The sequence below is a fragment of the Typopeltis vanoorti genome, chromosome 10, assembly GCF_054136105.1.
Source record: "Typopeltis vanoorti isolate ZY-2024b chromosome 10, IOZ_Tvanoo_1.0, whole genome shotgun sequence".
NCBI classification, from domain to species: Eukaryota; Metazoa; Arthropoda; class Arachnida; order Uropygi; family Thelyphonidae; genus Typopeltis; species Typopeltis vanoorti.
The window spans coordinates 17188566-17311374 of NC_143558.1; the positions used below are offsets into that span (position 1 = coordinate 17188566).

At 35.5% G+C, this 122809-nt stretch overlaps 1 protein-coding gene across 1 annotated transcript; it reads right to left on the bottom strand.

The window, feature by feature from the left end:
* Positions 1 to 14044: 14044 nt before the first annotated feature.
* Positions 14045 to 106726, bottom strand: LOC150102196 (saccharopine dehydrogenase-like oxidoreductase). The gene is made up of 12 exons (XM_090398817.1): positions 106464 to 106726; positions 86706 to 86812; positions 74966 to 75046; positions 68863 to 68992; positions 48925 to 48974; positions 36611 to 36753; positions 35215 to 35332; positions 30450 to 30569; positions 26386 to 26439; positions 20476 to 20599; positions 18248 to 18329; positions 14045 to 14530 (listed from the first exon to the last, which is right to left on the bottom strand). The coding sequence occupies exons 1-12, from the start codon at positions 106639 to 106641 to the stop codon at positions 14434 to 14436; spliced, it is 1284 nt and encodes a 427-aa protein (XP_090254943.1). The 5' UTR covers positions 106642 to 106726; the 3' UTR covers positions 14045 to 14433.
* Between the last annotated feature and the right edge of the window lie 16083 nt (positions 106727 to 122809).

Genomic DNA, 122809 nt, shown 5'->3' on the forward strand with positions numbered 1-122809 from the left:
TACTTTTCTTCAATACTGCTTCAAAATACTTTTCTCAAGCAGCTACCCACCCAAACCAACTAATAAGGAGAGCAGTTGACTATAATGAACATGATCATGTGAAGTACAAACGTCCTAAAGCAATCCTGCTGAACCAAAACTATTAGACTCACTGCCCATAAACAGCGAGCTATTTGATGGAGCAGTTATTGCTCAATAAATGCTCTCAGACTGGCATACAAGATAAAGAGAATAAAAGCCAAGGGATTGTTCTCCAACATATCAGTTTAGTTCAAAAAAAAAAAAAAAAGATGTAATATGACAGGCGAAATTTGTTTTCTAAAAGAAGGAAATAGTTTCTATTTCACGTGAATTTCATATATATAAAAAAACCTTTATAAAAATGCGTATAAGACGGGAGTAGAACCCAGGTGTTTCCAACAAAAGCGGGTAGTCATTACCAAAAGAACTACGATAGTTCTAGAATGTATCATAATACGATAAATTCTAAATGCAGGTTACTTACAGTTCTTTACCTTTTTAATTATCATACCAATCATTCCACTCCACTCTCCGGACGTCGCTTGAGAGCTCCAGTATCGATCCTTTGGTATCACAATGAAATATCTAATAAAAAATATTCTCGCAGAACGATACTGTTTTGATGGATGAAGCATAAATACTTTTCATATTCCTCTCCATTTGAAAAGGAAAGTTCTTGGGGTGGAGAATTATTGAGCTTTAAGCTCGCCATGAAAGGGCAGTGAGATTAGCTGTGTTCAGCTGAGCACAGAATTGATTTAGGTCTCTTGTATTTGCAGAAATCTGCTTCATTATAGTCTGAAGCTTGCTTGATCAGTGGGTTTGGATGATTAATTGCCTTGATGAAGAACTTTTCAGCTAGGTCGTGAAGGAGAGATGTCATGTAGGGAATGCTGACGTCTGTGTGAATTTGGGAGTTGCTGATAAACCACAGAGCATGCAAACTCATTCTCAGACATTTGTTTTGTATTCTCTGCAGCTTCTGAATATTTGTTTTCGAAGTATGACTCCACGCAGGAGATGCGTAAGTTATGACAGGGCGTATTACCATCTTGTATATGAGTAGTTTGTTCTGAGTGTCCATTTACTTTTTCCGTTGATCATGGGGTAGAACTGCGCAATTGCTTTGGATGTCTTTGAACTTATGTGTTCTATATAGTTGGTGAATTGTAGTTTTTTATCCAGAATTACTCCAAGATATTTGACTGTATTCTGCCATGGAATTTTAACACCTAGTAAATGTATATCTTCCTTGAATTGGGTTTTTTTTCTAGTGAACAGTATGGCTGAGCTCTTCTGTGGAGTGGTTTGAATTCTCCAGTCCATAAACCATCTTTCCAGCATGTGAATGCTGCTTTGGAGTCTCTTAATAGCTAGTTTGGGGCCGAGAGATCTTGCTAATAATGCAGTGTCATTAGCATATAATGCAGTGATTGCTGAGCTTGGGTTTTGAGGGATATCAGCAATATAGATAGAAAACAGCAAGGGGGGGGGGGGTCAAGAGTGAGCCCCGTGGCACTCCCGCCAGAACCTTGCGTCTGGTTGATACAGTTTCATTTATTTTGACTTGCATGTATCAGTCTGTAAGGTAAGAGTGAATTATTTTAACTAGATTAGTAGGCATATTGAATGTGGTGAGCTTGTAGAGAAGGCCCTGATGCCACACCTTATCAAAAGCCTTTGCAGCATCTAAAAAGACTGCAGCTGTATGAAGGTTCCGGTTGAAGCCTTCGGAGATGTATTCGATCAGCCTGTGGATCTGCTGAACGGTAGAGTGGTTTTTTCTGAATCCAAATTGCCCATTTGTGATTATATGTAGTTGGTCCGTTTGTGATTGAAACCTAGTAAGGACTACTTTTTCTGCGATCTTTCCAAGGTTAGACAGAAGACTGATAGGTCTGTAGCTTTCTGAGAGTTGAGCATTTTTCCCATCTTTTTGATTGGTGTGACATCTGCTATTTTCCATGTTAAAGGGACATACTGGAGTCTGAGGATGGCATTAATTATGTTGACTAGATGTGCAATGGCTTTTCGGGGGAGTAGTTTAATTATTTTGTTTGTAATTCCATCTGAGCCTGGAGCTTTGTTTTTCAGGTGAGTTATGTTTATAACTTCTGTTGGAGAAGTAGGTGTGAGAAGTTCTAGGTCATCTTTTTGTTGTGTTATGGCCTGCCTAACTCGGCAGTGAATCTTGTAGATGAGATTGATGTTCAAATTTTCATATGAGGGGTTGCATTGACTTTCCAAGCTGTCAGCCAGAGCCTCTGCCTTTTCTTTATCGGTGTGAGCTATTCCTTTCGAGGTTTGAATTGGGATAAAAGTTGTCTTTGGGTGCGGAAGGTTCTCAGAAACTTTCATATGGAGTTGTCCTCAAGGTTTAATTTTGTTAGCTTAGATTTAGCCCTCCAAAAACATCGAAACCGAGAATTCCCATTCTTGGTTTCGATGTTTTTGGAGGGCTTCACGTACTTGTCTTTTTAATTTATTCAAATTGGCTTTATCTTGAGGGGCTTTTGTGTTATACCTCTTTCTGGTTTTGTTTTTCAGTCTAATTAAAACCATAATTTCCTCAGGGATCCGTCCACTAGAGTGAAAGACTGTAGTTTGGGTACCTGACTTTATTGCATTTTTGATTTGACTGGTAAAGTTGTTTGCAGCCATTTCTATCTCCTTTTTAGTGTGAATAGTAGGGACTGGGCCAATGTGATCAGGTAGGATTCTGCAGAGTTTGTCCCAAGATATGAAAGAGTGGGGAGGTGAGAATTGTTCTTGTGTACCAAGTTGAAGCAGAATAGAGTTGTGATCAGATACCAGCAATGGAATGCTGGGTGGATTATATATATACAGCATAGATTTTGATATTGCCAGCATTGTTGGTATTAACTTCAATGCCTGTTATCTCTAGGTTCTTGGTTTGGGGATTGGTCAGAACATTGTCACTTAGGTAGTTTTAATGTATGTAGCTGTTCCTCCTACGCAGCTATCTGTTTTGTACATAGTATAGTTCCGTAATTTGGGATTATTAGCTGTCTGAGATGTGTTTCGTTTACCAGTATTATGCCTGTGAGAGAACTCTTGTAGTTCTAGAATTTTGTTATCGAGTCCGTTGGTATTCCATGCAGTGATCATGAGAGAGTTGGGATGGAATTTTCTTCTATTCATTGTTGGGGACTGTCAGAATTGAGTGGATACCTTGTAGGAATCTTTTCGTGGAGGATGGCGAAGGATTCGTCATACTGAATTCTTGTAGCATGGTAGCTAGTGAGGCAGTTAGTACTGATGTTAGATTTGAGCCTATATGTATGGTCATGAGATGGAGTAGCCTTTGTTCATGCTGCCTCTGCATAAGTTTTAGGCATTTGTTTCCTTTCTTGAGTTGTCGGGATGGAGATAATTTGGACTCGGGTGTGACTAGCACGGCTGTCTTGAGCATCACTGAATTGTTGGAAGGGTAGTTTTTCGTAACCCTCGGTTATTTGGGTGTGTAATGCATCCCTTGTAGTTTGAAGGGTGAGGTCCTCCACATTTGGCGTATTTAGCTGGAGTGGATCTTGATTTTGTACACGTGATGGTCTGGTGGCCCTCACCACATTTTAAACACCTGTAATTTGGCTTGCAAAGTTTTGGGGCATGGCCAAACCCTTGGCACTGTCCAGTTGTCGACTTCTTCCTTAGTGGTTCAGTAGAAATTCTGAGGCCACATTTCGTTGTTAGTTCATAAATCTCTTTCTGTGGCTTATCAATTTCTACAAGTACCAGTGGCATTGGCCGTTTATCTGCCCTGAGCATCCTGCTCACTTTCACTGTTGTTAGGCTCGGACTCATAAGATCAGCGATTTCTTCACAGGTAATACCCTCGGTCACTCCGCGAAGCACAACCTTGAGATTCTTCTCATTTGGTAAGGCAAAAGTGTGATATGGAAGACTCTTGTTATCCATTAATCTTGTCAGCTGTCTGAGGCCGGCTAGATTTTGACTCCATCTTGATTTTTAGCCCAGGAATATGCAAATTTTTGTTCCCTAAGGGCTGTTGTGACAGTGGTCCATTTGTCCTTGTCCCTTAGTATTACTGGTGGAACCTTTTCGGTGTTCCTTGGGAGTTCTGTTGGTATGTCTTCATCCATCTGGTCTTCTATGGTTCTCCTTCTTTTGTTAACGTGCTCCCCTTGAGAGATGTTTTGACAGGGGTATTTTGGTGACAGAGCAGTAATGAGATCTCATTCTCCTCTCCATCCTGATCATTAGAGGGGATTTTGGTGACAGAGCAGCAATGATATCTCATTCTCCTCCTCCTCTCCATCCTGATCATTAGAGTGAATATATTCTTTTATAAATCCTGGCCAGTTAGATTCTAACTTGCTTATTATGAGTTTGAGTACCTCTAGAGACTGCTCCTTGTTAAGGATCTGATCTTTGATGATGTCCATGTCAAATTGGCGATTTCCTGCCTGCAGAAATTGGTTAATAGCAGTATAATAATCCTGCAGGGACAGGGGCCTGCCAGCAAAGTATCATGTAGACCTAGACGGACTACTAGCCTAGCAGTGTATAATCCTGCAGGGATTGAAGCCTGGCAGCAAATGTCCTGTAGACTGAGTAGTCTACTAGCAACGTCTTCTTAGAACCTACTAATTGGGGAAAAGGAGTATCAATATCACTTGGCCACAGTTTAGAAACCTACCTCCTCATAAAACCTTAATATCACCACTGGTCCTCATTGCGGGTGGGGCCTGCCGGCCATTTGACCTCTTGCACATTTCGTGCAGAGGGGGACACAGTAGGAATCACACTGTTAGCACCAGTTCAATGTGAGATTACTCAGAAACCGTGTATGCAATGTAATCAGGCTCAGTCTAAAATAACACGTCCGTTCTCTGCGACTGCCGCCCTCCCAGTAAGGTGAAGCTAGTGCGCTTATAAATGCACAGCGCCTTGTTGGAATTGAAATTCCTTGGAATTTCTTTATTGGGAATTACTGTCCCTGCATCGTTTAAGGAAGGCTAGCCTGATTAGCGCTCTCTCTCTCTCTCGCTATTTTCAGTTTTAACTTATCAAACTTTGATGCCAATTTGACTTCGGCGAAATATAGGATAAGTAAATCATGAACTAAAATAAAGAAGCTAAAAAGGCTTCAGTTTGGCGATGCAAAATTATATAAAGCAAGTGGATATTAAATGCAGCATTATTTCAAACCCGAATGTAAAAACTACGAAAATTTTGTAAAAATAAAATGACCAAGGAGCTTACGAAAAAATAATCGCCGCATTCACGAGTTGCCTTAACACGGTCTACAAATTGTAATAACCCTTGTTGAACGCGGTTTCGATAAAAAAAAAATGTCTGCAAATTGTAGTAACTCCTTTATCTATTCATATATTTTTCACCTCGCGACTTAAAAATCAAATTTTATCTTCGTTAAATTTGCCTCTGTCCGTATCGGGCATGTAGTTATAAGTAACGAATTTATATTAGGGGAAATAACCGTTTAGCACGCATGTACGTCAACCGTATAAAGTGTTTGTTGTTGAAAGCACATTAAAAATCATAATTGTGTTCACCTCAAGCTGAGCACTTTATTTTCAGGCGAGTTACATACATGTAATGCTTTATGTAAAAAGTTAATGTTTATAGCAATGGCCACTTAGAGGGCTTTTGCGATATGATTGAAAACGAAATTAGTGAATTAATTCATGGGGAAATGAATTTAAATTAGGAGGAACAGGTACAATTAATAGATGACGTAGAACAAATGACGGGGAAAGTTCTGCCGAAGATTCTGATTGTGATGAATCTGTTAAAGAAATTAGCAGCAGGACTGGACTTGGCAAGAAAGTTAGGAAGTTATTTTACGGATAATAATCCCTCAATGGAGCGCTCTGGAAAATTCACGAGACAATTGGATATTTGTTTAGCTCCATATTATGAACTTTTTTGCATTATGGGCAATGAAGTTTAAGTACAATTTGTATTTTTATAAATTTATACTATGTATTTTATTTAATAGTTTATATGGTTTTCTTAACTTACACGAATGACCTGAATTAAATAGAAATATTTTTTGTTGGATAAGTCATTGTTTATAGAATTAAAAAATAACGATTTCGAAACATAACCCTACTTTTTCTATGTATTTGCTTTTTTTGTTCATTCTGATAAGGTTTCACTGGCATGACAGCTGCTTCAAACTGGTTCTCCTCAGAGAGCAGGCAGAAACCTTAAGAGAGGAAAAACTCTCGTTCAGTACTAATTTTGGTCTTCTATGTTGGAAGCAGTCTTAGAGCTTGTAGTCAGCTGCCTGTCGAATCAGCTGATTTGGGTGATTGTGGAGGATTTTTTCTGCAATGCTTATCATGTGGGTCAAATAATAATAATAATATTATTATCTGATTCCTAAAGGGAGTCAAGCACTCATCGAGGGAGGCTATAAATCACCCAAATCAGCTATCATACCTTCCCTTAAATTCATTTACACTAGATGCACTCACTACCTCCAAGGGCAAAATTATTCAACTCACTCACTGCTCTCTGGGAGAAAAACCTAGCTCTTCCCCTATCTTGACTGTGAACATACTTAACCTCTATGGATGTCCTCTGTTCTCCCCCACTCCCACCTTAAATATAAAGAAAAATTTTCATCAGATGTTATCCTATAATGTTCATTTAAAAGTTTATACATCTCTATTCTATCATATTACCCCTCTTTCTCCTATTAACCAGAGTCTGCAATCGATATACTCGCAATCTGTCCTCATAATCAAAATCCCATAATCGGGATATAATCTTTGTAACTCTTCTTTGCACCCTTTCCACAGCTGCTTTATCCCCTTGGAACCCAGGAAGCGAAATCTGGGCACAATAATCCAGGCAAAATGACTTCCTTATCCTTACATATCAAGGTTCGCTTCAACATCGCAATTATCCTCTGAGTTGAGTTAGCAACTTTTGCTATGTGACCTTTGAAATTCAAATTCTTATCCACCAATACACCAAGCTCCCTTGCCTCTTCGTTTCTTGTATCATAAACCCACTAATATGCCGCTGGAACTCTAATCAGGCCAAAGTGCATAACTTTACACTTACTAGCATCGAACTGAAGCCATTTTCGTTTGCCCAGATTTCCAGCCTATTCAAATCATTTTGTAATTGCTGAATATCAGCAGCATCCTTCATTGCCCTGCCTATCTTCGCATCATCAGCAAACAATTACAAATCTGATGATAGACCCTGCTTGATATCATTAATGTATAGATTGAACAATAATGGCCTAAGAACTGAACCCTGAGGTACACCACTGGTTACCTTAAATATGGCAGATTCACACCCACTGTATACCACTTTTTGATATCTGTCTGTCAACCATCCCTTGATCCAAGTCATTAGGTTATATTTCAATCCCATATTCTCCAGTTTACACAACAGCCTATCGTGTGGTATCCTATCAAATGCCTTAGAAAAATCCAACATTATCATGGTGTATCAATTTCCTTTATCCAACTTGGACGTAACATGGTTATAAAATATGAGTAAATTGCAAAAACATGACCTTCCTTTAGTAAACCTATGCTTTTCCTAGCAGAGTATAGAATGCTTACCTACCCATTTCTTTATGCGAGTTCTTACCAACTTCTCTAAAATCTTCACTACCACACCAGAGATACTAATAGGTCGATAGTTAGACACATCAGTTTTTGCACCACCCTTCTACAATGGAACTCATCATACATTCCTGAGCTGACTCAAGTTATACAAATGAGTGAAAGGCCTAGCCAATTCAGCTGAACATTCCTTTAGCAAATGGGCTGTTATTTCATCTATCCCTATTGACAAATTCTTAGTCAGGTTATGCAACAGCTCTTCAACCTCATTTTCATGAACATCATCATCAAATTCCTGACATGTATCCTCAAGAGGTGTACAGAATATGATAATACTACATGAAAAATTTACATCATTACTAACTTCCTATCTACAATTTTCCTCCAAATCAGTCTGTTCCTTGTCAAAACTCCAACATTATCAGATCTTATATTTCTAACATCCAAGGCCCTTTGTACCATATCAATCCATCTATATCTTGGTCTTCCTGCCAACCTGGCAGAGAACACTTGTTTTGCTAATCTTTCCTCGCCATTCTGTTTAAGTGACCCACCTGAGATTAGCTCTACTAACACATTCCTGGATGATGACAATATTAGTTTTTAATATGATATTGCCATTGATGCCATATGTTCACGCCTCTAATCTTTCTCAGGACTCTCATATCTGCAGTTTCTAGTCTTTGGTCAAGTGTTTTACTTCTGACCCAGCTCTCAGATCCATAAGTTAAAACTGGTTTGAATACTGTCTTGTATACAGCTACTTTAGTATTCCGACTAATTTCTCTCTTATTCCATATGAATTTATTCAATTGACTGCCCAGCTTTGTTGATTCTCTTGTCTATTTCCATATTTAATTTACCATCTTCAGTAAAAATCGTGCCTAAGTAGCTGAAATGTTTTACTTGTTCTACAGGTTCCCCGTTTACAACACAGTTAACATTTTCAACAATTCTACCTATTTTCATTATCTTTGTCTTTTTAATGCTAACCTTCATACCATATCTATTACAACAGTTATTCAATTTAGTCAGGGAATCTTGCAAACTTTTAGCAGATTTATTTAGAAGTATAACATCGTCCACATAAAGCAAAGAGCTGACATTAACATCTCCAATTCTGATATCATGTTTAATACCACTTTCCTTCATAATGTCATATATATATATATATATATATATATATATATATATATATATATATATATATATATATGAATAACAGAGGGGATAATGTACATCCTTGTTCACACCAGATTTAACATTAAACCATCTTCCTGTACTTCCTTCAATTCTAACTGCTGACTTGCAACTCAAATAAAGACTAAGTATTGCTTGATATAATGCCCCATTGACACCATATAACTGCAGCGTATTGAATAGCTTCTCTCTTGGCATCTTGTCATGTACCTTTTCCAGATCGACAAAACTTAGATCTTTGTTATATTCCCACGCTTTCTCAACTATTTGTTGTAAAGTGAAGATCTGATCCTGACAGCTTCTATTTGACCTGAATCCAGCTTGTTCTTCACCAAGCTTTTCTTCCACAATTCTTATCAACTGTTTCTCAAGTATACTTGCATAGATCTTGCCAGGAACACTCAGTAGGGAAACACCTCAATAATTCTCACATTCAGTTTTATTTTCCTTTTTATATATGGGTACTATGAGAGCTCTACTCCAATCATTGGGAATTCGTCCCTCTGTCCAGGCTTTCTGAATTATGCAGTGCAGTCACTGTAAGACTTTTATACCACCATACTTCAGCATTTCTGGTTGAATATCATCTACTCCTGCTGCCTTTCCACATTTCAAGCATTTCATGGCTTTTTCTACTTCCAAGTATAGATATGTATTCCTGACTGCATGCCTGGTCAGTGTTTTTTTTTTACCACTGTGCTATCACCAGCTTGTTTCTTTTTGCAGTTTTTCAAAGTAATTACTCCATACTTCAAGGATATCTTTTTCTCCTGTTTTCATGTCACCTTTATCATCTGACTCCTTTTACAGCACTCTTTTCTCCATTTCTAAGCGTCTTCAACAACCTCCAGAATATCTTACCATCTTCTTGATATTTATTTTCTATGTTCTTGCCAGTCCTCCCATGACTTTTGTTTTTAGTAGTTTTACATCGTGTTTCGCTTTCTTCATCTGTCTCTGTATTCTCTAAGAGCAAAAGCTGACTTATTTGCCAGGAACTTTTTATATGCTTTTTTTATGCTTCTTTTCCTTCACTGCCTCTAACTTCCTGTGTCCACCATGGAGTTCTGATTTTTCTATCCTTGCAGACAACCTCACCACATTCCTCTCTGGCTGAATCAATCAGGGTTTTCTTCAAGGTTTGCAACCGAATCTCCAAGGTTTGGTTCCTGTTCTCAAACTCATTTTTTCTTCAATAATCTTTGTGTATTTTAGTCTACAGTTCACATCTGAGAGCTGCTCAACTTTTATTCGCTTTAAAACTTTCTTACATGTTATTCTTTTCAATATGAAATTCAATTTTATCCTATTCAAGAGATCGCTTCCAATTTCAAATCCACTGTACACTCTGGTGTCCTGCACCAGGGAGAAAACATCACTATCAACAATAACATAGTCAATGAGACACTTCTTATTCCTTGCCTCTTCTCTCAACCAGTCGATGTCCTGAGCAGAAATCCAACAGGTATTTGCCATTATTATTAGCTTCGCTTATTTCTCCAAATTTTCCCAAAATATTTTTTTATGTCTGACAATCATTTCCTACTCTATTTCGATCCCCAACTTTTTATTTTTCGTTGTGTCAGTTGCTTTTTCTAAAGTCAAAAAATTCCTCCACTTCTACCTTAGTAGAACCTTCTGTGGGACCATAGGCACAAATAAGTCTCATTGTCCAATTCCCCATTTTGATATTTGCCCACATCACACTACTTGAGACTGCCTGCCATTCAAGATTAGCCTCATATTTTGTGTTGAATACTATGGCTACTCCTTTTCCTTGGTTGTCATTTCCTGAATATAACATTTTGTATTTATTGCTCAGAAAGATCTCGCCAGTTTTTCGTCTTTTTTGTTTCAGTCACCCCTATTATGTCGATCTGATACTTATCTAATTTTTCAGCTAGCTCCATTTCTTTGACATTCAGGCTTATGTTAATAGTACCGATCTTTAACTCTAGTGATGTTGAGTTGGAAAGTGCTTTCAGATTTGTTCCAGTAGCTGACTTTTCGCTGTTCACCCTGGTTCCCTGGCGAAAACAATGGGGGCCTTGTTTGATCAGTCGACGCACGAGTCGGCATGAAATTTTGTCATTTTGTACCATCATTTTCTATATTGGTTTAAGCCAATAAGAATACAATTTGGTCGGCTAAATCCCAAATTTCCAGCCCATCCTCATTTGTTCAGTATCCAGGTAGATACCCAGAGGTGAGGATTGGACATTAGGTCAGAAGCACTGGTCGGTTCTCCTCATTCCTTTAAAGGCTATGTGGAGGTCTCCTCTGAGTTATACAGCTTTGACCCTTAAGCCTCTAACTCTTCATCCAACATAGCAGCAGCACTGTGGACCATGCCACATACCTGGTTGATATATCTTAACAAAGTGAGCACTCATTAACTGAAAGATCTCATTAGCTTCCGACACTAGTCTACCATCTGCATTCAATCAAGTTCTTCCACATTCATTCTTTCTTTTGCTTGCGGCATAACGATAAAGTTCTTTTGGAGTGCCCTTAGCTTGCGTGGCCAATTTCTTTTCATACTCAGTTTTAGCTTTCCTCACAATATTTGTTACTTTTCTGGCATGAGTTTTATATATTTCATAACTCCTCTCACTCTTATTCTCACAATATTCTTTCCACATCATCTTCTTGTGGATCTCTTGCTTAATAAGGTTGCACATCCATTTCACTCCCAACCTATTTATTCTTCGAACACTAGGGATACATTGAGATACCACCACATTCAAGCACTTTTTCAAAGATTTCCATGCATTGTTGACATTTTTCCCCATTCAGTAACTGATACCATGGGACTTAAAGATAGTATTCTCCTAAGTTGATCATAATTTCCAGCTTTGTAGTTCAGTATGTAGCTTGGTTTAATCGGAGCTTCAATACAATTAGATACTTCCCAAGAAAGTACAGCACGATGACTGTCACCAATTGGTGGCAAAATAGCCATATTCTTGAGATCCTTTCTGAAGGTATGAGCAAATCCAACACTCTTTGACTTCGAGTTCCTTCTTTTACATGCTGCTTGAGAAAGTTGTCTCACAACAATTCAATAAATTCTTGTTCTTTCTTATCATGAGATTTCTCTTCTACCCAATCAATGTTTGGAAAATTAAAGTCACCCATAATGATCATTCGCTTGGTACCATACCCAAAAGGCTAAATTGGCGATGCATTTCTTTGTCCCTACAACTGAGCTGCCAGGTCTGTAGCAACACCCTACCATATATTTCATTCTGCTGACTTCCACTTCACACCAGATACGCAAATATCTGGTATATCAGATATCTAGCAGGTTAGCTTCTCGGTGTAACTGGAGGTTTCTGATGAAACCATTGAGCATTTAGCACCATTCTTAGGCATTTGTTCTGGATTGTTTAGTCTTTGGATGTTTCTTTTAATCATGTGTCCACAACTGGTGAGGTATAGGTTAGTTGAGGTGTTATTACTGATTTGTAGAGGAGAATTTTGTTGTTTATGTTTAGGAGGCTGTTCCTATTTAGGAGTGGATATAGCCATGCTATGGTCTGGTAGGCTTTAGTCGAGACACTATTTATGTGCATTTTAAAGTTTAGACTTTTATCAAGCTGAACTCCTAAATATTTGGCTGATTTATTCATTTATGAAATTCGCCTATAACCTAAAAATAAGCGTCACTCATTAGAAACGAACAGCTTCACTGTGATACCAATAGTTCATATATCTTCACATTCCTTCGCTCTCTAGCAATAGTTCTTTTCAAAAGCAGCTATGCACCCTAATCAGCTGATACAAGCTACAGACTACAGTGAAAAAGACACAGGTCACACGCAGGTCTCTGTCATCCAAGAAAATATGAGTTCAGACAGCAGAAAGCAAGATAGAAATTCACAAAGTCTACAAATATTCGGGTCTTGTTATTTGTACTTGTTCTTTGCAATCTCTTTCTTACTAATCATTCACTGTAGTGCTCATGAAAGATGTTACAAGAAATGCTGGAAGTTATCAGAACTACAATTTATAGAATTTGTGTTGCACAACTTAGTTGTTTGCTCTCAACTTGAAATGCACTTTGCAAGAATCTCTGTTTTAGGATGTTAGCTCCATAATATAAAAGGTGGATCTACTATCCTTCAGAAAGAAGACAGACATCAAGTTTATATTCCAATCTAATATCAGCTCAGTATTGATATACTACTCAACACACTGAAATTGTAATCCAAAAAAGTGAAATCCTTTCAATGGTCTTGTTTAATGTAAAACTTGTCAAAAGAAATTAAATCAGATCAACACATTTTATCCTTCATGGAACCATACATGACACACATTAAAGATAAAGAACTTGGTCTGTATTACTGTCATACTTCAGAGGACACATTGCAAAGGGCAGTATCCGAACTTCACACAACCTAATATCTCTCCTACTTAATCTACCAACACAATATGCCAACTACTGCCCAGTAATTTTTGTCTGTAAATTGTGCAAGTTTTCTAGCTAATCATATCAGTTTGTATTAAACTTTCATAATTTTATCAAAGTTTCAGGGGAGAAAAAAACCTTGCTACCTTTGTATGAGGGGTTAACTCACCTTCAACTAAAATGCCCATAATAAAGATTCCTCTTGTCACAACTAGAGTCAAATTCTGGTCTTTTTCAGTCAAAGAGAACAATGTCCTGTCATTTTTTCGATTGTGCTGTGGAGGTGCAACAGGAATTAGAAAAAAAATAGTAAGGAAAACGGAATATTTAACAAAATTACTTTTCAGATTAGAGTGGCTTAAGAGTCATTTCTATTTAAATTCAATTTATGAGTAAGCTTTTATACCTTCAAAATCTTACAGCAGGAAACTGCATTTATGGAGTACTGTTACACTGAACTATGGCTAGGAAAAAACTGCATACGCAGCAAAAAATAGATCTGATAGTTCTTTGTATCTTATGTAATCTTGATGTTTAAAAAATATGCAATTACATTCCTGTATCAACAAAGAACAAGATGAATTGCTCTATGGGACCATAGAACTTTTTTTGGGGGAGGGGGGGGAGCAGAATATATAAAAAAGTATTTCTTTACATTTACACCAAACTCTAGCCAGCTGACAAACTCTGGTACTCTGGAAACAGACAACTTTAGAGCTGCAAAAAAATCTTTGAAATTTTTGTAAGCATCATATTGCATTAAAATCCTAACCAAAATTATGGGTTAGGATTTTAATGGTCAGTTTAACAGAATGAATTACAGTTCTGACAACATTTTATTTAATTCTTGAATACAAAGCCATAATTCTGGGTGATGAAACACATGGACGGTAAACTCGTAAGGCATTTTTGGGTCAACAAGGTAAGAGCTTTCAATTATAACAAATATTTTACAATACATACATACATACAGAGATACCCTTAACACTGTTGGTCTTGATCTTCCATAATTTTATCAAACTTCACAAATATATAAGTTTACAGAGAATCAGTAATCAACAGTTTTGATAACTTGAACCATTATTTCTCAAAGATATTAAGACGCAAAAAAAAAAAAAAAAAAGCTGCATTAATAGCTGCATGGAATGTTAAGACACTGCTCAAATAAAAATTCAGAATTGAAAACATACAGCTGTGATTACCACATCAGTCACTTTGCACTGTATACACCAATCCACATTGATTAAGACGTTCAACCAGAGATGTTCTCCTGAATGCTGCTCCAGGGGTAATTACACCTCCTCTGAATAAAAAATAATAATAAAGGGGAATAGCATTATGACAGAATAAAGGAGAAAAAAATTCTATATTTTCTTCAAATAAATCTTTATAAATGCATTTGTAGTATGCAGAAAATATCTGTAAAAGTAATGAAAATATTTACATATTGCATTAAAATCATATTATTTAAAAACTATTTCTTGGACAATATTACAGTGATATGGTAATTTTATTTTTTGTCACCAAATTGTTTCATTCTTGCATTTGTAAAAGCAATCCAACTGTAATTAAATCAAACTTGTCTGAAGATTAAGTCTTCAAAAGGTTTGGAGAAACTGCAAACAATTTACATGAAATTTCTATATACCCCCCCCCCCCCAAATGTTACATTAGACTGTAGAAATAGCAAGGAGTCAGACTAATGGTGATATTATGGCGAGTTGAGTTACCACTGATCAGCCTAAGTGCACAAATTTTTTCATATAACCACAGAAAATTGTAATGTTACAGTGCAAAAGACTTTGTCTCAGCAATTCATGTGACACAGCTGAAATAAAGATGAACAGAAAGGCACAGGTTTGTTGTTTTCATGATTTATAACATCTATTAATTGAAAATTAAAGTTTAACTTTGATTTTCACTAGTCAATCAACAAGCAAGATTTTCAAGACATATCTGTTCAGAAGGCTATCCTTCTTGTGGACTGGTTGGAACATGCTATCACTGGAATAAAACATTTATAGCACTGTCATTTTTCTTTTCCATGACAACGTTTTCAAACACAAGATTCAACAATAAAATTTTACTCAATTACTACTAATTATATCAGCAGGATTATATTAATAGATGATGTCACTGCTCTGGTTGTAAACCTATAGTGTACTAATGCTGTGGTTTAGATAATCAGGAGCTTACTACTCTCCAAGACCAAATATTGAGCTTCTTTAAGCTATTCAAGTCTTCCAAGCTGGATAGCAGTCTCACAGGCCAAATTCCTCTACCCCCCCCCCTTTCACCAAAGACAATTAAGCATCCGTATACACAATGGAATTTAAACTATAGTTGGATCCAACCACACACTGGCGACTGGAGTTGCTATCTGCTTAGCCAGACAGGCTGGAGGAGACGTCATTCAATTGTATATGGGCTATGATCAGTAACTTTTTTTTTTTTTTTGTGTAGATCACAAATGAATGACCAGAAAGGAAGTTGGGAAAATAATTGTAGTAATAGTGAGGGCACCAATCAGGAATTAAGTTATCTACCAAAACTTAGAAAATAAATAATTCCAGGTAAAAATCCTTGTTGGTATTTGTTGGATCAAATAATTGGTTTTGGATTTACCTTCTGGATGGGACTGTCAAAAAAACTCAATCAACAGAACTCATTAAAAAAATATATATATTTTAAACATTCCCAAAAGAATAATAGTATAGCTGGAAGTATTTAGAAATTAAAAAAAAAAGAACATATGCTGCCATTGAATATATATATATATATATATATATATATATATATATATAAGAATTAGCCATATATTTTGATTAATTTGCTAATATAATTAGCAAAATATGGTGATAAACTTTTTTTAGTTAATGCTCTGGTTTTTAATTTTATACATCTCGGTCATATTTATATAACACCTCCAAGGAGTCCAAACACTCATTGCATTACATAATTTCTTGTTTATTATTTATCTGTTAACAAAGTAAAGAAACTTTCTACAAGCAAACTAAATTTGTGGCTCCCACCCATGAAAGTTTTTGTAAACTTCTAGTACATTCATACTGTCGGTGGGCTAAGGACTTTTTTTCTTTTTTATTAAATTGACTACTTTTTTTTAAGTTTATTTTTACATGGTCCAGAAATCTTAATCTAGGGACCAAACATGGAACTTTTTCAAGCTACTTCAGGCCTTCAAATAAGCAAGACAGTGGTCATTGGGCCAAGCGATGAAATTCATCTATAACCTTAAAATAAGCACAAGCATCCATGCACATGGCAGGATTCAAAACCCACAGCCTGTTGGTTAGCGAGCAGTTCGCACCATTTTAAAGATAAAGAAAAAATATTTTATTATGCAACCATGTAGACTGCAATCTATGCAGTCTACATGGTTGCATAATAAAAAAAACAGGCAGTATAATTCCTCATATGGAAAAACTGTTAACTGCTTGGATAAGCGACCAAACTGGACGATTAAACATGCCTATTACCTACGATGCAATGAGTTGTATTAAAGCATTAGCCATTTTTAAAATGCTGAAAAACCAAAAAGGGGATGACTGCAAAGAGACTTTTGCTGCAAGTAGTGAGTGGTTTGACCACTATAAAAAAGCAAACTGGTTAGCATAACATTAAAGTACAAGGTGAAGCTGCAAGTGCCAATAGAGAGGCTGCAAAATCTTATCTAGAAAAATAAGGAGAAATAATGAAAGAAGGAAATTACTCGCCATCACAATTCCTGAAGTGAAACTTTGCGAGAAAAAAATTCCATTTAAAGTGCTTCTGATAATTGATAATACACCTAGCTATCCCTCATCAGTAGCTTTTTACATTTGCAATAATGTAAAAATAGTCTTTTTATTTCTAAATACGACTTCTCTTTTACAACCAATGGATCAGGGAGTGATTGCAACATTTTAAAGCACATTATCTCAAAGAGACTTTTGAAATGTTAACAGAAGCAACTAATAAAGATGGAAACTTTTCTATCAGAGAGTTTTGGAAGAGATCCAACATTTTAGGTGCAATTTGGGTGAAGCAGAGTGCCTAGCATAAACTTACTGAAAAAACTATGAAAGGAGTATAGCATAAACTTGTTGTCCTCAGCTTAATGATAATTTCAAAGACTTTGAAGACCCAACAAAGATTGCAAATTCTGAAACTCAAGCGATCTTAGGTATGACTAACCAGTTGCAAGTGGAAGTTTCGGAAGGTGATGTTAACGAGCTGCTTCAATCTCGCACTATGGAATTCTCACCTAATGATCTCCTTGAATTAGAAACAAGGAACAAGAAAAAAATGAAGGAAAAAACAAAGAAGGTAATGAATATGAAGCTCCAACTTGGTTTTTCAATTTAAAAGGCCTAGAAGAAGCATTTAAACTTCTCGAAAAGGCAAGCAATCTTTGAATCACAAGATTCAGACTTTGAATGATTTAGTAAATTTTTCCACGAAATGAATAATGCCTCTGCTTGCTATTGAGCTATTTTAAATGAAAAGAAGTGAAATTCAATGAAGCAGATGACAAGCGAGGCCTTCTTTGAGGGGAAAAAAAAAAAGTGCACCAAAGTTTCCTAATATCTCCTACTATCTCGATGGCTGCTGATTTAAATTTTTTTTAATTTAAAATTTTTCGTATGTTATTTTTGGCCAGTAAAGTCTTTTCTTATCATTTGATATTCATCTTATATATTCCTTCTTACGAACATAACTCTTGCTTATAGCATTATTTCTAAAGCAAATAAACTTCAGCTTTATGAATTCCCAATTTACAAATGGTCGCCAGGAACCAATTAATTTGTAATGGCAGGAAGCTACCTGTATATAGAACAAAATACACTTTCCAACCATTTGAAAACTGCTACAACTATCTTATATACAGAGTAAGTTAGCAATAACAATTCAACAGAAAGTCACTAGTAATATAATTATGGCTGCCCACTTTATTGTAAAAAAAAGTCTCAATGAGCTCTCAAAACAACTGGTGGATATGACAATCTTAAGGCATACTTACGTAGATGGCATCTTATCAGATTCCTTCAATATAGTTAGACCTGCCTGCACCATACATGTAGAAGTACAAACATAACCTGGGTCTGGAACACAATATAAAAATTTAATGTGCTGACAATCTTCCTAAGATTAATTTTTGTAATCCACATCATAAAATATTCTAAACAGATATTTGAATATAATTTTAAATGAAGATCTATGATATACTGATATTTTCAAAGATTCCCACATTGCATACAATCAACTTTTTAACTCAAGAGGAGAGAAATTTTAGTAAATTTTCCCATGAAATGAATAATGCCTCATTATTTCATGGGAAAATTCAGTTGCAGACAAAGAAAAAGTTGTGGATGGAATATAAAGAATACAAATGCAATTCCAAACTGATTTCAAGTTTTACAAACACAGAGAGGCATTTGCATCTTTGTTTGCTTTAGAAAATTTGCCTGACAAACTGTGTGCTTTCTGTACCCAGTGACTATCTTAAAAAGCTGTTACACGTATGTTCTGCATCTGTAAATTTGAAAGCAGATGTTAGGACAAATGTATTAGTTAAATACGGTGTTTGGAACTAAAATAAAACTGTTTCTGGCATGCACGTAACATAGCATTTGTGCAACAACACTACACAAATTGCTACTAAATATAGTGCATAGGCTGAAAATGTCTTTGTACTTCATTTAGTGATATAATAAAAACTACTTGTAATAGATGTAGTGAGTAAAAATTCATCTACTGAATAAAAATGAATCCTATGTATTATAAGAACTGAATTCTGTTGATCAACAAAATACTAGAACATGCAAGATATCTATTACTGAAAGACAGACCTGACAAAAAGGAAAAAAACAAAACAAATGTAAATGCATGTTGGATTCGCAAAAAGATGAATAATTCTGACAATGATCAGAAATTATGTATATACACGGTGTCCGAAAAATAACTCTGAGATTTTCAATGAAATTTATTTTATGACATTTTGAAGCAGAAATGTATGTAGCATATATTATCAAAGTATGTCACAATTTGATTACCTGTTAGTGGAACTCAATGTGTGCATTATTTACAGCTCTAGACATCATATACATAGGAATTGCTTCTATGATTGCTGTTATTTTGAGTGCTAAACAAGTGTGGCATACCTGAATATGCTAGAGAACTTTGTGTATTCCTAGACTGAAAATGTGGAGGGCCTCATTTTTCAACAGGATTTTCCTGCCACATTATGCAACAATTGTGCAGAATGTGCTCAACAACTGATTCCCAGGAAAATGGACATGACTACAATGGATTTCTTCCTTTGGACTATGTAAAAGGCATTATATATCAAAGATGGTTCACATATTTACACCTTTAAATAATTTAAGTACACCAACAAACATAATATTCAGCTGAATTGTTTTCCAATATACCAACAAACATAATATTCAGCTGAATTGTTTTCCAATATATCCTAAACCAAACACATTAGTTCCCCCCCCTCCAATGCAGATTTGGGTTATAATCTAAGAACTGTTGTGATGTATCTGTCAATATGCAAGCATGAAATTGCTGCAGGTCATGATGTTTCACTCACCCCACCAGATGATTAAGGAGGCACCATCTAAGTGGCGATGTTGCAATGCTAGATGTGACTGACTGATGGAGAACAGAGGTTGAGGAGCTGGAGGTGCTTAGAATACTGCAGAACCTCAATGTGAAAACACACAGCCATGAAATTAAATGACATATCAGCTCCTGTATTACAATAATGTGCAAGAGAATTATCAGCACCTCTGACAAACCTGTTTAGGCCCAAGTATTGGGAAGGTGTTGGTTAAGATACTGGAAAAATTGTTAAAAGACAGAATTCAGGACTGGGCAGATAGGAATATGATACTTTATAAGGGGGAACATGGTTTTGTGAACGGCAGGTCTGGCCTTGGTAATTTGCTTACTTTTATAATGAAGTGACAATGGAGTTGGATAAGGGAAATGGTTACTCAAGAAAATATTGTTTATGATGGAAAACTGGGAAAAGGTAAATGGCAGCCAGTTTAATGTGACATAATGTTAAGTAATGTATTCTGGGAAGAAGAGATCACAAGCTGTGTACACTAAACTGATGGAAATCAGTATAGCAAACAAAAAGAGAATAAAGACCAAGCAGAAGCTTGTTAACTGACTCTCCTAAAAGAAATTCTTAATTTTTTTTATTAATAATACAAGAAGTACTACATAGCAACATACCAGGACCCTTGCAAACTAGCTTCATTTTCTTGTTGGGTGGTTCTTTGTGCTGATCAGTAGGCTCTGATAACTTTTCTGTCCAACCTTCTGCATTGAAAGTCATTGAGAAAGAAGTTCCCTCATTCTGAAATAAAATCTTAATATTCTCATTTATTTATACACAAATAACATACAGAAAAAAAAAATTATAAACTTACTTTTCAATAGAGAAAAAAGAAATACTAACAAACGTTCTGCTACATAATATAATCAAGCTCATACCACATAAAACTGAGAATATAGTCAAAAGACTGCGGTAGTGAATTTTCTTGAAATACCATTGCAACAAACTAGCAGACTTACTGCTGGTTTGTTATAAGTAACAAAGCTCATTATACTAACACCTCCAATAAGCTGACTACACTTCCAAAAGTGAGGTTTTACATTCTAGCGACAATTTTTTTTTTTTTAAATAGCAATCCTAAGTACAAAATAATGCTTGGATAATTTTAATGAATGATTTTAAGTGATCAGTTTATATCTAAATTCACTAAATTAAGACTAGTCTTAATAGCATTCCCCTTATCAAATTACAATTAACAAGGTCTGAACAAAGTAATCAATTCACTACTTTTTTTTTTATTAATTGTTAATATTAAAAATTAATATTAAATATTCCCTTCATATATGAAAAACAATTATATGAATGCAGCATCTATTTCTATGAAAATGAAAACAAATACACCCAAATATCACATGTGCTAACATAAGTAAAAATGACCATTGAATAAGATTTCTCAGAGAAATAAATCTATGAAATATTAGGCTTGGAGAACATAAATGGAAAGTTCACTGCACCACTTATTAGAAAAACATCTATCCAGAAATAATCAGATTACTATAGAGAAGCTGGAAGTGCTATGGGAAGAGAACCTTATCCCTTATGCATTTCTTTGATGGTAAGTAGAGAAATTCTATTTGAAAAAAATTTAGGCATTGGCCACTAGCTTAAGTGCATTAGATATGAAAGAAACTTCTGCAAAAATTATAACAAGCTTAATTCAGTAACAAATTATTATTATTGTACCCTCCATGGAGTCAGCAGACTCATCATGGTGGGGGAGAGAGGGTTTATTTAGCTGACAACATATTTATCATCCTGAATCTTAAAATCCTTAATACTTCTTGCATTAACAATTCATTCTGGTAATGCATTTCATTCACTGACAATTCTCCATGTAAAAAATTGACTCTTCACACATTCTTACAAAACTTCCAGATATCTCTGGTTCTTTCCCTCTCACCAACTCTTTTTATAATTCTTTGGATTAATCCGATAAAATTTTCTCACTAACTTAAATGTCTCTATCATATCGCTTTTCCTTCTATCTGCCAAATTCTGCAATCCACATTTCTTCAACCTCTCTCCACAGACAGTATTCCAAAGTCCTGATATTGTCTTAGTCACTCGTCTCTGGACCCTCTCCAATGTGTCCACATCACACTGAAAACCAGGTGACCAAATTTGAGCACAAGAGTCCAAGTGTGGTCTGATCAGTGATTTATACAGTAACATAAAAACTTCCTTATCCCTACATGTTAGAGCACTTTTTCATAGCAGCACTATGATGTGCAGTCTTTGCAACACTTGCAATATGCCCTCTAAAGTTTGCTGTCAACCAATGGGCACATGAAGACAGTGTTCAAAAAAAGGTTAAAATAAGTTGTCAAAGTGCCTCAATAGAGAATGCAGTAACCTCTTATGCAATACTGTGCTCATAATGATGTTTCATACTGTTTATAAGTGTCTAGGAGCTCAGTTGGTAATAATAACCATTGTTCCTGCAAAACAATCCTAAGTCCCTTAAAATTCTGGGAAGGATGAGGTTTTTAGCAGCAACACACCTATATTCCAGATGTGCTCAATAGAATTAAGGTGAAGAGAGCTGTCTGGCCTATCCATACATACAATAGTCTCTTCTTGAAGGTTCCTGAAGAGCATAATCATCGTCTAGCAGGATAAAAGTCATCCCTATCGCACCCACATATGGACGAAATAGGGGTCCAGGACTTTGTCTCTATAAGTTGCAGCATTCGTGGTTCCACTAGGAAGCACATACAGGTCAGTGCATCCACCCAAAGAGATGCCTTCCCAAATCATCACAGTACCTCCACCATAGGTATTGTTTACATAAGTCCCGATTTGATCCACAAAGTGATACCAGGCATCCTCTGATTTGGAAAGAACTAAGGACGCATTATCATCACTACTATCCATGAAAGGGACATTTATGTAGAGGTGGTGTGATTCTTAGGCCTCCTACTCAAAAGCTAAGGCTAACCAATGGTACTCATAGAAGATGCTTCTCATAGGACTTTAGACTTTAAATCTAAATTTTTTTTTACACTTGTTTTGTGAATTTTTACAATTTTAATATTGTATCCTTGATGTGTCAGTGACAGACAAAATATAGGATCGATTAAACTTGTGTTTAATTATTTATCTCTGCTGTAGCAATTCCATTTAATCTAATAATGAGTGTAATTTTAACAGTTAAGTGCTGTGGTGGTTACATCTTTGAGATTATTAAAAATAGGTCAAGTATGGATGCCTAACTGGTGGTGATGCACAATCATATAAGGTTACATTTATGCTGCTGTGAATTTCTTTTATTTTTTGTTCACCCCAAACGTGAAAAGTCACAAGACCTATAACACCACAGTGCCATGTGTGAGCAAGTGATTAAAGAGAAAAATGTAGACTGTTAATATGTTTCTTTAAAGAGTTAAGAGATTGTACTCAGTGGGAAAAACAGTATAGAGGGAGGGACTGTTCCAAAGAATAGAGGTGGATGGAATGAAGGAAGCTGATAAGTTAATTTGGTGTGTTCAAAGCTGGACAGTGTATGGGTGTTGGTCAGTGGCTTCTCTAATTTTTCTATGGTTAGAAGAAAGTAGAGGAGTGGTTGCAGCCAATTCAGAGGAGCAATATCCATGACCTATAGAAAAGGCACAGCACTGAAACAGAGCACCTATGATAAAGTGACTGAAGGAAATCTGTGATGGAGGGTCATCTATTAAGAAGATTATCCTCTTTTGAATATCATGAAGAATTTTTTGAGAGGTCTTGGGTGCTGGTCTTGCCACCTTTTAATGTACACGACGAACCTTCAACACAACTATTATCATTTCTTGCTATCTCGTCTGAAATGTAATAAGTATAGATAGAATTTCATATTCAATATGTTTTATTCTCAGCTTTTACTGAACACAGTGGTCCTGAACGATTGCTATGTTGACCATAAATGATGAAGAAAATACAGAATAACAGAATTGAAAGAATTTATCTTGAAATCACATTTTATTTCCAATAATTATTGATGATAAAATAAAAACAGAATTAAAAAAAAAGTGTGATAACAAAAAACATGATGCATACATTTTTCGTCGTCATAAGTCAACCCCACAATCGTTTAGGATCACTGTGTGAAGATCTAACACTTACCTTTATTTTTTTCTGGGTAGTTTTTTCCTGTATTCAACATAAGCCGTTTCCCTCGAGAATCAGATGCATCAAAATTCATTTTTATAAAGGCGAGTACACACAAGGTGAAAACAAGAGCAATATCTCATTGTATCTACCCAATAACTAATAGAAAGAGATTGAATACAAACAAAATGAATCGATCAGACCATGTGCAGCTCTTAGACTGGTTTTCAACAGGTCTGCGATGTCATCCTACAGCATTAGAAGTAAAAAGCGCTATCTGGACATAGTTCCTGTAAAAAGACTAATAACTCACAGTAATCGGCTACTTGTCCACTTAGTGCTCTTTACCTCGATACCATAATGGCAATAGTGCCCTTTCCAACTGGCTAATCAGCTTATTATTACACAGGAGATAGTGTTTTGCACAACTGAAAAGAACACGAAACAAAACATTAAAATATAGCTAAAACTCAATTCCATAAAATAATGGACATAGTGCCCTTTACCTCCGGTGTACAGATAATGAAAGGCAATAGACCTAAAGGAATCCACATTGCAATTCAGAGACAGCATTGAAAAAATAAAAACTTCAGAAAGAAGTGCGACAAAGTCAATGAACAAGATCTGAAGAAATACAGTATTTACTATAGTACTGTATTTATTTGTATATTAAGAATTAAAGATGTTTAAAACTGTAGTAGTACTTATTCATGAAACTATATAGATTTTGAGGTTGGGTACAGATTCTGTACCACCCAACTCTATTTCCAGCCTGTAGATGGAAAATGAATTGCATTACCCAGCATACGACGAATAATAAAATATTTTGTTTTATTATTCATCTTACACTTTGCTTATCAGAGGCCTGAAGTAGCTTGAAAAAGTAACAAAAATTGGTGTACAGACAATAGAAAGCAGTATTTCATTGTAACAGTTGAATACAGGTGGTATAACAACACATGAACTCAGTGACTTCGAGAGAGGCGTCATTGTGGGCTGTCACAATAGCAGCATGTCCATATGTTCCATTGATGCTCAACTGGAGCATCCAGTTGGCAATGTGACCAAGAAATGGAGATGCTCTGGCATCACTGGGGCAGGAAAACACCCAGGGTGGCTGCCAAAAATGACTGCCAGACAGGAGGGTGTTAAAACAGGCATGCAAAAACTGCCTACAAATGGCACAGATCATCTATGATGAGTTCCAGAGCATTAAGAACACCATGGTGGGCATTAATACTGTAAGAAAAGAACTCCATTTACTGGATTTCTATGGAAGAGCAGCAGCACACAAGCCAAACATCACAACAAACAAGGAAGCCCACATCTGGCATGGTGCAAAGAGCACATGAACTAGACAAATGACCAGTGGAAACCGGTACTCTGGAGTGATGAATCAAGGTTCACTTGTTTCTAGTCTAAAGGCAGCCTGGTGAATGCTTATTAACACAGTGTGTTGTACCCACAGTAAAGTTTGGTGGTTGTGATGGTAGAGGAAAGGAGTAATGGTGTGGGGTACATTCAGCTGGTTTGGAGTGGCACCACAGCTAGAATATCAAGGCAGTTCAGTACTTTGATATTCTAGATAATCAGGTGCTGCCTACACTGTGGAGTTTTTACGGAACAGACCCATGTTACTATCAAGATGACAATACCCCATTCCACAAAGCTGCAGTTATTTAAATGACTACCCTGGTCTGTGCAGAGTCCTACCCGCAACCCCATTAAACATCTGTGGAACGAATTTGAGAGGCAAATGAAGTCCTGAGCAGCACGTCCTCAATCTGTCGCTGAATTCGGTGCTGCTTTGATGGAGGAATAGAGACAAATTCCACCTGATGTCTGTTGCACTTGGTGCAAAGCCTCCCTCAAAAAGTGCAGGAGGTGATCAAAGCCAAAAGTGACATACCTGATATCAGGTTTTGCCTGCTGGTATCAATTTTAAATTGCTAAAATGTCAGGAAAATTATTGGTAGATAGTGTATGTACCATAAGTTTACAACGTTTCATGAATGGAAGTAACAAACAACAAAAAAAAAAAAAAAGCAATATTAATAGAAATACTCAAGTACATTTCTCAGCTTTTAAAATTTTATGGATCAGGCCATTATAGCACTTAGTACTTTCATAATCCTCCCATTTTTAACATGCTTTTAAATGTAAAAGTCCCAAACATAATCAGTTTCAAATTAAGAAATAACATATCAAATGGCAGTATTTTTTCCCAATAAGTATTTCTTCATTAGTTATATTTGTGAATGACAATACCGAAGTTGTTCTTATGCATTCTTATTAAATGCATTCATTTAATTGAAATGAAATAATACGTGAAAACCAGAATCAAGAAAAACTGAACAATTTTTTTTTCTTAACTAATTAAAATGCTTGAACAAGGCCTTTTACTAATTACACAAGATATTTTGAATATGTTTGGATCTTACCGTTTCTCTGGAAGGATTTCGAGTAAACAAACCAAATGAGAAGAATTCTGGATACTATAAAAAAGAAACAGTAAAAAAAAAAAAAAAACTTTAATAATATAAGTGGTGTCTATCCTCATTTTTAACTTACTAATATAAGAGATTACATTCCTCATAATCATAACTGAATTTGCATCATATATAGGAAATATATAAAGATATGCTTGAAGTAGAATAAAAAACAGAATATTTACTATCTAAATCAAGAAAAAAAGACTTAAGTCGCATACAAAAATCAGAAATATTTACAAATTATATTTAAAGAGTGGGAGAATAATTGCTATATACAGATGAGTACAAAAGCAGGCTAATACACATTACTTGGAAAGAAGTCAGACATCATAGTGTGAAGAACAAACAAATGTGTCACCCACCTTAATAAGCTGTAGGACCTCCTTTTGCTGCAATGACCACAGCAATGCTATGGAGTGTAATTTCCACAAGCATATGATAGTGATCAATGGGAATTTTGGAACATTCGTTATGTAGGCATTTAATGAAGTCCTAGACTGTTGTCAAGCAGATGTCCCTTTTTTATACAATAAAACCTGTGATGAATTCATCACTAAAAAACACACGTACTAATTTACAAATGATATGTATTATTTTTTATTATTATATATTTTTTATTCAAAATTAAGTGCATATTGAATACCACATTATTTCTTAGCCGAATAAGAAACTCAAAGATAGGAAATCTAATCTAAGAGTTTCATGCTGAATATAGAAAACTATAATAAGTTAGGTGAGTCCAAGCAAAAGCCAACACTGGTAGTACAATGCTAGGGCAACTCGTAGTAAAGGTGGAGCAAACTCCGATCACTGTCCTTAGTATTTTCCCATAATGTAAAATACAGCTCCTAGGAGATGTATTACTGTTCTACATTATGAGAGAAGGTCACTACCCAGACCAGTTTCGACCTTTTTTGAGGTCTTATCAGTGAGTAGGTAGACCTAGATGTAATACTAAAGGTTTCAGTAGTCAGAGCTTATTTCTTTACTGTACGAGTTGCCAAAAGATGCACCAATACAATTACTGAAATAAGAGCCAACAGTGAAGCCTGTTGGCTCTTATTTCAGTAATATATTTTTTATTTTTATTATTATTTTACATATAAAAACTTATCACTGTGGTTAGTATGTGTGTTTTTTAGAGATGTCCCTTGACCTCACCTGATGTTCCAGTTGATCCCAAAAATGTTTAATAGGTTAGAGATCAGGGCTCTATGGAGACCAGTCAAGATTGTGACATTCATGTCCACAAACCACATAGTTAAAGCAGCAGCCTTATGGCAGTGCATTTCTTGCTGAAAGAGACAGTGGCCAGTTTTGTAGAAATGCCACAAAGCAGGAAGCGGTACCGCTGTTCAGGTACCTCTGGGAGTTCAATGCTCGTGGCACCAGAGAGGTCCGAGGTCAAACCAGGAAATACAGAACCATACCATAACACGGCAGCCTCTGAATTTCATAGTTGGGTTATGCACTCTGGTAATAGATGTTCACCGGGCATTCCCCACACCCACACATCCATCTGCTCAGCAGAGGGAGTAGCGCAATTTGTCACTCCATAACACAGCTTTAGAAGCTTCCACATCCCACTGTACCTGTTCTTTGCACCACTGAAAACAATGATGCATGTTGGTTTGGGTAATGTAGGGGCTTGCATATTGCGATCCTACCACTGGTTTGTTCGTCAACTGTGAGCATTAGTTCTGAATACGTTGATGAAGATTTGTGTTCCAGTCAATGCCTGGAACTCCGCATTTAATGTGTCAGCTGACAAATGGCAGAATTTACTTATCTTAGCACCCTATGGTCGTGTTCAGTGAGTGTGATGGGTCGTTCTCTGTACTTTCATCGCAATATGGTATCACTGATTGTTGACCTGGAATGGGCCAATTTGTCAACAATTTGCTGAACAGAAAGACCTACAACATGGTATCCTATCACAATGCTTGTTTCAAACTCCATCAGTGTCAGCTTCCTTCTCAGAACCATTTCACCCAGACACAGTTGCAATGACCTGGGAGCATCATATTTTTCTATTTATACCAGCTACAAACACACAACCTGTTATATGGCACGATGCATCTTTTCCATGGGGGTGTCCATTGACTTCTTTCCAAGCAGTGTATTAATAATTATACATACATATTAAAATATTTAAACATAACTATCAATCTTGAGAAATTAGCAGCATAGTTATATTTATATAAATAAGATATATCTGAGACAAATTTGAAGCAGAGCTTGTAAACAACTAAATAAAAAACAACATAGTGAAATGAATTAATTCTTTAATTACGTTATGTTTTAGCTTTGGATTTCAAAACATGCCCTCCACAGGCATGTTCTAACTTCCAGCAAACTTCATCCAAATTTTGAAACATGAAAACAAAAAATTTTGGATGCAGAAACTTGCTAAATCTTTCTCATATTCAAATGCATTCAACCCAGCCATTCTTACTAAGGACACCATTGTTATCAACTGCATTATGAAAGTATGAAATATCTGACAGATTAACCCAAAGTGATTTATAAGGTCTTCTCAGTGATCAGATATAAAATATATTCAGCTATTTTGACATTTAGATGAAATTAATCTGTTGCACCCTAATAATTACCAGTTTGAAAGCCATATCTTGTCAGAAGTTATTCTAGGTAGCTTTCTAGTACATAATAGCAAATTATTTGTTCAATAGCTAGATCTTTAAGCCTACACCTCTAAATCAGAATTTGGAGGTGCACTTGCTTGAGAACTGAAATGTTCTCAAGCAAGTGCAAGTATTGAGACAGTATTCAAATTACCGGAGTTTTCAAAATAATCTCTGCAATAGCATTTCAAATGTGATAACTATATCAAGAGATGAGATGATATTGAAGAATATGGTAAAGAAAAAAAACCCTTTCAAAGTGTAGATTTTCTAGGTGGTAATGTGTCCAAATGTATGACATTGAGACGACTTCACAAATTAGTTTTAAATCACACGTGCCTAAGACTTCCAAGCAAAAGGCAGCTAGAGTGTGATGGTGTAAACCAAGACTGTTGTGGAGCCAACAGGACTGGAAAAAGGTTCTTTTTAGCAATAAAATTATGTTTTGTGTGTCCCATGGTCATGAAGGAATACGTGTTTGGCGTCTTAAGCAAGAAGCATTTGATAAAGAATGCATGAAATTTGCAACCTCTGTCACAATATGGGCTTGTAAGCAGGTCCAGGTAGGCTGTTTATTGTGTACAAAAGAGTCAACTCCAAAGTGTACCTGGAAATTCCTGAGCACTTTATGTTACAAGAATCTGAAGATTTGTGATGTGATGGTTATTTCCTTTTTTAGCAAGATTCAGCTTCTTGTCACACTTCCAAGACCACTACTAGATGGCTTAAAGAAAGGCAAGTCAATGTAATTCCTTGGCCAGCAAACCCACCAGATTTAAACCCAATTGAGAATTTGTGGGAAATTATGAAGAAATGTCTTCAAGAAGTTGCCTCAAGAGACAAAAACTAACTTGTTTCTAGTCTGTAGACTAGAAATATTTTGATAAAAAAGACTGAACTGCTAATAAATAATATGCCCAACCATTTATGAATGTCATAAAAGCTAAAGTGGATGCAATAAAGTTCTAATTATCATGGTGTTTCCATTTGACTAATTTTTATGCATTTATTTTTGCATTATTCTAATATTTTGAACCATGTTAAAAATGATTCTAATTTTGTGAATGTTTTCAAGAAAGTTTTCGTATAATTTATATTACATTTTTGTGTGTTTACATGGTTATATAATCTACAAAGTACATAGATTTTGATGATGCTAATTCATATTTGGTAATAATTATTTTCTATGCAATAAATTAGATTTGGAAATCATTCAATGCATTTTCTTTGATTATTCTGATTTTTTTTTTGATTTGGAGGTGTATTATTATTCATTCAGAGCAGCTTTGCCATTGTCTGTCTTATTTGGTGTCAAAAAACTTTATTTGCAATTATCAAAAAAATAATAATAATAAAAAAAAATACAATTACCTTTTCTAGCAAGCTCCTTCCAATTTTAAAGGAAGTCATACCATAGAACACTGCACCCACAAGCACAGTCATAATTGTAGCAAATAACGAGGGCAAACAAAAATAGGTTTGGATTTGTGTCTGAAATTAAAAAGTATTACATTTATTAATTGCAAATCTGTCATGGTCAATAAACTTGATTTCATATAAGCCTAACGGATACCATGCTAGGTCAGTTAGCCCTACATGCACATAGGGTTAACTGACAGGCAAGCCAGAGCAGATTATATGCAATAAACTTGAGACTAAATATGAAATTGTTAAAAACTTTAAAATATTAAAGTTAATATTTCTCTAGTGTAACTAGCATCAGATGTTAATACAGTGATAAATTAAGGAACAATCCAACAAAGTCTCTCAATTTGTGTAAAGATACTGTTGTGTCCCAATTTACGATTATTATGCTTTCAATTATCCTTACAAGTGAAACTCTACTTATCTTTATCCAAAACTTGTCTATAAACGAGATATCACCCAAATACTCAAGCTTTTTCTCCCCTTAGTGTCCCTAATATTTATTTTATATTGTGCTTTTCAGGACATTTAGTTTAAGATATAAAATTCAAAAACAAGGAGTAATTACCTAAATATGTCTGAGTGTGAAACTAATATGCAGTCGTGACCTTTATCTCGTAATTTAACAAAATATCCCCTGCATGATTAGGTTCGTATGTTTTTACAAGTGGTGCATTGGGCAGCAATCTCAGATAACTGTATTTTCAATGAACAAAAGTTTATTAAACTCTTAAACATGGTACAATTCAATTTCTATCATATGAAATTCAATTCAATAACTAAGAAAAAATTTACAAATTAACATTAGCTAAACACAAGTATTAGGCTAAGATCCTATAAGGGAATTGCGATCATGCCGTCATAACAGATTCTATACATAGGAACATACATATATAATCCCAGAACTAATTAACACTTTACTTAACCCTTTGCTAGTCTGAATGCACTATAATGCTGTATTACCATGGACATGTATAATCAGTTTACTCTAACTTTCTAAAACAATATAGGTTAAACTATCCTTTCGCTCAGCTAATACATACTTTTGACCTTTGAAACTCTCTTAAATAAAATACAATGTACATACATAAATCTCTGGGCACATGAATACTTATTAAATAACAGTAACAAGCTTACTCTCACTCTAATCTGACATGTACTAAAGTCCTAGTATAACTCTCATTAATCTCTTCGACTGTCCAGTAATTGAACAATGATTACAATTACATACGATTTTAATTAACACGAGATTTTTACAGTACCTTATTGACTTGGGTCTTCTACACTGGTCTCTACCTTTTTCCGATTGTACCTTCCTAGGACGAACTCTTCTATAATCTATCACTCCTAAGTTCTTTTGGCATTAAGCTGGGTTTTCACGATCTTTACTTTTTGTGCTTGAATTAAGGACACACTTAGGATCATCTATTCTATGGCTGTGAAATTCACCACGTGGGCACTGACTTCTTTATAGATATCTTTCTCTTGTTACGATCACTGGATGATGAAACATATAGACAATATCGTCCTTCTTTTAACTATACGGCATTCCCGTTTCTTAAAATAGGAACATAGAATCAAAATCTCGCACACTTTGTTTCCTTGTTGTGTCGGATGGAGATAACTCCTAACCCATCACTCAGGAAAACCGCGTGAGACCTATACGAAAATTTGTGAAGAAACCTCTGAGGAAAAAAAGCCTTCTTTCTTGTAACTAAACGGCGTTCCTCGTTTCTTACAATAGGAACACGGAATTGAAATCCTGCTCACTTTGTTTCCTTATTGTGTTGGGTGGAGATACAACTCCTAACCCATCACTCAGGAAAACCCAAGAGACCTATACAAAAACTCTAGAGAAATCAAAAAGCCTTTTTTTTTGGGGGGGGGGGGGTTTCCTAACCCTTTTATACGATGACCCCTACCGGCACCTTCTTCAATTTCTTTTCTTTCCCCCTTACTGGAGTCAATTTCACTGACCAATTAGAGTGCCAATAAGTTTTAAAAGAGGTAAACCGTGAGTAGACATATCGGTACACAATAAATAACGGAAAAAACTCACGTAGAAAGATTATTTATTAGTATAATTTTCGCCTTTGACACACAGGCGAAAATTATACTAATAAATAATCTTTCTACGTGAGTTTTTTCCATTATTTATTGTGTACCAATTAGAGTGCCGTTTTTCTGCCAAAACATGCTGCGGTCTGTGTGCACGCGACTGACACGTGACGACGTCTCAATTCGGGAATTGACCTTGAGCAATGGTCTTTTGTTTAAGCTAGCCTCTATGTCATCTATACTAAATTAATCCCCTTTCCAAAATTTTCTAAAAATTTACTCAAATATTTAATCTCTTATTTCAAGTGTAAAAACTAGCCTCTCACATACAAATTCTTATGACTAATCTTCTTTGTCTTACTTAACCTATTTTTATCATATCACAACTGTAATAAAATTCCCTTTTTTTTATTATTTAGTTAAACAATTTCAGCTATAATTTTCACTTGGATACAAGCATATTTTTCTTTCTTTAATTTGTATGTATTAGCTACTTATACAAGGTTTTTATTTTTATTTTTTTCTTGTTACACCAAAGATAACCGAAATTTTCACATTCTTAAATTATCAGGGTGTAACAATACAATACTGAAGTTAGATTGTTAATTAGAAGGTCAGTACACTACTTCTTTAATAAAGAACATAACATTTACTGTATCTTTAAAAGAAATATGCAAAGTTAGTTTAATAAAAACAAAACTATGAAATTGTGTACACTTTCTAATCAGCCATCTCATTTGTCCTTAAAAATGATTCGAAAATTGACCTCTGCTAGGAAAACCTCCCCCAGGAAATTCATGACCACCCTTCTGATATATCTTTAATATATTTATTATTTTATGCTAATATATTTATTAATATTTTTGGTCATCCTTTTACTACTCAAGAAACTGAAATTAAGATTCAGCTAAAGGCATGAATATGCCATTACTTCTAAATAAATTCCCTTTTCTGACTCTTGGTTAGCTGAGTGGTTAATATATCCACTGTCCAAACCAAAAGGTTGTAGATTTGAATCTCACCATGGAGATGAATGTTTTGCATACTTTAAGCATTAAATTAAATTTGTCTGGGTCTGAGAGGCTATCCTGATCATTAGAAGCTTGAAGTGGATTTAAGCATTCCATACTTGGCCTCTAGTGCAAGGTTTCAGGTCATCCATGGTACTAATATTAATGTATTTAACTACAGACTAACAGCCCTTCACTGTTATGATTCATAAAACAAATATTAATATTGAGGCTTCATGACTTTTCAAAGCAGAAAGTGCTAATAAATTCCAATGAGGTAAAAGTTTTGTCTAGGGTTTCCAATAGTTATATTGTAAAAATAATAATAATCTTTGACTATAAAGGACTTCTTTCAAACAATATTGTAATTACCAAGGCTGAGCAAAGGAAGAGCAACTATCATGTCTTATTATACAAGAACGAACCATCTAAAATTGAACACCTAATGATCTTATCAAATAACATCCAAGTTAAAATTTTGGACAAGTCTGTATTCTAAGGTGTTTTTATCTTGAATACTTTTTTATGGCACTTATTCAAGTTACTGAGTGAATAACTGTCATATAAAATTCTGAAAAATCAGAAACTCTTAAAGAAACTGAACAAGCAGGAAGATGAAAAGCAAGCAACAATTCTGAATGGCAAATATGTAAAACATTTCACCTACTTACACTTTTTTTTTCTTGTGAAGATAGTAAATTATATATGGAAATAGACAAAAAGAACAAGCAAAGTCAATATGGATGAACAGATTTATGGAATAAGAAAATTTGGGCAAAATATCAAATTACCAGTATATGAAGATTCAAACCAATTTTAACTTATGGATCTGAAAGCTGAATGATAAGCACAAACAATTAATTGAAGATTAGAGGCCACAGATACAAAAGTTCCAAAGAAAATTAGGAGATTGATACAGCATCAGTGGCAGAATCATTAATAAGATATTAAAAGGAACTCAATATAGCTACTTTTCAAGAACATGCGAGTAATTCTAATTTAAGACTATACAGAGTATGGCAAATCATGTAAGAATGGGAGAAAAGCAAAACAGATTTGTGTATACCAGGAAACTCGCCTATAGAAAGACCAAGATCCAGGTGGACTGATGCAGTTAGTACTTCACAAAACTAAAATACAAGTCCTGACAATGTGACAAATAACAGATTTCATTTTTAAAAGAGAACTGTTTAGGAAGCTAGTAATAATGTAAACTTACTTATATAATATTATACTATCGTGTACACCTTTGGAGAGTACACACCAGGAGATGAATTTGATAGTCCTTAAAAGTTTAGTCATTGTGTTATCTCTGATGCTAGTATTACACTAGAGAAATATTAGCAATAATTTTAACAAATTTGTATTTTAATCAGCTTACTGCTTGGCATTATAGTATTAGTAGCAACAAGTACTGTGTTATTATTAAATGCCGTTATTGTTGCTGATTTTCTATGCTTACTAGAAAAAAAAATTCTTATAAGCTTTAACTTAAACATGACTACAAAGATAATTGTAATAACTTATCTGCAATGAAGCAATAAGCTCAACACAAAATTAATTTGCAATATTCCCATAAATTTAGGAAACTTAACTTGTCTGGACAAATACACAAAATCTTAACTGAATACATAATTACTTACCGGTTTCTCATTAAAAAATGCATAATTATAGATCTGACTACGAAGGGAAACTGCTTTGTCACTACCAAGGAATGGAAGACACCATTTATTAGTCACTTCACTCTTGTGGATTGCAGATCTAAAGAAAAAAAAAAGGCCAATTTACTTTAGTATAAAGAGCTAATAAGCTTCATTTCGGCAATGAAAACATTACTTAAATTAAAGGGATATTAAATCCTGCATAGTTTTAAAACCGAATAAGAAACTCAAAGATCGGAATCAGAGAGTTTTTAAAACTATGCGGGATTTAATATCCCCTTAATTTAAGTAATGTTTTCATTGCCGAAATGAAGCTTATTAGCTCTTTATACTTAAGTAACTTAATGGTTGCACCTGTTTGGAAATCTCGTTCGCAGAGTACATAAGTTCTTTTCACTATACACTTTGGTATTAGGTCTAGCTACTCACTGATGAAGCCTCAAAAAAGGCTGAAACCGGTCTGGGTAGTGACCTCCCTCCATAATGTAATAACAGCATACATTTCCTAGGAAATGTGTTTTTACATTATGGAAAATACCTAAGAATAGCGATCTGAACTTCCTCCACCTTTGCAACAAGTTGCCCGGTATTGTACTACGTACTAGGATCACTTGCATTGGCTAACGCTAGTGTCGCCGATACTTTATAGTTTACTATAATCGGCAAGAAACTCTCTGATTCCGATCTTTGAGTTTCTTATTCGGCCAATTTACTATCTTGCAGTTATTTTTCAATGATTGTTCAAGCAAAATTCAATACTTATTAAACTATACTGTACTGTACATATTTTAACCACCTAGCTCTCATTAAAATATGCCATAAAAATGATCCAGTATTCAAATTTTTAGGAAACTTTGCATCTTCATGAAGATTTTAAATATTACAAGAAGACAGAATTTCTACACATTGGATCATTTTATTCCTAACATTAAAATCAGTTTTACCCCCCCCCTCGTCCCCTTACCACATTCAGCTTGATTCACTGGCAATGTTCTTGGATGCACTTAATATTGACAATTTCCAACTAAATATTTTCAAGAAAAAAAAAAAGCATCCAAAAATGTTTCAGTATAGCTGCAGATTCTTTAGAATATGGAAACAAAAGACCCAGACAATCTTTATTTTTTACTCAATTTAATTTGAAGATAAATTTATTGTGTAAACACTGCCAGAATTAGGTTTGAAAACTTCTTAATAGCCTAATAATCAGATCAGACAATGAATGAAGTTGCCCAAATTGATCTTGATTAAGCAAATCTTTCATGAATTTCGAAATTAAAAATGAATGCACCATTTATATTCCAGTGCATCACAGCTAGGTGGTTGAAAAGTTCAGCATTATTATCATAAAATAAAGGCTAGTTTAGCAGGCACTCACCGACGAGCAAGACGAAACTTGTTTGAGGGAAGTTCCTTTTTAAATACCTCTTTATGTAACTGTCTCCTTAGCTTTTTGAGTTTATGAGAATTGGATATACCATGAACTGCAGATTGCCAGGTTCCAAAATTTACTTTATATCCCTATTTAAATGAATAGAGTATTTTGAATTATTTTGTAAAAAATGTGTCCTATTCAGCATAAAAGTAGGAAAAAAAGTTAATTTTAAAAAAGATCATTCCTTAAATAACAAACACCTCACCTTCCATAACATTTTTTTTTTTTTTTTTTGCATGTGCAATAGATTGCACATGCACCCCTTCCACCCCACATTGCATGTGGGAGTGGAAGGGGTGGTGAAGCGCAATACATAGCCTCTCCAACTCAAATGTCAACCTCATCTTCCCGTGGTCCATCCTGTTCTAAAAGTACAAACGAGGCACTGGCGACCGAGTATGGGCAGTATAACCTTAACACCCTAACAGAGTAAATGCTGTTAGATCTGCCTGTCCAGAGGCGTTTAGCAGCCCTACCACTGGACTTACCCAGCGACAGGTTAGTAACCTGCCCTGGGGAAATTCAAAATACTTTCAAGTTTCATGCAAAGAAAAGCCGGACGGACTGTCAGGGAAAAGACCACAACCCAGGAAATGGTAAATGAAATTGGAAAAAGGAACACATAATGAAGATTGCAACATGGAATGTGAGAAGCATTGCACACAAAGAAGAACTTGATAAACAACTAAACCAAGCTAACATAAAGATATGTATAGTAACAGAAACAAAGAAAAAACAAAAAGGTACAAAAGAAACAAACAACTATATACAAATCTACAGTAGGGTAAAAAAAGAAGAAAGAGCAAAAGCAGGTATAATGATTATGGTGCATAAATCCCTAAAGAACAATATTGTATATTACAACTATTTGAATGAAAGACTAATAGAAATTAGACTCAAGACATTAAGAGGCCACATAACAATAATTGGTGCATAAGTGACACCTCTTCTTTTCCCTCTTCTGGTGCATATGCACCAGAAGAGGGAAAAGAAGAAGACAGTAATATATTTTATAAAGAATTACAGAATGCCATAGATAAAATAAACAAAACAGACTATTTACTGCTAGCAGGAGACTTAAATGCCAGAATAGGAAACAAAAAATACAAAACAAACATAGGTAAATTTGGGCGAAGATACATGTAATCAAAATGGTCGCAGATTGCGCGATTTTGTCATTTATAATAATATGAGAATAATGAATTCAATGTTTAAACACAAGGAAATACATAAATATACTTGGTCAGCCAGAGGATACAAATCAGTAATTGACTACGTTATCACAAATTTTAAATTAGCAGAGTTAATTTTAGATGTAAGAGCATATCGAGGTTTTGAATTAAACTCTGATCATTACATGGCATCAGCAAAAATTCGTTTTAAACCAAAGTGGCTAAAAACACAGAATTGAAAATTCTTACCAGTCAAGCTACAAAATTTCTTCATGACAGGATCCTCAAGTTAGACTACAATATCAAAAATGCACAAACTTAAAAACAGAAACCACACATGAATCAAGTGACATAGAAGATGAATGGGAAAATTTGAAACAAATTCTCACAAAAGCAGCAACAGAAACCTTAAGAATAAAGCACAAATGGATTAGAAAAAGAGGACTACGAGACTGGAACAAAGAAATAGAAAATATAATAAAACTGTCCAAAAAGGACAGTTACCAGAAATGGCTAAATTCCAAAACAATAGAAGCAGAAAGAGAGTATAAAAGAAATAGTGCAATTGCAAAAAGAAGTAAGGAAAAAACATAGAGAAAGATGGAACAATTTCGTAACAGAACTAGAAAAGGATTTATTTAAGCCACAACCCAAAACCTATAAAGTAATAAAATACATGAATAAAGAAATAAAAGAAAAGATAAAAATACAAACAATAGATTTAGAAAAATGGGTGACCTATTTCCAAAATCTCTGCACAGATGAGAACAATGAATTAAAATTTTATAAGACAAAGAATGACCTAATAGAAAATATCACAATGTTAGAACTGAAAAATATAATAAAGAAGATGAAAAATAGGAAAACGCCAGGAGAAGACAATATAAATATAGAACTATACAAAAATGCAGGTGAAAAATTTAATGAAAGACTCATGAAATTTTTTAATATGGTTTGGATGTCCGAAAAAATCCCCAACTCATGGAAAAAAGCACTGGTTATCCCAATCTATAAAAAAGGAAATAAAGACAATTGCAATAATTATAGGGGAATTAGCCTGCTGAATACAGGATATAAAATATATGCAAGAATATTAAAAGAGAAACTAAGCAGCATTGTAGAAAACAAATTACTAGAAGAACAAAACGGTTTCCGAAAAGGCCGATCCTGCATAGATCCAATTTTGACTTTAAAATTATTAATAGAAAAGAGAAGAGAATTTCAAAAAGAAACACAGGTGGCGTTTATTGATTATGAAAAAGCCTTTGACAAAATTAGTAGACAAAAATTGTTTAAAATATTATCTGATTTAAACATACCAAACCAACTTTTACAATCTATTCAAGAAATATATACAGGAAATAAAATAGCAGTTAAATTAGAACACACCTCAGAATGGAAAGATATATCAAGAGGGGTATGACAAGGATGTACCCTCTCACCTCTGCTTTTCAATATATATATAAATGAAATAATAATCTGGAAACAGCATAACCCATTTGGTATACAAATGACACCGCAAATGAAGATAGATACACTACTATTTGCAGATGATCAAATAGTATTAGCTACATCAGAAGATGACTTACAAAGATCATTAAAATCATTAAATGATATCTCAAAGCAATATAATATGACAATATCCAAAGAAAAAACAAAAATAATGGCATTCAAAGGAGAAAACCCAATAAGAAGTAAAATAGTGATAGATAATAAAATACTAGAACAAGTAAACACTTTCAGATACTTGGGATGATGTGATCTATCATACGAAGAAGAAAAAGACAGACGCTAAAATATCAAACTTTGTCAAAGTAAATGGCATAATAAATAATATATTTAAGCCATCCCTGGTACAAAAACACACTACAATCAGACTATATAATGTCTTGTCAAAACCAACTCTACTATATGGAAGCGAAACATGGACCATGAAAAGGAAAGATGAAAAACGAATTCAAACAACAGAAATGAAGTTCCTCAGAAAAACAGCTGGATATACCAGGTGAAACCACAAAACAAATGAAGAAATCTTACAATCCCTGAAAATAAAACCAATTAATCACTACATAAGACAGTATAAACAAAAATGGCTAGAACATTTAAATCGAATGGACAACAGCAGACTAACAAAAATATTATACAGATACAAAATAAGTGGAAAAAGAAGAATCGGAAGACCAAGAAAGAGATGGCATGAGACCGGAACAGGCCACATGGCCTAAATTCCATGTTAGGAAGAAGAAGAAGCAATCTGCCTAACAATATTGCTTTTTAGTGATCATACTGTCAGTGTTTGTATACTTCATATGTACATGGACAAGCTCTTAGACCATTTTTTTTTTTGTGTTGTAAGAGAAAATCTGAGTTGCTAAGAAGTCTTCATCAGGCCAGATAGTGATAACTCAAATCACAGGCTAGTGATTCATAGCAAAAACCACTCACTTTTGTTAAATACCTTTGGTTAAATACCTTACATTTCACTATCACCACCATCCACATTACCTAGTCTATAACAACATCCCACCAAGTATTTGATTCCATTCACCTCTATCTCATGCCATACTGCCTCAAAACCACTGGCACTATTTCCATCTTGCATCTCTACTTTGTATGGACATAACTCTTTCTCTATCATCAATAGTACTCCCCCTCCCTTTTTTACCCCTTCTATCCTCACGAAACACATCATACCCTTCATCTCTATTCCTGTCAGGATGTCATCCTCTTCCAACCATAAAATTTCCAACCTTGAAATGTTATATAACATTTCAAAATTATTTAAAATGTAATTCTGGGTTTTCATAATTTCATACTCTTAGTTTTCTTTCTTATGTCTTCCATTATATTTTGCATTTGTACTTTTCACATTTTGTGTGCTCTGTGTATCATTTCTGTCGATTTGTATTGTCATACAATTTCATGCAACTATTTTTCTTGCAATCTTTTGTTATATTTGGGACCATTGCTGTTTAACTTGTATATTGATGATATTAAAAAAAACTCTGAATGGTGATATGTAGTGTTTAAAGACAATGCAAAGCTCGGAAGAACTATGGGTAGAGCAGAAGTGGCTTTATAAGATGACTTGAATGAAACGAATCAATGGGCAAGTGAGCAGTGCTACGAGTTCAATGTTGCAAAGTGAAAGGTTTTAAATTTTAGAAGCAAAGAGACCTGAAGTGACATAAAAAAGTTCACTGTTTGGTCTCTAAGAGCAGGGTTTCAGACTAGGTAAAAAAAATGAATAAAAATGCAAAGATATATAAAAAAATCAATAAAAAAAAATCCATAGCCCATCCACAGTATGAATGTACTATAGGTTTACAAATAAATCTTTTGTGAGCAGGAGCTACATAAAAAAAAATTGGTGGGATATCTGAGGGAAGGTAGAGGAGATATGAGTCAAGACCTAAAATTTAGGAAACACATTGCTAAAATTGTAATGACAGCACAATGGATTATAGCAATGATGCAGAGGACACTGATGTGTTGGAGTAAAGAGATTATGGTTCCATAGTATAAAGCCTTGATCAGGTCACACATGGATTACTGTGCATAGATTTGGTCACCTGTTTTTTCAGGATGAAGGGAAATCAGAAAGATCCAGAGATGCTCGACAAAGGTGGTTTCTAGTCTAAAGAATTTGAGTATGAATAAAGATAGAGGAAATGCAATTTGTAAAGTGGTCAGGATGATGGATATGATTGAGACATGTAAACAGATTGAGTTAGTAAACAGTAATTACCAGAATGTAATTACTGTTTACTAACTCAAAAAACAGTAATGTTGATGAGGTTTTTCATAGAAAGAGAGACCAAGAGGCCATCCCTGGAAGACACACATACACACGGCTCAACAAATATGCTTGCCCACTTGCCTGTGACAAGGCGATTTTGCTAGTTGGCAAGAAGTTGCAGGATGAACAAAATATATTTTTTTATTGATTAAAAAAACTTCTCCAACCACTGTAGAGCACTACTAATAATTTTGTGGAACTCCTATTAACTTATTGGGACATGCCATTAAAATACCAGGTGATCTTGAGTGAGTAAATTTTTTGCATGCCTAGTAGAGATTTGAATAATTTGCTGAACCCATATATGTATAAGGAGGATGTGAACAAGGGAATATGAGGATATGTGAAGGGAGAGTGGTGGGTGATTAAAATGAATTGCTGACAGTGTGGTGCAGAGATGTTAAATATGTTCATTGAGGTCTTCCACAATGAGTCATTTGAATCTGATGATAATAGCAATGAGTCTGATGACAGCATTTTTTCCCCACTATTTTCTTTAATATATGGTTCATGCCATAAATATCAAGATATGATTTCCCTCCATTTCTTCTATTTGTTTTTCACTTTTTTTTTTACCATAACTCAATAGGAAATACATTTTAAATTTGCTATCCATGGTGGTATGGGTGGTGATGGGGAGGGGAATGAGGTGGAAGTAGAAGCAGTAATTATTTTTGGCATTAGTTGACTTTAGACAGTAAAGTTATGTGTGTGTAATTTAATATGCAATACCAGTTTTTCATGGCACCGATGCACACAAGGAAAATGGTAGTCAAGGTTTTCTTGCTCACTAAGTTGATAGTGTAGGATAACCATTCTTTATAAGGTCATTTGATATCCAGGAAAGTTCATCTTGGAGGTCTTTATCATCTGTCGTAATGAGAGAGGCTCTATTTTTTTAGCATGTGTATAATGCTGAGTTTATGAGAAATATGGTGTGAAGAAGTGAAGTGCAAGTATCTACCTGTATTGGTGGGTTTGTGATAAACTGTAAGGTTGATACGTCCAGCTATTGATTTCTTGAATAAAATGTCCAGAAATGGTAATTGGTTATTTTTCTCAAGCTCTAGAGTGAATTTAATTTTTTTATGCAAACAGTTAATCTTGCTTAGAAAATCGAGCAGATCCTTTTCCGTATTTTTCAAACAATAAAAACATCATCAACGTATCTCCACCAAACTGTGGGTTTAGGGTCTAGTTGAGATAAAATTATACTTTCAAATTTCTCCATAAAGAGATCTGCACAGGGTGGTGAAAGAGAGCTTTCCCAGATATCAAATGACCTTACAAAGAATGGTTATCCTAGAAAATTGATCCACAAGATATTTTTCTGTGGATCAATTTTTGTGGAATTGCAAAAAATTGCAAAAAAAAGCTGGCTGCAATTCCTTTTTCAGGAATTGCAGCCAGCTTTTCTAAGGGACATACGTCCCTTAGAAAAGCTGGCTGCAATTCCTGAAAAAGGCTCAATGTTAGGTCAACGAGTTAGCCAACAGCGGAATAAGAAAGATAGAGTATCGAAATGTCCAAGACTGTGTTCCTGTGTAATGGGAAGGATTCAAGACAACCTGACTGAGGTATAGTTCATGAAAGGACTAAGATTACTGAAAGAACTATGAGTAAATAAGTGATAGTTATTATTTTCCTTGTAAGATAAATGAGAATTGTATGCAAGTGTTACACAAGGGTTGGTGATCAAGTTTTGTAAGGTATTGCATACTAACAAGATAGAACAAATGTATATGTAATGTTGGTGCAAGGAATATTTTCTGAAAGTAGTTATGTTAGAGGGAACTGACGTTCTATACCTATTGTAAGGAATGTGTGTTTCATAGTGCTAAGTTAAATGCAAATGTTAATTGAACAAAAAAAATAGATATACTTCAATGTTATAATGATTCTGCAAAGGCAAATATGTTAAGAGAGTTAGTCATTCCCAATGTGTTGTAATTTCAACTGCTGTTAAGTTAGAATAAAATGTTTTGTTTAAGCAACAACTGAGCTGATCATCTGCCAATGCCCCATCTCAAATAAAATTCGTACCTGTGTGCATGAGTGGACTTAGAATAGCCATGACTTGCTGTATAGTTAAGAGGATTTTAGATGAGACAACCTTTGTTCACACTCTTATTATTCTTAGACTATATTAATTTCTCCAAACTGGTGCAGTCATTAATAAAAATAAATTTGTTTGGTAGAACAGTCTAAGAAAAAAAATAATTAGACCATAATCATTTCGCCAGCATTAGCTAAATATAGAGTTAGTTTTATGCATGGTAGGGCAAAGGGTAAGAAAGAAAGGGGGATAAAACTTTAAGACAGAAGGGCTTAGCAAACAAAGAAAGTCAGGAAGAATAGAAATTAGTTAGAATAGGCAAAACTTTGTGAGTAGTATAGATTTTATAAAAAGGCGTGGCCCGATAAGATTAGAAATTAAACCAGAAATAAAACCAAGCATATTTTTACAATACCACAGAGAGAAATAATTTTACAAAGGAGCAGCCGAGTGAGACTAAATTTTTACAGTTCCTCCTTATATCCAACTTATTAGTTTAAAAAATTCAAAATGCAACCTCAAAGCCAGTGTTTGGTGGAGCTATACAATAACTTTCTTTGTATGAGGATATAAAGTCTATTACAAATCACTTCTGTGTTTGAGAAAGTGGTTAAGAACAAGTTTATTTTTTTAACTGAAGGTTAAATCCTTTAAGAGACCGTATGGGAAACTATTCCAAAGCAGTGAAATAGACTGAATGAAAGAGAATAAGCTGGTTCACAGTATATCTGTTCACTGGACAGTGAACAGATGCTGACGAATAGTTTCACAAGTTTACTAGCTCGAGAGAATGCCAAGAATCGATAGCAATTAATTCTGTGGAACAGTACCTATAAAAGAAAATTCCTACAGAAGAATAAATGCAGAAACAATGTCAGTGAAAAAAAAGTTACTGATGTGAGAGACAGGCCACCAATTAACCACTTATTCAACAGCATTTTTAGAGGACATTTTGGATGCAGTGCCCTATATGAGAATATTCTAAGGTAAGGCAGATATGGGATTTATACAGTTAGGAGTTGTACAAGTAAGAAGTGAGAGACTTTAAGCATAATAGGACACTAGTGTTTTTTTTTTTTTTGGAAGCAGAGATATCTAATCTTGTATGAAGAGCTCAATATTATTAGAAATAAGGTATAGTCTTTCTTGCATAAAATGATAGGATTGTTTTGATGGAACTGAAATTGACAAAGTTGTGTTCATTCCAATGAAATATAACAAGATCAGTATTTTTGGCACTGATTATGGAAGATTTTATAGCCTGAGATATGAACACTGCAAAGTTTGTCAAATAAGATGAAATAGAAACTACTTCATTGGCAAAATGATAGATAAGATCTGAGGTCAGTGACAGTTCATTCATGAACAGGAGTAAGAAAAAGCGAAAGAGCTGTAGAACACAATATATTGGCAGGGAAATCTAGGATGACATGTAGTGAATGACCAGATAGAAGAAATGTCTCAAGACCAAACCTTTCAACAGCCTATGTCCATAGATTGGACACAGGCTATAGAAAGGATGGAAAGATCTGTGGATTAAGTGACAGAATTGGCAGTCACCGATTAAGTGTTTTCAGGTGGCATGGGTTGGTGACTTTCTCTATTACTTGATAGAACTGAGGTGAGCGCAATGGGATGAACATTGGATGGCAGGCTTTTATCCCCCTTTGGAATATACTGAATAGACTGTTTCTATGCTGTAAGACAGATTGTAAAGCTGATATAAGATGGATGTTAATCTGATGTACACGTTTTAAGCACAATTTAGGAGAGTATCAGGACCAAAAGATGTGTTGGATCCAAAGACGAATGTTACTATTTTAACATTCGTCTTTAAATAGTCTGAGGTTTTGGAATATTCATTCAAGTTGGAACAGGTGTCTGGGATCAAAAGAGCAAAAAACAGTTGCCAACCCATGGAAAGAGGTAGAAGTTACAGAGGTCATTTGGCAGTATTGCAGTGCAAATGACATGACAGTGATTGGATGAAGAACATTCTGCAAAAAGGAAACTTAAAGTTGTGTTCTGAATTACATGAGTATATCTGCAGTATATTTGGAAGACGTAAGGGTTAAGTAAAGATCAAGGGGGTTGGGAGAGTGAAGAGGATTATCATGTATTCTGGTGGGTAGAAGGATATTTGTGAGGTTGACAGCAAGCATCTCTACCAGTGTGATCAGTAAAATTGGAGAAGGGAAGCTGGTATCAGTTGAGAACAAGTCCCCAGAGAAGAGTTTGGTTATTCAGATTCATAGATAATCAAGTGTCAAAGACAAAAGGTCAGAGCAGTTAGAATTTGGAAAGCAATTGAGATGGCAATTGATAAAACTGAATGAAACACAGATATTGAGCCAGAGAAGATCATAAGGAGGAATTCAACATCTGTCATTCTTTGACATGGAGTATCAAAATATGACCACTGTAGAGGTTCATTCCATCCTTGTCGCAAAAGAATGGAATGAACCTTAACTTTTTCAATCCTTGGAAAAAGTTAAGGTGGGCAGTAGTGGTTAAAGAAGTCAGATCTCATCTGATACTTTAAAAATAAGATGTCAGATGGTTTGGAATGTAAGTAGTGTTGTTGGCAAAAGTATGGTTTATTTCTTTTGGGTTGTTTTTGTTGGGTGATTTTTGTTGTTTATGGGCATGTTAGAGTTTTTTTCCCTCCTCCAGTTTCTGAAAATCAATGTTACTAAAATTCATAATGACTTGCATGTTGATTTGGACTGGAAAAAAGTTAAAGAGTAAGAGAATGTAGTATGGATGAAGTTCATTTAGTGGCTACAATGCAGAATCTTTTCATTGCTATATCTTCAAATGGAGAGGTTTATATTACTTACGATATCCAGCATACACTTCAAGCTGCCAACTACACTACATGTAAGAATTGGGGAGGAACCATCGCAAAAGATGACTAGCATTTCTTAACTGCAGCATAAAATTTAAGTTCGAAATGGAACAATCCAAACTACTATTTTCAGAAAATCTCTAGAAATCTACTGAAACCCCTGAGAGGGTGAATAAGTGGTTTCCGAAGATTTCAAATCTCATCAGCAATCTAACCCCAAACTGTATTATGTATCATGTTATCTCTATATTTCCAGTATTTGCCATCATAATACCACATTTAACCTAATTTAAATGTGGTAGCATGATGGAAAACACAATTAAGGGCATGATCAGCATGCTAGGAAGCCACCTAGTCTGTTTTTGCAAGGAGAAACTATTGTTTCTGTATAAGATTGATCTAAATCTTCAGTTGGCGGGTCCAAGTTTTTTGCATCCTAGACAGGATCTGAACTCAGGAAATTTCCAAACTAAGGAAAAACATGTCTCATAACTACATTACAGAGGTTTAGCAGATTGAAATAGTGCAGTTATACAGTTACTAGAACAAAAACAGGAAGTGAATTTTTTTTTTAATTATTCAATCAGCTACTTCTTCAGAAAGTTACTATATACAGAAAACACAGAGTGCAGCTGAAAGCAATGGATCAGCAGTTCTTTTATAAGCTGGAAACGTTTCTACATGTCTTGTCATATCCTCCAAAAACAAATACAGGTAATACAAATCAGTTCACAAATAACAATCCATTGTTTGCCAAAGGTAAACTAACTCACATCCAGACATAAAGAAAAAAAAAATCTGCTCATGGAGATTAGAAAGGGAAGATATGCCAATTTCTATTAAAGCAAAACGACTGCTTAAGTGACACACAACACATCTCTCAAGATGGAGATATCAAGGAGTGAGAAATTACAATATCTTTATATGCAAAAAATTATCTAGAAAGAATTATACAGGTGAACCCTAACTTATGAACAATAATGCATTCTTGGAAATAGTTGAATATTCATAAAGTTCGATTTTTTTTCATATGACAAAAAATTTGTTAAATTTGTTAATGCATTTCTGAAATAAATTATGTTAATATAAATAGTAGTATGAATACAACTCTTAATCTTTAAAGGGTAAAAAAATAAAATGATATGGACTGATAAGAGCTTAAATGGCAAGTATAATCAGTTTTATTGTTTGTTTGTTTATTATTATGCCAAAGACTCATTGAGGGAGGGCACCTACTCTACAACTCTCCATCTCCACCAATCAATCCACTAACTACACATGAAAATACTGATATCATCAATCTACATCAATGCCATCTACTGACCACCACCACTAGTATTTTCATAAACAAATTACAAACAACCATGCCCACGGCAGGATTCAAACCCACAGCCTTTTGGCTGGAGAGCAGATACATTAATCAGTCAGCCAAGAGTGCTGCACTTAAAATGATTGATGTTATCAATGCAACCAGATGAATTAAGTGAGTGTTCATTTTCAGAATGCTTAATTATGTCCATTTCAGTTTCTTTGAAATCATCTGGATTGTTTTTGCCATTTTTAGCAACACTTTCACAATCGCTACGTTCATGTTCGTTTTCCATATTTCAAGGGTATTAAAAAATAGTTCATATGAAGAATACGAACTATTTGTTAGTCCATACAATGTTCAAAAAAAGTACATAAGTAGAGGTTCACTTGTATATGATCTGGGTAATATGATTACATAATAATCTCATTATGTGGGATTTTTCTTTTTTAATTAAAATGTAATAGATTTGCCTGTGTTAAATGAAAAAGATACATGCTAAAGAACAGATTCATGGTGTGTGTGTGTGTGTGTGTGTGTAACATGATATAACACTATACGGAAATAAGTTCCGGTCAAATATTTAGACATTAAAAAAAGTGCAACTAAACACAATTGAAGACTGACAAAAATGAGATTTAATTTGGAAAGTCCCTAATAACTTATTCAAATATCATTGAACAGATGGCAATACATGTAATGAAAACCAGTTTAACCTACTTTTCAATATCACTACTTTAAATATTTTTAAAAATTTTGCCTGGCCTGGTTGGCTGAGTGGTTAGTGTATCCACTCTCCACTCAAAAGGCTGCAGGTTCGAATCCCACCGTGGGCATGAATGTTTTTGATTGTCTGTGAAAATATTAATGGTGGTGGTGGGCGGTAGATGGTGTTGGTGTAGATGATGATCATGGTAGTTGCGGCTCGTAGTAGTTCATGGAGACAGAGTGTTGTAGAGTAGGTACCTTCCCTCGATGAGTCTTTGGGCTCCCTGAAGGTGTCACGTAATAATAATAAAAGTTTTAGATTATTCTCCACTGGTATTTTTGACATAAGTTATATAAATATTTACCTTAGGACCAGGATGAAAGCTAACATATGTTTCCACAGAATTAAGGTCTCCTATTGAAATATACATTGAAATTTGTTAACAGTTGTAGTGTATATATATTAATTAGTTAGCAATAAAAAATATATAATTAATTAAATAGAACCATGTAACTTGCAAATTATTCTATATATTCCCCATAAAGTGTTATACACTTGTTATAACAAATCATTAATCACTTGTTAGAAGTCATCAGAAAATATCATTTTTGTTATAGGTGTTTATCAGAACTTCTCAGCCCTCCCCCATTATATGTAGTTATTGAAAAAGTACAGGTAACCCTCGTATATCGCGGTACTTATACAACGCAATTTTGATATAATGCGGTACTTATACAACGCAGTTGTATAAGTACCATGTATTGCCATCTTTTCATATATTTTTCACCTCGTGACTTAAAAATCAAATTTTATCTTCGTTAAATTTGTGTCTGCCCACGCGCATGTAGTTATAAGTAGCGAATTTTAGGGGAAATACCTTTAACACGCATCTATATCAATTGTTTACCATGTAAAGTGTTAATTATTGTTGAAAGTTGTCTTCGTTTTCTGCCAGGAAAGCACATTAAAAATCATAAGTGTGTTCATCTCAAGCTGAGCACTTTATTTCCTGGTGAGTTACATACAATATGTAATGCTTTTTTTTTTGTAAAAAAATTATTTCTATAGTAATGACCGCTCAGAGGGCTTTTGCGATATAGTGGAAAACGAAATTAGTGAATTAATTGATGAGAAATGAATTTAAATTAGGAGGAACTAATACAATTAATAGATGACGTCGAACCAAATGACAGGGAAAGTTCTGTTGAAGATTCTGATTGTGATGAATCTGTTAAAAAATTCAGTTTAGAGAAATTAGCAGAAGGATCGGACTTGGCAAGAAAATTAGGAAGTTATTTTACGGATAATGATCCCTCAACGAGGGCTCCGGAAAATTCACGAGACAATTGGATATTTGTTTAGCTCCATATTATGAGCTTAATAAAAAATTGCAAACATAATGATAAGCAAGGTCTTATTACTGACTTCTTGATAACTAAACCAGCTGAAGTATGCAATGAGAATTATACAAATGATTTCCCAGAGATTTCAAGTGATGACAACTTCCAGCCACTCATAAATAAAGACCATCTATGAAATGCTCATTTTGAAGACAGTCATCATCATCATCAAATTCCTGCCATGTACCCTCAAGGGGTGTACAGGATATGACAGTACTACATGAAAAAATTACATCATTACTAACTTCCTATCTACAATTTTCCTCCAAATCAGTCTGTTACTTGTCAAGACTCCAACATTATCAGATCTTATATTTCTATCGTCTAAGGCACTTTGTACCGTATCAATCCACCTATATCTTGGTCTTCCTCTGGGTCGTTTTCCTGCCAACCTGGCAGAGAACACTTGTTTTGCTAATCTTTCCTCTCCCATTCTATTTAAGTGACCACACCACCTGAGATTAGCTCTGCTAATGCATTCCTGGATGCTGACAATGTCAAGTTCTTTCCTAATATCCTTTTTTAATATGATATTGCCATTGATGCCATCTGTTCACACCTATAATCTTTCTCAGAACTCTCATATCTCTGGTCTCTAGTCTTTGGTCAAGTGTTTTACTTCTGAGCCAGCTCTCAGATCCATAAGTTAAAACTGGTTTGAACACTGTCTTGTATACAGCTAATTTAGTGTTCCGACTAATTTCTTTATTCCATATGAATTTATTCAATTGACTTCCCACCATACCAGCTTTGCTGATTCTATTGTCTATTTCTATATTTAATTTACCATCTTCAGTAAAATTTGTCTTTTTATTGCTGACCTTCATACCATATCTATTACAACAGCTATTCAATTTAGTCAGAGAATCTTGCAGACTTGTAGCGGATTTATTTAGAAGTACAGGGTGTTCGGGATAAATTTGACAGTTTCGTAAGAAAAAAGAAAATCTTCTTTGTATCTATTAAATTTAATGAATTGACAAAAAAACATTACAGGCAGAGTTAATTACAATACTATCAACAAGATTTACTCAAAATAACCACCATTAGCATCGATCACAGCTTCAATTCTGCTTCGGAACCTCGAACAAGCTGATGCTACAGTCTCCCTGGGAAGGGCCGCAAAAACTGTTTTAATTTTATCCATTAACTGGGCTTTTGTATTACTGGAAGTGCAATTGGTGTCTTTTTCAACTGCGCCCCATACAAAATAATCCATGGGGTTAAGGTCTGGGGAGTTTGGAGGCCAAACATTTGGACTGGTGAAGTCGTAGAAATTTTCAGACAACCATTTTTGACTTTTCCCAGAGGTGTGGCAAGGGGCCGAATCCTGCTGCCATACATACGGCCTACCATTGGCTACCCTTGTTATCCAGGGCTTGACTACAGTTAGCAACTCCACGAACAAAGCCCGAATTCCAATGCCAGGGTTCTTCAACACCTGTTCCTGCAGATTTGCGAGGAATTCTGCTGTACGAACGCAATCAGATCGTCTGCTAGGGATCTTTCTTCTTGCTACATCCTCGTAGTCACCATTGCAAGTCTCTAGTTCATGCCTGATTGTTTTTACTGTATTCAGGAAGCATTGGGCAGCAGTCGTAATATCCTTATTTTGATGGCGGGCACGAATCATCATGATACAAGTTATTCTCTTCCATGATTCAGGTGGGTTCCAGCTATCCATCCTTTCTGACATCTTGTATATGAATGAAGAAGGGTCCAAACTTTTAAATGAAGAGAAGTGTGTGTTAATACATGTAACTTACGGAAAAATATAATTAATTATAAATATGTCAAATTTATCCCGAACACCCTGTATAACATCATCCGCATAAAGCAAAGAGCTGACATTAACATCTCCAATTTTGATATCAGGTTTAATACCACATTCCTTCATAATGTGATCCATATAGATAATGAATAACAGAGGGGATAATGTATACATCCTTGTCTCACACCAGATTTAACATTAAACCATCTTCCTGTACTTCCTTCAATTCTAACTGCTGACTTACAACTCAATTAAAGACTAAGTATTGCTTGATATAATGCCCCATTGACACCATATAACTGCAGCGTATTGAATAGCTTCTACCTTCGCACCTTGTCATATGCCTTTTCCAAATCGACAAAACTTAAATACAGATCTTTGTTATATTCCCACGCTTTCTCGACTATTTGTCGTAAAGTGAAGATCTGATCCTGACAGCCTCTATTTGGCCTGAATCCAGCTTGTTCTTCACCAAGCTTTTCTTCCACAATTCTTCTCAACCGTTTCTCAAGTATACTTGCATAGATCTTGCCAGGAACACTCAGTAGGGAAATACCTCTGTAATTCTCACATGCAGTTTTATTTCCCTTTTTATATATGGGTACTATGAGAGCTCTACTCCAATCATCGGGAATTTGTCCCTCTGTCCAGGCTTTCTGAACTATGCAGTGCAGCCACTGTAAGACTTTTATACCACCATACTTCAGCATTTCTGGTCGAATATCATCTACTCCTGCTGCCTTTCCACATTTCAAGCCTTTGATGGCTTTTTCTACTTCAAGTATGGATGTGTATTCCTGACTGCATGCCTGGTCAGTGTTTTTTTTATCACTGCTTGTTTCATTTAGCAGTTTTTCAAAGTAATTACTCCATACTTCAAGGATATCTTTTTTTCCCCCTGTTTTCATGTCACCTTTATCATCTCTAACTCCTTTGACAGCACTCTTTCCTCCATTCCTAAGCTTCTTCAACAACCTCCACAATATTTTGCCACCTTCTTGATATTTATTTTCTATATTCTTGCCAAAGTCCTCCCATGACTTTTGTTTAGCTAGTTTTACACACTGTTTAGCTTTCTTACATTTGTCTCTGTATTCTGTAAGAGTAAAAGCTGACTTATTTGCCAGGAACTTTTGATATGCTTTCTTCTTTTCCTTCACTGCCTCTTTAACTTCCTGTGTCCACCAGGGAGTTCTGATTTTTCTATCCTTGCACACAACCTCACCACATGCCTCTGGCAGAATCAATGTTTTCTTCAGAGTTTGCCACTGTATCTCCAAGGTTTGATTCCTGTTCTCAAACTCTTTCATTTTCTTTTCAATAATCTTTCTGTATTTTAGTCTACAGTTCACATCTGAGAGCTGCTCAACTTTTATTCGCTTTAAAACTTTCTTACATGTTATTCTTTCAATATGAAATTCAATTTTATCCTGCTCAAGACTAAATAGTGATCACTTCCAATTTCAAACCCTCTGTACACTCTGGTGTCCTGCACCAGGGAGAAAACATCACTATCAACAAAAACATAGTCAATGAGACTTTTCTTATTCCTAGCCTCTTCTCTCCATGTAAATTTGTGCACATTTTTATGTTGGAACATGGTGTTAATAATAACCAGTCCATGTCCTGAGCAGAAATCCAACAGATATTTGCCATTATTATTAGCTTTGCTCTTTTCTCCAAATTTTCCCAAAATATTTTTGTATGTCTCACAATCATTTCCTACTCTGCTATTTAGATCCCCAACAAGGACCAACTTTTCCTTTTTCATTGTGTCAGTTGCTTTTTCTAAAGCCTCAAAAAATTCCTCCACTTCTACCTTAGTAGAACCTTCTGTGGGACCATAGGCACAAATAAGTCTCATTGTCCAGTTCCCCATTCTCATATTTGCCCACATTACTCTACTTGAGACTGACTGCCATTCAAGAAGATTAGCCTCGTATTTTGTGTTGAATACTATGGCTACTCCTTTTCCTTGATTGTCATTGCCTGAATATAACATTTTGTATTTATTGCTCAGAAAGATCTCACCAGTTTTGGTCTTATTTGTTTCAGTCACCCCTATTATGTCGATCTGGTACTTATCTAATTCCTCAGCTAGCTCCATTTCTTTGCCATTCAGGCTTCTTACGTTGACAGTACCGATCTTTAACTCTGGTGATGTTGAGTTGGGGTTTGTTTTTAGATTTGTTCCAGTAGCTGACTTTTCGCTGTTCGCCCTGGTTCCCTGGCGAAAACAACGGGGGCCTTGTTTAACCGGGCGACGCCCCAGCCGACATGAAATTTTGTCATGTTGTACCATCATTTTTTATTTTGGTTTAACCAATAAGAATACAATTTGGTCGGCTAAATCCCAAATTGCCAGCCCATCCTCGTTCGTTCAGTATCAAAGTAGATACCCAACAGGGTGCACCACGAGAAGGTGAGGATTGGACATTAGGTCAGAAGCCCTGGTCGGTTCTCCGCATTCTTTTAAAGGCTATGTGGAGGTCTCCTCTCAGTTATACAGCTTTGATGATGATTAAAATATGCACTTTATTATGTGCAATGACGTTTACGTACAATTTGTAATTTTATAAGTCTATACTATATATTTGTTTCATAGTTTATATTTTCTTAATTTACATGAATTACAAGAATTAAATAAAAATATATTTTTGTTGAGTATGTCATTATTGTTTATATAATTTAAAAAAAAAAAAAGATTTTGGAACCTAACTTTACTTTTTCTATGTAATCCGAGTCTCGCATAATGTGATTTATATAACGTGGCATTTCTATGGAACGTAACATCCGTGTTATACGAGGGTTACCTGTATATCAAAAATTTGAAAATGAAAACCAAAACTGAAGACAGACTATTTAGCCAATTCAGTTTAACATGTAGGGCATGAGTGTTGGAATTAATATATGCAGTGATAATAGATGTCAAATACTGGGGAGACTGATCATGTGATTTTGATGTAGTAGTGGCTAGGCAGGTACAAGCTTCATGCAACAAAAGATATTCATAGAATTACAGAGCAGGGGAACTATGATAAATACAGGCAATGTACAGTGACTTGATCAATTGAAGGGGAGAGAAATCAGCAGTGACTGGGACTTAGCCCAAAATCATGTAATTATAATGTCAGATTGTATTCCTAAGGGTGAATTTGCAATAATAAAAATTATTATTTACATGAATGTGTGTCTAATTAACTAAGTAATAGTATTACAATGTGTATGTTGAGAGGAATGCAACGAGATGAGAAGAACAACTATTTTATTAATCTTTTTGGCATTGCAGCCATTAAACAGTATGGAAAATAAAGGAGCATTCAGCTGTGAGAAAAGCCAGGTTAGAACACAGTTTGGAGGCTCTGGATTTTACAAGGGATGATAGGAAAGCTTATGTATGTATGTATGTATCTACCTATGTGGGTAGGCTTTCTGTAAACTGAGAAAGTGTGCCTTGGTAAAACATGATTAGCATCTAGAAAAGACAGACATTTTCTTTATCTATAGTAAACTTAATTCTAGAGTGAAGGCTGTTCCCAAGCCATGTGGCTGAATGGAGACCGCATTTAACATATCTTAGACATGTATGAGGATGTCAATATCAAAAGCACGTTTTCAAAATGTTCCATGTAGTAATTGGATAGAGGGGTCATGGCTCTCCCCAGAAACAAAAAATTAAATATTTTGATTCAATTTTCACATACAATAACTTGCGTTTTCAAGGATAAAGACAAGAACTGAATAGAACAATTCAAGCAATTATTTAAATACTTTGAAGATGTTCTCTGGGTAAAGTCAAAGGTGAGCAGACTCATTAACCAATATGTGCAAGATGAATTAGCGAACTATATGCTCACAAGCTATACACGGTAAAATGGAGAGAAATTGTTACTCTAAAAAAAAAAAAAAAAAAAAAAAAACTCCAAAAGTGAAAGGTTATTCTGGGAATCTTATGCACTACAGAACACTCCCAATTTAAACAAATTTGGATGTACAACCTACCAGAGATATAGATGACTATCATACTCCATTTAAATCAACAAAAACTCAGCCATCTGACTGTACCCAGATGGCACAGTCAGAATATATCAATACAGTTACACCCCAAGTTACATAACATGCGACTTAGTAAATTTGCAGTTACGTAATAAATCTACTAGCACGTATGAACACGTTTGCATATTGCACAGGTGATCTTTGACAGCCTTATTGCAGTACAGTAGTAGATGCCTCTCACAGTTAGCTCAGTCGTTGGTTATCACTGCTAGTTTCATTTTTTTTTTATCCTTAAAATTCAAACACAAAACCAAATGCACTGGTAATAAATCTAAAAACAAAAGAAGAAAAGTTGAAAATAATTCGTATGTATTATTTTCAACTATTTTGAGCGAATAATAGTGATGGAAAACATCCGATTAATAAACAGAAATAAAAATGGAAAATATCTGCTTAATGGCAAAAAAATTAATGTAAGACAGTGGTATGAGTAGCCATTGAACATTTTATTGTATGTATGTAATTTACAAATTCGACTTACGTAAAATTAGAGTTCCGTAAACGTTTACGTAATGCATTACTTACGTAACTTGGGGTGTGACTGTACTTAGTGGAAATTCCATGTTCTTATGCCATTTTACTTTATCTTCGAAAATGCCCAAGTTACAATAAGATCGTGCTATTCTTACATGCAATATTCTATGATACATTTTAGTACCATGGGATGTTGCATATAGAATCCTCTAGATCCTGTCCAGCATTTCCTTACCTCAAATAACAACTGATCCACACAGATGTAGCCTCCTCATTACACAACAGCCTCGAATATTATAAGTTGGTCTTTTGTCAACATTCTTCTTAACATGGTATCAGTCTGGTATATAAGTAGATATTAGAGCTGTTGCACAAACTGAATAAGAATTCAGTAATAAGGACTGATGGGATATCAGCATGGGAGTTAAGAGTGTTCAGCGGAAGTGGATAGTCCTTTGATGAGGCTATATAATTTGAGCCTCAGAACAGGAAGATTCCTAGAAATGGAAATAATGTATAGTAATCCCATTGCACATGGGAAGTGCAAAGACGGATGTATCCAACTATCGATCAATCAATATATCAGAGTTGAAGATTTTGGAAAAGCTGATTAGGACTCGCACTCAGAAATGGGTTGACAGAGAATCTCTACTTTGCAATGAACATCATGGGTTTACTAAGAGAAGGTCATGTTTTAGCAACTTGCTCACATTTTATAATGTTACAACTGAGCTAGACAAGGGGAATGGATAAACAATGATATTTTTGTATTTTGCTGAGGTTTTGACAAAATATAGCATGGAAAACTGTTGTAAAATTTGAGAGTATGGGTTTGGATTATAAATTAACATGAATAAGTTGACTGACATATCAGAAAGTGGTATATGAGAGATGTGAATCTGCAAGATTTCGGGTAACCAGGTGTACTACAAGGATCAGTCCTTGGTCCATTGTTATTCAATCTGTACATTAATGATATTGGGAAGGATTTGATTGGCAACATACAACTATTTGCTGATGATGCAATGATAGATAGCATAATCAGGAATGCAGCTGATGTGCAGTACTTGCAAAATGATTTGAATAGGCAAGAATTGTGGGCATGGGAAAATGGATATTAGTTCATTGTCAGTAAATGTAAAGTCATGCACTCTGATATGATTAGATATTCAATGTCTTATTATACTGGTGGGTTTATGCTAAGAGAAACTGATTGGAGTAGGGCTCTTGGATGTTAGTAAACAGCAAGTTGAAGTTCCATTATGATTCTGATATAGTGAAGAGAGTGCAAAAGAGATTATTAAAAATGATTTCAGGATTGTAGAATACTGATTATGAATGATATTAATGATATTGGAAAGGATTTGATGGGCTTTGATACATATTGAGAATTTGTAGACTGCAGACACTAGCAAACAGGAGAAAGAGAGGTGATATGATTGAGACAAACTTCTTAAAGAGTCAGAGAATTTCAATTTGAATTTATTTTATAAAGAGTGAGGAAAGGACAAGATGGCATCCTTGGAAGCTGAAAAAAAATGTTGCTAAGAAAGGGGGGATGAGGTCTAGATTTTTCTCTAAGAGTGGTGCGTGATTAGAATGGATTGCCATTGGATGTGTGTGCAAGGAGCTGAATGAATTCAAGAACAAGTATGACAGCTGGTGAATGTAGTATGTGATCTCCCTGGAGGTCTCTCTTAATAATAAGATATATATAAAACAAACAGACACACACCATAAAAGACCCAATACATATAAATATATACATATAATTTGAAACATCTCAGCACAGATGTTAGTGGAAAGATGAATTTAAAAAAAATAAAAATTTCTAAATTTTTATTTGGAAATTTTTTTTTTTTGTTAAGCCCATACATAAGAGGTTAGTAGATCAACCTATAGTACATTAGTACAGTGTATGGGTTGGGAAAGAAGATGTTTGTTCATATTGGATTTGAATGACTGTATATTGTATTCCTTAGGAAACACATCAAGGGAAAGACTGTTCCATAGTATAGCAGTTGCAGGGATGGAGGAGGAGAAGAAATTAGTTCTGTGTGTTTCCAGGTGCACTGTGTAGGGATGTTGAGCAGCAGCTGCACGTGTTCCAACGAGCTTAATAATAAGTGGAGGAATTATTAATGCTATTTCAGATGAACACTTTCCATGGAAATATTTGTAGAAAACACACAGTGCAGAGACTGATTGTCAGTGCAAAAAAATATGAATTGATAATTACAAAAAAGCAATGAATTAAAAACAATTTAATTACAAATAATTAAAAATTAGTTTTAAAAAATAGAAAATCAGAAGATAACTTAAGCTCATAATTAAATATGCAAGAATAAGATGGGCTTATTTTTAAATAAAGCAACAGTAATTCCTATTCAGAAAAAATAAAAAAAGAAAGAAAAGCATAAAAACTAGATGTGCATTTGGAATGCTACAAAATATATAGTAGAATATTAAATTTTAAAAAAAAATTACTAATGGAAATAAGAGTACAATGTAGAAACACACATCATATTTGATTATGGAAATGATTTGGTAAGAAGAAGAAGCTAACATATTACAAGAAAGAAAATTGACTAAAAGTTATTATATGCATATTAAAATAATGAAATACCACTGAACAATGAACTATCATTTAAATGGAATATAAAAAGCTATGAAGTATGGGAGAGATTGACATCAATTTGGGTTCATATAGGTCAAATTTATTTGAAACTAAGTAAGAAAATACCGACAAGTTTTGCCAACTTAGCTGTTTGGCTTCTTTAGGGTAAAAATAGACGTAAAACAACTTAAACGGTAAAACTGTTACACTAAAACTATTAATGAAAGAAGAACCAAATACAATTGTATTTTTCACAAAAAACAGAAGAACGCATACATCACACGCATGGAGCGTCTATGATCGCACTTGTTGTTATGTAAGAATGTTCTGTAATTAGCAGCAAGATTTAATTCTGGCATGCTTAAAGATCTTATGAGGGGTCATCCAAATCTCAGGTAAAATTAATCCTTGGTTTCTATTTAGGTTGTGTTTTGAATGGATCACTGTTATGGCTTCTTTTATGATTCGGGAGCAGAAATCCTCCTCTAAGTAGGGTATGGAGCTTTTGTCCCATTCTATGGTATGGTTTGTCCTGGAGAAATGAAATGCAAACCCAGAGTCGTCTTCTCTGTTATTGTTTACGTCTCCTACGTGTTCCTTTTTTCTGATTTCAAAACTTCTAGAGGTCTGACCAATGAAGTTTAATCCGCATACGAACAGGGGATGTCGTAGACTCCAGTATATTTGAAGAAAGGATGACTGTCTTTCGGAGATCTTAAGAATTGGCGGATGATCTTTGAAGGTTTAAAAGCCACTCATATTCTATGTGGCTTGAGGCAATCTTATTGGAAACTGTCCCTGTATATGGAATCATGATAGTGGAATTATAATGTATATCTTCAGGCTGTCATTGTGGGGAGGTCACAGAAAAGTATCTTGTGGATCAATTTTCTTGGGTAATCATTATTTATAAGGTTTTTTGATATCAGGAATAGTTCATCTTTGAGGACTTTATCTTTTGTAGTGATGAGAGCAGCTCTATTTTTTTAGCATGTGTACGATGCTAAGTTTCAGAGAAATGTGGTGTGAAGAAGTGAAGTGCAGGTATCGACCTGTGTTGTTTGGTTTGCGATAGACTGTAAGGCTGATGTGTCCATCTATTTATTTTTCTTTATCAAGTTCTAAGGTGAATTTAATTTTGTGATGGAAGGAGTTGATCTTGGTAAGAAAATCAAACAGATCCTTTTCTATGTTTTTCCATAGAATGAAAATATCATCCACATATCTCCACCACACTGTGGGTTTAGGGTCTAGTTGAGATAAAATTTCACTTTCAAGTTTCTCCATAAAGCAATCTGCACAAGAGGAGGGGGGTGAAAGAGGGCTGCCCATTGCAAGACCTGTTAATTGTTGGTAAATCGTTTTATTCCATACCGCTGCCCTGTTAATGCGCCACATACCACTACAAGGGGTGATCGATTATCGTAGGCTATGGCTCCCCAGACCATAATGCCTGCAGTGTGGGAGGTGTGGCATTCGATAGCGTGGTTGGAATTGTGTCCTTAACCAGGGGTCCTCCACACCCAAACACAATGATCATCTGTCCCCAGGACGAAGCAGCACTCATCGCTGAAGACCACACGTCGCCAGTCTGTGGCGTTCCACGTCGCTCTCGCCTGGCACCACTGCAAACGAAGTTGGCAATGTTGTGGTGTTGATGGGAGCACACGTAAGAGGCGCTGGGATCGAGATTCGCCTCTGCGAGGCATCGGGGAAATGGTTCGTGGGGACACAGGAGCCCCTACATCTGCCTGTATAGTGGACCGGGTCACCATGGGATCCCTCCTTGCTTGCCACACGATCCTCTCTAGCGTTGGTCTTCCTGATCTGACCGGTGCCGCTCGTGCCGGAACGTGTCCACAGCTCCCAACACTGTCAGATGGTATGGTCAGAATGGCTCATGTGCACGCTGACCACCCTATGGTTTTCAGGCCTATGATCATGCCTCTGTCAAAGTCCGTAAGTTGCTTAAATTGACGTCTCTGGCATCTACTCAGCATTATTGTCACTCTGTACTCTAGCTTGCATTGGCCGGTGCTTTTCGCTTTAATTGGCTATCGACTAACGCCAGCTTTATAAGGCTGCCGATTCGTGCTTGCAGCATCACCGCAAGGTGTGTGGGCATGTGCAATCGCACCAAACTTGGATCATTTGTATACCACCCCCGCACTCTAGCTATTTGCTTAGTTTTGCCGTTGTACCATGTTTTCTTCGAGGTGCGCTAATTTCTTTGTCCATGTGTGTATAATGGACTTTCAGATTTAACTAACACACCCCTCGCCCGAATTAGTCAGTTATATCGAGGTTTTACTGTACTGGATTATTATGAAATCAACGAGGCTAGGGGGATTGAGAATGATGGACAGTGTTAGGTTCAGAGGGCATATTGCAAAAGTTGATAAAATACAATTTGATCGCATATTGATTTCTGCACACAGATTTGGTCATCTGGGTTTCTTGGAGATCAGGTGGGGATAGTGAAGAGGATTCAGAGAAGACTGACCAAGCTGGGGACAGGTTTGTGGAATGCTCCCTACCAGGATAATTAAAAAATGTGCAGGTTGCAAAGTCTAGGTGATAGATGGAAACTTATATTAAAGGAGTTTTATGAGATTGATACAAAGAAAATATTTCAATATATGACAAACAGAGAGAGAAAAACTAAGAGTCAACTATGGAAGTTGTGTAAGAATGGTTAGTAATAACATACAGACTAATTTGTTTTGAGAGGAGGGTGTTGAATGCATGGAATGGATTGCCAGAATTAGTTGTATCCTGACAGCGAATGAGTTTAAGTCATGTGTATAAAAATTAGCGTAGATCTCCAACAGTGAGTCTTTGAATTTCTTGGAAATACCCATAATAGCTTTTCAAGGTCAAGATCCAATTTGAAATAAAATATTCCAGTCATGTCACTTTAATACATCCTCTCCTTACATGTTAGGCTCACTTGCCTGCCACAGCCATGTAACTTAGTTTTGGAGAAATAATTATGCTTTAAAAAAAAGGAGTTTTAAAAGAAATAGTAACAAATAAAGTTGCCAAGAAATTATATTCTTATTTAATTCTTTATACAAGTGTAAGCAAATGAAGTTTGAATGTGAATGTTTCTTCATGACTACGCTACTTGCATATTGAAGCTCTTGACTTCATATTAATTGCCTTAGTAATTTCCTACATTCTATAATTATGCTAGGCCACAGAAGTTAATCCAATCCACACAGTTTGCCATGTCTGTAAATTGCCTGTTCACTCTGACTACTTTGCAAGATGCAAAACTCAAGTTTCCTGGAGGACAAACTTCCACTTGAGATCAGTTGAAAAACCTCTTATAAAGATTCTTCGATTTCCTAAACAGGATTGGAAGCCAATCTTTCCAAAGTTTCGAATATGTCAAATTGGACTGCACTATTGTTAGATAGCTATTTATTTCTGACAATGATACTCAATCCTGTATGACTAAGCATAATGGCTACGATGCTGAGGATTTTGTTAAAATCAAAGAAGGAAAGAGGACCCAAGCAGCCTATTCTACCTTAGGTAGATTAGGCTGCTTGGACCCTCTAATCTCCAATCCTCACCTTCTCGTGGTGCACCCTGTTGGGTATTTACCTGGATACTGAATGAACGAGGATGGGCTGGCAATTTGGGATTTAGCCAACCAAACTGTATTCTTACTGGCTTAAATCAAAATATAAAATGGTACAACATGGCAGAATTTCATGCCGGATGGGGCGTCGCCCGGTTAAAAAAGGCTCCAGTTGTTTTTACCAGGGAACCAGGGCAAAAAGCAAAAAGTCAGCTACTGGAACAAATCCTAAAACACATCAACTCAACAGAGTTCAAGATCAGTACTATCAACATAAGAATCCTGAATGGCAAAGAAATGGAGCTAGCTGAGGAATTGGATAAATACCAGATCGATATAATAGGTATGACTGAAATAAAAAAAAAGAAAAACTAGTGAGATCTTTCTGAGTAAGAAATACAAAATGTTATATTCAGGCAATGACAATCAAGAAAAATAAGGAGTAGCCATAGTATTCAACACTAAATACAAGGCTAATCTTCTTGAATGATAGACATTCTCAAGTAGAGTCATCATCATCATCATCAAATTCCTGCCATGTACCCTCAAGGGGTGTACAGGATATGACAGTACTACATGAAAAAATTACATCATTACTAACTTCCTATCTACAATTTTCCTCCAAATCAGTCTGTTACTTGTCAAGACTCCAACATTATCAGATCTTATATTTCTATCGTCTAAGGCACTTTGTACCGTATCAATCCACCTATATCTTGGTCTTCCTCTGGGTCGTTTTCCTGCCAACCTGGCAGAGAACACTTGTTTTGCTAATCTTTCCTCTCCCATTCTATTTAAGTGACCATACCATCTGAGATTAGCTCTGTTAACGCATTCCTGGATGCTGACAATGTCAAGTTCTTTCCTAATATCCTCATTTTTAATATGATATTGCCATTGATGCCATCTGTTCACACCTCTAATCTTTCTCAGGACTCTCATATCTGCGGTCTCTAGTCTTTGGTCAAGTGTTTTACTTGTTATTTATTTTCTATATTCTTGCCAAAGTCCTCCCATGACTTTTGTTTAGCTAGTTTTACACACTGTTTAGCTTTCTTACATTTGTCTCTGTATTCCGTAAGAGTAAAAGCTGACTTATTTGCCAGGAACTTTTGATATGCTTTCTTCTTTTCCTTCACTGCCTCTTTAACTTCCTGTGTCCACCAGGGAGTTCTGATTTTTTTATCTTTGCACACAACCTCACCACATGCCTCTCTGGCAGAATCAATCAATGTTTCCTTCAGAGTTTGCCACTGAATCTCCAAGGCTTGATTCCTGTTCTCAAACTCTTTCATTTTCTTTTCAATAATATTTCTGTATTTTAGTCTACAGTTCACATCTGAGAGCTGCTCAACTTTTATTCGCTTTAAAACTTTCTTACATGTTATTCTTTTCAATATGAAATTCAATTTTATCCTGCTCAAGACTAAATAGTGATCACTTCCAATTTCAAATCCTCTGTACACTCTGGTGTCCTGCACCAGGGAGAAAACATCACTATCAACAATAACATAGTCAATGAGACTTTTCTTATTCCTAGCCTCTTCTCTCCATGTGAATTTGTGCACATTTTTATGTTGGAACATGGTGTTAGTAATAACCAGTCCATGTCCTGAGCAGAAATCCAACAGATATTTGCCATTATTATTAGCTTTGCTCTTTTCTCCAAATTTTCCCAAAATATTTTTGTATGTCTCACAATCATTTCCTACTCTACTATTTAGATCCCCAACAAGGACCAACTTTTCCTTTTTCACTGTGTCAGTTGCTTTTTCTAAAGCCTCAAAAAATTCCTCCACTTCTACCTTAGTAGAACCTTCTGTGGGACCATAGGCACAAATAAGTCTCATTGTCCAGTTCCCCATTCTCATATTTGCCCACATTACTCTACTTGAGACTGACTGCCATTCAAGAAGATTAGCCTCGCATTTTGTGTTGAATACTATGGCTACTCCTTCTTTTCTTTGAGTGTTATTGCCTGAATATAACATTTTGTATTTATTGCTCAGAAAGATCTCACCAGTTTTGGTCTTTTTTGTTTCAGTCACCCCTAATATGTCGATCTGGTACTTATCTAATTCCTCAGCTAGCTCCATTTCTTTGCCATTCAGGCTTCTTACGTTGACAGTACCGATCTTTAACTCTGGTGATGTTGAGTTGGGGTTTGTTTTCAGATTGGTTCCAGTAGCTGACTTTTCGCTGTTCGCCCTGGTTCCCTGGCGAAAACAACGGGGGCCTTGTTTAACCGGGCGACGCCCCAGCCGGCATGAAATTTTGTCATGTTGTACCATCATTTTTTATTTTGGTTTAACCAATAACAATACAATTTGGTCGGCTAAATCCCAAATTGCCAGCCCATCCTCGTTCGTTCAGTATCAAAGTAGATACCCAACAGGGTGCACCACGAGAAGGTGAGGATTGGACATTAGGTCAGAAGCTCTGGTCGGTTCTCCGCATTCCTTTAAAGGCTATGTGGAGGTCTCCTCTCAGTTATACAGCTTTGATCCTTAAGCACCCCTCTCAAGTAGAGTGATGTGGGCAAATATGAGAATGGGGAACTGGACAATGAGACTTATTTGTGCCTATGGTCCCATAGAAGTTCTACTAAGGTAGAAATGGAGGAATTTTTTGAGGCTTTAGAGAAAGCAACTGACACAATGAAAAAGGAAAAGTTGGTCCTTGTTGGGGATATCTAAATAGCAGAGTAGAAAATGATTCTCAGACATGCAAAAATATTTTGGGAAAATTTGGAGAAAAGAGCAAGGCTAATAATAATGGCAAATATCTGTTGGATTTCGGCTCAGGACAGACTGGTTATTACTAACACCATGTTTCAACATAAAAATGTGCACAAATTCCCATGGAGAGAAGAGGCAAAGAAATAAGAAATGTTTCATTGACTATGTTAATGTTGACAGTGATATTTGAAAAAAAATTGAAATTTGAATTATCCTGTAAGAAGATATTTATCCAGCATTTATTCAGCACATTGGATTAGGTAGCTGAATTCAGGTACTTGTACACGTAACTTAAGAACATGTTCTCTGTGGTGCAATTGGAAGAACTCTGGTACTTTGTGCTATTCAACCTAGTGATTCTCATCATCATCATGGCAAGAATCTTGATATTGGCAATTTTCAACAGAAAATGAGTTAGTCGATCTCACACAGATGTAGCAGCAGTGTTATCAGAGGATTTGAAATTGGAAGTGATCACCATTTAGTCTTGAGAAGGATAAAACTGAATTTCATACCTTTTCAGTATGTAAGAAAGTTTTAAAGCGAATAAAAGTTCAGCAGCTCTCAGATGTGAACTGCAGACTTCAGATTATTGAAGAAAAAATGAGAGTTTAAGAACAGGAACCAAACCTTGGAGATTCAGTGGCAAGCCCTGAAGAAAACACTGATTGATTCAGCCAGAGAGGCATGTGGTGAAGTTGTCTGCAAGGATAGAAAAATCAGAACTCCATGGTGGACACAGGAAGTTAGAGGCAGTGAAGGGAAAGAGGAAAGTATATCAAAAGTTCCTGCAAATAAATCAGCTTGTGCTCTTAGAAATACAAAGACAAATGTAACAAAGTTAAAAACTGTGTAAAACTAGCTAAACAAAATTCATAGGAGGACTTTGGCAAGAACATAGAAAATAAATATCAAGAAGGTGGTAAGATATTCTGGAGGTTGTTGACGAAGCATAGAAATGGAGGGAAGAGTGCTGTAAAAGGAGTTAGAGATGATAAAAATGACATGAAAACTGGAGAAAAAGATATCCTTGAAGTATAGAGTAATTACTTTGAAAAATTGCTAAATGAAACAAGGCAGTGATGATAGCACAATGGTAAAACACACCCAACTGGCATGCAGTCAAAATACATATCTATACTTGAAGTAGAAAAAGCCATCAAAAGCCTGAAATGTGGAAAGGCAGCAGGAGTAGATGATATTCTACCAGCAAAGCTCAAGTATATGGAGGTATATGTCTTACAGTGGCTGCACTATATAGTTCAGAAAGCCTGGACAGAGGGACGAATTCCCGATGATTGGAGTAGAGCTCTCATAGTACCCATATATAAAAGGGAAATGTAAGATTTACAGAGGTATATTTCTCTACTGAGTGTTCCTGGTAAGATTTATTCAAGTACTTGAGAAACAGTTGAGAAGGATTGTGGAAGAAAAGTTTGGTGAACAAGCTGGATTCAAATCAAATAGAGGCTGTCAGGATCAGATTTTCACTTGACAACAAATAGTTGAGAAATCATGGAAATATAACAAAGATCTGCAATTTAAGTTTTGTAGATCCGGAAAAGGCATATGATAAAGTGCCAACAGAAAAGCTATTCAAACCCGGCCTGGTTGGCAGAGTGGTTAGCGTATCTGCTCCCCAGTCAAAAGGCTGCAGGTTCGAATCCAAGCGTGGGCATGGATGTTTATCTGTGAAAATACTAGTAGTGATGGTCGGTGGTAGATGGCGTTGGTGTAGATGATGAAGGTAGTTGCAGTTGGTGGAATGGTGGAGACAGAGTTGTAGAGTAAGTACCCTCCCTCGATGAGTCTTAGGACTCCCTGGAGGAGTTATGCAATAATAATAAAAAAACACTACAGTTATATGGCATCAATGGGACATTATATCAGGCAATACTTGGTCTTTATTTGAGTTGTAAATCAGCAGTTAGAATTGAAGGAAGTACAGGAAGATGGTTTACTGTTAAATTTGGTATCAGACAAGGATGCATATTATCCCCTCTGTTATTCATTATCTATACGGATCACATTATGAAGGAAAGCGGTATTAAACCTGATATCAAAATTGGAGATGTTAATCTCAGCTCTTTGCTTTATGCGGATAATGTTATACTTCTAATATTATCAAAGGGTCTTGCATCTGTGCATGTCAGAAGAAGGAGAATACATTCCGATAGGGTAATCTTTTCTTTAATGAAAATTCTAGTTCTTAAAGTGGTAACTATTTTGCTTTTACAACAGTTGGAAAATTTATGTATACAGCACATGATTTCATATGTTGGTGACCAATTTATACATCCGTTATTTCTTTCTCACCTTCAGTATGAATCGACTATTTTTGGCACGTTGCTAAACTTAGTTCTATGAAGTGTGGCCATACAATAAATCTGCTACAAGTACTGATTAAACTGAATAACTGTTGTAATAGATATGGTATGAAGGTCAGCAATAACAAGACAATGAAAATAGGCAGAAACATTAACTGTATTGTGAATGGAGAACCTACAGAACAAGTAAAACATTTCAGCTACTTAGGCACAATTTTTAGTGAAGATAGTAAAATAAATATGGAAATAGACAACAGAATCAACAAAGTAGGTAGTAAGTCAACTGAATAAATTTATATGGAATAAGAGAGAAATTAGTCAAAACATTAAATTAGCTGTATACAAGATAGTGTTCAAACCAATTTTCACTTATGGATGTGAGAGCTGGGTTAGAAGTAAAGACTTGACCAAAGACTAGAGACCACAGATATGAGAGTCCTGAGAAAGACATGAACAGATGGCATCAATGGCAATATCATATTTAAAACAAGGATATTAGGAAAGAACTTGACAATGTCAACATTCAGGAATGTGTTAGCAGGGTTAATCTCAGGTGGTATGGTCCCTTAAATAGAATGAATAAGATTAGCAAAACAAGTGTTCTCTGCCAAGTCGGCAAGAAAAAAAGACCCAGAAGATCAAGATATAGATGGATTGATAAAGTAAAAATGCCTTAGAAGGCAGAAATATAAGAGCTGATAATGTTGGAGTCTTGATAGGTAACAGACTGATTTGGAGGAAAATTGTAGATAGGAAGGTAGTAAGAATGTCAATTTTTCATGTAGTACTATCATATCCTGTACACCCCTTGAAGGTACATCAGGAATTTGATGACAAACTTGCTAAATTTTTGGCTTCATTCTTACAAGCTCATAAGCAAGTATCTTACATAAACTCCACACAATTTAAAATAGCATATTAAAAGGAGCATAAATGATTATCTAGTTAAAGCTTCAATGTGTCATCCTCTTTTGTAATGTCTGTAGGTGATACTGAAACTACTTTCCAAAGTTTTCTCCCTACACTTGAGTTCTGCTTTATCATTTTACAACGGTCAGCTCTATAAACAAATTAATGGTGTTGCAAAGATCTTTTGCTATTCTGCTTTCATAGATGTGCTAAAAACTATACAAGAAATATTTTAGTGATATCTGCTAAACAGTTATATCCTTAACTTGCATTTCAATGTTTTTGCAAGAAATAAAATCTGCAAAGACAAACAGACCAAGTTATCTAACAGCCATTGGAGAACAATTAAGAAATACATTCAAGTACTAGTTGAAGACATTTTAAAAAATTAGATCTTATAAGACTATGAGAAATTGTTTACCTTGAAATTTGTCTTTTAGGAATGATATTCCCACATCACATGGAATACTATCAAAACCACAAGCACTTATAATATAGACACCATTTTCTTTTGCTTCATCAAAGTATTTTAACTGCATGCTTTCTAAAAACTGAAAAAAAAAAATAAAAAATAAGTCTTCAAACAAATACAGTCACTCACTATAGCAAACTCAGGGATCACACAAATAGTACTATTGCAGCAAATTTCATTTGGAATAGAGTGAAATTGTGACCAAAGCTCTGCTCCAGAGCTTTAGTCAGGATTTTGTGGTAGTTTGTTAGCATCTGCTATTGTTAGTTGACTGTTATTATAACAAAAGTTATAGCTATGTTAAGTTACTACTACAAATTATCAAGATCAAAATATTCACTTGAATAACTGAAATCATATATATGATTTCAGTTATTCAAGTCCCATGTAGGGCGTAGTGAGTTATGAAACCCAAAAATGGGAGCATCCTACATCCCATGTAGAATGCTCCTTTTGGGTTTCATAACTCACTACGAGTTCATAACCCCCACACTCAACTAACTGCCCATGTGTAATTGTCTGTGAAGTGTTGTGTTCTTAAGACCAGTTTGCCTGCTTTGTGGGAGGAAAAACCCCAGATAAACTGGGGAGAAAAATCCTGCAGTCCATGCCCAAGACCGACTAACTTGGCTATGTCTGAGAAAGATCCTTAAGCTCCTCACGTCGCCGATGGGAATCGAATGCAGGACACTCCTTTCCCAGGCACGTGGTTGCGGAGCATGTAACCACTTGGCTAACTGCGTGGACGTGTGTATATTAAATCTTTAGTAAGACCTTATCTTCAAGCATAAAATGTATACAAGTGTAAATATAACATAAACAAACTTATGAACCATGTTCAAATTTTGAGTATAATACAACATTATAGATCAATAAGCAGTGCAGATTTTTATAGCAAATGATATTAAAAAAAAAAAAAGGAATATGTTGAGATTCTACACAGCCTGTCGAAAATAACCGATATACTTCTGTCAACAGCATTGCTATAATGAACAACATAAAGTGAGTTAGCTGTGACATTTTTTGTGCAGCTACTATTATCAAAAGACAACCAACAGAGTTTGATACAACATCTCATTAACATTTAAAGATACACTTCATACAAAAGGAAGTGGTGAACAGATCTCTTCCTGAAACAAACTGGCATCAATATTACACATTACTGGCATTACACAAGTAGAAACACAAAAATACGTGTTTCTACTTACAACAGAAATAGCAGCTTCCTACCTCTTACCACATTAGTTATATTTGCACGTCATTAGTCAGAAAAACAAGTCCGTTTAAGATTTTTTTTTTTAAGTATAGAACAATCTGTACAAATGAATACAATATATTTCCTAGTTTTCAGGAAAGTATATTTTTCATAATGTATCTGATAAAATTATTGAAAGTATTCAGAGATCTGAAAGAATAATAATTTCCTTGTAGATTAAGAGTATAAATTTATCCAAAAAAATCCTTAGCCCCCAATAGGTGGGTTAAGGATTTTTATTTTTTTTTTTTGCATTATTTATTTATTTTTTTTACTTAATCTGGAAACCCTGCTCTAGAAACCAAACATGGAAAATTTTCAAGCCATTTCAGGCTTCAAATAAACAGATGAATTTCATCACCTCATGATGAAATTCATCTATCTAAAATTACTAATTTTAGAGGAAAAAAAAACTTGACTGTATTATAGAAAACAGCAGAACTATAATATTTTTGACAGATATGTTAATGAGTTCACTGATGTTTTGTTTAGAATTTGTAGAACTATTTTTTTGTGAAAATATGTATCACACATAATCAACTGGACATTTTGTCTAGAACTTGTTTACATAACCAGCAAATTGGATTTGTTAGTAGTTATGACCAGAAGTGGAAAGAGTCACCAACTGTTGAAAAGCATAGTAACAATGCTGTCATGGCATAAGGTAAAACAGTTTAAGAAAGAAAAGATGTCTGAGGTAAAACAAAAACTTGAAGTTTTCATTAAGGAACCTGTGCTGTATTTATTAGAATTAAGAAGCCCTTTCTTTCTGATGTATCCTCATTACAGAGTATTTATTCACTGTAGTTTAAATTGAAGTTTCAATTTAAAAGTTGAATTTAACCTGGCATTAGTAAGGTGGGGTATCACAGACCCCAAAGATTTTAAACTGAGTAACTTTTTTAACAACATGTGGTAGTGAGTCATGTCGCAGTATAGCTTCCCCTCTCATAACCTGCTACTTGACGGCATAGACGACAGGCTGTTGTGCGCAAGCAAGTTTACTGTGCAGAGGTGTAAAGTGTAACTATATTCACTTCCGAAACTTCAGTTGTTTTCATGTATATTCTACTAAAATATTATCGTTACTGCTGTGTTTGCTATATTTTTACATACCAACTATAAACAAATACGTTTTCATAAATATTTAGAGGGTATTTTGAGAATAATATCTTTTTTTTTTTTACCAGATAGGTTACGATCAGGAAGAACAGAGGTTACATCAACTTATAGATTAGCGTCATCTGTAAGTTGACGTACCTCTGTTCTTCCTGTAAAAATAAAAATAAAGATGTTTATTTAGTTAAGTATTTTTGGGTAATAAAAATTTAATTTTGTGGATCTGCGTTTTTCTTCTGTAAAATTACAGGACACTACGCAATCTAATATTGATTAAAAAGATATGGATTTCTATAATACACTACATTATTTAGGTGAGTCTGTTGGACCCCCACCTTACTACTTTTGTTCATTTTCCCACCTCATCAGTGCTGGGTTAAATTTAAAAATTTAAAAAATTGAATTCAATTTAAAAAAATTCAATATATATATGTGTGGGGAATTTTTTTTTTTTTTTTACATAAATATATATTGTATATCTTTGTGACTCTCTCTCTCTCTCTCTATATTTTTATAATATCTTTTTTTTACCAGATGTGTTACAAGTAGGAAGAACAGAGGTTACTGGTGCTCACGAGATGCTATACGCACACACTCACTCAACAATGTGGTGGCCAACGAAGGAACAGCTTTGAATACGTTAACTACAACGTTTTCACGTTAAATATGTATATTGACCTTCCTGTGCTATTCACGGTTTTTTATCTTCAATGTTTATTCTTTTCTTTTATAAAAACACCTGAAGAAGGCTGTAAAAAGCTCGTGTGATACTATTAAACCTTTTTTTTTCTCTTTATGCTCGGTTTATGTCATTCAATTCTTTTAAAAAATATGTTTAACAACCAAGTAAATGAACTTCCATGCACATATATACATAAACTCTAACTGCACATCAGAACCCATATACATACAGATACATATACACAAAAGTGTGCAAGATTTATATATATATATACATTATAAATAAACAGATTAATAGCAACAATTCAAAGTCACCATTTTCCAGAATTCTGACAATTTTAGACTATCACTGCTATTTAGATTAGGTTGTTGAAGAACTTCACAGTATTCCTAGAGTTCCATGAATACTGTCATGTGATGGTAAAACAAACATTGTTGTCATTCCGTTCTTGCTTTATGAAACTGTCCTTTCTATGTTTATACTCTGATATGATGAGATTTATCACAAAATAAGCGTTTTATATTAAATATTTTTTCTTTACATAATTTATATATATAGTCAGTTCATGTCTATGAATTACATTAGTATTAATAATCAAATAATTCCTATGAGATTACTTTGTCAGTGTATTATCTAAGCAGAAATACTGCAGTTGATGTGATTGGCAGATATAAGAGATAGAAAAATGGAGGTAGATGAACAGGATATTGCCAAACCTTGATGCAAGTAGACCAATAGGATATATGCCTTTGTATTATGAGAAACTACAAGCGTTTATGACCATTATGACAATGTTTATGACCAGATTGTTTATGTCTTAGCTGATAGAGGCCTAAAGAGGCTATTCCAAGACAAATTATTGACTAAGCTATTTCTGTAGTAGTTAAGGTATTAGAAAAATGCCCCAAATTCCGAATGAATGATTAAGAATGCAATACTACGTAAGAACACGGTTTTGTGAAGTGGTCTTGGCATAGTAACTAATTCAATTTCTGTAATACCTTAAGTGGCTGCTTGGTTATGATGGAACATAGCAAAGCTATTTCTTAGGACAGTGCACAGAAATCAAATTTAAGTAAATGAGAAGATCCTTAGTAGTTCTTTGAGACCACAGACACAAGTCATTATTCAGTTCCCCATTCCAATATTTGGGCACATCACTCTACTTGATACTGCCTGCCATTCAAAAATATTATCCTTGTTTTTGGTGTTGAATACTATAGTTGCTCCTTTTCTCTGTTATTATGTGAATATAGCATCTTGTATTTGTAGCTTAGAAAATTTCATCTGCCTGTTCTTTGTTGTTTCAGTAACATCTATTATGTTGATATAGTACTCATCCAATTCTTCTGCTAGTTTCACTTCTTTTCCATCGATGCTTTGTATGTTTATAGTGTCAATCTTGAGTTCTGATGTTTAACTGGGATTTGTTTCAGTAGCTGACATTTTGCTGGTTGTCATGGTTCCCTGATGAAAAAAAAAAAGGGGGATCTTGTTCAACCAGGAGGCATGAAATTCTGTCATGTTGTACCATCATTTCATATTATTAAGCCAATAAGAATACAATTTAGTCAGCTAAATTGCAAATTGCCAGTCCATCATTTGTTTAGTAGTAAGGTGGATACCTACCATTTATACAGCTTTGACCTTTAAACATCACTAAAGTAAAAGGTGGGTTGCAAAACTTGAATGATAAGCAGAATAGAAGGGAAAGGGCATGACAGCAACATAATTACTATGGGAATTCTATAGGAAAGACAGATTTTTAATACATGGTGTCAAGCAGAACAATGGATCATACCTGGAAACCAACATGTGAGAAATTTGACACTACTTTTAAATGTCCCCACTATAGCAGCAATCCTATTGGTTGTCTTTGCCACTTTTGCAATTCACCTTGGACTTCAATACTCTGTCCACAATCACCGCAAGAACTCATATCCCAGCGAATGAAGCACAGTTCCACCAATGGAAATGGACGGCTACATATTGCAAATTCTAACACTTTACATTTAGCTCCACTGGAGTGACCCTTTCAATCTATCCTTAATACAAATTGCCACATCTGCTAATTGCTATTAAATGATATGAATCAGAAATGTGCTCTTTGGATTGGGTAATTAAAATCATCCTGAAGGCCCACTCCCAGCCTATTTATTCTTCGAATACTAGGGATATATTCACAGATACCTCATTTAAGTTCAAGATTTCCATGCATTGCTGACATTTTTTCCCCATTATAAAATATGAAAAAAACTGATACTGTGGGACCAAAGATAGTATTCTCCTAAGTTGATCATAGTTTCCAACTTTGTAGTTCAGCATTTAACTTGTTCTAATGGGAACATCAATATAATTAGATACTTCCCAAGAAAGCACAAAATGTCAGATTGAATAATAAAGCAAAAAGGAAAAAAAAAAGACCGAGAATGGATGCAGATGATTATAGAAGAAGCATTTATGATCTTCTTTCTGCTGATATAGAAAGAAATAATATATACATATTAACAATTGACTGGGAAATTTTGCAGATCTCCAAGATCAACATTCTAAATGTTAATCTTCATTTTGCTCTCTTACCCAAGATTTTGTAAAAGTTCAAAAGTAATTTTGATATCTATTAGCTGAAACTGTTTTGCATGAAAATCATTATCACCTACAATATGACCATTACATTGAATGAATCTTCAATATATTGCATACATTTCTTTTTCCATGTTAGAATAAGATCCTAACCTCTGTACAACTACTCATGATTCTTTAGAGAAGGGAGTATATATAAATATTATTATATTATAATATACTAAGCAAAGAAATTGTCCAGTTACCTTTGTATTTAAAAAAATAATAATACAATCTAAAATCAGGTTACACTGATTTTTCATTAGAAAAGTTATATTTCAAAATTTATTTTGAATTTTATCCATTTTAAGTAATATATATATATATATATATATATATATATATATATATATAGATTAGAATTTTACATGTACCTCAGGTTCACCTGAAATATCTACATAATGGGTTTTATTATGAACACACTCAGCAACTACAGGCTCTCCATAGAAGCGATACTAGAAAATATAAATATACAAAATTGTCAAAGTCAACAACAGAGACAGTTCAAATTATTTATAAATTCAAATAATAATAATAATATCCAGGTATGAAAATATTTAGTTCTACTGATATTTATAATTAAAAGTTCGTATACACATTTTTTTTAATAAATTAAATAATAAAATAAGTTGCAAGATAATTTTTATTTATCATTTATTTATTATCTTTATTTATCATAAGATTTCAATCTACTATCATGAGCATTCGGTATGAATTTAGTAATCAGAGAGAACTAGAAGATTCAACTATGAAAGCATTATGAGTTAAGTGCAATGGCAGCAGCACAGTCTGAAATGCTTTCAGCTCCTAACCATATAATTTTAGAAGAAATATTTAAAATACTTAAAATATTTAAAAAACATGACAGGATATAAGAACTATTTCCCATAAGAGAGAAAACTTCAGATTTGGTCAGTGAAGAAAAGTTTCAACTTTGTATAAATGTTCTAAAATAGAACCACTTTGGAAAAAGATTAAGGTCCTCCACAAAATGACTATGGTGTGTTCTACAAGCACAGATTGTTCCAGTTCATGTTATTTGATATAACAGATGTTGATCATGACAAACAGATTTAGAGTTACTAAGTTGGTTGAAATATGATAACCCACAATGATAGAGAATTTAATGAAAGAGGAAGCTAAAGGTGGAAGTCTATCCTTTGCAAAACACACATCTTAATATAGAACCTAAAAAGGTAACAAAATCTTAATATAGAGAGATGCATGAAGGCCAACAGATCTAAGCAATTTGGCTTTTCATTCTGGCAATGGACTTCTTATTGAAGCCCTAGAGCTGTTAACAATCTTGTTGACATAAGACTTACCAAAGTCATTAACCAGGAGGGTAGACTTTATTTATTGTGATAGCAATGCTTTAGCAGAGCACAAAGTGTGAGATAGATGTATAAGTCTTAATAGCGCCAGTTTTTGACAAGGCTGGTAATGTGAAAGAGCATGAAAGTAAAGTCATGTGGATTTTTTTTCCTAAAAGCAGAGAAGCAAGCTACCATCTGGCTGATGACGTAGATCTAAAAAAAAAGGCAATATGATGATTTTTACTGCTTTGACTGAAATGAATGTAATGGTAAATTAACTTTGTAATGAAATTTTGATATTCCAAAAGTAAACCTTTCCAAATTGCAAAAAAAACCTCATCTACACATCTGTATTATAAGGAAAGCTTAGGAGATATCTAGTCTTTGTTCAAATTGTTCCATGAAACAGTTTGCAAAGGTTGGAGAAAGGACTATAACATTGCTGTACCTTCAATCTGCTGGGTAAAGTTTGTTCTGACAAGCCAGAATAGATGGTAAAATCAAAAAGGAGAATATCTGCAGTAGTCTTGACAAAAAGAAATCCAATTTTTTCATGAAGGGGAACATTTGTGAATAGAAACAATCAAAGCTGATTAAGAAATTGCTAGGATAAAGAAATTTTTTTTCCTGAAAGCGATAACCATTCTTAATGAGAGAAGATAATTTTCCAATGAACACTAAAATTTAAAAAGGAGAATTGCAATTTCATAGCAATAGTTTCAGGCTTGAAAAGGTTTGTTATACAGTAATTCAAGTATGCTACACAAAAAAATTATTTCCAGTTACAAATTCTTTACAAAATATACTAATATTCAAATAAAATTATTAAAATAATATTTTAGTAATAGGAAAGTGGAGAATCATGCATTAATCACCAGGAGAAAGTTCATCTAGGTGATAAATTCATGTTTATACCTGTAACTATCAGGTGTGTTAAAAGTCAATGGAAAATGAAATCCAATGAAAAGAAGTCCAAGACCAACTCAATTGGAACAATTGAGTTGGTCTTGGACTTCTTTTCATAATCACTACTTTGGTAATCAAAGTAATCAACTACTTTGCGAGAAAAGAATGCTAGACATTCAACGATATAAAAAAAATCAATGGGTGCCAGTGTAAATATAAATGGATAGAAAATTGCTAGGACACAATCTGAGCATATTTCTGGGTGTTTAATTTTCAGTTACACTTAGGTCATGAGTTCTTTTTTTTAATAGTTCAGGTGGATCACATAATGTGAGTTTAAGAGCATCAGTGTATCCATTCCCATTATCCAACTCAGCCATAATTATCCTTAGCAAACCTATGTCTGTTCCTCGCAAAGTATAGGTTGTCTGCCAATCCATTTTTGTATGCAAGTTATTACCAATTTCTCTAAAATCTTCATCACTCCAGAGATACTGATAAAAAGTAGCGAGATACATCAGGTTTTGCACAATCCATCCTTGTGAGAGGACTATCATACATTATTTCCATTCCTATGGGATCTTTCCTGAGCCAAGACTCAAATTATACAAATATGTCAAAGGGCCCAACTAGTTCATCTGAACTTTCTTTAGCATATATTGATGATATTCCATCTGTTTATTGCTGAATTCATAGCCAGGCCATGTAACAGCTCTAGAACCCTCTTCCCATACACATCTAAACCATCTGATCAAAAATATCCAGACAAACCCCCCCCCCCCCTCACTGTAGTGGATATATATCATTCATCATCATTATCAGCCATTGTCGATCCACTGCTGGATGAAAGCCTTTCCAAGATTACTCCAAAACTGTTTGTCCATGGCACTCCTGCAAATCTGATGATATCACTCTGCTGTGATTTAGGTTGGCGTTGTGGTCATTTTATCTCTCATGGAATCCAATCCAGTACTTCTTTTGTCCATCGTTGATCTCGTCTTCGAGCAATATGCCCAACCCATTGCCACTTCATATGTTTCACTCTTCTTATGATGTCAGAGTCTTTGGTTTGATTTCTTATCCATGTATTCCTTTTGTGATCCAATCTTGTGATACCAAGCATACTTCTTTCCATACTAAACTGTGTTGTTCTTAATTTTTGAATTTCCTTTGCATTCAGTGTCCATGTTTCACATCCATATGTCAATATAGGAAGAATACATTGGCTAAAAACTTTTCTCTTCAGGCATAATGGTAGCTGGCTTTTGAATATTGAATGTAATTTTCCAAATGCATTCTACCCAAGCATCGTATGCCTTTTAATTTCCAAGTTTATGTAATTATCTACTTGTTTAATTTCCTCATTATTCATTTTTATTATTTCTGGTTGGACATAGCCGTCGCCAGCTTAGATCGTCCCCTGAGGCAAACAAATATTGCCCTTGATGGATTATAAGACAAAAATATAAGAAAATCTCCAATTGCTATTTTGTTTTTATTACAAGAGAAACATTAATACAAAACGATCACATAATATTAATTAAATGTTTGTTTGTTCTTTGAGGATATCGCACAATAAAACTTTATAAGCTATTATTCTAAATATAAATTATAAACTATGTCTGGCTCTATCGATATAGTTGCTAGACCAACCAATCTTTCTTGGGACATTGCTGTTCACAAATAATTTTTAATTAGTTTAAGCTTGGAAAATTTCTTTCTGCACTTGTTACGCTAACAGGAATTGTTAGCATAATGACGGTGCCTACTGCAATATGGCTGGATGAGTGCCATGAGGCAGGCTGCCTCTATGCTACACCTGTTGACTGTATTGGACACTATTGAACATAACTTGGGTCTTCTTTAGGCCAGCTGTTTTGCTAGCAGTTTGGAGTTCACAGATACAAGTCTGTAATTCATGTGTAGTTGAAGTAAAGATAACTGTTCTGCAAAGGGTAAATGGCTTAAATATCTTCCATTTATCTCGAGACCTTTCCCTTCCCAATCAAGAAGTTTGATTATTTCTTCTAGGCTCGCTGTGAATAATTTTAGAGATATTGTGTCACTATCTTATACCTCTCTGTATTCCCACAGTAGAGATGTTTCCATTGAAATGAATTGCTGCTGTGGCATTCGTGTATGCTGATTTGATGGTCCTGATGTATGGCTCCTCCACTTGGTTTTGTAATGCTTTAAGTATTGCACAAGTTTCAAGTGAATCAAAGGCTTTCTCATAGTCAATAAAACAAAGACATATAACAGTAATGAATATCAATTACCACTAACAGTTTCTATAATTACAACTGCATCGTAATAATCTGCTGTACGACTTGAATATGGTCCATTGTACTAAAGCCCCTTCGAAAGCCTGCCTGTTCTTTTGGTTGTGCTAGGTCTAGAGTTGCACAAAGCCTATGGGCTAAGACTTTTGTAAACACTTTGTAAACCACTGATAGGTTGGTGGTTTGTCAAGTCTTCTACCTCATCTTTTTTATGTATCAGAATTAGGGTAGCCTTCTTCCATTTGTTGGTGGTGCATCATTTTTCTTCAGGCATAAAGCTAATAGTTTTGCTAAGAGTTTGTAGATTCTTTCTCCACCTGTTTTAGAAGTTCAGCTATAACTCCATCCTCACCTGCAGCTTTCCCATTTTGCAAGCTATGGATGCTCCACATAACTTCTTCTGGTAGAATCTTCAGCTGTGTCGTAGTTGTCTTCATTTAATTCATCATCCTGACATAATATTGAGTAAAATTCTTTGACTCTTTTTGCTATAGCATATCTATCTCTGGTGATGGTCTCATCTTGTAGTCTGACTGGATGAACTGCAACCATCTTTTTGTTGCTGTTCATCAATAGCTGTTTGGCTTTTTTGAAACTACAGTTTGTTTTCAATTGTTTGTTGCTGTATGAATTTACAATTGAATTTTCTTCTGTGATACATTTTCTGATCATTTTACACAATTCAGTGTATTTGATTTTATTCTGTAGGTTAACTGTTTCATTTCTCTTCGTTTCTTCATAAGCTGTTTTTTTCTTCAGAGATTGTCTTGTTTCTGTTCTGTGGTACCAACTATTTCAAGTGAGCATTGTAAAAGGTTTGGGGTAATAATGTCATTACTTTCTGATAGCTCAGCATTGTCATCTATAATAAGATGTTTAAATATATTGTTTAGTTTGTATTATAGTTTGGAACATATCTTTTTTAATGTTGAGTTTGTGTACATCTTTTTTCTTCTTTCTTTTTAGCAGTTTATTTGGATTTTATTGTGTACCATATGATGGTTACTTCCAACATTGAAGATGTTTATGACAGAGCAGTCTTGAAAGATGTTTTTCTTATTGCTGAGGATAAAGTCAATTTCACTAGTTTCTCCATTTGTACTTTTCCACGTCCACTTTCTATGTTTTTTTTTTTTCTCGAAAAAGAAATTCATGATATACAGGTTTTCTTTTTCTGCAAATTCTATTAACCTTGCTCCTCTGTCATCTCTCATACCATATCCAAAATTTCTCATTGAGCTTTCATCTAAATATTGAATACCAATTCTGGCATTAAAGTCTCCCATTACAATTCTGAAATGATGTTTTCCTTTATTGTAGAGTTGGAATATATCATGATAGGAGGCCTCGATTTCTTTGTCAGTATGACTTATTATTGGTGCATAGACTTGAATGATCTTATGGGTGTATCTTTTTGAGATTTGAACAATACTTGCCATTCGATCAGATACACTGTCAAATTCTATTATGTTGTTCTTCAGTTTTTTGTTGATCAAGAATCCAACTCCACTGATTCTTTCCTTATCTTCGATGTCTAACTTCACAGTCCAAGAATGTCCCATTTTAGTCGCTTTAGCTCTTCAGTTAGCCTTGCTTCACTGCTCAGAGTCCTACAGTTTGATGTTCCAATGGCAGCATGATCTGGTTAGTTGGGGATTCTTAGCACCCTTTGCCTTCATGTTTCACTGCCTGCTGCCATAGGTGGTAACAATCAGTCCTCTGGGGGAATGAGGGCCATTTTATTTCTGTCAGATTCATCTTGGAAGGTTAGGCCATAAATTCACCATGCTGGCCAAGTGCAGGTTGGTGAATGGCAATATTCACATGGTATCACCAGTCCCAAAACCACTGGTCCACAGCACTTTATTCAATATATTCAGAGCTGCCCTGATGTCCAAAGGATGATAGTCAGGATTTCCCCTCCCCATCTGCCACCTAGGGGATGCGCTTGGTAGCCTGTGGGAGCTCCAAGATATATATATATATATATATATATATATATATAGTGGATATGCACACACGCGCACACACGAAAACTATGGCTCATACAGGTATGAAAGGAATCACATAGTCTTGCAATCTTTGTAGACAAATCTTTCTCTTTATCGCACTTTTTATCCTGGTTGGTGATGTGTGTTCACAGGACTGGTTTGCCTGTTCTGGGGGACAAAAAAAAAACAGAGTTTCTGGATGAAAAACCCAATACCTCCATATGAGACTGGCTAATTCACCTTTAGTCCAAAAAGACCAGATAAAGGTTTGTCAACCTTGGATGGGAATCGGACCTAGGTCTTTCTGACCAAAGGGCTTTATCTATACCGAATGAGCTACAGAGGCTCTAATCTTCATAGACAAATATTAACAGTAAATTAATGGGCTTTACTGAAGAGCTCAGTGACTTTTGACATGGTGGCACACTATGATAGCACCATCTTTGCAACAACTCAGTTCAGGAAATTTCTGCAGCTGCCATGATCAAACTTAAGTGATCCTATTGTGAAGGGGAAACACCTAAGAGCACACACAGCATAATCACAACAATACTATAAGGTGGAACTGGTGAGTGCTGAAGCACATGGTGCAAAAAAACTATCCTCAGTTGCTGGAGCAGCTAGCATAACTGCTCTCCAACCAACAGGCTGTAGATTTGAATCCTGCCATGAGCATGGATGTTTGTGATTGTCTTTAGGTGGGAGATGAATTTCATTGTCCAATGTGAGAGTACTGTCTTGCTTTTTGGAAGACTGAAGTAGCTTGAAAAAGTTCTATGTTTGGTCTCTAGAGTAGGGTTTTCAGACTATGTAAAAAAAATAAATTAAAAATGCAAAAAAATATAAAATTGATAACAAATAGACAAAAAAAATCTTTAGTCCACCCACTGTACCAAATGTATTGTAGGTTTGCAAATATTTTCGTCAGCAGGAGCAACATAAAAAAACACTCACTATGGAGTTCCAAAATACTTCTGCTAGCAAGTCCAGCACCACAATTGTGCATGATGAGCTGAAGAACATGGATTTTCAATGACTGTGCACAGTGGCGGCTCGCGGCTTGAAATCGTGGGGGTGCTGCAACTTTCGAAATATATATACACTATAAGTACAGTGTACATGCGTTTGGATAACATATCAAAATTATGGTGAAAATTTAAAAAAAAAAAATTAAACATGAAAAAATATTGTTTATTATTGATAAAATTATACAGTTTAGTATAATTCAAGATACTTAAAAATAAAATCCATTATCATAACCCCAATAATGTTCTAAAATAAAAACTATAACAAATGTTATGTCTATAACAAATTGTAATGTCCAAATATTTAAAGAGACTGAGTAAATACGATAAGCACTGTGAATACTCTACTACTGGCACAAACTGCATATAAACAGTGGAACTGCGCAATGGACAGTGCCGCATTACGCTAATAGCTTGCATCTCACTATGACATGCATATGCTTGCGCGCTTAGCAATATGTGGTAAACACAGTGCTGCTAGCGTCCTTTGCCATCCTAAGTGGCTACAAGATGGATTTTTATTATTTTTTATACAAAATAAGAGAATTGTATAGGATTGTTGATGATAAAATTAAATATTACAAGCAAATATAAATAAATTAATAAATATATTTACATATCAAGAAAAATTGGGGGTGCTGCAATTCTGCAATGCCTATGCAAGAGTTGCCCCTGGCTGTGCAGCAGTATACAAGCCTAACATCAATAAAGGCATAGCAAAGTATCATGTGGAATGGCAATGGATGGATTTGGGTTTGGTATATGCTGGGAATATACTAACTGTCCAAATGTGTAGTGCAAACTATGAAGTTTGGTGGAGGAAACATGATGGTCTGACCCTGTTTTTCACAGTTTGAGCTGGGCTCTCTAGTTTCACTAAATGGAGAATCTTAACAGTGGCCTATAATGACATTCCAGACAATTCTGTGTTTCAATTTCATGGCATGTTAATAGCAGTATCAACATGACAATGCCCTCATTTGCAAAGCAAGGTATGTATAATAATGATGGAATGGTTTATTAAAATGGGTGAAGAGCTAGACTGGTCTGCATAGAGCCCTGATCTGAATTCCATTAAACACCTATAGGATGAACGGAAATGCAGGATGAGTGCCAGACTGAATCGCTCCACAGCAGTAACTTCACTAATCTTATGGAAGATTGGAGCAGAATTACCACAGCAAAGTATAAAAATTTAGTGGAAATCCTTTTCAGAAGATTGAAGGCTGTTTTATAGCAGCAAAGGGTGAACAAACTCCATATTAATGTCTTTGATTTTAAATAAATTTAGTGAGTTGCAAACAACATTTAATAAAATATAAAATGCTATAGGTATTATTTCTGGAAAAATTCCCATGTTACTCCTCTAAGTAAATATTATTTTTCTGGCTATTTAGCCTATTTTTGTTTAGGAGTACCCCTTTTTTATAATGTTGTTAGCTTTTTACTCAAAGTGACAAAACCTCAATAAATGTCCACTGTCCCTACATAATCTCCAAGAGTTGGAAGCTCCAAAACAAAAATTAGGTCACTACTCCAACCCAAAGAAAACAACAGATACACCAAATACACTAAGATACACTAAGCAGTCATGACATAGCCTCCACTTCCCTCACAAGCTCTGAATCTGACACGCTGTTGAAATGGCTCACACCATGTTACTTCCATCCCTGATCTTATCCCATCATATCCTTCTCCTTCTCCAAAAATTTCTATCTTTTGCCACCCTCCCAAAGAATTCTCTGCCCATCTTTAAAAATCCATTTTTTTTTCTTTTTGAAATTCACATACCCCTTGCCCCACTGATAACTCTCCCACATCTCTCTATCCACACATTTCCAACTCCCCCTTCCTTTCAATCATACTTCAACAGCAGATAAATGTATATCGCCATACACCAGATGTCACTGAATAAGAAGACAACCAGCAACATCCTACAAAGGTATGTCCAAATTATTCTTCCTATATATTCTTTATATATCTGCCTTTAAAACATCAATAATGCCCTAAAAATTGAGTAAAAAGCCAATGACATTATAAAAAAGGGGTACTCCTGAACAAAAATAGGCTAAATAGCCATAAAAATAATAAAATATGATTTATATGGGCACTCCATAGAGAAAAGACTCAGACTTCGAACGACAGGACACTGCAAACAAAATCTCATCAAATGGGGCTACCTCGCTGGCCCAGATAATTGTGAGTGTGGGACAACCCAGTCCATGGAACACCTTCTTTCTTGTCCCTTTCTTCCATCACCTTGTGCAAAAGAGGACCTTATATTCTGCACAGAAAGAGCAGTTGATTGAGCAAGATACTGGTGGAACATCTGACCATATTTATTGTATATAAGTTATGTATAGTTTCCTTTTTTCATATTTAATTATTATTCCCTGTATAATTCACCTAACAAATTTAAGCTGTTCTCATTTGTAATGTATCCTAATTTGTTGTAAATAATGTTGTACCACTTACTTACTACTATAACACCTGTGTTTGGATACGAAATAAATAAACTCCATAGAGTCAAAAGACATATCACAGGAGACCAACTCTATCCATTAACACAATACCGATCATACATCTCCTTAAACCTATTCACTGTTGGGTGCTCACAACCACCCTACAAGTAAAGAACCTAGTCTGCACCTGCACACCATTACTAACCACACTCTTAAAAATAATAACTTATAGGTTTCTATCACATCCCTTCTCCTCTGCCTGTCAGTTAAGCTCTGCAACCCACACACCCTCAATCTATCCTCATGGGGAACATTCCACAGACCTGTCAACAACCTGGTCACTCATCTCTGAATCCTCTCCACCACCTCCAAATCCCCAAGAAATGCAGGTGACCAAATCTGTGCACACCGAAGTAGTCAACATGTGGCCAATTCATACTTTATAAAGATGGATAACCTCCCTATCTTTACCTGTCTATGTATTCTCCAGCATCCAAGTAATCGTCTGAGCTATTTTGCCAACTCTTACAATATGTCCTCTGAATTTCAAATCTTTATCCACCATCACCAATAGATTCCTAGCCTCAATTTCCTGTAAACTTGTACCATCAATATGATGCAAAGTATGTAATCTTTTCATCCCAAAGTACATTTTATAACACTAAATTGACAACAACCCATAAGATATCTGCATCATCTTTATCAACCATTGTCCACCCTAGTGTTGTATTGGCAAACAACTGAATATCCTCTTCAAATCTTCTGCTATATCATTAAATGTACAAATTAAAGAGTAGTGGTCCTAGTACAGAGCCCTGGGGCACTCCACTAGTCATTCTAATTTGTCTTTATTCCATTGTACCATACACAATCCTCTGAAATGCAGTGTAATTCTTGTAATTCTGCTTTAGAGATAAAATTTGGCACTCTAAGTCCACTTCATACTTCCAATAAAGAAGGTGATCCCACTGGGCAATGAAAATTCATCTCCCACCTAAAGACTTAACAAGTCACTGTAAAAATAATCATAATGTAGAATTATGAATCTTTTTTGCAATTGCTACTATACATTAGAATTTTACTGGTTTCGATGCTTTAAATTCTGAGGATTTAGTTTCAGTTTCGTAACACCGTATAGTTGGCACTTGCAATGTGCTTGTTAAGAAACCGATATTTATATTAAAGAAAAAAGTAAAGTATTTAGGATTAATTGTACTTACCAGATATCTGATAATTGCAATAATTCCAATGGTTCTTTATTTTAATTCATAATTGTTAACTGTACAGTGATATCTGTCGTTCATCATAAAAACATTCTCCTTTTGCTAATGGTGAATATGAAAAATATTTTTATATTCCCCTTGAAGAAATTTTTGCTGACTTGGTTGGCCGAGTGGTTAGCATATTCCACTCTCCAGCCAAAAGGCTGCAGGTTTGAATCCTGCTGTGGGCATGGATGTTTGTGATTGTCTGTGGAAATATTGGTCGTGGTGGTGGGTGGTAGATGCCGTTGGTGTAGTTGCAGTTAGTTCTAGTTGGTGGATTGAGGGGTGGGAACAGCTGTAGAGCTGATATCCTCCTCGATGAGTCCTGGGACTCCCTGGTGTCACGTAATAATAATATATTGGAGTGATGGACAAATGGAATGCATTGCGAATGCAACTTTTTTAAGGTAACATATTGAGTGAAATCTAAAGAGGAATCCAGCGTACCAACTCCATGGAAGTTTTGATATCTAGGTATCCTGATATCCTCCTCGATGAGTCCTGGGACTCCCTGGAGGTGTCACGTAATAATAATATATTGGAGTGATGGACAAATGGAATGCATTGCGAATGCAACTTTTTTAAGGTAACATATTGAGTGAAATCTAAAGAGGAATCCAGCGTACCAACTCCATGGAAGTTTTGATATCTAGGACAACTGAAGATAATCACTTGAAAACTGTTTGCTTATACTATGATAAAATAATAAAAAAAAAAAGTATTTATCAAGCATGACATGCTCACCAATTCAGCCAGACAAACCTATAAACATCAAATCAGTTGCAATTCAGAATATTTTTAATTTTATTTTTTTATAACAGTTCTAAACATTACATTCAATGATGACTGAAAATGCTTCAAACTTACTGGTCCCACACAATTTAATACCAGCTTTGTTCTTTTGCACATGTCCCTTATCGATTCCCGATTATTTATATCTGCTTCAATTATCTCAACATCATCAAGGGACTGATCTGTTGGAAAAAAAAAAAAAAAAAAAGTTGACATATTAGAATTAACAGCAAAATGAACATACATATTAGAAATACTTTCTACAAGGCATTTATGAAGTGCATTTTTTAAAAAAAATCTTTGTGTAACTCAAATACAGACTTCTTGAGCAAAATAGGATATGGATGATCTTAAGTAGCCTAATTCAGAATTTGAATTAAGTCTCAAGCATTTATAACATTTTAAGTCAAGCAACACTGGCAAAAAAAGTATCATACACATCTTGTTTACTATGAAAATTAGTAATGAAACATATATTAAGTTTTAATCATAGAAACATTCATGTTTATATTACTGTTACTTAAAGTAAGGTTCATGCAAGAAATAGGATATATTTTGGTAGCACAAGTTATCCTTTTCAAAATTGAGGAATAGCAAGGAAAAGGGTACTTGTTATGGAAGACCTTTTAAGCACCCACTAATTGTGCATTACAAGGTTTATCAAATGAAGAGGAATATCATGTCATCAGGAGATTTATATACAGGAGAAAGAGTGGGCAAAAACACAGAGCCCTGGATTGCTGACGTTGGTAGGCAAACCTAAAATCTGAAGCCATCTGCTAAGGCAACGAATTACCAGAGACCTAGTTGGAAAAAGCAGAAAGCAGACAATAAGTTGGTAAGTTTGCTGAGCAGGTTTCTGTGTAGACATGATCAAAAGTCCTAGAAATGCTGAGGGCAACATAAGAGGTAATCCAAACCATTTTATGGGTATCCAAAGGTGAGCAGTGATGCTATATCAGATGTGGACTGAGTGGCAAAATCCTTATTTCTAGTATCCAATTAGCTGATAGGCCTCCAATGTAGTGAAGAAAGTTGTTGATCTTTTATTTTTGAGAGAAGTAAAATAAGATCAACTGGACAACAGCTTAATCACACCCTTTTTAGGAAAAAAAGATTGTAAGTTAAACTATTATCTGATGGTATGAGTTAAATAGAGGCGTATTCATTTGCATGTAGATGCCAATCAAGTATAGAAAATATTCTAAAAGCCATATAGGATAGCTATTAATTCAAGAGTACATGTCTTTAGCACAAGAGGAGGGATGCTATTGGCAACAGTTGGTGTCCAAACTATTTATAGAATTCCGATTTCTCTCTGACCCAAGCATTAAAGGAGGTATAAAAGCTATTCTTGGTAACATGGAAGATAATTTGTCATGGCAGTCTATGCAGAAGCTAAGGCAGGCTTCTTGAATGCCAAGAAGCCCGCCTTAGCTTTGAGAAATAATATAATTATACCATCAAAAGAGAAGTGGAAGTATGGATGAACTGGAGTTAAATCAAATGGCAATGGATCAGAAAGCCAAGTGCCATTTGAATGGATTTTTGCAGGTGTTGCAAGCCATATCAAAGGCAAGTGCAAAGCTGGGGTTTTGTATAAAAGCCATTGTGATTTTTTTTGGAGAAAATAGGGACATGGAAGCCATTTGAATTAAGCCATTTGAAAATGCATCAATTGATGGAAATTGTAATCAGACCCATGGAAAGCAGGCAAAGGTCATCCCATCTGACATTATATAATGCCAATGTCTTATCAAAGGACACAAGACTAAAGATGGTGAGGTGTTCCATAATAATGGAAACACCTCCATGAGATTATGATCCACGTTTGCAAGGTATCACCCAACTTTGACCTTCTTTACTTGAAAATATCCCTTCCCCACTCAGTCAAATTCATTTGCTGTCTCTATCGCTCCCCCAATGCAACTAACCAATCTGAACTCTTTAATTTCCTCTCCTTAAAAATTGATTTTCTCCAATCCCACTTTTCCAACAGCGAAATTATCCTCTTAGGAGATTTTAATGTCCAACAACACCAGCTGGTTTTCCTCCTCCAGTTATACAGATCTTGCAGGCAGAGATGCTGAAACATTTGCCATCACTTACGACTTTACGCAACTTGTTCAGATGCCAACCAAGATACCAGATAACCCGAACCATTCCCCAAACACCCTAGATCTCTTCCTCACCAATGACACAGTGAAAATAGTGATCCCAGGGGGGGGGGGGGTAATTCTGACCACAATCTAGTGCTCATTTCCTCCCCCATGCAACAATGTTTACACAGACATTCCCATACAAGAGTAGTTTGGCATTATTAACAGTGACAAGTTGGACAGCCTCTGCAACTTCTATATGACATTCCCATGGTTGGACTGTTGCTTCCGGTCTTCCAACCCAAACATATGCAACAAATTTATTACCGAAGTAATCCTCACCAGCATGGAAACATTCCACACACTACTCTGAACTGCCATTCCCTAACTAAACCCTGGTTCTTCAAAAGATGTGCCAAAGTATGTACAGATGAAACACCAGACACATTGTAACTGGCTTAAATCAAGAACCTCATCCTCCTTAAGAGCTTATACCAAAGCCCAAAATAGATGTAAAAAAAAAAAAAAAAAGACAATCAATACTTCTAAAACAGAGTTCGAAAGAGCAAAAAGCAGGAATCTAGCCCTTATCATACCCAGATGTCTCTATTGCATCATCACCCACAGAAAAAGCCAATCTTCTGGCTTCATAATTTGCTTCCAATGCATTATAACTGATGATGGTAAATGCCCCCCCCCCCCCCAACCATTCCTGACACCCAACATACAATGCCCCCCTATATCCTTTTGCCAGGATGAGATCAGAAAATTACTGTCTAAATTAGACACAAAAAGTCTCCTGGCCCTGATGGCATTCTCCCAATTGTCATGAAAGTTTGTGCACTAGAACTGACTCCTATCCTATGTTGCCTATATATACTCTCTCTTAGTGTACTGGAATCTATCCCACAAATTGGAAATTGGCCTATATTCAACCGATTCCCAAGAATGGGTGACAAGTCACTGCTGTTCAACTACCACCCTATCTCGCTTACCTCAGTCCTGTCTAAAGTAATGGAAAAAATCATCAATTCACAACTCCTACACTACCTTGAAGACACCCACCTAATAAATGACTGCCAGTATGGATTCTGTCACTGCCGATCAACAGGAGATCTGCTCACATGTCACCCACCTCTGGACAAATGCCATGGAGAAGTTTGGCGAATCTCAAGGGGTTGCACTTGATATCTCCAAAGCTTTTGACTGGGTCTGGCACAAAGGCTTACTAAGTAAACTACCATCATTTAGTCTGACCCAGGACTTCTGTAGTTGGATTGCCAGCTTTCTGTCTGGATGCACACTGTGTGTGATGGTGGATGGCTCCTTTCCTCTTACCATTCAATTAATGCTGGGTTCTACATTTGTATATTCTACAAATATTTCCATGGGAAATGCTCATCTGAAATAACATCAATAATTCCTCCAATCATACTAAGTTGGTGGAACACGTGCAGCTGCTGCTCAACATCCCTTCACAGTACACCTAGAAACAAACAGAACAAGTTTCTTTTCCTCCTCCTTCATCCCTGCAACTGCTACACTGTGGAACAGTCTCCCACCTGCTGTTTCCCAAGGAATACAATTTAGAGTCATTTAAATCAAATGTAAACAAGTTTCTCCTCTTCCAACTCACTACCATACACAGTACTAATGTGTTATAGGTTGATCAACCAACCTCTTGTGTATGGGCACAACAAAAAAAAAAAAAGTTACCTAGAGGAAAATTAACATCTACAGCACCTCTGGAACAATAGTAAGAGTTAATAAAAGGTCAAGGGTATTGTCAGGATAAGGATTATCTGCTATTCTAGTGGGTAGACAGACTATTTGTATTGGTCCATTAGCAGCAAATACTTTGATATTCTTTCTAGATTGATCAGTGGAAGTGGAGAATGGAAGCTGAATTATAGTCATTGAAATCAACAAGAAAGACCACCTCACTGATTGGAAATTTGGATTGCAGAAACAAACTTTAGAGATAGGTTTATAAACCAAGAAAGTATTAAACTGTACTTGTTCTCATCCATTCAAAACTAACAGTACCAAATGGAGCTCCATAATTCCTCTACCTCTTCCCGAGGTAAGACTATTTTTGGTCTTTGATTCCAATATTTGAATGCAATTATGAAAAAAATTAATCAATTCTCATTTCAGTAAATCCTCATCCTTCTACCAAACTACAATTCATCAAGTGATTCCAGAAAGGGAAGCCATAATACTGATTGTGAAATGTTTAGGCAAATTAGTTTGGTATGCAAAAAGATGATCCTGATGGAAGACTTTAATTACAGGAATATAAACTGGAAGGACTAGATAGTGTATGGGAACAGGGCGAGCGAGTTTGTGGAATTTCTGAGAGAAAGGTATCTTAAGCAGCACGTGATTGAAGCAACTAGAGGCTTTAATGTTTTGGATTTGGTGATAACTTCACAAGATGTGAAGATAGAAGTCTCCAACTATAGGCTGTATAATGTACTGTATAACTGCAAATTGTAGTCAAGATGTTGGAGAGATTGATAAGGAATAGAATACAGAATTGGGTTGATGGACATGGCATCCTTTATGAAGGTCAGCATGGATCTGTACAGGGTCCTGTTTCAGTAATTTACTTGCATTTTATAAGGCGATGAGTGTGTTAGATAAGGGAGAATCATATACAGTGATATTCTTAGACTTTGCAAAAGTGTTTGATAGATTACTACATGATAAGTTTGTGTACAATACAAGCTGCAAAGGATGGGAATAGACAGTATATTGGTTAGATAGATCAGAGATTGGCTCTCTGAATGATACCAGCAGGTTGTGTATGATGAAGCAGTGTCTCAAAAAAAGAAGGGTCACCAGTAGCATGCGCAAGGGTTCTGTACTTGGGCCCCCTGCTGTTTAACTTGTTTATAAACGATATATCATGTGGACTGACTGGGGATCTTCAGCTATTTGCTGATGATGCAAAGTTGGGAAGAATTATAAGTAGCACTGCTGATGCTGAATCCCTTCAGGAAGATTTAAATAGACTTTTTACTTGTACAAAAGAGTGGGTTATAGTTTTGATATCAATAAGTGCAACGTGTTGCATTTTGGAGTGCAGTAATAGAAGGGCTATGTACTATATTGATTGTGCCGTACTGCAGGAAGTGGATGAGATTACAGATTTGGGAGTGATGGTTGACAGTAGACTGAAGTTTAGAAGGCATATTGCTAGGGTTGTAAAGGTTGCACATTGTAGTGCTGCTATAATAAGAAGTACTCTAAAAAGCAAGGATAAGGAAGGGGTTGTGCCACTGTATAAAACACTGGTTAGACCACACTTGGACTATTGTGCTCAGATTTGGTCACCTGGTTTTCAATGTGATGAGGAGACATTGGAGAGGGTCCAGAGACAAGTGACTAAGACAATATCAAAAGCTTGGAATGCTGGCTATGGAGGGTGGTTGAAGAGATGTGGATTGCAGAGTTTGGTGGATAGGAGGAAAAGAGGTGATATGATAGAGATGTTTACGTTAGCGAGAGGATTTTATCAGATTAATCCAGAAGGGATTATAAAGAGTACAAGGCAAAAGGGGAAGAACCAGAGGTCATTCCTGGAAGTTATGTAAAAGTGTAGTGAAGAAGGGTGTGAGGAGTAGATTTTTCACATGGAGAATTGTCAGTGAATGGAATGCATTACCAGAATGTGTTGTTAATGCAAGGAGTGTTAAAGACTTTAAGATTCTATGTATGATTAGAAATCCTCTGAGATTGCTCTACCTACACCCCTCTAGAACATGACCAAACAAAAACACAAGTTAAAAAAACGTACTTAAAAAAGTGTCTTCCTGGCCCCCGGAAATCACGAAAAAACTCAAACCTTTCTGTTCCCGTCCCTCTCGAATATACAGTTTACCAAAAATCCACAAACCCAATTCCCCACTAAGACCTATAGTAGATGCCACTAACTCACCTTGCTACAAACTGTCAAAACAGCTGGCCAACGCTCTGACCCCCCCCCTCACTGGACTTTCCACATCCTATATAAAAAAACTCTACCCATTTCAAAATGCTCATAGAAAATTTAACCTTAAATAACACAGACATATTGGTAAGCTTTGACATCTCATTGTTTACCAATATTCCCTTAATTGATACCTTAACACTCTTAAAAAACGTTTTTCCTTCAGACATCTTAGATCTCTTTTCCTTTGCCATCTATTCTGGTTATTTTTCTTGGAAGAACAAAATCTACAAGCAGATAGAGGGAACTGCCATGGGATCCCCCCCCCCTCTAGCCAATTTTTATATGTAAGATTTTGAAAAACGAGCCATAGACTCAGCCCCTCTCAAACCTTCTATGTGGCTAAGATATGTAGATGATGTGCTCTCTATTTGGCCTCATGGCCCAGAGAGATTAGCCGCCTTCCTCAGTCGCTTCAACAGCCTACATCCAAGAATCCTGTTCATGATGGAAAAGAACAATTGTTTACCCTTCTTAGACACCTTAATTACACACCTTCCCAACAGTACACTTTCTTGGAACCACCCTTACAACTGAGCTTGACCACATACACAACACTTTCCTCTCCAATGGCTACAGCGATCACAATATTAAAAAAATAATCAGGTCCTTCCCCATTCCCCGGTCTTCTCTTCAGAAAGAGTTTAGAAATGCTGTCACCATACCCTACATCTGTGGCACATCCGAAAAAATAGCGAAGATTTTAAAAAAGTACAACCTACACACACACAGCATTTAAGCTCCACTGCAAAAACTTGCTACCCTTATCTGCTCTACAAAAGATCAGCTCCCTCCTCTCTCAGTGCCTGGAGTCTATAAATTACCCTGTTCCTGTAAACTGGCATACTTTGGACATACAGGCAGATCAGCTACTATTGGCCTGGAGGAACATAAGTCATACATCTGCAACCACAACTATGGTCAGTCAGGCCTGGCTGACCATGTCTTGGATACAACCCACAGGATCTCATGGAGAAAAAGCCACCATACTCGACCACAGCAAATTCAAAAGAGAAAGATTATTCTTAGAATATGCAGCAGCTCTCAGGAATCAACCAAATCTTAACAAATATGGTTGCATTAAGCTTCCTAAGATTTGGGAAACGCTTATCACCAGAGGTCTTACTTTACATTCCAGGCCACCTAAACCGCCCTTAGAAGGAGCTCCACCTAGATAGGACTTTAGTGTCACCCACGTGGTTGGGCTTAGTATTGTTTGTTATTTGCATTTATGTTACATTAGTTTTTTTGTAATCCCTGAAGATGTCTCATTGACTGAGACGAAATATAGGAAGAATTAAATTCTGTTTTTAATCCTTTCTAAGTGCTGTATACAATCCATTAAGCCTCCAACATGAACTTTAAGATTCTATATGATAAATATGTTGTCAGTTGAATGAACCTCCCACGATGAGTCTGTCGATTCCATAGAGGGTGTAATAATAATGACAATGTTGCAGGCAGTTGTAAGGAAATCAAGAGCTTTACTTCTCTCACTATTTCTAGTAAAGTTCTTAATACCTATAAAAGAATTCAAATTTAAAATTTAAAAAAAAAAAAAAAATCTCTGGAACTAGTGCAATTGATAAAATTACTGTAACTGGCACAAGGTTTCTTGATTGGATTTTAACAGTATAGATGTGAACACAGATTGATAAGAAAATAACTATTTATTGACTTAATTGCTAATATTTCGCTGGTATTCTATCCAGCATCTTCAGAGCAGTTACAGTAATGAGACAACCACAATCCGGTATAACAATGGGACTAGTATGAGCAATTGTATCGTGCAACACAAAGACAAAGTCCTAATTAGGTGCCATCTAAGTTGGAAAAATTTAAAAAAAAAACAAGAGAGAAAGCAGATATTAATTTGGTCTTAGGATAACTGTCTCCCAAATCTTTGGTAGATTTATATAGCCATACTTGTTGAGGTTTGGAGCATGTTTCAAGCCTTCTGTTGATTCCAGGAACAACTTCTCTGACTTGTAAAAGCTTGTTTTTTTCCAATCAATCCTGTGTGTGGGGATATCCAAAGCATGGTCTGCTAGACCTGACTTGCCATAGCGAAATTGCCGGATATATTTTTTGTGTTCACTGAGGTGGATGTCCACAGTTCTTCCTGTCTGTCCATAGTAGGCTTGATGCTATGAACAGAGCACTTCATAGACTCCTGGAGGTGATAAAGGAGAGAATCTGTCCTTAGGTGAATGGATGAGAGTTGCAATTTCACATAAGATTTAAATACGGTGCGTACTTGGTGTTTGTTAAGCACTCTAGATATTTTTTCAGATGTGCCTTTAAGGTATGGGATGGTGACAGTTTTGTTGTAGTCTTCTGTGGTAGACAGTGGTAGGGGGGATTCCGGAATAATTTAGGATTTTATCTATCTTGTTGGGATTATAGCCATTGGTCAGGAAGGTGTGACGTAGGTGAGAAAGTTCAGTAGTGAGAGGAATGTTATTGGAACAAATTGCTCCAGCTCTATGGATTAGTGTTTTTTAGGATATACCATATTGTTGAGATGGCTGATGGTGTGATTGTTTGTGTAAATATCTCCCTGTATGTATGGGTATTCTATAAACAGAGAATGATAAGGAACCTTCTGGAAGACCTACCATCAGCAAACTTCTATTCCCATCATTTCACCTATTTAATCTTATTAAATGTTCTTTCTAAAACAATTAGGAATTCATCACCTCAAAATTAACCAAGCCTTTCCACGCGTACAAGGTTTCTCTGCTAAGGAACATAACCTACTGGGCTATTAAATGTATTGCAATGGCATAGCTTAGTGGGATGATTGTATGATATGTACTTTGCAATCTCCATTTCATCAATAACAGATATACTGTACATATTCTGTTCTTTGAAGTGAAAATATGAAAATTGAAGGAAACTGCAGAATTCAAATGTTTGACTTCTAAGTTGACCTTGATAAGTTTGTTCTGATAAAGCATATGCTTTTCAATATTCGTGGAATTATGTATTAAAAATTCAAAGGTCAAACAACCAGTTTTAATTAAATATTCTGTGACATCTATGAAAAGAAGTGATGCAAACAGATTAGTTTCATCATGACCATGCTCTCGCTTTGTCTTATATACACACACTAATTTTTGAACCAGATTTGGTACCATAACTTTCAAAAACTCAAGTTCTTACTTAAAACAGAACGCAAGCAGATTTGATGAAATCATCATTGAGGTAAGTCATTAAACTTGAATTAAAAATAGAATTTCTGCAGATATTTAACAAGGGAATAGCATAGCATACTAGGTAAATCTTTATAAATAAATAAATTTTGGAAATACATATTTCCAAAAAAAAAAAGGCCAAAAGTAAAAATCTAGCTCATCTCTAAATGAAATCTAGCTTTCTGTTCCCTCCCCCATCTGAACCTGCCATCAGCAAACTTCTCTCCATTCCCATCAATTTACTTATTAAATCCTATTAACTGTTCTTTCTAAAACAATTAGGAATTCCATCACCTCAAAATTAACCAACAATGCATCGCTGTTCAACAAGAGGATCTTCTTGCTTATTTGATCAAGGTGAACAAAAGGATGGTTGATGTGAATGGGAGAGAAAGGAAAGAGTGGAAGTGAGAGAAAGTTGAGCTTGCAAGAGGAAGCATCAACAATGCCAATGTGGGAGAGATGAATGAGGTTAGCCAATCACAAGAAAAAATAATGAGAATTGCAGTATTAGCATTATAATTCAAAGTGTGCAAAAAATGAGTGCCTGCTGATTAAACAATTTTGATACAAAATTAATAACGGAAAAACTCGCGTATAAAGATTATTTAATAGTATAATTTTCGCCTGTGTATCACAGACATCTTCAGTACATTAAGCTCAAATTAAACAACTGACAATTCCAAAAAGCGCCACCTAAGTAGCTGGTGTAAGATAACTAAAAAGGTCAATAACTTTCCTAAAAAAAATAAATAAATAAATAAAAAATAAATTTAAAAAAATTTTTAAAAAATCAATACAATAAAAAGTTAGGAAAGATTAGCTGATTTGTAAAGTACTACTCCCATAAAGGGGATAGACGTAAGCCATCGGATCTGTTTAAGGTAGGAGAATGAAGTAGGGTTTCACATGTTTCTTTATAAAGGCGTTCCATGAGAAACTGACTTTTGTGAAGAACTCGTCTTTCTCCAATGAACTCTGTGTCTAGTGAAGATGGCATGTTCTGCAAGTCCAGACTTTTCAGGTTTAAAGTATTCAATATAAGATTGATGTTCTTCTAGCCGAATAGAGGCAGATCTTCCTGTTTGCCCAAAATAAGATAATCCACAAGAGCACAGAACCTGGTAGACACCTGGATGATTAAGATGTGGAAGCTTGTCCTTAGGAGAAGTGAGAAAGGTGGAGATTTTTCTAAACGGTCGAAAGGCAACAAAAATATTCAGTGGTTTTAAAACTTTTGCTATACGTTCACTGATGCCTTGTACATAAGGGATAGTAATGTGCATTATTTACTCTTTTCTTCAAACTAGAAGAACTGATACTTATATAAAAAAAATACTTTGGATTTCAAAAATAAAATTTCAGATCTTCATTTGGACGTTTCTGATATCATGATCAGTTTAGATGTTTCTTTATTTACAAATGTGCCTCTTTCGGAAAGCATTGAATTACTACAACAGGAATTTCCTTCAGACATTGTAAACATATTTGATTTTGCAATAAATTCTGGTTATTTTTCCTTTAAAAATAAGTTGTATCAACAAATTGAAGGAACAGCAATGGGTAATCCTCTTTCTCCTGCTATCTCCAAATTCTTTATGGAACATTTTGAACAACGTATCTTTGACAACATTTCTTCCAGACCTACTCATTGGTTCAGATATGTCAATGACATTTTTGCTGTGTGGAATGGCTCTTCAGATGAACAATTTCTCACTAAGTTAAATGCACTTCATCCTAGGATCAAGTTTACCCTAGAAGTAGAATCAAATAAGCAGTTAGCCTTTTTAGATCTTCTAATTCTTCACCAACCAGATGGTAACCTATATTTCTCAGTTTATAGAAAGAAGACTCATACAGGCCATTATATCCATGCAGAATCTCACCACCATCCCAGTCAAAAGGCAGGAACTATTAAAACACTGGTTCATCGGGCCCACTCCTTTTGTTCTTCAGACGATCTTTTACAGAAAGAACTACAATATATAACGTCTTCCTTTCTAACGGTCATAAGAATTGCTTCATTAAAAGAACTGAGTAGTTTTAATATGTCTTCCTCTTCAAACACAGAAGAAATAACGCACATTACTATCCCTTATGTACAAGGCATCAGTGAACGTATAGCAAAAGTTTTAAAATCACTGAATATTTTTGTTGCCTTTCGACCGTTTAGAAAAATCTCCACCTTTCTCACTTCTCCTAAGGACAAGCTTCCACATCTTAATCATCCAGGTGTCTACCAGATTCCGTGCTCTTGTGGATTATCTTATTTTGGACAAACGGGAAGATCTGCCTCTATTCAGCTAGAAGAACACCAATCTTATATTGAATACTTTAAACCTGAAAAGTCTGGACTTGCAGAACATGCCATCTTCACTAGACACAGAGTTCATTGGAGAAAGACAAGAGTTCTTCACAAAAGTCAGTTTCTCATGGAACGCCTTTATGAAGAAACATGTGAAACCCTACTTCATTCTCCTACCTTAAACAGATCAGATGGCTTACGTCTATCCCCTTTATGGGAGTAGTACTTTACAAATCAGCTAATCTTTCCCAACTTTTTATTGTATTGATTTTTTTAAAATTTATTATTTTTTTATTTTTTTATTTTATTTTTATTTATTTTTATTAGGAAAGTTATTGACCTTTTTAGTTATCTTACACCAGCTACTTAGGTGGCGCTTTTTGGAATTGTCAGTTATTGTTTAATTTGAGCTTAATGTACTGAAGATGCCTGTGACACACAGGCGAAAATTATACTATTAAATAATCTTTGTACACGAGTTTTTCCGTTATTAATTTTGTATCGATATGTTTACTCACGGTATACCTCTTTTAAAACTTAAACAATTTTGGCAATGAAGAGAAGACAGTATGTGGATGAGATGACAAAAGTTTGTATAAAAGGCTGGAGAAGTGTAAGCCAGGTGAAGAAACATTGGAGAACAACACTAGCAAATAGTGCAGAAGAGTGAATTGGGAGGTTTTAATTACAGGCTACAAAGTAACTCAAGGCTACAAAGCCAGTATATTATATCTGCTGCAATGTTTTGACTAGTGTACCCGTTTTGTGTGATAAAACAGTTTACAGGAGGGAAAACCCTATCACCTCATATGAAACTAACTCAGCATCAGTTGAAAAGCCCTCACAAAAGTTCATTATACCCTAGATTAGTTAGAAAGACGTGGCTTGAAACCTAAGGTCATGATCAACAGGCTGAGCTGGTGTCTCAGTGAAAGGAAGATTACAAGTATGTTGCTTTGGTATTGTTACATCTCCTGAATGATCAAATTTGGAAAGGAATTAATTCATTCAGAATCCAACAAGTCAAAAATGTAAACAATGAGAAACTTGTACTTGGGCAAGAATGTAAATATACATATATTAACCTTAAGTAGAGCTGAAAGAACGTTGATTTAGAAATGTGAAATTAATCCTGTTTACACAAAGTCATGAAAGGAATTTTGTAAAAAATTGTAGTTAAAATATTCTATGCAGTGTATGTGAATTAATTGAGTGTAAGCTAACATCTAAAGGTCACATCTTAGCCGTCCAGTGTAACTTATGGCCTACGGCAGAAAGAAATTATATGGAAGATGAAGCTCGAACACGTTCTCGGAAGACGCCACGCGTGGAAGATGCGTGCCATATGGAAAAACGTAAGGGAGAGCGGGTGCCAAAGGAGGTGGTATAAGAAGGGTTTGCCCCCCCCCCTCTCTCTCAAGGCTTTTTGGTTCCTGGTTCCTGTTTTTTTTTCCTGGACGTTGGCTCTCTCTCCCGCCAGCTGGGTGATTCCGGATCGGTCATGGAAGTTATGCATCGTCTCCCATAGATCGAGTGTCCTACCTAGCTAACCCTTCATAGGAGGGCAGCTGAGCAAGACCGAAGAATCGGCAATGCTGAAAACTTAAGCGGTAACAGAGCGACCATATCGTGCAATCATCGTAAGTGACCATGTGGGCGAAAGTCAGCGGAAAGATCGAGATGTCTAGACAAAGCAGTGAATGGACCAGATAATCATTCAAGGGGATGGTAAAGTAGAGAATTTATTTTATGTTTCCAGTTAAAGAAATGAGTGGACACTATATAATTTAGAGTGTGGACATTTGATAGAGAACTTTTAAGAGATTACCATATTTGGCAGTGACCTGTCCCAACTGGAAAGAAATGTCCGAGAAGGAGATTGTATGTGATATAACAATAATAAATGTGAGAAATATTAAGTAACTAAGAAATGATTGAGGGGATAAAATTATAAACTAGCAATTTTGTATTTTAATGAGCAATTCAGTAGAATGAGTTATTAGCTGTGTTATCTAATTCTTTTACTTAGAATGAAGTTGAAATAACCACGTGTTTGGTGCATTCTTCGTATATAAATTTTAGACCTCAATAAACAAGTCTTGTATTTTATACCTGATATTGGCCTGAGATATGAATTCAAATTACCACTCATAAAGCTGAACCTAAGCAGGAGGGATATAGAAGTATAGTAGAGATTTATAAGCCACAACTGCATACTAAGTTTGATATAGGTGAATCGAAATAGATTATATGAGTATAAGTGCTAGAACTTTCACCGCTGTATATTATTCTGAGAAAGTCTCCTTGGATAAGTCTTATCAATCCTAGGATATTGGCTGGTGCAGCTTTAAAAAAATAAATGTGCCAATATTTGATCAGGAGACTGTCTCAGATAATAGAATTAAGGGTTTTGTTCCTAAGATAAAGCCTCTAATATTTAAAGAATACACGACTGGTCTAAGAAATGGTCCAAATTATAGATCGAGTAAAATATAGAGAGTGATAGATGCAATTTGAATTGAGTGTTAAAGATAATCAAGAATTAGAAGAGAGTTAATTGTAATATAGTAAGGCAAACATAATAGAACTAAGAGCAACGACATAACAGTATGACAAAAACTAAAGAGGACAAGCGGTATTTACCAACATAAGGGAAAGAATGTGTAAAAAAAAGATATGAAATATGTAGATATCTGGAGTGCTTCTGAGAGCAGTTTTTGAAATCACTTCAGACAATTCTAACAAGTGAGGATTGGTAGTCAATTGTATGTAAGAGTATAGATGACAAGTGACTTCCACTGAAAAATAATAAAAAACAACCTGTAGCTTAAACACTAATCTCTATATTATTTGTTAATCAGAAGATAATCTAATCAACATTCAATGCTGCCAAAGTGTAATCTAGAAATTCTTTTTGGAGAAAGACAATTCCGCTTCCTTAACTTTCAGTAATATAGAAAGAATCTAATGTCTTGAACTGATATTTATCCCTGACACACATATCAGACATCTTTTCCACTCAAGATGCCTTTTCACCCATCCAGCACTATCTACACAAATCCAAATCTGCCCCCAAAAAATTAGAATACAGTTCTTATATTTGGGGTGGGGCACTTAAAACCTCCTTAAAAATGTTATGATGTGTGCAAATGAAAGAAGTTTAGCTGTTGATCAATGCTCTATGACTCACTCAGCCACTATCTCAGTTTACCTATATTTTAGCCTTGTCTCATGTTAAAACATACAGACATGCAGTTCCACATTTTAATGTGGAATGCTACCCAACATCCCTTTACAGTTCAAATGCAAACTTGCTCTGTTTTTTGGAAGAGACTTTCACATTGCTTTTCAAAAATAAGCTTCTTGTTCAATCTTCACACACACACACACACACACACACACTGCTAAAATCACTTTCCAGAAGTAGAAGTAATATAAAGTGAACAGCTTGCAAAGTTAATAGTCAACCTGTTCAAAGGTCACTGGAATTAGTGACTCAAGCAACTAAGTGATGCACTAGCAGGAACAAGAATGGAGGTACTGAATAAGCTGAGGGGAGGTATTACCAATGAAAATAATTTACATCTATTTATAACAGAAAACTAGGAACAGATGGCAGAGACATCTGAGCCTTCATAGAATCACAGCTTGCCAGAGGCTTGCTTTAGGCAAATACCACAAATTCATTCACTGTCTATTTATACCACCCTCTCAGGCATTGCATTCCATGCACCTACCACTGCACAGAAAACTTACTTCCAGGAATAGATTCTCCCCACTTTCATCTCTTTCACAAATCAATACACCAATTGTCAACTGTTTCACTTTTCAGTTATCTACCAATTTTGTAATTATATATACTCAACATGTCCTCAGAGTTTACATTCCACAGTTCTAATACTATTTGTTATCCACCTTTGTACTTTCTGTAAAGTTCTCATTCATACCTCAGTGAGCAGATGTGAGCACAGTAATTCACATAATAATTCATATAATCAATAATATATTACGAACCACCACACCCTTAGTATTTCTGCAATTCTCTGGGCTGTCTTCATCACCATTCACTGTATCTGAGCTTCAAGTTTCATCTACCATTATTATATCTTCTCAGTGTAATTTCCAACTATGCAACCTTCCGCCTGCAGATTTCCAAATTCATAAACCTTACAGTGCCATCCTCCTTGTCTATGTGAACTAACAGGCTCTGGATTCAAAACCCATGGGCATGAATGTGTTTTGAATGTCTTTAGTTGGGAGACTAATTTAATTACACAGTGCAAAATCATCACCTTGCTTATTGGAGGTCTGAAGTGGCTTGAAAAAGTTTAACATTTGGTCTGTAGAGAACATGATTTCCATATTATGTAACACTTAACTACCCAAAACACTAATGTACTAGCCACATAAATTATGTGGCCAGAAGAAGGAATGATGCTGAACCAGTGACTGACAGATTGAAGATCGTAAGCAGGTGACCAATGAGGATGACTTAGCTTCAAAGTTAATTGTGGCATTTCATCCTGGTAAAGCAAGTTTTATTCTTAGAGGACGGAAGGATCAAAGGATTAAGTGAATGAAAAGATGCATTTCAAATACTAAGTATACTCCAGGTGTAACTTAAGGCATTAGGAGTCGATGAGATTTTACTCCTTGTAAAGGACTATAACAAGGAATTTGAAGCAAATGACCTAGCTGTTTAATGAAAATCATGCAAACGTACAAGTCCCTAAGGAGTGGAAGGAAGGTAAGAGTGCCTTTGTATAAGGATGGTGGTAGAATGAAAGTATTAAACTACAAATCGGTTTGCATCTCTTCTGACTTAAGATTTGAGAAATTAGTAAAATACACAGAACTAGGCAATAAGAATAATATTCATAAAGGCTGGAATGGATATGTTACACATTTTAGTAATCTGGTTGCTTTTTTACGAGGTAGGTTCTAAAAGCTTCCAGCCTGATATAAAATTTGTGCCAATTTCAAAATGCTGTATGTGACAGATAGCACCATCTATGGGGAGCAAAGTGTACTGTTTCAACTCTACCTGCATCATTCAGTTGCACACACGTGTTTGACTAACACGTGACTGTAATGTTAAAAATTGAGTACTGCGCTGTGATAGTTTTTCACCAAAGCACTTTCTCCGAGTGCTATCAAACAGCGATTGGATGGTGTTTGTGGGGAAGCTTCTCCTTCATACTGTTTAGCTCATTCCTTCACCTTGAAGGAATGAGCTAAACAGTTTCACCTAGGAAAAGAGAGCATTAAAGATGATCCTCGTGATGGTAGGCCTGTGGAAGTGATGACTGAGGAAACATCTTTCTTGTTAAGGAGGAACTGCTCAATGACAGAGCTAAAGCTCAAAGAAATCTCAACAAGGTCTCAACAAGTTTTTTGCATCATTCACGAGAGGCTTCATGTGATGAAGGTCAGTGCAAGGTGGGTGCCCTTAGTTCTCTCTTCAATTCAGAAGGAGCATCGTGTGACCGGTTCAAGTTTTTAGAGCTGTGCCAAGAGAATCTGAGAGGTGATGGAATCCATTGTCACCAGAGATGAAACCATGGTCGTTTATTATGATCCTCTTTCAAAAAGGGAATCCGTGAAGTGATGCAAACCAGGCAAAACACTGCTGAGTAAAGCCAAGGTCACTCAGTCCACCAAGAAGATCTTTTGGGATTGCCTTGGAATTCTCTTGATTGACTTCAAGGAAAGAAATACCATCATGAATGCAGAATATTATGCTTCACTCTTGCACAAACTGTGCAATGCCATAAAGAAGATGAGGAATGCTGATTCATAGTGTTTACCTGCTTCACAACAATGCTCCAGTCCATACAGCTATTGTTGCAAATGCTGCAGTGAAGGGCTGTGGCTTCCAGGAGACTGAACACCCAGAGACTACTACCCCTTCTCGAAACTGAAGAAAGAGCTTTGAGGAAGAAAATTTGCAGATGACAATGAGGTGAAAGATGCAATTTTAGGCCATTCTGCAGACAAAAGTACAGACTATTTTATTAAGGGCATAGAAATGTTAATTCAAAGATGTGAAAAGTGTGTTGAAGTAAAAGGAGATTGACTGAGCCGCTGGTTGAGATTGACGCTGGCCTTGACTCAGCCACCGGCTGCAGCTGCCTGCACACAGTTTGACACCTCTGAGCGCAAGTGACCTGCAGTCACTAACAAGGTCAATGTGATGCAGTCTTGCATGCATGTAGTGTGCACTGTAGCATTTCTGTGATGCGATACAGCCTGCTGCGGTGCTAGTGTGTGCTTAGCTTTACATTCAATACGAGACTGATGAAATTCGACTCTAACCATGGTGTTCCGTTAAAATTTCAGGATTTGTGAAGTGTTCTGTCGTAGGAAAAGTTTGAGAAACCCTGATCTACGCCACTGGCCGCCACCACCACCACTAGTATTTTTTGTCTGTAAATTGTGTTTTCTCAAAACCAATTTGTCTGTATGCAGGATGAAAAACCTGCTGACTCTCTATGCCTCTCATTTGAAAAAACCCATATAAAGATCCCTCTTGTCATGACGAGAATCAAACTTAAGCCTTATCCAATAGTACTGTTTTCCAAAGGCATAAGCTGTTGTTCTTTCAATTGCACTACAGAAGCGCTTTATGTTTGTAATTTTAGCTTTCTGTTGTAACTTATGGGAATAAATTATGTGCAAATAAGATATCTAAAAACTTAATCTTTTCAATATCTGCTCACTCAAGATTGCTATGTAGCATTCTGTCTCTAATCCAGAATATTTTAGTAATAAGGTGACACCTTATTACTGAAAGACTGACTACTAGTAAATGGAAATATGACTTCATTACCTTAACCTTGGTATCACTTCTGAGTCTGGCTTCCACTGATGAGACCTGAATAAAGGTTGAAACCAGTCTGGATAGTGATCCTTCCCATAATGCATAGCATTATACATGTCCACGAGGATATGTGCTTTGCATTAAGTGATAGTAAAGCAGGTCTAAGTTACTTCACACGCAAACTTTGTTTGGTTACACTTAGGTAAAGTGTTAAACCAAGAATATAATTTCTTGGCATCTTTAATTTATAGTGTTGTCATTTAAGTTTTTTTTTTAAGTGTAGTATTTTCTTGTTTGCATTATGTTTTCTTATTTCCAAAGTGCGGTTCATTTCTCCATTATCAGAGAGCAGTAGCTGTCACTCATACCAAACAACAAGTAGAGACAAGGAAGTAACAGTTCTATCAGACATCAAAACCACTGTGTGCAGAATCAGACAATGGATTTTAAAGAGAAGAAAACAGAAACCTCAGATGTAGGTGACCATCAGGGCTATAGAATTTTGATAATTAGACTAGATTTTATGATAACATAAATGCAAAGTAAATGCAATTTAAAAGAGATGAAAACAAACAATGGGCCACACCTGAAGGCTAAATTTTTAGAGCATATCTTGACTAATTAAGTTATATACATTTTTTTTAAAAAATCTTATTACAACTGTATTTTCCATGATTATGTTGATAAGTTGGTTTCATGTGAAGGGGAAAATAAACATGACAAATTTCATTAAAAGGAATGTGTGTTGTGGTTGGAAAACAATAATTTAACGTTGATGCTCTTGGAATGGACAGTTTGTTCTGGGGGTACAGGAAAATGAAGTGCATCCGACATTGGCGGCACGTCTGTCAAAAGCTGTCGTTGGCTGCTATAGGAAACTACTTCTTTCTTTGCCACACATTTCGCCGCATTGCTTTGTTTCAAAGTATAGGAATGAAAGAAGATAAATATCTTCCAGTTTCAGTGGCTTATAACACTGAATAAATTAACAATGGCTTGTAAATAAATAAATAAAAAAAGTTTTCCTTATTGACAGGTCTTTTATCGATAGCGAATAAGATTTGAACCGAAGCTATTCTCAATGGTGAAATATGGGCGTGGTCTACGTATAGTATTTAGATACTATAGATGTTTATAGTACGTACAATAGATGTTTTACAATACATGTAAACTTTAAAAGAGCTAGTAATCTGACTACAAATATCAACACATGGTGTTACGAAAAGTACTTCCAGAATGAAAGATGCTTGCCTTCATAAAGCAAGCATCTTTCAGAGGTAGTTTATATTTTTATAAACAAACTTACTTTAATTTAAAAACTTTTCGGGGGATACTATTTTTATCCTCCCAATTTATACTTTAAAGAAGTAGAAATTTAAAGAACAAACCATACATCAAAGAAAAATATCAATATTTACCCACAACACTCCCAGCACTTTTTAAAGTTTCTTTTACTTTATCTTTGCTTCTTCCAGCTGCTGCCCATTTTAATGTTTTATCTTCTTTAGCAGCTTTCGCTACTTCTTCAACCACAAACTGGCCAGTGAAACCAGAAGCTCCAAATATAACAATATCTAATCCCTTTTCTTCCGGCATTTTACAAACGCAGAAAAAAATTACCTCTATCACAGCACAACTAACACTCCTCCGAATAGCACACCTCACACTGTATAACCAGAAGCACAACCAGCTGTCATCAAGGAATTAACACGAGTGCGTCGCGCCCTCTGCAATAATCTAATTTAAAAAAAAAAAAAAAAAAAAACTGTGTAAAGTGTTATTGTTATTATTATTACTATTATTAAATCATAAATTTCCAAGACTGTACAAATTAAAAGTTCAGAAGACCTAAATAAGCTATCGCAGAGAAAATAAAGGACTACTTTTAGAGCATCGAAAAGAAGACAGCCACATAATAACAAAAACGAATATGGACTATCAATCAGATTTAAACAAACACCAAAATATTGCAGATGTCACGTTCTTGAATCGCCTAGAAGCATGGAAATAAGCACTCATCGGTCTAATGACGATGCTCTCCACTCTGCACTTAAATATAGACGTATTCGAAAAATTTGGATTACGTTATAGGCTTATCTGAAGGTTCATATTGAAGTTATATATTATTCTTGAATAAAGTACCACTATTAATTGATGTTTGATATCAATTGATATTAAACATTGACACATTGATATTTATCAAACAAAAATTAATAGTAAAACAAACTAGCTGCAAGTTTTAATATGCTGATAACATCTATATCGAAATAATTAATGCTGATAATCAACAGTAATATCACGTAAAAATTCCTTCATAAATTAAACAGTTGATCTCATTCCCAGAAGCATGCAAATGATAATCGGTAATACATACATTCAGTACCATTGTTATGGTAAGCGCTGTCTCTAAGTGTGCACTAAATTCAAGAAAAGAAAATATATTTAAAAAAATCTGCTAATGCCATTTATTGCCTATAGGAAGTAGGCAAGGCCGTTTTACCTTATCTAACTTTTAAAGACTAAGGGATAGCCAATCTCCACCATACACCCGATTAGAGGTAGTTGGCCAAAGAGCATCACTAATTTTACAATATGTCAAATAAAAACGGTGTTTGGTGGTTAATATAAAATATTACAGTTTATGCCGCCCTCTAAACTTCCCGCTTCAAGGCACTGACGTAGTTGCTTAGCGGATCGTGATGGTCATGCAAACGCTGCAAATGTAAATTTGATAATAACACCATAAAACAGCAAGATATACTATTCATGAGACTCATGAATAGTATATCTTATGAATAGTATAAGACTCATTGTGTCCAACAATGAGTCTTACGACTACATCGAGAAACTTATAATAATAAACCACAATAACCTAACATTAGGTATAACGTCATGCACAACAGAAGAAATCGTGTGAAATACAATCAGAGATTCCTGTTTACATTATATATTATTTATATATACACGCATTGCAGTGTGTGTATATGTTTATACAAGGGTCGTCTGAAAGGTTCTTGTCCTAACAATAAAAAAACGAATTTATATTTTCAAAATTACAGTATCTTTATTTTCAACATAATGTCCCTTAAGACTAATACATTTATTCCAGCGATCCTCCAGCGCCATTATCCCGGCCCTGTAGTGGTTCTCAGTAAGATCTGTAAAATTATATAATGGGATTGTAGGTGGCGGCGCAGTAGTGTAGGCTCGTTTCTAATGTGCACATCTTTAAATTAAAAAAAAATTATATTTTATGGCTGTGTATTTCTCAGTTAGGTGCTTCTTTCAAGTCAAGCGTGTTTATTTTGTGTCGAATATTTTTGCATTTGACATAATTGGTTTGTATTTGGTATCAGATTGTATGATTAGGCATCGTTGCAGCTAAGCCTAATCTCGCTATTGTCACAGCTTGTGGCTGTTAAATCTTCTTTGTAGCTACGTATTTACATACGTAGCTACAAAGAAGATTTAACATAATCCTTGTGTAAATCCTTGTGTTAGATATTTTTGGTTATTCATATAATGACGTGTTTGATGAAACATTTTGAGAATGATATGTTATAGTGATCGCGTTCTTGTTGTTAAGCCTAATACTGCCATTCTCTGAGCATATATACTGATGTTAAATGAAATCTATTGATTATAAGTGTATAATACTGAGATAATTATTTCAAGCAACGTATGTAAATTTCGTTAGGTATTGTTTAATGTTGTTTAATATGAGTGTTTTATTTTAAACTTAGTTCAGAACTCAATATGATAACAAGATCACAGACAATTTGTTTGAAAGGGCACAATCACACACCTAATATATTATCTGTTTTTAATAAATTACTTGCTAGTGAAAGTTTGGTAGATGTAACATTATCGTGTGAAGGAATGACCCTTAAGGCTCACAAAATAGTACTATCTGCAAGCAGCACTCTTCTATACAGCTTATTTTTAGAGAACTCAAGTAGTCATCCTGTTGTGACATTAAATGACATGAAGTTCAACGACTTAAGGTTGATGATCCAATATATGTACCATGGTGAAATTAATATATCATGGGATACGCTTCCATCATTGTTAAAATCTGCAGAGTTCCTAAAAATGAAAGATTTTTTGGAAGTTGCTAATAAGTACAATGATTCTGTGGAAGGCATACGGCAGAGCGCTTTAGATTATGATCGTCACGAAGCAGGAAAGCCGATCATTGTTCACTTGGTTGCTGAGGGTCAACTGTCAGGTGAAAGTGTGCATACGGGTGTATTGTCTTGTTCAGTGTCTGATGCTACAGTTGATTCTCACCTAACAGTCACAACCTTGGGTAGTGATGACAACAGTCCTTTCATCAATTCAGGTGAATGTGTGCATAACGGTGTGTTGTCGGTTTCTGATGCTGCAGTCACGGTTTTTAGCGGTGATGATGGTCCTTTCATCAATTCAGGTGAATGTGTGCATGGCAGTGTGTTGTCGGTTTCTGATGCTACGGTTGATTCTCACCTGCCAGTGACAAACTTGGGTATGTCATCTGAGTCAGCCATTTCTTCTGTGGTTGCTGGGGATGTCAATCCAGATTACGTAACATCTTGTGTTTCTACAGTATCCCATCTTGAATCTGATGTCAAAGTAGAAACGAAAGACTGTGCAGTCCATTCCACATCTTCCAATATATCAAATGTTTTGCCTGTATTAAGTGACTCGTATGATCGCAGAAGTTTTAATGTAATATATGATGATACATCTGGTTTGACTAATATCCCAAGTTTTAGTGATCATCAAGACTTCGCAATTAGCTACCATCAGTCACATAGGGAACATACATGTTTTATACAGCCATATCCCAATGTAGCGGATAGAAGCATGTGGAGTAGAATGTGTTGTGCAAGTTCTCCTGAAACAAATGAACGGACATTTTTAAATGACTGTAATATATTTTATAATTTTGATCAGACCAAATTGTATAATCTATCTTTTAGAATTCCAATATGTTCTAATATTTTTTATGGAATAGGAAGTATGGGGGGATTAAGAATGACAAAGTATGAGAATAACAGAAGTGAATGTGTGCATGGAATAAATAGTGCAGAAATAGATACACACATATTGCTGAATGATATACTAAAGAATGTGAGAGAGGTTCAGGAACAAAAACAAGCATCAGTGGGAGTAAACGATGTCAAGTTAAGAAGAAGCAAAAAAGATGTTGTGCTGTATGGGAATTCTATAATTAAGGGTGTGAAGGATGGTAGAGTAATTAAAGCGTGTAATCCAGGGTCAAAGATTAAGGATATAACTAGGGCTGTGAAATTGCAGAAAGATAGAGTGAGTGAGATTATTGCACTTATAGGGACGAATGATCTACGTAGCGAAAGATTTTCTGTAAGACGGGATTTGAAGAATTTAATGATTGCAATGAATGCAAAGAGTGAGAGTGGAAAGATCATGAGTGTGTTACCACGATTTGATTGTGATGAAATGAACAGAAGAGCAATTATAGTAAATGGAAATGGTGTCCAGATTGTGTAAAAGGTTTTGCAAAGAAATGAAACTGAATATTCATTTTATGAATGTCTGGGATGAGTTTGATAAAAGGAAGGAGTATTTTAAGAGAGATGATTTGCACTTAAATGGATTAGGAGCTTGGCATTTAGAACATTTATTGATAAAGGACAGAGTAAAGGGTCATAAACAGGGAAATGGGATTTGCTAGGGAGGCAGGTGATAGAGTCAGCTGTAAATAGTACTAAGGTCATTAATCGTTGTGAAACTGGGATTAATTGTTCGCAGAATGTTAACAGTATACAGAGTGAGGTAATTCGCACACAGGGATATTATGGGAGGAAGGGAGTATTGCAGTTTATGTATACTAATGCTCGAAGTATTAGGAATAAGTGTGAAGAATTTTTGTCATTACTTAGTACAACAAGGCTGGTGATTATAGCAAGCTGAGAAGTCAGCTTTCAGCTGTATTATGGCATGAGAAATTCAAGGGGAGAGATGTTGATGGTGCGTGGGAGATTCTCAAGGAGTATTTGAAGAAAGCTGTATCAGACTGTATTCCCAGAGTCAGAAGGAGAAATCAAGTAGGAGTAAAATGGATGACTAATACTATTAAACAAGAGTTGCAGATAAAGATAAGGTTGTGGAAGACGTATAAAGAAAAAGGTGATGAGCGTTCCAATGAGCAATATAAGGTACAGGCAAAGAGAGTAATCTGTATGGTAAGGAAAGCCAAAGCTAATTATGAGAGGAAGCTAGCTGATGAATCCAAAAGAAAGCCTAAAGAGTTCTTTCGCTATGTGGCTAGTAAAAGGAAGAATATCCATGGAAAGATTACTTTGAAAAGTGTTGATGGTAAGGAAATTACTGAAGCTAATCAAATAGTTGAGTTGCTTAGTGATCATTTCGCAAAAGTGTACCATCTTCGTACTGATAGTGCAGTGTCAGATGTGCCATTGACTGATGAGAGTATAGAGATAGATGAAATTGAGGTGCTTAATATATTAAAGAACCTTAATGCTAACACTGCCATTGGGTTAGATGGCATATCGGCCCATGTGTTACGAGAATGTGCAAGAGAATTAGCAACTCCTCTAACCAGGATGTTTAATTTAAGCCTCAGTTCTGGTAAAGTGCCAATAGAGTGGAAAGAGGGGAAAATAGTTCCATTGCACAAGGGAGGCTCTAAGACTGATGTTGCAAATTATAGACCAATCAATATATCTGGAGTGGTGGTCAAGATTTTGGAGAAATTAGTTAAAATTAGAATTCAGGACTGGGTGGACAGCAATATGATACTTTATATGGGGGGCAACATGGTTTTGTGAAAGGTAGGTCTTGCCTAAGTAATTTGCTTACGTTCTATAATAAAGTAACAGTGGAGTTGGATAAAGGAAATCCTTACTCAGTGATACTGCTTGACTTTGCAATGGCTTTTGACAGGATTCCACATGGAACTCCGTTACATAAATTAGAGCAAATGGGTTTGGATCCGAAGATGGTGATTTGGATTAAAGGATGGCTGGCGGACAGATATCAAAGAGTGGTTTACGGAGGAGCTGAGTCCAGGAAAAGGCAAGTGACTAGTGGTGTACCTCAGGGCTCAGTTCTTGGTCCTCTATTGTTTAATTTGTACATCAATGATATTGGAAATACCTTGAATGGAAATATCCACTTGTTTGCTGATGATGCAAAATTGGGAAGAGCGATAATCAATTCAAATGATGTGGATATTTTACAGGATGACTTAAATAGGCTGACGCTATGTACTGAAGTAAATGGCTGTCAGTTCAACGTGGCTAAGTGTAAGGTGATGCACTTCGGGAGGATGACTTCGCATGCTGTTTACTATATTAACGGAACTGAACTGCAGGAAGTTGATGAGACAAGAGACTTGGGAGTTATTGTGGACAGTGAACTTAAATTTAAAGGGCATATTGCTAAGATTGCCAAAACATCACATCAAATTACATGGTTGTTGAGGAACACACTAACAAGCAGGGATAGGGAAGTTATTGTTCCACTCTATAAGGCATTAATAAGGCCGCATTTGGACTATTGTGCACAGATCTGGTCGCCAGGATTTCTTGCTGATGCGGAAGTGGTAGAGAGGATTCAGAGGCGGTTTACAAAGATTGTTGCAGGTCTGTGGGATGTTCCCTATGAGGACAGATTGATGATCTGTGGGCTCCAAAAACTAGCTGATAGACGTAGGAGAGGAGATATGATAGAGGTATTTAAATTGTTAAAGGGATTTTACAGGATTGATACTGATGATATTCTTAAGACCAATGCAGGATGTGAGAGAACGAGGGGCCATCCCTGAAGATTGTGTAAGAGTGTGGTTAGCAAGGGTGTTAGGACTAGATTTTTTACTTGCAGGGTTGTGAATGGGTGGAATGCTTTGCCAGAACTGGTTGTGAATGCTTCAACTGTGAATGCATTTAAGGAGAGGTATGACAGGTATTGTGTAAATAATGGTTAGTGTGTCAATGTCGGGTCTCCCGCGGTGAGTCTTTTGACTCCATGGAGACACCGTTAAAATAATAATAATAATAATAATAATACCCCTCTACAGCTGCAATCACCTCTTGATTCGAAGCAAAACGCTGACCATCGAGGAAGAGTTTTAGTTTTGGGAAGAGATAGAAAAGAAAATAGAGGAAGTCAAATCTGGGGAATAAGGTGGATGTTACAACAATTCATATTGCAGATCCCTTAATTTTCCCACTGCCAAAACACCTTTGTGGGCAGGTGCATTGTCCTGATGAAAGATGTTTTTTTTTTCCTGCAAACCGGTTCTTTACTCACGAATTTTTTCGTCTAGTTTGGTTAAAAGATAGGAATAATATTTCCCGATTATTGTTTTACCCTTTTCAAGATATTAATAAACAAAATGTCTTTAGCATCCCAAAACACCGATGCCATGACCTTTCCTGCTGATGGAACCGACTTTGTCTTCTTTGCCACTGAACAACCGGCTTCTGTCCACTGTTTTGACTGTTCTTTGGATTCTGGTGTGTAATGGTGAATCCAAGTCTCATCCATAGTAATAAATCGAAGCACAAAATCAGTTTATTCTTGTTAGAACACTTCAAGCACCGTTCAGAGATTTTCATGTAAGTGCACGTTTGATCTGCTGCGGGTAAGTGCGGAACCCATTTTGCACAAAACTTTTTCATTTGCAATTCTTGCAAAATGTATACTACACGTTCTATTGAAATGCCTGTATTCTCAGCAGTTTGACACACGTTGACTCGCCGGTCATCCAATACCATATCGTGCACTTGATCAATGATTTCTGATGTTGTTACACTTTTTGGACGTGCTTCAAGTGGATCATCTTCAAGGCTGGTACAGCGGCGTTTAAACTCGACAGCCCGTTTCTCAATTGTCGAAACGAAGGAGAAGAATTCCCATAAACTTTTATGAACTTCGAAGGAATTTCTTTTGGCATTAAACCTTCTTTTACAAAGAATTTTATAACCGCACGATACTCAATTTTATCAATTTCAAGGGATACAGACAACACTTTTGCTTCAGACATCTCTATAAAATAAACTACTTGATAGACTGAGTGGTAATTTTGCATGGATACTTATGACAGATGTACCAATTTAGAAAAAAATCTTGCCGATAGAGTTGCCATCTATGGTTGAGGCCGAGAACTCTTCAGACCACCCTCGTATATATATACTGCTTGGAAAGAAATGAACGGATATCTGCATGAGTGAGCATCATCGTGCCATGTAACGAGTCACGTGTTTGTAACCGGTATAAAGTAGAGGTAGATGATGTTCCCAAGTCAGTGCAACCGTGTTCGAGTGAAATAGCTGTGGGAAGGGAACTGACAGAGTTTGGAAGAGGCGTTGGCATAGGATGTCATGTTGCAGGCCTATCTGTTGAGCAAAATGTTGACAAACTGGGCCATCCCTTGTCAACTATCAGTGATACCACACTGAGATAGAAGCACAGGGAGTCGACTGAGAGTGCTACGGTCAGTGGACAACCCTCCGCACTCAGCGAAAGTGACTGTACAACGCTACGAAAGATAATATGTAAAAAACGCCATTCGTCGGTCGACAATGAATGCGGGCATCGACTGGAACACGAAGAATCGTTAAGAACCGAAGCTCACAACACAGGTTTTCATGTTAGGACCGCAATATGTAAGCTTCTTGTTCGCACCCCTAAAAACCACTTCTTAAGGGAGTGCAAAGTACAGTGAGACGTTGAAGGTTGGAAAGCCCTGTTACATAGCAACGAATCACGCTATACCCTCTACCGAGGAAATAGATAGGTGTAGGTGTGGCAGATGCCCAGTGAACGTCTCTTACTAAAGTGAGTAACCTCAACAATGAAATTCGCAGGTGGCAGTGTAAAGGTATGGCCCTGTTTTTCCTGGTTTAGTTTCGAACCTCTGTTTATGGTGCCACGAACAGGGATGTCTTAATAAGGTTGAGCGCCCTGGGCTAAAAAAAGTTGGCGCCTTAATCACATTGGATTGAGCAATAATTAAATAATACATATAATTAATTAAATAACTTTCATTGCAGAAAACTTTATTTTAAAATATGTCGATATTGTACATTTTTATTTAATTCAACAATATTTATAATATTATTGAATTAAATTTCTTGATTTAATCTTGGATCAATAGACCCTGGGCTATAGTCCATTTAGCCCAATGGATAAAGTGGCCCTAGCCACGAACATTGAACTCCGAGAGGTATCTGAACATTATGGATAATACAGTGTTTCCTACTTCGTGATATTTCTATGGAACTTCCATTGTCTCTTTCAGCAAGACAATGTCGTAAGGCTGCTGCTGCTGCTGCTGTGAGTGCGTGGTTTTGTAAATATGAACGGCATCACACTTGACTGGCCTCCACAAAGCTTTGACCTCAACTCTACTGAACATCTGTGGGATGAACTGGAGAGTCCAATTAAGTCAAGGGGCTTCCTTCCTATAATTTCTTAGGATTTCATTATATGCTTACAAGAAGATTGTTCCGAAATTCTCGTTGATCGCTATCTTATACTTGTGTAAGTATGCTTTGTAGGGTTTCTGCAGTCATAATTCACATTATTATTGCCACATTGCCCTGTTATTCCACATTAATAAGCCCCATACTGTACTGTTGTTCTACTACAGTGATATCTAGCATGCTGTATTGCAGATGTCTCTGTCCGAATTTGAAAGTCTCATCATTTCTTTGTATTTTTATTTTCAATAATTTTCTTTAAATGTGTGTTCCCAATCGATTTGGAAGTTGGGAATCCATATTTCGTATACAACCACTACTGTACAGTAGAGGTTGTGTACGATCCTGTCTTTGTTTATAATCTGTATAAGCAACTTGGATGCAAGGACTAATTAGATGGTTCGCTGTCTCATCTTTATCTCTTCACAGTCGGCGTTAGCTATCGTTATAGATCCTTTCAATCTTCACCTTTAATACATTCATTTGTAGTGCTTGTTCTTGAGCAGCAAGTATTAGATCTTCTGTCTCCTTCCTGAAGCCATTGGCAAGTTGAGTAAATGTCAACTATACCTTCAACATCCTTGAAACATCGACCAAGGAGTACTTTTTGCCCCAATATCTGATCTTTTTGGCATTTCGTTTTCTTTCTGCTTATGTTTGAATGTGCTTCAGTCATAGCCTTTTCGTTGTAAGTTTCAATTAGCATTTTCCTGTGCTTTCCTTGATGCAATTATTCAACGCTCACGTTTTTTCTATTTGCTTGACTTATAAAAGACCACGTGACCACTTTTCCAGGTTCTGTATGACCAATACGAATCACTGCCAGGGTGCAAGGCAAGATTCACTATAATTTTCTTTTTCGTGTTCTACCAATCAAGTGCATCCAAATCGGCTTATGTCTAGTCAATTACCACTGCTGTGTATCTGATTACTGGGGTGGCCCATGCATTAATTGCTGTTAATGTGTTGCCTCAATTGATTGAACTTGAGAACTTTCCTATTTTCAAATAGGCAGCCTCTTTTCTTTTTGACTTCTGAATTCGAAATTATTTGCCTCAAGAATTGTTAGATATTTATAGGATTCATTCTGGGACAAGGTTTCAATTTTTCCTTCCATCTGCAAATGTGATTCCTTTGTTGCCTGTAATTTTCTCTCCTACTATCGAGAGTGTTGCGCATTGCTGAAGGCTAAATTTCATACAAATGTCTTCACTGAAGATTTGGACTATATTGAAGAATGATTTGATCTCTTTGAATGATTTTCCGTATATTATAAGTTTCTCCATCGATAACAGTTGTGAAAATTTTCTGTTTATTTTGAAGTTTAATTACCGAAGCTAGTTTATAACCAAATCAGAGGTAGCAGTGCTAGAATGAAAAATAGAGGTGGTAGTGTGTCACCCTGGAAAATTCCTTTCTTGATATTCAATGCAGCTAGATTATCTCCATTGAATAAGCGAGTTTTACACCTGTTTGTGAAAATGTTAGGAAATCTCTGATATTTTACTTCAAAAAAATTTCTAGACATTTTCTAATCCAAGTATGCGGCAAATGCTGTCACGCACATTATTTAGCGGTAATTACTTGGAACAGCTTTCTTTTCCTTGTTTTTTTTTTCGAAATCATAATTGTCCTTCCTGATGGTAAACATTCTTCAATTGAGTTTATTTGCAAAGCATTGGTAAATTGTTGAGTCAATACTCACGAAATTCAATTTTACCTGGTGCACTCCAGTTTTTCACCTTCTTTGCTCCTTTGTATAATTTTTGTGGTTATGATAAGATCTTCCATAACAGCGAAGAACTTATAAAAATATCTTATATCCGGTTAGGATTTTATTATGTTATTTTTGATTATCCTAGAGCTGCTTCCAGATCCCGAGTGTTTCTTCTACGTTCAGATGTTCAACATCGTTTTTCGATTTCCCATCAATATTTGGATAAAATCGGATGTTGGCTCTTATTGACTTCAATGTTTTGCTAGTATTGATTTATTTTGGTTTCATAGCGAATGATCTGTTTTGCTGTGGCCACAATTCATTGTTTTAAATCTACTGATACTTCGGTGATCAAATTTGTTTCAAGGTCATATCGCTTTACAAAACTAGTCTTGATCTTTTCCTTCTGTTAAATTCTTTAAATTGCTAACATATGCTAAAAACTTGTTTAATTTTTATTCTAAATGTAATTTCCATTTTGGGTGTGTTAATTCGTCTGCTGTAGTCTATATCCAAGTTCTTTTGTAACTATAATTGCAGCGATTACATCAGGTGATTTGTTTCTCTAACTGTTTTTACAGGAATTGTTTCTGATAACAGTAGGTGTTTTTCAATATTGTAGATAGATCTACTCTTCAGATTTCTTTCAGTGTTGGTAGTCGCTATCTTTCTATGTTGCTCGCATCAGTGGCACACCCAGAGGGGGGGTGGGAGGTCAAGGGGGGCCCTGGCTCACTTTTCTCATTAAAATTCGTTTTTTAATTTATTTTGTGTCGTGTCTTCTATATCTATACTATTTATGAATTAACGATCATTGCAGATGCTCTGTCATAGATCATATGCGATGCGCAGTGTGTATTCTCAAATCTTCTACCGAACTAGGCCACCCCACCAAGATTAAACCCTGAGTGCGCTACTACTCTGCACTTATTCTAGTCATATCTCTTCGTTATTTAACATATTAAAAGAAAGACAAATATCAAATAATATCCTAAGAGCTATCACAAGTATATATGAAAATAATCAAATACAAATAAGATTAAATCACGAGCTATCATATACGAGAGAGATAAACCAAGGGGTTCGACAACGGTGTCCCCTCTCAGCAACGCTTTTTAATATTTACTTAAATGAAATAATAATAAAATGGAATATAAATTTACATCAAGGAATTAAACTTTCTCCTACAGTGAACTTAAACACTCTCCTTTTTGCCGACAACCAAATAATAATTACAAATTCTGAAGATAACTTACAGAAAGCTATTTTAGATCTAAATGAGATATCCAAAGATTATGGTATGATAATATCAACAGAAATATGAAAAACTATGGCCTTTAAAGGACAAGATCCAGCAAGAACTAAAATAGTAATAGATAACAAGATCTTAGAACAGGTGAATTCATTCAACTACCTAGGATGTATGATCACATATGAAAATGAAAAAGATATAAACGTAAAAATTGCAAAATATTTAAAAATAACAGGTGTAATTAATTCTATATTTAAACCAAACCTAGTTCAAAAACAAACCAGATTAAAAGTATACAATACATTAGCCCTACCAGTCTTAATGTATGGAAGCGAAATCTGGACAATAAAACAAAAAGACAAACAAAGATTAACAACAGCAGAAATGAAGTTTATGAGAAAAACTGCAAAGTATACTCTATTTGATCGCAAAAGAAACGAAGAAATTATGAAAGAATTAAACCAAGAACCAGTAATAGAAAAAATTAAAAAATATAAACATAAATGGATGGAACACGTTCAAAGAATGAAAACAGAAAGATTACCAAAACAAGCCTTCAAGTACAAGCCATTAGGAAAAAGAAAACCAGGATGTCCTCTTAAACGATTCAACGATGACTTCTAAGGCCGGAACAGGCCATGCTAGGCCTAAATCCTTGATACACATGTTGTTGATGATGATGATCTCTTCGTTGTTGTTGCCTAGCATTTAAGTGATCTGTTGGTAATCATATGGATTAACTGCATTAAAGAAATTTACTTGAAATGTTTCTTCAATGAGGCTATAAACTGCTTCAATTTATTTCTGGGATTCCGTGACAATGTCTTTCCAAGTTCAACATCAGTCAGAATTTGGTTTCTTAAAATAAGTCTTCGTTGGTCCATCATTCGCTGCTCAGTGACAATGGTATCAGGGTAAAATTTGGAAACAGAAAATTTTATACATTCGCTTTTGATATCCTCTTAATGCTGGCTTTCATTCATTATAAGCTTGCATAATGATCTTATTTATAGACAAAGTCCATTTCTATCGTTTTGATTGTTCTACTTTTAGAACAATCAATTCCTTCACTGGGAACGATTTCCCAGTAAAGGAATCTGAGTCTTGTAGATGATTTATCGCCATTTATTATTATTATTGAATCTGTGTAGATCAGTGGAAGTGGCGTTTGCATCCAGAGTAGTAGGAACACCAGAAGAAAGACTGCAATTTAATTCTAGTTTAGGAGTGGAATTAAACTTGAATCTATTCGATATGAATTGAATCAATTCAAATCGCAGACTATAGGAACTTTTTCTAAGTCTTTCTTCAACAGTTCCCGAGTTAGACTATCTCTGGCAAGGGCAAGTAAATATTTTATCCGTAAAACTGGAGTTTTTGTCCTGTAAACTCAAGTAAATCGACTGCAAAACTTACACTATTTCAGATAATATCATATCGTGTTAGGGTTAAAGACCACCAGGTGAAGGCTTCCCTACAGTCTGTTCACTGGATACCTAAAACTAGTGATGATAGTTTTGAGCCAGTTACCTCGAAATGGCTAATAGTGAGATTGAACCTCCTTTCACTCTATGCTAAATAGGGTTTTCCGGCCTTACCTACTCGCTATAAGGGAATGAAAGATGTTTTCGGATTTTTTTCAATTAATATTATTATCAGAGACTACCAGGAAGTTACTAACTCATCGAGAGGGCTCACACCACTCACCAGCTATCATACCTTTCTTGAATTCCTTCTCACTATGTGCACTCACGACCGCCAAATGTAAACATTCCTATTACATATCGCTCAATGAATTAAAAAATCTAGTTTTCACTCCTTCCTAGAAATCATTCTTTCTCAACTTCCACGGATCCTCTATCCACCCTCCCTAAAATTAAAAATTCCATGAACATACTTTCTTATTCTTATATGGCAATATAAGGATAAGAAAGTCATTTTGACCATTACAGCGTTGCAATTATCCTCTGAATTGCATTTAATATCTTTTACTATATATCTGTTGAACTTCAACTTCCTATCTAGTAAAACATCGAGATCTTTATCCCAATCTATCACTTCTAGTATAATTCTGCCAATATAAATTAAATTAAAGTAATATGGCATTGGATATCATCTCATTACACCTAAATGCATAATTTTACATTCTCCAATACTAAACAGATAGCTGCAATTCCAGCTTATTTAATCATCTCACGAGTCCTGCATTCCACCTGCCTATTTTTCTATTATCCGAAAATAGCTCTATATTACAAATCAAATCGTTTTCAATTTTTTAATGTAAAGAATGAATAGCAACTGACCAAATATTGATCCAGTGTAAGCCACTATATGATATCAGTCAGTCATCTGTCCTCTTATCCAAAGTTAATTTATAACCGAATCCCGTAACTTCCAACTTATGCAACAGGTTTTCATTCAGTGTCCCTTCCAAAAAGCTTTGCAAAATCCAAAACTGTTATGGTGCATCCATTCCTCTTGTCTAACTGGACCGTAATATCATTAAAAAACGTGAGTAAGTTGCTCAAATATGACCTTCCCTTAGTAAACCTATGCTGAACTTTACAAAGTATAAATTCCCTGTCTACCCATTTCGGCTTGTGAGATCCTATCAACTTTTCCAAAATCTTCACTAGTCCTGAAATACTGATTGGTAGATATTTAGAGACATTAGTCTTTGCAATACTTTTGTGAAAGTCATCTACAAAACAAACTCGACAATAGCAAGCACACTCTAGAGTTCAAAAAACTTCGTTCCTATATCCAATAAAAGCATTGGTATATGAAACACTATGCTAAAACATATTAAATGATACTATAACAACGTAAGCATTCTGTACAAACTAATAAAGCGATTATTGTATCACTTTTATCCCCCTGCAATAATAGAACATAAAATACTAATAGTAAAACTCCACACTACTACACAGTTATACTGAAATATTACTCCAGTGCCAACTACAGAAGAGCTAGAACTTCGTATATTAAAACAAGTCCTCAGATAACTAATTTTATTACATATAAATACAACAAATGCTATAGAAAAACTACTCTGGCGTTTTTATCTCCCAGCAGATCACCAAGGCTACGCATTTGAAAACAGAAACCTAGGTCCTTTCCTGAAAAGGAGCTTAAGGGAGTAATGCACACTCTACTAACCTTTCAGACCAAATGCGATGCATCATACTAGTTCAGGATAGTACTACTAATATAAGTAGGTGAGGAGGCTATTTAGCCCAAACTAACTTTTTGGAAACTGTGGGTGAGCCAATCTCCACGTTTAGCTAATCACGATGGACTAACTCTATCAATGATTTTTAATTGGCATCCCTAGAAGTGAGTATGACAGGCATCTGCCTATTGTATATTGTTATCTGAAGTAATGTGAGTTCTGGTTGCTTTTTTTTTGAACTGCGGAAATAAAAACCGTAGCTTCTGAAAAAATCCTATTTAAAAAAACAAAACTCAAAGTGCTATAAAAGCTCCTCAAGAGCAGGATTTTACAAACACCCACACCCACGGTGGAACTGGAACCCACAACTTGTTGGTTAGAGAGCGGTGTGCTATCCACTTGGCCAACCAGATATCGATTAACACGGAAACCGATTGAAGAAAATCTTAGAAAATGTACGTTAGTTGACAGCTAGAATCGAACTTCGAACGGTATTTTTGATAGCCTAGCGCTGTGGACACAAATGTCATTTTATCTATACTATTGTAAATACATATGAAACTAAATAATACTTTAGTGAAATTTGCAAAATAGTAATATTAGAATATTGCGTATTGTAAATATCATTTACAGTATTATCCGAAGTTCCTCTACTAAATTAAATTGAAGTAAAACTGGTGCCACTAATATAAAATATGTGAAAGTACTCAATTTTTATTTAATATTAGACAATAATACACGCCATGAAATCCTAATAACTGCTCATTTCTACGGAGATTCTTAGCAGCTATCTATCAGCTGTAGACGTAGTCTGATATATGCAGTATTAAAGATACCCTTTGACTTCAACCCCACGTGCTATGACATTAGGATATACTTAACTCCATAAATTAGTATTAAATCCATAATATTTATTCATGATGTTTTTGCTAGCTTTTCCTTCTGAAAATAGCTAACTTATTTTTCCGCTAAAACGCTGCTATAGTTGAAATGTATATGTTCATGTGTTCGTTGAATTAATTGCGATTTGATACCATTCTACACCTACCCTTTTCCTAGAAACAAAAATGGGAACCCTCTTCTCCTAAAGCTTGACATTGTTTCAGAATGATTTCTAATATGCAAAAAAGAGAATCGATGCTTTAAAATGTAAT

Excerpts from the sequence above, each read along its gene's own strand:
- LOC150102196 (XM_090398817.1), bottom strand. The coding sequence starts at position 106,641 with ATGCCGGAAGAAAAGGGATTAGATATTGTTATATTTGGAGCTTCTGGT. Across the intron at positions 26,440-30,449 it reads GAAGGAGCTTGCTAGAAAAG|TATCCAGAATTCTTCTCATT; the intron begins GTAATTGTATTT and ends TCTTTTTTATAG. Across the intron at positions 18,330-20,475 it reads GCTAGTTTGCAAGGGTCCTG|ACCCAGGTTATGTTTGTACT; the intron begins GTATGTTGCTAT and ends ATTGTGTTCCAG.